At 34.7% G+C, this 144,179-nt stretch overlaps 1 protein-coding gene across 1 annotated transcript; it reads right to left on the bottom strand.

The window, feature by feature from the left end:
• Positions 1 to 33,652: 33,652 nt before the first annotated feature.
• Positions 33,653 to 113,040, bottom strand: LOC145676472 (putative cytochrome P450 49a1). The gene is made up of 6 exons (XM_081747276.1): positions 112,862 to 113,040; positions 98,062 to 98,230; positions 93,149 to 93,318; positions 45,780 to 45,858; positions 39,151 to 39,384; positions 33,653 to 33,967 (listed from the first exon to the last, which is right to left on the bottom strand). The coding sequence occupies exons 1-6, from the start codon at positions 112,984 to 112,986 to the stop codon at positions 33,857 to 33,859; spliced, it is 888 nt and encodes a 295-aa protein (XP_081603402.1). The 5' UTR covers positions 112,987 to 113,040; the 3' UTR covers positions 33,653 to 33,856.
• Positions 113,041 to 144,179: the final 31,139 nt, after the last annotated feature.

Raw genomic sequence — 144,179 nt, forward strand, 5'->3', positions numbered from 1 at the left:
TTTTCTTGATTAATTTATCTAGAAGATATTTGCAACTTTATATAAAATTAGCAAGTATTTTATTGCGGAGAAAGTCAAATCACTACTCCAGCAATAATAATAATAATAATCTGAAGGTGACCAAGAAAGTTCTGTCTCTTTGTGGAGGTCTGTGTTCAATTGGCCCTCACACCGTGAGTTGAATGCGAATGGATATAAGGTGAAGGTCAGTTGTTGGACGAGACGAGACGAGACGAGGCAGAATTTTCATGAAAGGGTACGAGATGAGACAGAGCTCTTTCAATAGAAACATATGCACTTTTCCAGACGAGACTACCTTCACGACACATTTTCGAAACGAGAATGCCCCAAACCAGGTCTCGTGAGCAACACTAGTGAGTATATCCAACATACTACTTGGTTGTGGCTGTTCAGATGCACCGTGAACGTGCGTAAGGACTGAGTGAACATGGGGCCTTCACAGAGCGTCATAAGGGCTTGTTTGCTGTACGAGTTCAAATTGCTGCTCCGCGGAGCGGAAGATATGACAGGCCTTTGGTGAGGGTGTCGTGACTACGCGGAGAGTGCAGTGGTATGACGGTTTAAGGACGGTGACGAAACACTCGAAGACGCACCACGTGCCGGAAGACAAACAGATGTTCAAAATAAAGATCTTCGGGCAGCAATTGAGGCGAAGACAGACATGTGAGGAACTGGTACTACCTTTCAGTGTAAGTGGAGAAACCATTCTGCACCACCACCATCAACTTGGGAAGCACTGCAAGTTGGGTTGATAGGTCCTACATGATTTGACTTGGAGCCAGAAAGCAACGCGAGCAGACACCTGTGTTTCTTTGGTGTCTCGTCTGAGGAAGGAGCAATTTCTGAACAGGGTGTTGACATGTGATGGGAAGTGGGTCCTGTACGAAGCTCCACGCCGCCGTCATTGTTGGTTAGCATCCCATCAACCGGTTCAAAAACAGCCCAAGCCAGCACCACGCCAGAATAAGGTTCTCCTGTGCATTTTGTGGACTGCTCGAGGTATCGTCCATCGGGAACTGCTACCAGCTGGTCAGATCATCAATGCAACTGTGTACTGTCACTGTGTACTGTCTGGATCCAGCAGTTCTGAATCGCAAAGGGGTCCTCTTGTTACAAGGCAACGCTAAGCCCCACGTGGCTAAAATGACCCAGTACATCATTCTACGCCTTGGATGGAAAACACTATTGGATCCGCCATACTCCACGGACATTGTACCGTCCGATTACCACCTGTTCCATTCCTTGGACAATCACCTTAGAGAACGCCAATTCAAACAGCTAGTAGAGGTTCAATATGCACTTGATATCTTCTTCACTTCACGTCCCACCAAGTTCGACTGCGATGGAATCCATGGCCTTCCAGAACGTTTTCAGAAGGTCGTCGAGGCTGATGGAGACGATTTTTGATATTCCAGGTACGTCTTAGGTTACATACCAATGTTCGAAGGTGTTGGTGAAAAGGCGGCGGAACTTTCTTGGGCACTCTTAAAGTTATAATAATAATAATAATAATAATAATAATAATAATAATAATAATAATAATAATAATAATAATAATAATAATAATAATAATAATAATAATAATAATGTGTCCTGCCCAAAGGCAGATGTTTGATCCGAAGGTCCATGGGTATTGATTCCAGCTCGTACCAAGTAAGTTTTCTGGTGGACAAACCCCATGTGCATGGGTTTTCTCGGTGTTCTCCCATTTCCTACCACTTTCTTCATTCAACCACTTCAATTATTTCTCATCATCACTGTCTCTCTTAGCGTTGGTGCATAACGTGGGACGTTAACTAGATATTTCCTTTCAATTTCACTTAATGTGACATTTAACTTGACATAGAAACGCAGAAAGGAAAAAAGTCAGTAGTAATATTAATTACAATTACAATACCAATTAGTTAATATAGGGTAAAATTAAAATTTTATTACTATTTCACCTTCAATTAGTCACATTTATCATTCATTCACCAACTTCGAATTGAATTCCACAACAAAGCTCTTTATAGTATTCCGTATAGAAAATAAGTGAAGAATGTGACGACCCGACCCGAGTGACCCGACACGAGCTAACCCGACTTACCCGACCCGACAACCCGACCCGTAACCCGACCCGTTTGAGAGCACTATCAGAGGGGTACTATTTACAGTACAATTTATTTTGTATGGTTTAGCATACTTTAAGGCTACCATACTTTTTGAAAACAGAAAAAACGGGACATCTTACAAATTAGTAATAAATATTGCATTTTGTATTAATTTTATCTTTCGAATTTTACTACAGTATCGCACTAGGTATACAACTTAAAATAATGTATTAATATAGTCCATACTCAGTGGCGTATTTAGGGGGAGGGCTTCCGGGCTCAAGCCCCCCACCGAAATCTTACTTACTATAGTAAAGTATATGAAATATCTTGCAGAATTTTCATATTTTCAGGCAAAGCACCCCCGGAAGTTAGCAAAGCCCCTCCCGAAACAAAATCGTAAATACGCCACTGTCCATACTTAATCAACAGTGCTAAAAATTATTATAGAAGCTAGAAGCTGTTATACAATATAAACGCAATCAGTGAACATACAATATTTAGGCAAAAATTATATTTTCAATATTATTACGCATACCACCTTTACATGCTCTACATGTCTATAAAGAAAAATATCCAGATTTATGAAGTTGTTTCAAAATTTCAATAGGCTAATTTATTGTTGTTAACCTAAAATGCGAACTAAAAGAAAGCAGTTTGCATAATTGTTTTTCTGAAGCAGAAAAAAAATGTGTTTTCGGGGCTGGTCTGCAACGTCACAAGAATTTGTTGCCACCTCGGGGTATACATTCTTACTTTTAGTGATAAGAGTGCTACTTAGGAGGATTTAAACATCGCATGTTATATCCGGGGAAGCAGCGATTGCAATAATAATAAAGATTAGAATGAAATTGTTCCTATAGTATTGTCGGAATTGAAAGCAAAAGGAATAAGTCGATTTTATTATCTTTTCAGAAATTTTGATATGTAATTAATAATAATAATAAAGAAAAAAACAGGACAAGAAGGAAAATTTCTGCACACCGGGACAAATTTTAAGAAACCGGGGCGTATGGTAGCCTTACATACTTATTTGCATGCGGAGTGTCAGTACGGAGCCACTACGTAGCAGAGTTGAAACAAAACCTCGTAAATAGGTTGCCAACTCAGGAAAACAAAATTACCGGCACACCCTCAAAATTCTCTGTACAAATGAGAAACTGAAGACTGTATTGATCGTTATTATATTTACCAGCAATTGCCACTTGTTTAAAATTATCGAAACAGATGAATAATACTGGATATTAATCTTTATGTAACAATAGTTGATTCATAAAATGAAATTTATTATATAAACTTCACTTCAAACAAAGGAAATTGCTTTAAAAAGTCATTTTCTACTCTCAATAAATGAATAAAATTCTTTTACAATAAAATATAAGTGTTATCAAATTTGTTATGTTAAATAAATAAAAAAAACTGCCATACGTTAAAAAAATATCGATAATGTATAATACAACGGAAATTTGTGTTTGTAAAGGCACTGTTGAAAAATTTCGATGTTCAATGTTATATTCTGGATTGCAGATTCCAAAATACCGGTCAGAAGGGGTCTAATAACAAGTTTGTACCGGTCACCGACCTTAATCAAAATTACAGCAAATACCGGCCAGTTAGCAACTCTACTCGTAAATCAGAATGCTGAATGCACCAAAATACTTCACCATGCATTCTATAGTTTCTGCAAAATGAGTTTAATGAAGATGATCATATAAAACAAAATACTGTGTTATAATTTTCCCTTTAACAGTCTACTTTGTGGATTTGTTATATCTTCCACTTATCAATTTCCTGTACGAGATGAGAATAACGGTTTCTGCGCAAGATAGAAAGAAAAAAATACATTTTTCTCATAAGGATTCAGTTCACGTAAGAAATAATGAATAAGTTTAATAATAAGAGCCGAGGAGTGAAAAACTAACTCAGCAATAATGATTGTAAGTATAAATATAAATATAAAAAAACAAAAAAAAACATTTAATTCCATCATCGTTAGGATAAGATCAATATAGTGAATCACACGATAGTGTGAACAAACCAAACCACACAATAGTGTGAACAAAGTCCTTTTAGAAAAATACTCCATAAATGTGACACATTTTTTAATGCTTCTACCATTTATACAAACCCTCACATTGTTTTCGTTCTGGCGGCGCCCCTAATAGAGTACAAACGAAAATTTCGCCTGCACATTTCTGTGCAAATGATGTACAAGCGATTGATATAATTTGTGGTTGAATTGGATATGGTGGGGGCTACCATTTAGACAGCCCCACTTTGTTTTCGTTCTGGCGGCGCCATTAATTGTATACAAACGAAAATTACGCATGCATATTTCTGTACAAACGATGTACAAACGATTACGAAAATTTGTGATTCAATTGGACATGTTGGTGGGAAGCTACCAGTTAGAGAGCCCCCAGTTTGTTTTCGTTCTGGCGGCGCCCCTAATTGTGTACAAACGAAAATTTTGCCTGAACATTTCTGTAAAAACGACGTACAAACGATTGCGACAATTTGTGATTGAATTGGACATGGTCGGGGGCTACCACTTAGACAGCCCTACTTAGTTTTCGTTCTGGCGGCGCTCCTAATTGTGTACAAACAAACATTTCGCCTGCTCGTTTCTGTACAAACGATTCCGACAATTTGTGATTCAATTGGACATGGTGGGGAGGTATTACTTAGAAAGCACCCCACTTAGTTTTCGTTCTGGCGGCGCCCCTAATTGTGAACAAACAAACATTTCGCCTGCCCGTTTCTGTACAAACGAAGTACAAACGATTGCGATAATTTGCGATTGAATTGGACATGGTGGGGGGGCTACCACTTAGACAGCCCCCTTTTTTCTGTTCTGTCGGCGCCCATAATTGTGTACAAACGAAACTTTTGCCTGCACATTTCTGTACACACGAAGTAGAAACGATTGCGATAATTTGTGATAGAATAGAACATGTTGGTGGGGGGCTACCAGTTAGACAGTCCCCCACTTTGTTTTCGTTCTAGCGGCGCCCCTAATTGTGTACGAACATACATTTTGCCTGCACATTTCTGTACAAACGAAGTACAAACGATTGTGACAATTTGTGATTCAATTGGACATGATGGGGGGGCTACCACTTAGACAGCCCCCACTTTGTTTTCGTTCTGGCGGCGCCCCTAAGTTTGTTCAAACAAACATTTCGCCTGCACATTTCTGTACAAACGATGCACAAACGAATGCGACAACTTGTGATTGAATTGGATATGGTGGGGGGGGGCTACCACTTAGACAGCCCTCATTTTTTTCTGTTCTGGCGGCGCATTAATTATGTACAAACGAAAATTTTGCGTGCACATTTCTGTACAAACGAAGTACAAACGATTGCGACAATTTGTGATTGAATAGGACATGGTCGGAGGCTACCACTTAGACAGCCCCCAATTTTTTTCGTTCTGGCGGCGCCCCTAATTGCGTGCGAACATACATTTCGCCTGCACATTTCTGTACAAATGAAGTACAAACAATTGCGACAATTTGTGATTCAATTGGACATGGTGAGGGGGGCTACCACTTAGCCCCCATTTTTTTCTGTTCTGGCGGCGCCCCTAATTGTGTACAAACAAAAATTTCGCCTGCACATTTCTGTACAAACGAAGTACAAACGATTGCTATAATTTGTGATTGAATAGGACATGGTGGGGGGGGCTACCAGCTAGACAGCCCCCAATTTGTTTTCGTTCTGGCGTCGCCCCTAATAGTGTACAAACGAAAATTTGGCCTGCACATTTCTGTACAAACAATGTACAAACGATTGCGATACTTGGTGATTCAATTGGACATCGTGGGGGGAGCTACCACTCAGACAGCTCCCCACTTTGTTTTCGTTCTGGCGACGCCCCTAAGTTTGTTTAAACAAACATTTCGCCTGCCCGTTTCTGTACAAACGAAGTACAAACGATTGCGATAATTTGCGATTGAATTGGACATGGTGGGGGGGCTACCACTTAGACAGCCCCCTTTTTTCTGTTCTGTCGGCGCCCATAATTGTGTACAAACGAAACTTTTGCCTGCACATTTCTGTACACACGAAGTAGAAACGATTGCGATAATTTGTGATAGAATAGAACATGTTGGTGGGGGGCTACCAGTTAGACAGTCCCCCACTTTGTTTTCGTTCTAGCGGCGCCCCTAATTGTGTACGAACATACATTTTGCCTGCACATTTCTGTACAAACGAAGTACAAACGATTGTGACAATTTGTGATTCAATTGGACATGATGGGGGGGCTACCACTTAGACAGCCCCCACTTTGTTTTCGTTCTGGCGGCGCCCCTAAGTTTGTTCAAACAAACATTTCGCCTGCACATTTCTGTACAAACGATGCACAAACGAATGCGACAACTTGTGATTGAATTGGATATGGTGGGGGGGGGCTACCACTTAGACAGCCCTCATTTTTTTCTGTTCTGGCGGCGCCCTTAATTATGTACAAACGAAAATTTTGCGTGCACATTTCTGTACAAACGAAGTACAAACGATTGCGACAATTTGTGATTGAATAGGACATGGTCGGAGGCTACCACTTAGACAGCCCCCAATTTTTTTCGTTCTGGCGGCGCCCCTAATTGCGTGCGAACATACATTTCGCCTGCACATTTCTGTACAAATGAAGTACAAACAATTGCGACAATTTGTGATTCAATTGGACATGGTGAGGGGGGCTACCACTTAGCCCCCATTTTTTTCTGTTCTGGCGGCGCCCCTAATTGTGTACAAACAAAAATTTCGCCTGCACATTTCTGTACAAACGAAGTACAAACGATTGCTATAATTTGTGATTGAATAGGACATGGTGGGGGGGGCTACCAGCTAGACAGCCCCCAATTTGTTTTCGTTCTGGCGTCGCCCCTAATAGTGTACAAACGAAAATTTGGCCTGCACATTTCTGTACAAACAATGTACAAACGATTGCGATACTTGGTGATTCAATTGGACATCGTGGGGGGAGCTACCACCCAGACAGCTCCCCACTTTGTTTTCGTTCTGGCGACGCCCCTAAGTTTGTTTAAACAAACATTTCGCCTGCACATTTCTGTACAAACGATGCACAAACGAATGCGACAACTTGTGATTGAATTGGTTTTGGGGGGGGGGCTACAACTTAGACAGCCCCCATTTTTTCTGTTCTGGCGGCGCCCTTAATTATGTACAAACGAAAATTTCGGGTGCACATTTCTGTACAAACGAAGTAGAAACGATTGCGATAATTAGTGATTGAATAGAACATGTTGGTGGGGGGGGGGGTACCAGTTAAACAGCCCCAATTTGTTTTCGTTCTGGCGGCGCCCCTAATAGTGTACAAACGAAAATTTGGCCTGTACATTTCTGTACAAACAATGTACAAACGATTGCGGCAATTTGTGATTTAATTGGACATGGTAGGGGCTACCATTTAGGGGAACTCCCTCGAGAGGAATCACTCTACTTATTTATTGCAAAAAGCAGAATTTAAAAATTCGCATTCGTCCAAAGTTATCGTGTGAAGTAACAGCCGTTTGTATGTACGTACTAATATTGATAAGTTCCACTACGCGATCCCAATTAATAGTTCATATACCCGCGCCACACACACACACACTAGCATTTGTACACACGAAAGTATACCTGGTAGTATCCACACGCTTACGCCGGAAACTAGAAACACACACACACACACACACACACACACACACACACACACACACACACACACACACACAGGGACAGAGAGAGAGAAAGAGAATATATTGTTGTACCTTTATACTGAATGCACCATTACTCACAAAATCAGTTAAAAAAGAAAAAAGAAAAAAGTTGTAAATGAAACTTTCAAAGATTGGTAGCACTGCTGCGTGTCCAACATAAGATTGTTCCATAATGATTGATTCGTAATATGATGTATATGGGTTTCTTAATGGTAGTATAACAAAATGCCTTCAAATTGACCACTAAATAAAAAGTGAAATTTATTTCTCAAATTTTGTAAAATCGAAGTCGGTGGGCATTATGGGAACAGTCTACAATAACAATATATGCAAATAAATATTAATATACTTCACGTTTTCCAGTGGGTGCAAGAAAGCTTCGAATAGTATTTGTTGCCAGAAGCATTAGCTGATGTAAATATATATATATATATATATATATATATATATATATATATATATATATATATATATATATATATATATATATATATATATATATATATAAAAGCAATTTACCACAGAGAACGAACAGTTCTTTCTAAGTTCGTTCTTGGAATGCTTTTGGAGCATTCCCAATTCTTTTTCTTCTGTTTCCTCACGCGAAAAAACACTTCAGAGCTTATTAATTACGGCCAGTACTCCCACTTCACTTATAACAGGTTCTAATGGTCAAAATACAAAGAAAGTAGCATTAGATAAAAATTCTTATGTTTGGGTAGATTTCGAATTGTTTATTTTACACTAATTGGAAGATGATTAATATAATGAAACTCTTTCTAAACACATTAATCCATGAAGTCACAAGAAAATGATTTCAAAGTTTAAGATATTGCTCACGTCAATAGTAAATTTGCTCACGCTTGAATAAGTTTTTAGTTGTTCTTTTCCAATATAATTTGAGGATACTAAAACAAATGAAACAATTTGCAAACATATCCGTAAATTAAATAAAGAGATAATTGCCAGAAAGTAGAGATATTTATAATTAGTTATATTTCAAATTTTAAATAACTCTTTTAAGATCCCATTCATGGAAATATTTAATAAACATATGCGTAAATTAAATAAAGAGATAATTGCCAGAAAGTAGAGATATATATAATTAGTTATATTTCAAATTTTAAATAACACTTTTAGGATCCCATTCATGGAAATATTTAAAAATAGTTTTATTGAATTTAGCGTAATCAAAGTGTCATAAAATGTGATATTATACATACAATAAAGGTTGGGATATTTTTGCTATTGACATAAGCAATACTTCAAAGATTAAAGCTTTGGTGACCTATTTCCTGTGACTCTATGGATGTTTGAAAATAGATCAGTTAGATTCAGCGTTCTCAAAGTAGTATGAAAGTGCAATTATTACAGAATCCAAATGTGGGATACTTTTGGTATTCACATAACAGCTACTTTAATGGTGACAGATTTGGTGATATATTTCCAGTGACCTTATGGATAGATGTGTTTAAAAATAGTTTAATTGGATTCACCATTCTCAAATCAGGATAAAAAGCGCAATTACAACTTATATAATTGTGGGCATTTTCACCTAGGCCGGAGCTTCAAGCATACCAATTTCGGGGTCTCTTTTTCATGACACCATTAGTGGCATGATCTTTAATTCTTTGTAATTGAATTTCGATCTGCTACTCATGCGCTTAAAACCATAACTGCCATGTCTGTTTGTCATCTGTTGGTAAAGCAAGGAATACAATGATGCTTGGGAAACTGTCTTTGTAACTTACTAGGGAAAAAGGCACGAGAAAATTATGATTCATCTGAATCGAATTCAAACCACGTACAAATACAGCAAAGAATTCATTTTATAAAATAAATGAAATGAAATCCTTTACTTTAATGTACCACGTTTTTGCTCTTTAGGCTAAAGGAGACGAATTATTTAGGCAAGCGAATGATGATGGAATAATTGGTGGAATCATAGTGTGGAGGGAAAAAGGAGTACAGGTGAAATTCTAGGGATACGGAGTTGTCCACCACAAACTTATTGGTTGGAGATAGAACCGAAAATCTAATGTGCAAGAGTTATGCGCTCTACCACTGAGCCACCACACCCATTCTTTAAAAATAAACATTTTATTTATATATTTATTACTAATTAGTTTAATGTATTTATCTTAGTATATAACAACAAAGCAAAATTAGTAACTGAAAGGAAGTGAAAAATAAGCAGTATGGCATACTGCCATGAAAGAACACTACATATGGCAACCTACAAAATAGTTTAAAAGAAGGAAGGAAAGCCTGTTTAGTCCTAAGTATTTTACTACGTTGTTTTGTTTAAATCCATTTGTTCTGTCATATTTATAGTTCTTAGTGATTTGTAATAGAGTTTGTTAAATTCGGCGAATACAAAATAACGTAAAATATTTATTTTAATAAAGTTCAAAATAGTTTGAGAAAAAGATAAGAATACGTTCCCCTGTAATTACTATGATAAATTCAGAATATAGATCGATGGCCACTGATTGAATCCACGTAGTTAACGAAAACGTCTAATCATTTTTCATACAAATTTGAGTACGACGTACAAAATGAGACATTTAAAAAAGGAATGGTATGCCGAAAACGAGCAATAATATGATAAATTTACAGTATGTCGCTGTATTGGAAACATATATTGAGGCATCTGTATATATATATATATATATATATATATATATATATATATATATATAGATAGATAGATAGATAGATAGATAGATAGATAGATAGATAGATAGATAGATAGATAGATATAGATATATAAATCCGCGGATCAGGATATGATCAAGGGTGGGGCTAAACCATAGTTTGCCACTTTATCCAGTGCAAAGAAATTTGGATTGAAGCCCATTTATCATCCAGTGTATAAATGAGTGTCAAGGTGTGCTATAGCTCCTATAGCCCTCCCCTTCGATCCGCGCCTGCATATAGATAGATAGATAGATAGATCGATAGATAGATAAAGTAGCTCAAACAATACTGTTATGGAAATACCATTCCATATAAGAAAAATGGGCAGTTGATTTAATGAGTGATTGTGACAAATGTCACTACAGAGAAAGAAACAGTCAAATATTCTGAGGTAATGAATTTTTTAAAATTCAATTTGTTGGTTTTGAGTTCAATCTCCAATTCAGCAGCGAGGTTATATGAGACGTTTAAAAAATTCAATACAATTAAGCCACTAACATGATTATAGATATTCAATTTCCATTGCTTAGGGCAAGAGAGAGGGCAATCCTTACAAGACTTTAGACGAATAGGTGCACCTTTGCAAATAAGCTGCAAGAATGCAAACGAAACAAATTATTAATAGGGCATTCAGTTAGACAGCATTCAATAAATTATCCGAATCGTCATTCACGCTGTACAAAGCCCAGGATGTCAGTTTGAAAATGGAGTTACTGCCGAGAGGAACACATATTCTTAATATAAAGTGTAGATCACAACGTAGTGTAGCCAAACTAGAATGCAACACAGCAGGCGAATAAATTCCCAACCTACAGTGTGAAATGCTATAGTTGAGCTAATCTCGTATTATATATTAACTCTATACTTACATTAATATATACATTGAATCTTGTTCACATTTTACTCTTTAGTTACATTAATTAGTGTATGAAAGCCATTTTCCAACATTTTTGCTAGCTAAAAGCATACGGAAGAAAGGTTATGAATTTTTGTCTCAAGACTAGTAAAACAGATGCAAAATCAGTTCCATTGCTAGTTGCAGCGTTCCAGCATGTCAATGAATTCAGACATATTGACCTAATTTTATGTAGTGATATGCTAATATTACCACATACAGTATATTTGTAAATATTGAGATTCTAGATGTTAATACATAATTAATAACAATGAGAATATATCTTGGTAGAAATTGTTCATCAATTGAATTTTGAAAATAATAGTATATGTAATAATGGTAGATAACAAGGTTACCACACTTCATAACCAATAATGTAGATAAGGATATTTATTATATTGAATAAATTCATTTTGTATCGATATGGTTACCTTTGTAATTTGCTTTCACCATGCTTAACTAAATAACCAATTCCATGAAGCGAAGCGTCCACGAGGTAGCTTCTAACATGGAGCATAGTGCCAAATCAAAATTACGAAAGAAATCTGCAAAGAAAGTTTCATATACCGAAAATAATTGAGCATTGTACTTTCCAATTATTTTTGTAATAGTTAACTTAATAATAATGAGAGTACTTATTTTCTTTATACTAGTTTAAATACATAATTGAAGCAGGTTTGTTGGTTCTATTATCCGACCCAACTGTCACTTATGGGCTTTTCCTTTGGTCTTTACACAATAACTCTGTGGAGACTTAAGCGATTTTATCTTCATTTTGTATGCATTACTAATATGTTCTAGAATTAATCATTTGTTTGATGCTGCAATTCAACAACAATAAATAAGTAAAATGTATTCTATGTTCAAAGTTTCTGCAAACTCATAGAAGACAATCTTCTAGTAAAAACTACATTAAAATCCGATAAGCCTTAACAGTATTGAAAACTTAATGTTTCGGCGGCAGGTCAGAAGCGTTAGAAGTCGCCATGTCCACGGATCCTCACGTTTCGTAATAACCTATATTGTGATGTATTTTGCATGTCCATTTAACGTTTTTAAACTTAACAGCGCTAACTTGTAACTATTGTCTTACCTATTGTCAACTTTTGTCATTTGTCTACTATGGGCCTAGCCTTAAGATAGACATATCTGAGAATTCTGTTGAGACTATGTCTCCAAATTCTGCCATGTGGTAAGTCCCTTACGCACCCATTGCACACTGAACTAAAATTCATTTTTGAATGGTGTGTATGTGACTGTCTTTACGCTACTATAAACCACGACTCCAAGGTTTCACTTGTTAGTAATAACTTGTGCTACAATGTAGTTTGTAATTGATTTTTGAGCAGCCGTGTAGCTACTTCCCATATGTTAACATGAACATTTTTGTTGCTTTGATGTGAGGAATCTCCTGTTTTTTAACGTCCTACATATAGGAGGTACGTTTCTTTTAAAAATTTCACACAACTGTGTAACTTCAATATTGATTGATAAAAAGAGCTGAAATTTTATACGAAGCAAATATAATGATGCACAGCGGGAGAATATGATAAAAGGAAAATAGAAAGGAATCCAGAGGTTTATAAAACTCCCATAGAGACATGGTTTTAGAAGAAAATGCAGAGAGAAATACAAACACGGAAGTTTTCCGTGACAGTAATGCTGTAAATTATTGTTATAATAAAATTTTAAAAATATTTTCAACAAAGTGGATAAGTTCAAATATCTAGGATCAACATTAAGACCAAACCCACAATCTCAACATGAAACTAATTTTACGCATGCCACAAAAGTATACGAAATTTTCCACCTTCGTATGGTAGATATATATCCAGGCCTTTACCCACATTTCCATTTTCTTTATAATCTAACAATCATATACGGAACGAACAGGAACAGGAATAACAGAACTGTCAATCTACTGTTTGCTAATATAACATCCTTTAATCCTAATATACTTTTGCTCGAAACCATGACATCTTTTCAGAAGGTCGATTGCATTCCACTCAATAAAACCTTTTTAAAAGCCTCGAGTACTTTTACCTCTCACATTATCTGGCTCTTTTCGATCTGTTGCACATATGTGTGGGCAGACTTTGCATAATTGAAGTGGCCTGCAGCATGCAAGAAAGGGATCATACATTGGACGCTATAAAGGGGAAAGTTCCTATCACCTGAATGTTCTGTTCTAATACAGAGACGCATAATATTAACCGTTTCGAAGTATTGTGCCCATAGATTTCCGGTTCGATTTCAAACAGATACATTGTATAATGTTTCGTGTAGCGTTGCAACCGAAACCTGAGTCAGAAAACGGGCACGAATAGCTCGAGCATATGCATACCCAGTCATCATGTGAGCTATTGTGTTCTTTGCGTAGATGGTCCCCATAGCTCTTCCAAACCTCTACCAGCCATAGTGCTTCCAACAGCTCCGAGAAATGACATAAATAGGTAAAAACACCAAGGCGCATAATCACGCACAAGAGAGGACTGTCTTTTTCTGCTGCTAGAAAGATTTCTATGGTTTTAGCATATAGTGCCTGCTCAAATGTCACTACACAGGATTTTTGATTCATCTTCATGCATTACTCCACTGCGTTCAGGAGACAAGTGTAAATTGTACTTGGATTTCCTGGGGCAAGATTCACAAAAGGTAGAGGCAAAACGGATGATGTTTCGTATTCCTTCGGCCTTGCTTTGGTCATAGCGTCCATATAGCAATTCCAACTAGTGCTTGACGTTTCTTCGATCATGTACCCCAACATCCAGCATATATCAACTAGTCGAGTATTTTTTTTATATTTTCTGATTCTGGGAGAAGTGCTGATATCTTCCACCTGAAGAAGGCACGTTCCTGCCTTCAAAGGTCGTTTCTAAGTCATTACCGTACAAAAGCCTAACGATTTCAATTTGGAATCTGCAGAATAATTTGGAATCTACATTTTTCTTTTTCTATTCATAAGTAATAGAACCTCTATTAATTAGATTTTATGTCACCAAACGTTAATAATAATTTGAGCTGCAGCGCCATCTACTGATTAACTAATATAGAGCAATAGCAAATTGTGCATGCGATTACTGCTAGCTCAACGTAAAACTGATTAGCTGCGTTACTTCTAGACATAGAACAATGATTTTGGGCTCGTTGGAAAGATCTTGAAACAGCAAATAACGATTACTTCAAAACATTTTCCCGTATATAATTCCGTTTCAAAGTTATTCAGAGTTAAAGATAAAAATTGAAAATGCATATTCCTTTTACTTTAATTCGCCATATTTAAAGACAACAGTAATGTATGACAAGAAGTCGTTATAAATAATAATTTTGAATCGATTCTGAGTGAAATGAAGCAAGAGCGAAGTTTCTAAGTTGGTTTCCCCAAGTGGGATTTTTTGGGACTTTGAGTGTGTTGTTCAGAACACCAATGTGAACATCTCTACCAATTTTCAGTTTGTTATTATAAAATTCCGGGTCAAAACCTAAATGCACTGAAGTATATGCCAATACATCCATCCCAATTTTTAGAAAGAAGTATCAATGTATCCATGTTCTCTGAGAGGGAATGGCTGTCTATACTGAAGCATATAAAGATAAAAATCATATCAAAGAGGACAAAATAACTCAAAAACCTCCGAAATTTGATATTTTGTTAATTATTATCCATGAATGGACGAGATTCACCAACCAAACTTATAGAAGTAAATACCTCGGCTGCATATTATCAAGTAATGTTTAAATTAGATATTCAAATTTTAAAATGGTAGCAGTACGTACTTACCGAAATTAACGGAATACGCCAAGGTTCCTCTCCAATATTTAGAGAGACTGGTTATAGGTACCTATAGTTTATAGACGCTATTCCAGGACCTAGAAAGAAAAATCTTGCTATAAAATACCACACACACATAGTCAAATTTTAATGTTCTCTGAAAAATTGGAGCCAACGTTTTTGCCTTCTGGCTCTTAACATAATTACTCTCATAGGATGTCAGCTGTAGTAATACATTTGTGACTGATTTCAATGAATAGTATCTTCTGAAACAGAGGTCAGATTTCCAGCACTGAGATCATTGTTAACTCTAGAATCTCTTCTGTTTATCTTCATAACTCAACTGAATTATCTCCGGCCTCTCTTATCAACCCCCGTTTTAAGCTCAGTAAGTACCAAGCTACTCGAAGTATTCTGCTGTACAATCTACCTTCGGTATATACTCGTAACTGTTACCCTTCAAATCCTAGTCGGTATGGCACTTCTGGTAATCCTTGCACCTACTGCTCGGCACTAGCAAAATCCACTGGAAACGAGGTTAAGTCGCTTTGATTATCCATAATCGGCACCAGATATGCTGTAGATGCAAGTATAATACGCAATTCAGAACAAAGTTATGCCCAGATTCTTTGTGGTCTTGTGTGACTGCGAAATTAAGCTATAATCCGCTAGATAAAATTATTTGCGCATTCAGTATTTACTTCTAGAATGTTACTATTATATTGCTAATACAATGTAACTAACTAGAACCTTTCGAAAAACAATTTTATATCCAAAATGATAGATAGATTGTTACTATTTTACAAGAAGAAAGTTACTATTTTAAGAGATATGAGCCACTACGTACTCGCTTAGCCACGACAATTACGAAGACCAAGAATTCTAAGAAATGAACAACTTGAAGTATATTTCAAATCAACTTAAACTTCTTATGTAAATTAACATTGCTTAAAGTTGTGATAGTAAATCAGCATTTACTGTATTTGTGAATATTCGACTGCAGATTGTTTAAAGTTTTTCAGATTCTGATCACTCTAGCATGACTCCATCTCAGTTAAATGTATAAGCAATTCAAGTTACACGCTAAAGTAAAAGACTTCATTGTACAGCATTAGTTTGATAAGAAATAACAGATGCTGCAATATATCAATTATATTCCCATTCAAATCTTGATATGAACCAAAATACTTACTAATATATGGAAAGTAGATCACCACCAAATCATCTATTGCTACAATTTAAAAGATGTCTTAAGACTTGTGTTACAAATTTAATTAGTGGATCTAATATCGCCAAAAGTCTTTTAAAAACATCTTCCTACTCACGTCTTGGGAACACTTTCCTGAGAAATCTTAGTAGTATCTTCTTTTCAACTTATTCGTTGATTCTGGGACTTCCTCGGAAAGTTGTTCAATAGGTAATAACGAAATTGCTGTTATTTCTGGTCCATGAATGAATAATTTATGGACGCAAGTCCAAATGTAAAACCAAGGGTACAATTGAACACATAATCTTTCAGTTTGAACTGCGTATTCCCGGAACATTTCACCATCGATTTCATACCCGCTAGAAATTTCCTGTAGTATTGCATGAAATCGCTGGCTCAAATTCTTCTCAATTTTTGGCGAGATTTTAGATTTCTTGAAGAAACAACGAACAGTGTTCCATTGCTACTACTTCCAATCCCTTGTTTCAGAACGTCAACATGAAGACCCATTTCTGCCTTTGACCTCTTTAGAAGGCAGATTTCCGCATCTGAAGTTTTTTTTTTGGGGGGGGGTTAGTGGGCGATTGGCACTTTTTTGTACCGGCAAAGTCAAAAGTGAATTTGAATCTAGAATTGGTCTACACATTTCATGTTATACGTGATAGATGAAGTTCCCTTAAAGTTTCACTTGCAGACAAAATCTATAAGACTAACAGTGTCTGCGCTCATTTTCGTAATAGCTTTCGTTGGAGCAATAGAATGTGTTTCACCGGATAATCTCACAGAGCTCGCAGTTACAATTCAGCTTTCGATTCTGAGACTGTAATGTTGCTGCGAGGGAAATAACATTCACGCTTTGCATTTATAGTACATTTAAATACGGTGGGTACAGTTCAGAACCTTTAGCCAGTGCCCTCTTTCTCAACGCTTGATATTTTCTTCTTAATACTGTCATATCAACAAAAAGAGTTAACATTTCATTATTGGTATACGTGTCCGTGTGTGAAGACATTGATGTTACAACCTTCTTATACTTCTCTGCTGTCGATGGGTTTGAAAATAAAAGTTTTTTACAACTTTCGAAGCGCCCAACTTTCCGGAAGAGCGAAGACCCATTATGAGTTTTAAAACTTTTAGAAAAGCAATTTTAAGCCCATAATGATAGATTGAGTGTTGAATTTCAAACGCACTTAATGTGACTGTATCCTACACAAACAATGATACTGTTTAAACAGATATAAGCCACAAAAAAGTATTTATCCAAGGAAATTATCCACACAAAATGTAATAAATTTAAAACAACATGAAATATACTTTAAAACAACTGAAACTTCTTTACGTAAATTGAGATTGCTCAAATTTGGAAAATCGGCACTAAACTCATTTCTACAAATTTCTCTGTATGAGCAATGTATAAGTAATTCAAATTTCAAGCTAAAGTAAAGAATTGTAGTGTAAAGCATTCGTTATATAAAAAATAAATATCTAAATATAACCCTGTTGAATGAATCACATTCTACTTCAAAATTAGATTTAAAACTAGAATTCTTACTAATATATAGAAAGTAGATCTTAATCAAATCCTCCAAAGCAACAACTTAAAAGATTTCGTAACGCTTGTATTAAAAATTGCGCTATTTCATGATATGATAATTTCCCTTCTCTTGATGATTAATAGTCCAAATTTGTATCAATTCAACCCATTTATGTTGTGAAAATGAGACAGGATAATAGTTGTTTTTTTCACGACTTAAATATGATTACCACATGAGATAAGAGTCCTTGCCTTCCGCTATCGCTTATTTAATACCTACCTGATTACAGTATTCAGAGACGTATAATACTTATATATTCCAAAAATTTATGACATAAAGAATGTTTTAGTTTCATGTGTGACACTAATGATAAATTATTTTCCAAGATTTAATATTAGAGTAAAATTTACAAAATAATACGACAATGATAAATATGCGAAAATTGACTTCAAATATCATGAAAAGGTTTTTATTTAGATCACATAAAAATACATGTGGTACGATGGTTGGTAGAAAAGTAATTAAATCTAAATAATGATTGCCAATATTTGTGTATGTCTGCGTAGGTGTATATAGCTGCATGTGTTTGATTCTGTGGATTAATAATGAATAATTGTGTTTGAATGGTAATTTAAAATTAGGTTGATTTCAAATTTCAGATAGACTAATTCAACCATAAAAACGTAGCTATTTGATTTTATATATTGCACTCTTCACTTTACATGAAAGAAATTCAAACAAAGTTAAAGAAATAATAATTTGGAAGCTACGAGATAAGAAGGACTCTGCGATTTAAATATTTAAAAGTCACGATCGAAAGTGTTTAATAGCAAATAGGAAAAGAATTGAAAGAGAAATATGTCCGATAAAAAATTAGAGAAAATAAGAAATGTCTCACTAACTAGACTGTTACTTGAAGGAAAATGTATTTTGATAGTCTAATAGTGAACTGCAGAGAAGAGTGAACATTATGATCGAAAGAATAAAAAGCAACTAAAATGAATTATTTCCGGAAATGAATAATAAACCTAAAAGAGTACTAAATAAACTTAGTAATTATTAACAAATATTGACTAAATCGACACGATGTTAAAGTCTCGATGTTAAAGAAACCCAAAAGTGGAGAAAGCTTATTAGATAATTACTTGACACAAATTAGCCTTGCTACTACACATTTCTTTACTGCACAAAGCACACAATGGGATCAATAGATCCAGCAATACTTGACAGTTCTTCTATACACATTTTTGAATGGAACATGTTGTAACATTGAAAGATGAATAAACATACATATTTAGAATAATCGTATGAATTTTTCATCACATTTTAAGCTTAGTGAATAGGTAATAGAATATTTATTGCTGATCGATTCGAAGTACCATACGTAAGTAGACATACCTCTTGCAACGCTAGAGTATACTTCTGAAAAAAATTCTCATATACAGAAATTATGAAGAAAGCCCTTGAAACAAAGATAGGAACTTCTTTTAAAACTAATTCACAGTATACATTTAAAGTCCATCCCGGGTTCTACAAACCCACCAAATAGTTGCCTAATTCAGCTTTCTTTATATTACTGTAGATTTTCAACACTGAAACTTTATGAAAAGAGAACATATACAGTGTGTTTGAAAAAGAGCTCCCTAGTTTTAATGTGTCCTAGAATTTGTACAAAGTGACATACACTATTCTAGTTTGTGGTGTTTGATTCACCAACTCTCCAAGCTTGGCTCTCCTGCAGTTGGCAGGTCTGATGACCTTGAGAAGGCACAAACACTGTTTTTCCCTCTGTTTCCTCAGTTCAGTCTAGGCAGGTGTGCAGTGGAGAGCAACTCAGCACAAATGTATACTCGGCAACAGAAAGCGCAGTGTGTTATTTGCTTGTGAAAACTGAGTCAGTTATAACAGTGCAATGGTCAGTATGGTGGTGAACCACCTACAGCAAAAACTGTCCGTCATTGGCTTTCAAGGAAACTGTAGTGTTTTAAAAGCAAAATCACTAGGTTATTTAAGAAGTGTGCAGGAGTGGAATCTAAGCAACCAAATACCGTTCAAATATTTATAAACTCTCAACGTGAATTGTACTCTGAATAACGTCTACAAATCGACAGTATACTAGCAATTAGATCATCGAGAAATGTTATTAATAATGTGTTGAAAAGCTAAAAGAAGGATAAGAACTGATGAGTTTAATTAAAATGCCATACTGATAAACCGTACATAAAAAAGACAGGCTTCATCTATACGTCTAGCAATTAACCTTTATCTTTAATGGTCGGCAATTTCTTTATTACGATTCTGAAGTGTTCGGTTGTAACATTAAATCCCGATAATTGTGTGTAGGATAAAATTTCTTTATCCTATAGTTTGCCGAATTTTACGGAGCTACTGCACGTCCATAAATTAGAACTAATAAGCTTTCCACTTGCGATTAAGTGTGATGAAAATCAAGCAAAAGAATGCGCGCTCAAATAAGTGCTCAAACAACATTTTTAATTAAACTTTATACTTTCTAACCTTGCTTTCAATTGAAAACTCAATATTTTATTAACATCTCAGTTATTGGATTATTTATAGTACTCTCCAAGTAGTTTGAGGAGGATTGTGGTCATATTTCTGAAAGAACGATAATCTTAATACAATTAACTGTATATTTTCAACACCCGATAATATTTCTCCTTTCAGCTATGGCTGTAATCAATTTTTGAATGTCTTATTGTATAGGCAGAAAGGAATTTTATGTATGTTACTATATTTTCTTTCATTTTTAAACCCCCGTGTAAAATTATTAAAATTAAATTTTAAATTAATAATTATGTCGAACAGAAGTTGTAATCTATTTGAAGTAATAACTTTCTAAAGTGTTTTTATTTGGGTGCTATTTCTTGGTTATTCAGTGCATATCTTGAAACTTAAATTCCAATCCGTGGCTAAGCGGTTAGCGTACGCGCCTGTGGCGCGGGAGACCCGGGTTCGGTTCCCGGCGGGAGCTCATGTGGTTCGGATTCCACGTTAGTCAGTAGGTCCACGTCTCATATAGCCTCGCTGCTGAAAAGGGACGTTAAACTCAAATTCAGCTCAGTTAAATTCCAATCATTGCAACTAGATGTATGAAGTTTGTACAGATAAAAAACCTCATGATAATACAACCTGTGCGACGATGTTTTTTTCTCTAACTATTTATGACATACTTAATTGAACCTCATTCACTTCTTGTCTCAACTCAATCTCAGTTGTAGCATATCAAGTGAAAAGGCTTAAAGTTAACATTCATACATAAAATTATCCTTAACTGAGGAGTTGCATGTGACGCACAATGGTACGAAGTTCTTATAACGAGGCCAAAATTTAAAACCTCTTTTAAAATGCACACAAAAGGGGTATGCTGCTGGTTTTGGCCTCACTGCTCACAAACTTAATATCAACATTGTAAACTTCAAGATGCGGTTTCAAAATGATGTATCATGTTTTGAAAAAAATAGTGGAATAAGAAAACAAGTGTGTATACTCTTGGGATTTTCACCTCACTGATTACAAATTTCATATCAAAATTTAAAAAAAAATGAAAATGGTGGATCCAACATATCAGATCAAAATTGGAAAAAGATATTCACTCATATAAAAATGTAGTATGGGTTTGTGAAAATGTACAATTACACATTAAAAACCGAAATTACACAAAACAAAGAAGAATTATTCAGTGTTAATGAGAAATCAGTGTGCAAAACATATGATATTGATAAAGCAAGTTAGTTTTGGTGAATCAGAGTAAAGCATTTACGAATGTAATTAAGTTTATTAAAAAGTACTATACACAAAGTGCAAAATTTAATAATCGGCTTCACCAGAATCATCAACAGCTGTTCCATGTGAATTCTCACCCAAACCTTCAGATGAATTTTATTGTAAACATTCCTCAGATAGTTGATAAACATGATACTTTCACTGCATCTTCACATAATTTCTGAATTTCCTTCTGGGACTATTATCGCAAAGTTGACATGTTTGAATCTAATGTTACCAGATGTCTTAAGAAACACATCTTTCCTACTCACATCTACGGAACACTTTCTTGAAAAGTCTCACTTGTATCCAGTGTTGCCAGATCTACTGATTTTGCAGGAGATCTCCTGCTTTTTCTACGTTCTACTGATCTACTGCGAAAGAAAACGAAAAGTGAACAATCTCCTGCTTTTTCGTTACTTCGAGAAGTTGAAGATTATTAATATTGAATTTTCAATGTTTCCTCACATAAAAAGACGAAATTTCTCTGTTATAATACACAAAGCTCTGTAGAGCATATAGTTATAGAGCTTTACTGTATATAATATGAATGCAAAGAATACAAGTGTACGTCATCTTCTATAAGATTCGTCTAAATTCTGACTTTCTGTAAGATTTACAAGTAAGTGTTGTTTAGATTGTGACTTGGGTTGGATGAGTGGCTTAGATCATTTCTCCACGATCGTCAGCAAGAAATTTTCTTACGCCACGATCACGTGTGACTGTACCATATAGCTACGTTATCGCTACGTGCATGAAAAGACATTTTCCCACTCCGCTTTGCTCTTTCACTACGTTTTACTTCACATACGTGTGTAGCAAATAATATTAATATAAATCGGGACTTTCCCTTTTATTTGCTTAACGTAGTTAATTGAGAATGAATTCTGGACTGCTTGTTTTGACTACTGCCCCCTTACTAATGGCAAATTTTATTGCCTCTCCCCCGGATTTACATTCAAACGCCACCACTGTATGTGTCTACTGCTTTCTCCTGTTTTTTATCTTCGAATCTCCTGCTTTTCCAACTGATTGATTTGGCAACAGTGCTTGTATCTTCTTATCAACTTATTCGTTGATTGTTGGGCTTCCTCGGAAAGTTTTCCTCTAGGTAATAACGAAACTGCTATTATTTCTGGTCAATTAATGAACAATTTATGGATGGAAGTCCGAATGTAAAACCAAATGTACAGTTGGACAAATAGTCTTGCTGTTTGAACTGCGTATTCCTGAAACTTTTCACCATCGATTTCATGCGTGTTAGAAATTACCTGTAGTATTGCATGAAACTGCAGGCTCAAATTCTTGTCAGCTTCTGTTATAAGAGACGAAATTTTAGATTTCTCGAAGAAACACTGAACAGTGCTCCATTGTTACTACTTCCAAATCCTTGTTTCCGAACGTCAACATGAAGACCAATTTCTGCCTTGAAACCTTTTTGGATGGTAGGCTTCCGCATTTGGGGTTCTGTTTGGTTTGTGCCGTGCGATTTCCACCTTTTTGTACCTGCTTTACATCTTGTATGTACACCAAATTGCAAGCACAGAATCCACACATGAAGTGTCACAATCCATATTGCAAATTCTTCGTCTCGACTGGCTTACTTGACATCAAATATGTTTTATTCCGTTCCTTTGATGTTGCGTTACACAAATAACATCGTTCAGCAAATTTAATGCACGTCATTGCACTGGAAACTTTGCCGTATATCATCGTCATAACTAATATGTAACAAATAGATATTTGTTTACCTTCAATGGCTGTTTCGCAAGATACAAATGCTTCTATTTGGTTGACAAAATACTTCACTTCATTCAAAGATATCTCGTTATTTTCCTAAATATTTTGCAGTTTTAATGGTCTGCAGAACCTCGTAGACGAAGGTTCCGAATTGGACCACAAAATCTTTGAAATTTTTAGGCTCTTTGTCAATGCACACAAGTTGAAAAGTACCAACAAAATTAAAAGTGAATTTCAATCTGGAATTGATCTACACATTTCATATTACACGTGTTAGATGAAGTTCCATTGAAGCCCCACGTGCAGACAAAATCTAAACGACTGACAGATTCTGCACTCATTTTCGCAAATAGCTTTCGTAACCGTTTGTACAGTTAAGAACCTTTTACTAGTGCTCTCTTTCTCAACGTTTGATATTTTCTTCTTGATACTGTCATCAACAAAGAGTTAGTGCATGGTACATGTCCGTGTGTGAAAACATTGACGTTACAGCTTTCTTACACTTCTCTGTTGTCGAAGGCCTTGAAAATATAACGTCTTTGACAACTTCCGAAGCGCTCAATTTTAAAGAGCGAAGACCCATTATATGTATAAGTTTTAAAACTTTTAGAAAAGAAATTTTAAGCCCATAATGACAGATTGATTGTTCGATTTCTAACATATTTAATGTGATTATATTATACAAGGAGAATGATATTATTTAAACAGATATGAGGCACCACAAAGTACTTATCCACGATAACAGCCCACAGAAAAAGTACTAAGTTTAGAAGAATCTGAAATATATTTTTAATAATCTCAAAATCATTATGTAAATTAAGTTTGCTCAAATTTGGCAAATCGGCACTAAATTCCTTTCTAGAGAGGACTAGTTGGATAAGTATAGTGAAAAGGCCCAAATGAACGTTGGGACGATAAGCGGATGGTATGTAGGTATCCAACATTAATCCCTCACGTTTCAAACATCTCCTCTCATTGGCTCATACGAAATGATGCAAAATCGGAAAAGTGCGATTAATTTATTTCTCAAGAATAGCTCTATTGATTTTGTTCAAACTTGGATCTATGTATAGGCGTATACGAGGGCTTTGTCAGAAATAATTTACAGCTCCCCCAATATTTCCCCCTCAAAAAATTACATTCAACATTTTGAAACTCTTTGACCTATGATTGTCTGCGAGCACAATTTTGAAAAAAGAGTAATTTTAAATGTCACTTTAACCTAATATATATATTGGGTTAAAGGGGCTCAAAATATTGAATTGATTTTTTGAGGGAGGTGCTGTTAATTTTTTCAGACAAAGCTCTTGTATACATCTATACATACATTAAAGATTGAACTAAATTGATCGCGCTATTCTTGAGATATAAACTAATCACACTTTTCCGATTTTGCGCCATTTCTCATGAACCAATGAGGGCTTAGATTTAAAACGTGAGGAATTAATGTATCTTGGGGATACTTACATGCCACGTACTTATCCCGAGATTCATCTGGGGCCATTTCACTATACTTATCCACCCTTGCCCTTTCTCTGCGTGAGTAATGTATAACTAATTCAAATTACACGCTAAAGTAAAGAATTGTATTGTACAACATTGGTTATATAAAAAGTAAATGAAACTGTATTGAATGAATCCCGTTCAAAATTCGATATGAATCAAAAATACTTAATCGTATGTGAAAAGTAGATCTCCATCGGAGCCTCCGAAGCTATAACTTCTAAGATTTCCTAACAGTTGTGTTACAAATTACACTATTTCAAAATATTATGCTTTGTCTTCAGTTGATGATTAATACCACTAGTTCTAATTTGCATCAATTCAACCCATTTGTATTGCGATAATGGGACATGATAATAGTCCTCATTAGATGACATACATATATTTCACACATGAGATTAGCTTTTATCTCTTCCTTCTATAGCTTATTTAATACCTACCTTTATTACAGTAGTAGTTGTATGTTCCTGATATTAATGACATGAAACATGTTTTGGTTTTTATGTGTGACATTAAGGATAACTTATGTTCCATGATTTTAATATTAGTGTATATTTTGCAAAACAATATGACAATGATAAATACGAAAACATTGACTGCAAATATCATGAAACAAATTATATTTAGACCACATAAAAATACATGTGGTACGAAGGTTGGTTGAAAAATAATGAAATCTAAATAATGATGTTTAATATTTGGGCAGTAGAACTCCCCTCGACCACCCTCGGCAGGTCCACCACTCCGCTTGATAAGACTCCAACCGAACTTGTCCCGACTCGTCAGTGACTGAATAGGCCCATTGTCGTTTTTAGTGCTTCCTGTTTGTTGGTTTTGCGACAGTGTTCATCTGTGTTCGTTAGAGTAGAGTTTTTTTTTCAAAATGTCAAAAGTAAGACATGAACACGTTACTCTTTCATTAAACGAAAAATTAGCAATGCTACAAAGACTGGACAAAGGAGATTCACTCCAAACAATTGCCAAGGAACTCAATGTATATATATTGCAGAAGAAATCGGAAAGACATTGAATCATATACAGTGAAGATAGGTGGTAGAAACGCTCTTAAGAGTAGCAAAACGTTGAAAAACCTAAACTTAAATCCTTTTCTGTATTTTCTAATAATCCAACCTGATTTGCGTTACGACCATACCCTTAGTCTTAAAGGTGACGGATTAGAGGGGTTCTACTGTATGTGCATGTGTATGTGTTTATAGGTGAATCTGTGTTTACTTTTCTATGTTAATAACTGTATTTTCGTAGTAACTAAAAAAAATTAATTTAGTTCAAAATTCGGATAAACTAAATTAACTCTAAAGAAAGATAGCTATTTGTTCTTATATATTGCACTCTTATTACATACAATAAACTTAAGCAAACTAAAAGAATAATTTGGAAGCATCGCCGTAACTTAGATTTTTTCTGGGGGGGAGGGGGTGGCAAGCATTAATACGCATATTTGGACGCCCTAGAAAAAGTTTTTTTCTAATTCTTGGGCCCCCTTTATAAATCTTTCTCTTACTCTTTATGGTCCCCCTGGAGCCTGTGCGCCCTCCCTCACGGCAAGGTCTGCGGGTCGTTAGTTACGCCCCTGGACCCGTTCCATACATGAGAAGTTAATTAAGGGGACAATATTGACAAATCTCAAAGTCATACGAACAAATATTATTTCTAGGGCCCCTAATAGTAGATATTTTTACTGAAATGGGCCCACGACCCATTTTTATTTTATGCAGCTTTTGTGTGCGGTTTTGTTTAAGGTAGTGAACCTGTTTGATGCTTCAATTATAATTTCATGTTCGTGCCGGATATGGAGTAAGAACATGTTGTCTTAAAATGGGTCCCCATCGAAAGGCGGGAGCTTCCCTTGGTTCGCAGTTCCCCTCCTGCCCCCACAAGTTACGACCCTGTTTGGAAGGTACGAGATGCCAAATTTACCTCTAAGAAATGATGGATTCTGCGCTTTAAATATTTATAGGGCCAGATCGAAAGTGTTTAATAGCAAATTGAAATTGGAAATGAAACGAAAGAGAAATATGTCAGAAAATATTGAGAAGAAAAGAAGAAATGTAACATTACGTAGCCTTTATTTGCAGAAGAAATGTTTTGATAGCTCTAGTAGTGAACTGTAGAGAAAAATTTACATAATGATCGAGAGCAGAAAAAGCAACTAAAATGATTTATTTTTGAATAAACATAAAAATTAACTAATATACTTAGAAATTCTTAAAAATATCTGTTAAATAGACATAAGTATCGATGTTAAAGAAATTTAAAAGTAGAAAAACTTATTAGAAGATTGCTTGAAACGAATTTCTTCATAGCCTTGGTAGTACACGCGTATTTCCTACGCAATTCACACAATGGAATCAGTAGACCCCGCAGTAGACCTACTTGTCATTTTTTTAAGTAAAAGTAAAACTGAAGTTAATATAGGAGGCTAAATAGAGATACATTTTTATAATAATTATATAAATTTTTATTCACATGTGAAGTTGCAGATGACAGCATACACGTAGTAGCATAATTCTTGGTGATTGATTAAAATTACATTAAAAACACTGCAGAAAACATACCTTCTAACGCTACAGTATACATTTGAAAGTATTTCTCATATACAGAATTATGAAGAACGGTTTAGAAACTAACCCCCTCGGGTCCAGCAATTTTTTTAATAGAAATTGTATGTTCCAATATTATAATTACCTACGGTTGTATATCCTGTTAGTCATATTTCAGTTATTCTTTTTCGTATGTTTGTCAGTTGCCCGTTGAGTGCATGTCGCCTACAGACAACATGGGTTCTCAGTACGAGTGTGAACTTAGCAGGACCACTTTCAAAAATTATAAATATTTGCACACCATACGTTTGTACTGCGTTTGTACCGGTTTGTACCGTAAAAATTTTCGTTTGTACCGGTCTCAAATTCGAAAAAATCGAAAAATAAAGTGGTCCTGCTAAGTTCACGTGAACATAGCAGGACCACTGATAAATTTCTACAAATTTTATGATTTTTCTGTACGATTCGTTTGTACTGCGTTTGTACCGGATTGTACCGTAAAAATGTTTGTTTGTACCGGTCTCAAATTCGAAAAAATCGAAAAATAAAGTGGTCCTGATAAGTTCACGTGAACTTAGCAGACTACTGATAAATTTCTACAAATTTGATGATTTTTCTGTACGATTCGTTTGTACTGCGTTTGTATCGGATTGTACTGTAAAAATTTTCGTTTGTACCCATCCCAATTTCGAAAAAATCGAAAAATAAAGTGGAAGTGCTAAGTTCACGTGAACATAGCAGACCAGAATACAAATTTCTGCAAATCTTAAGATTTCTCTGTTTGAATCGTTTGTTCTACGTTTGTACCGGACTGTACCGTAAAATTTTTCGTTTGTACCGGTCTGAAATTCGAAAAAATCGAAAAACAATGTGGTCCTGCTAATTTCACGTGAACGTATCAGGACAATAATACAAATTTCTAGAAATCTGAAGATTTTTTCTTAACAAATCGTTTGTAGTGCGTTTGTACCGGATTGTACCATAAAAAGTTTCGTTTGTATCGGCGTGAAATTCAAACACTCGGAAAGGAAAGTGTTCTGCTAAGACAAAATGAGATAATAGTTTTTGAAACAATTTTCATTATATTCTATTGCATTATCTGTTGCTAAAACGCTAGGTGTCAAACTATGGTACAAATTTAAAGATTAATTAATAATGTGTCGCTCGCGATTGAGCCGAATCTTTTGACTACTTTTTTGGATGAGTGAGTTTGTCGTCTCTGACTAGGAATGATCGACTGTTCTTTATGAGTCGTGTTTCTTCGTGATTCGTGTATTTTCAGGAGTCGTAGTTTCTAAGGAGACGTGGTTTTTCTAGGGTCATGGTCTTTGGCAGCCAGGTTTCTTTAGGAGTACGGTTTTTGAGGGAGACACGGTAGTTTGGGATTGACAATATTTGTAGCATATGAATCTTGTACAGTCAGTAACAATATTAAGTATAGATTGGAGCTTTTATTCTTTATACTGGTACCTCCAACCTACACCTTAAATTTTTCTGGCTGTATGTTGCTAATTCGGGAATCGCCTCTTGCTTCTCGATCTTCGTGGTCCAATCAGTTGCTTTTTTTGGGAAGGTAGTTTCAATGATTCGTGCGCCTTCTCAACAGTGTAGGCAGATTGGGCTACAAGAAGCGGATTGGGCATTTTTTGATCCAAAAGTTCCTACCAAAATTTCAAATTGGGCGACCCATTACGTTCTCGGCTACTTGCAATTATCTGCCAGTTTAACTCAAAAAAAATACTCGACTTTCTTATTTTTATATTTGGAATCACAAATTTATATTATATAATAAAAATTTTGTTTGTTTAGTATCCTATTCACAATGAACAATAGTTTTGCTGAAACTAAAACGTTTGATACTAGCTCAATTCTTGTTTTAGTAGATTTTAACCTCAAGATCTTACAAGACCAGTCTTTTGTTGACTTTGTGCTGTAGTAGTATCACTGACCGTGTTTCTGTCTCAGTTACTGCTCAACCTAATCCCCAACCTCACGTGAACATAACAGGAACACTTTATTTTTCGATTTTCTCAAAATTGGGACCGGTACAAATGAAAATTTTTACGGTACAATCCGGTACAAACGTAGAACAAACGATTCAAACAGAGAAATCTTACGATTTGAAGAAATTTGTATTCTGGTCCTGCTATGTTCACGTGATTTTAGCAGGGCCACTTTATTTTTCAATTTTTTCGAAATTGGGACCGGTACAAACGAAAATTTTTACGGTACAATCCAGTACAAACGTAGAACAAACGATTCAAACAGAGAAATCTTAAGGTTTCCAGGAATTTGTATTATGGTCCTGCTATGTTCATGTGAACTTAGCAGGACCACTTTATTTTTCAATTTTTTTCGAATTTGAGACCGGTACAAACGAAACTTTTTACGGTACAATCCGGTACAAACGCAGTACAAACGAATCGTACAGAAAAATCATCAAATTTGAAGAAATTTGTCAGTGGTATTTATCACGTGAACTTAGCAGGACCACTTTATTTTTCGATTGTTTCGAAATTGGGACCGGTACAAACGAAACTTTTTACGGTACAATCCAGTACAAACGTAGAACAAACGATTCAAACAGAGAAATCTTAAGATTTGCAGAAATTTGTATTCTGGTCTTGCTATGTTCATGTGAACTTAGCAGGACCACTTTATTTTTCGATTTTTTCGAAATTGGGACCGGTACAAACGAAAATTTTTACAGTACAATCCGGTACAAACGCAGTACAAACGAATCGTACAGAAAAAATCATCAAATTTGTAGAAATTTATCAGTGGTCCTGCTAAGTTCACGTGATATCAAATCGCTTGTTTTTCGATTTTTTCGAATTTGAGACCGGTACAAACGAAAATTTTTACGGTACAAACTGGTACAAATGCGGTACAAACGTACGGTGTGCAAATATTTATAATTTTCAAAAGTGGTCCTGCTAAGTTCACACTTGTGTTCTCAGTGTATACATCATGTATAATACACATATCGCCTATTGGCGCTAAAACTAGGACCTTCTTTTAAAATTAATTCACACTATACATTTAGAGTGCAGCCCGGATTCTACAAACCCACTAAATAGTTGAAGAGTTCAGACGCTTTTTTCTTTTTACATTAGCGTAGATTTTTAACACTTAAATTATATAAGAAGAGAATATATACATATTAAAGTGGTATCTGAGCAACCAAAATCCATTCGAATATTTATAACCTCTCAATATGAATTGTGCTCTGGAAAACGTCTACAAATCGAGCACGCACTAGCAGCTAGATCAGCGAGAAACATTATTAATAATGTGTTGCGTGAGGTAAAAGACGGAAAAGAAGTAATGTGTTTAATTAAAATGCTATACTGGTTGCTTACTTAAGAGCTACGGGCATTTATATGTCCAATAACTATAAATGAAGCCAAGTAAGTAGTTTAGAAAAGGCGTTGTGACCTAGCCTCAAGTGTTCTTACATAATGCAGTACTCTTACTTCAGATATGTTAAAAGGCAATTTGGTTTTCATTAAACGTTTGGAGATTGATTTCATATCGTAGCTACACCAGTCGTTACCCCAAATATCGACAAAATATCAATTCTTGAGGACAAATGATTGTTTCGTGTTATTTTATTTCCTTTTCAGTTAAGCCAAACATCCTGTCACGAGTCAAAACTCTAAGCCCATGTATTGAGAAATAATCTTGAAACATGGAGATGTTGAGTTTCTTGAACATTTGCTATATCCAGGCGTCCTTTACAACGTCAAATATTCAGTTTCGTCGTATTTTCTGTTAACCATTGTGTGAGGCTCAAACTAAAGTACCAGATTCCGTTAGAAAAACACGTCTTGACAAAATGGCGTTTGCTGAATTTTGTTAAAACGGTCCTTAATTGGTATTTGAAACACCAACCAATTTGCTCCGATATCCAACGTTGGTCTGCTTTGAATTGAAGCGTATATCTTACTATATAGATTTGAGCACGTGCGAAAAAGGAATCAAATCACTTATATCGCCCTAGCTCTCAGAGATGACTACTATTATTTTTACTACCTAATCGGGTGTCTGGATGTTATTTTGCTGTCTTTAAGGTTGTTTTTTTTTTTCGCAAACATTCCATAAGCAGGTAAAGCAGGCAATCATTCCATAAGGCAGTCATTAAAGTCTTGAATAGTATTAAATGCAATATTACACTATTCCACATGTGTTGTATCATTCAGTTCTATAGGCGAAAATGGAAACGAAATCTCAGCAGGATCCATTTAATTACCTCCACGCCCAGGGATTGAGTGGATTCAATTTTACTCTAATCTCTCAAACCATGCCGCAAGAGCTTCATCAGTCTGAATGGGTGGTTTATATCGTTCTTGAGTATAATCTTACTGGTTATAAATGACATCTGAACCAGAAAATGCACATAACCCCATAAAATTACGATATGATCAGCGGCAGCGACTTAGCCGGTAAGCGTCAGAACACGACTCACTGAAAACAGCATATTGTGGCCCAAAGTACCACATAGACGCCGACATCTGTTACGATTTGGCAAGGACACGGCGGACCATACTTCTTTGGGCGTTCGCCACACATAAACATGCTCCACAATTTGAAATAAGATGAAAGTGACTCATTCGACCATACCACGCATTTCCATGCATAAAGTGGTTCATGTTACATATTCGTGACACCATTGGTTAAAACGTTGTGCTCCTTCATCAGTGATTTCGTCCGTTTAACCCGCATGTCCATGTCATCTAACTCGCGAAGAACTGTGCTTGTGGCTGTGGGAAATGCTCCTTACGTTCATCCATGATATGCACTCCCTGTTGCACGCTCTGAGAGATAAGTGTATTTTACTTTAACGCTCGGCGGAACTTGTCACTAACAATCTATCCTCTTTCGCCCACTGTTTCTCTTCATCAATGTAGTTTTGCCGTGAGTTTTGTAACTTGTCACCAGCTTTGGACACTGTCCTTCGAGATACAATCAATACACTTGCTTCTTTCGTCACGCTTGCACTACGTAACCAAGCGCCAACAATTTACCTTCTTTGGAAATGATAGACATCACCTATTTTACATTATCACTATGTCCTAAATTCACTTCACACTGCTCTTCTAGTGTTTCCGGCGTAGTGCGGAGTTTACTATAGCACAAAACTTCAAACAACTCTGCGCTGTGGGCGTCTATTGGCCATTGCCAACCCAGATATAGTGTTTTGCACTCCAGCTGTTAGTAATTTTTGATAATCATTTTTATATTCTTATCCAATAAAGATTGAAGAAAATTTGAAGAATGGAATAATTGGTTCATATTAGCTTCGCTATCTTAAATAGCTTGAACTAGAAATACAAATCACTGAACAAAGCATCGTTTGCTTAAAATAATAACTGTGTAACAGTTTTGCCAACTAACTGAACAAATTGACTTCATCAGACAGTCTCAGAAATCGCCAACCAACTGAACATATTGGCTTTATCAGACATTGTCTCAGAAATCGCCAACTAACTGAACAAATTGACTTCATCAGACACTGTCTCAGAAATCGCCAACTAACTGAACAAATTGGCTTCATCAGACGCTGTCTTAGAAATCGCCAACTAACTGAACGTATTGGTTTCATCAGACACTGTCTCAGAAATCGCCAACTAACTGAACATATTGGCTTCATCAGACACTGTCTCAGAAATCGCCAACTAACTGAACATATTGGCTTCATCAGACAGTGTCAGATCAACTTAATATCTGATATAGCCAATATATTCAGTTACTTGGCAAAATTGTTACACAGATTATGTTTTAAAATAAACGTTGCTTTCAAGAATCTGCAACTTTCGGTATTTAAGCTATAATATAGGCAATGTAAAGCGAAATAGTTAAAAATGGATCAAACACACTTCGTTCAAAGGAAAAGCAAGACCCCCAAATAAATTTCAGCGTGTCCATATTAATCATATCTCTTAACATTACGAAACAGGCCCTTTGCCTCGCATTGAGTGTATAGTTATGATGGTAACAGTAGAATGGATTGGTTTATTTTTTGTCGCCAATCCTATTGTATTAGCATTTACTCTATAAAAGCTACACTAAACATTTCAGGATACACCACAATTACAAACTTCGCTGTCAATTTATTTCAAGAATGTAGGTGGAAAAATAAAATATAAAATAGAAGCATTTTTATACAAGTTATAATACATTTGTTTACAATCACTTCATAAATTCAAAAAATAAATGTAAATTAAAGAAATAACTATTTATATCACAGAAGCGAAAGTAAAGCTGAGATCGAAAGCACAAACTGTGTACAACACATATACATTGCTAGCTTTCGTATAATCATTGTCTATGTGTAACTCTAAATCTTAGTGGTCCGTCAGGTGTGTACATTGGATGTATTTTATATTCTAATTTCCTGTACGGATACTCCAGTTTAAAGGCTTGAATTACCTGGAAAAAAAAACAGAGAGATTGCATATTAATGGAATGAATATTTGTTATGTTATAAATCTTATAACTTATTCATTGTGTACAAACTAAATTGTTCAAACCATGTAATGTGAGTTACAATACTAATTAGTAACACAGCTACAAAGAAAGATAATAAAAGTGTTGTGCATCGGACCTCAGGGTGTGGATTCAATGTATTTTGTTAGACAAAATCCAAAATTCGAAACGCGAGGAAAATCGATCGTGACAATTTTTTGTTATGGACGAAAAAGTTGAACGATTTTCGATAGAGAGAATACACGTAACAGAGCTATACGAAAACAAAAGTTCTATCCACCAGTCCTCAGAGTGTGGATTTGATGCATTTCGTTACACTGAATCCAGATTTCGAAATTCCAGGATTATTGATATGTCAATCGTGTTTCATGGACGAGAAACGTGTGTCCTCCTTATCCAAAATCGCTCACATTTTTCACCCATAAAAAGAGTTGAGACCGTCAGTCGTCCTGGGATTTAGAAGGTTGGATTCTGGGTAACAAAATACATGACATCCATACCCTGGGCTCAACTGCACAGAATTTTCTGTATGGCTCTGTTACGTTTATTCTCCTATCCAAAATTGCTCGTTTTTCGCCCACAACAAAACACTTGACAAGATCGATTTTCCTAGGTTTCGAAATTTGGATTCTGTGTAACAAAATGCATTGAACCCACACCAATGGGTCCAGGACACAAAAATTTTTATTTGTGTATGGGGAGAGGGGGTGTGACTGTGTAATTAATTAAATGCAAAGGTAGAGGTAGGTAAAATGATTGGTGTAACCAGAATATCTTGCTGCTGGGGGCAAGGACCTCTTCTGACAGTAGAAAGGATAAAGCCTATATGATCCAATGGAATTCTACGATGCAATATTGTTCTAGGGGTAGACTGGTCCCACTTGTCACTTCACTGATAGTAGCTATGAGGAATATTAATATCTAATGGTGTCTTTATATAATATTAAAGCGCTGTTCTTTATAATTCCAATAAATTAACCATATCTATCCAGAATACATACAACGTTTTTATCTCTGATTTGCTTTCAATATTAAATAAAATTTTTCAAGAATTCACATATTCTACTCCATAAAGTTTCAACAAAATCAAATATCATGAAAATTTTCTTCTTAATAGAAAAAATCGATATTTTATTTCTTTAAATTCCTTACTCTTAGCTAACAATTGATAGGTTTGTCGCTATCGATACGAACAATCGAAATTCTACGTCTAAATTACGCAAAAAAAATATGGCTTCTCTATGGTTCCGGATTCATGTAGGATCTATAATGTTGACAGCTTAGAGATCTTCAAAACAAAATATCGGTTTACTTTCTTTGGCACTTTTAAGAAGATATATGACTATGTGATATTTCTTAATTTATTGGTGAAGAATATAGAAATAATAAACGAATGCTTCAAGTTGTTAATAAACTGTAAGTGTACTTTTTCAATTTTATCATTGAATTATAATACTACTGAACAGTGTTTTACCTTATTGTATATTCCCCAGAGATTGCAAAGTATTTTCTCTCCTTCTTTCTCTTTCTTCTTTTGGAAATCATTAAGCTTTCGATCAATCTTATAAACTTAATATTTTCTTCTAGCAACATAAAATACAATACCATATTAAAATAAGGTAAGTGTGTGCAATTTCACCATGTTTACAATTTCGTCACCTGCTACTATTAAGAAGCTCTGATAAATGATCAGTAAAATAGCGTTAGTGTCTAGTCAATCAATCTATGCTGCCTCCCATGAGGCGTGTGACCAGGAGACGGCGCGTTGGACCCGTTTATAGGGACGTTGGACTAATATTATGAGTTGAAAATATTTCAAATTGTAGCGTGACTTGAAAGTTAATTTGCAGTATAGTGACGCACAGATAAAGTTTAAACTTTCTGTATACAATATTGTGAACAATTAGATAAAATCACATAGCTTTTTCACCCCAGAATGTAATATAGTTCAGTGTTTGGAATTTCAGCACACAGCAAACACGATCAGAAAATTGTAAGATAAGATTTTCTTGTCAGAGGATTTTTTGGTAAGTCAAGTTTAACATAGCAAAATGGAGTGACAATTCTATTGAAAGTATTTAAATGGTTACCAAATGATTTCTACAAAACCATAATGGTTGCAAAGGGAAAAATTCAATTCATACTGTGAGCAAACAGCTTAACGTTCTATGAAAAACATATGGCATAAGGGGGCCGCGGTGCCTCAGTGGTAGAGCGTTCACCTCTTGTGCAGGGGGTCCTTCGTTCGATCCCCTCTTTCCAAGTGAACTATGTGGTGGACAAACACGTGCGCGTGGGTTTTCTAAGGGTTTTACCGTTTCCTGCCACTTTCTTCGTACCATCGTTTTCTTCATTTCAAATCACCACTGTCTCATTTAGCCTACCCAGCATACTCGTGAGAAATAAAACTTAAAGATTTCATATCCCTCCAGACAATACGTACACGACTGAAACGCAAATTAGTGTTACATTCAGAAATGGAAGAAATTTTAATCCAAAGAATTTTGCGCCTAGCTGATGTTTCATTCTCGCTAGCGTGTAAAGTTTTCAAGTAAAATGTCTATAGTAAATACAATTTAACAAATCTATCTGATGACGGATTTTGACAGTTTTTTTTTTTTTTTTTTTTTTTTTTTAATTTTAAAGTGCTTTTTCTCCTCTTCAACAATTTGAGATGTTATTGATTTTTCTCTTGGATTCTCCGATTCACACAAGTTAATTGATATTTGTGTTTCCGCTTTTAGGTTTATATTTATTTTTAGCAACCACTATAATGGTCTACATATCATGTTTTCGTTGCAGAGGGTGAACAGAAACATAAAATACTCACATGCTTATTAATAAAGACACGCACACACAGAAAGATGAGTGTTTTTTCTAATGAACTTGAAAGGTTCGTTACTGAATTCTTCGATTCTTTTCAATTTTAAGGCCCCCATTCGATAGAGCATCAAAAACTATCTGAGAAAGTGATGGAATTTTTCACGTCACTCTTCCCGAAATATTGGCCGTTCCCGAAATATTGGCCAAAAAAGTTCCAAATTTGGGAGTTTTAAGCAGCCATATCTCTGGAACCATAAGTCATAGAAAGATGATATTTTGCCAATTTATCAATTTTGAGCCCTCCATTTTGCGCACGTGTCTTCGTAAAATAAAAAGTCGTAGAACAGAACTCTAAAACAAAATATATGGAAAAAATTTAGTACTCAAAAAAATTATAAATATATGGGCATATGTATATATATATATATATATATATATATATATATACAGGATGTTAATCAACTATACCGACAAACTGTAAGAGGTGATTTCTCACATCAAGATAAGAGAAAAAGTTCATATAAACCTATGGCGAAAAGTGCATAGTTTCAGAGCTAGGGCTGTCCAAAATCACGAAAAAGCAAAATTTCAATGGGCCCTACTTCAAATACCAGAATCTGGGGATGGTGGTCCTTATCAGCATAAAGGAAGCCACACATACACAATGCAAAAGTGTATATTTCATCAATTGTCAATAGATGCAAAGGGAATTCTCTACAGGGTGTAATTCTCAGATATGTTTTCAATAGAGCTTTTAGATATGATTTCAAGAAGGGTCCAAAGTAGGGAGGAAGTAAACCTTGACAACAATATAAATCCAATGCTTCGGAAAGAAGGCGGAAGTGTTAGGAACCGGTAGCTCCATGTTTCTTTCTGTTCGGAATAGCGTGTGATGACATTTATTTCGTCACAGTATAGGTTTCATTTTATGTTTTCTTCACTTATAAGCTTGAAAGAAAACATGCGTTTTCCCGAGCACGAGAGCCCGTGCTGCTGACGATTCTTAACAATTCCGACATCGCGCCAAAGGATTACGTGTCCACTGCTATGAAGGCTTATCGCTTTCCTACTTCGGACCAGTGATAAAGTCAAAGCATATCTCAAAATTCGGTTGATGGCATGTTTGGGAATTTAACCCTGCAGGGAATAATCTGTACACCTACTGAACATTAATGAAATATGAACTTTTGCATTCCGTATGGGTGACTTCCTTTACGATGATAAGTACCAACATCCACAGTCTCTCGAATTCAAAATAGGACTTCTTGAAATTTGGCATTTTCGCGACTTTGGACAGCTCAAGCTCTGAAACTATGCACTTTTCGCCATAGATCAATATGATTTTTTCTCTTCTTTTGATGTAAGGAATCGCCTCTCAAAGTTTGTCTGTATAGTTCATTAACAACCTGTATATATATAATATATATATAACAACAAGAAAAAATAATTCTTTTTAAGTTCGTTCTGGCAATGTTCTTGGAGCATTCTCAACTATATATATATATATATATATATATATATATATATATATATATATATATATATATATATCCTAATGAGTAAAAGGGTGATAGGAAAAGGAATTTCAAGGTGCAATTAAGTGCCTTACTAATCCGTATTAATCGTTGATAGAAATTTAGACTTCCATATCATTCACTGACTTTAAAAGGTATAAATGCCTCTACTACTCTTTCAAGTGCTCTTACGTTCATAGTAAAAGACAAGAAATATGAAACAAAAATTTTAGCACCTCACGATAATACCTTCTAACTTAAACAAGATAGTCGTTATTTTTTTTTTTTTTTTGCAATTTCAATTTATTGTATTCGCAAAAAAAAAAAAAAAAAATTGGCGCTCGCTCTGAAACAATTACGAAACTTTCTTGGTGTTTTCAAGAAGTAAGTTATACTGTAGTAAACATTTCTACATAAAATCGTTTCAAATAGAAATCTATGGGCAGTTATTTTCAGAGTGAGGAAGTCCCCATACCACGTGTGGTTACGGCAAAGAAAATAGGCGAGTGTGCTTGAGTGTGAAAGCGATAGTAAAAGTCATTATTGTTGCATACCCAAATATGCTACTAAAAAGTGTAAAATATAGCTTGAGTCTCAAGAAAAATGTGCACATAGCCACCATAAAGTCCAAATGACATATAATCGAACTAGGAACCCCTAGAAGCAGAAGTGAGACCTCTACCACTGAGCCAGAAATACTCAGTGTATAAATGGCAATATATGAAATTGCCCCTACCAAACATTTGATATCAACTTGAGTGTCTAAATACAATAGATAATTCTACTTACCCGCGAGACGACGGTTTGAATCTCAAGATCGGCAAAGCGACGTCCCAGACACATTCGGCGTCCGTAGCCAAACGGAAGCGACACAAACGGATGGATTTTCTTCTGTAAATGAGGACACAATTTGTCGTTCCCAGACTGTCCAGGCTTTAACCATCGCTCAGGGATGAACTTATCTGGTTCTGGGACATACTTCGACAAGTTACTAATAACATAATGTGGAAATACCACTTGTGTCTGAAAAGAAAAAGAAGCGAATAGGGAGAGATAAATCATTTTCGTAACACAGTTTTATTATAAAATAGCTAACGAAAGAGACGTGGAATTAACACTAGATTTAGGGCAGTTCACGTCTTTTTTTTTTTTTTTTTTTTTTTGGTTACAACTCAGCCCCTTTTGCTGACTACTCGCGGCACAGTAATATACGTAATGGGAACATTGACTCAGATTCACATTAATTACTAGTGTCCATCTATAAAGATCTGAAGAAAAATGAACAATTCTATGCTTTTGAAACAGTTTTATTGTTCTTTTTTTCTCAAAATTGTAAGTTCTACAACAATCCACGAGACGGAGAGAAGCTATTTCTCTTCTTGTCTCGTCTCCACTCGAGTTGTTCAGTAACCTCAAGTACCGTACGCAAGAAAATTTTTATCACCGAAATGGAAAAAGAAGGTATATACCTAAAAAATACTTTAAAAGATGCTATACTTAAAAGCAAATATGAGCTCTTTCATGGTTAAGCGGTTAGCGTATGGAAACCCGGGTCGATTCCAGGTGTAAGCTCATGTAGTTCGGATTCCACGTTAATCAATAGGTCCACATCTCATACAGCCTACGCTGAACGAGACGCTAAACTCAAAATGAAATCAGAAACATATATTCTAGACTCATGGTATGTGTAGTTTTAACTTAACAATTTTTTAAAGAGTGTGTTCCACTGTAGAATTAGTGCAAGAGCTCCGTCTCCCGGATAACGGCTGAACTTAATTCCTGCTTATTCTTTACAGAATTCAATTCGTCAACGAAATCAAAACAACAAATTGCGCATTTCAATATTTACAAAATCGAATTAAAAAATCTTTAGTTTCTACTCAAATAGATAGTAGCGACACTATGTAGCACATCTCGCACTGAATGACCTAGCAACAGTTTCGCAAGTAGTCATAATTTAGATGTGTAGATTGCGGGACTGTAACAGCACTTGGGGTGCTATCAAGGGCACCCATGTTGTGGTTTCCAAGCGGGGTGCAAGTACAAGCAACGTTTCAAATATAGTTTCAAATTTTGCTGTAACTAATGTAAAAATTCTATTGGGTTTTCGTTATTCCCAAGTACAATTTCCTCATAAGGGGCGGGCGCCCCACCTTGCCCTCCCCCCTGATGGGCGCCCTTGGGTGCTATTGTGGTTAAGGTAAGAAATATGTGTTTCTACCCAAGTCTACAGTGACACGGCCAATGCTTAACAAGACTATATTTTAGACTAGCCATCGGCTAGCTAGAGGTTCCATCCCCCAGACCCCCGCGTATGCTGGCCTCGCATCTCTTGTGTACCAACCTGTGCATTACAGTGAATTTCGTGCATTTGCTGTTCATATTTCGTGAATTTGCTCACCCACGCCTTTGCTCGGTCTACTACTTCGCATCTCTTAAACCCACAATTCTACTGAATTTCAAGTTTCTTTTCGTATTTCAACTATATGAAAGATAAGATTTTGTATCCCAATAAAATAACCATTTATATAACATAGGAATTTCTTCAGCCCCCTATAGACCCCTTAAAAATTGAAAATATTCACTTTTGGCAATTTTCCTGGCCTGCAAGGCTGCAATAATGCCAAATTTCATCATAATACTGCTAAAAGTGACTAAACATATTGGGGTGTAGAAAATGTCCCATATAAATAACAGGGGAAAGATTTTTTAGTTCTCCATAAAGCCACTCTAAAGTTGTAAATTTTTATTTTTAGTGATTTACGTAGGTAATACTAACGAAAACGTACAACCATACCGATTTTCAAGTTTCCATTCTAATTCCAAGTACCTAAAACATGATATTATAAGTGCAAAAAAGGCCCATTTAAATAACATGGAGAAATTTTTTATCCCCCCTTTAGAACCCCTAAAATTTAAAAATGTTCACTTTTGGAAATTTTCCTGTCGGCTAGTCCCGGAGAGCTACAATTGTGAAAAATGTCAATTTTCCACGTCAACTGAAAGTGCCCTTTAATTTGTGTCAGCTCATGTAGTGTTATATATAGTTAAGATATAAATATGTTAAACAATAGTCCTTACTAGTTTATTAAAATGTAATGAAATTTTTCAGTATATAGAAAATTATTATTAAATTCCAACGGTATTTAGTTCAAAATGTAAGAAAAGATTTAGTAGAAAATATCACGTCCTCGATTGTTATTATTGAAAACAGTTTGTGACCACAGCCTCGATAATAGTGCTTGGCCTTAAGAGCCATCTTTGAATTTAAAACATCACAAGAACTAACTAACTCGGGTTGTATGGAACCAGGAGGGTCGCATTCATGGGTTAAAATGGGGTTACCGTGGCCAAGTATTTTTCAACTTTTTAGGTTTAAAATGTAGATTTGTATGATGCGTGTCCAATGGCACCACTTTTGATGTTTGGAACCGACCGCTTCAAGTTCAAATTAGAAGTCAAAAATAAAAACTGGGACCATTTGGGCAATGTGGATCAGTGACCGACTGGGACAAAATAAGTGTCATTCGATTCGTATCCACAAACATGAATAATTGATATGCCATTTTTTTTCGAACATTCTTATTATTTTCAAAGACTTAAGTCTGCGTTCTTCCCTCAAAGTAAGCGACCATATTTCGTAACAATACAGTGCAACAGCCATAATTATCATTTTATAATAAATCTAACTAGATTTTCTTTTATAAAATTCCAGAGTCACTAACAATGTACAACAATATTACTCTCCTAACCAAATCGTAGTTTCTTTTTTCTGAAATCAATAAATAATTTATATACCGGTGTCTTGTATTCCCATTTCTTGTCGAGTATTTTACGAATGATTAACATCTAGACGATAGTTGATCGATTTCGCTTAAATCCGCACTGATAATCACCAATAATTTTCTGTGCATATAGGGTCAATCTAGCTGATAAAATATTTGAGATAATTTTATACAATAATGACAGTAGACAACATTGTCTTGATAATTATTTCAATCAGTTTTGTCGCTTTTCTTGTGAATTGGAACTATGATTGATTCTTTCCACTCTTGAGGTAATGGCTCTTAGTTCCAGAATTTATTTATCTCTATCCACAAATTTTCCCCTGCAGCTAAACTTAACAGGAATTTTCGTCTACATCTGTATATTTAGTGCGTCTTGACTTTCTTTAGGAACTAAAACCAGGGGTGCCCACAAGGGGGGACTATGACGCAAACTGCGTCATTGAAATATTTGGGGGGGTTAAAAATCTATATAAATATGTTTGATGGGGGGTAAAATTAATCGAAAAGAAGATTTTTTCATGGAAGAACACCTACGGATAGATAGTTGGGGGGGGTGCGTCATGGACATAAGGGGGGGGTGGGCACCACTGCTAAAACAATTTCTATTTCTGTTTGGCTTGGCTCTGGGATATACGGCTCTGCTATACACATTTCTCCTTCACATTCATTATTGTTTGGCTGCGTGATGAGTAAATTGTCAAAGAATTCCTCCCAAAGAAATACTCTGTTCAAAATACTTTCCGTATCTCCACAAGATAAATAATTTTTCTTAAATTTGTTGATGCCTTTTATGTGTCCCGAATATTTTTATTTTTACTATTAACTTAAATAATGTTAGCTTTCGAAATATCACATATTGGCTTTTTCTATAAGGTTCTAAAGTTACCCCTGATGTCAACAAGATTTTGATTGATCGCATCTTGGAACCAACGCAGGTTTGCCTAACTGGTTCATACTAGCTTTGCTATATTAAATAACTAAAATAAGAAATACAAATTTCTGAGCAATGCAACGTTTATTTAAAAGTAACATTAGATTAGATTCATCAGACACTTTCCTAAGAAATTAGAAAGTGTCTGATGAAGCTAACATGTTCAGTTACCGGCAGTTGGCGAAATTGTTACACGTTTATTATTTTTAAATAAACATTGTTTTGTTCAGAAATTTGTATTTCTAGTTCAGGTTTGCCTGTTTGATCTTCTCTGCTAGGTTTCAGTACATTCTTAATCGATCCTACGTATTTCAGCACGCTATTACCCACTTTTCTTTAGCTGTTCCTAATTTTAACTATGTATATTCAACACTAGTGCATTCATAACTTTGTAAATCTTAAAATCTATTCGACATTTCCAATTCATTCTGCCTTTCTCCTCTCCCTTGTACCTCCTTTAATTTCCTTAAATTAAACCTCTTAGCTTTCAAGTTCTGAAGTTTTCCTTTTCACAACGATAATTTCTCTCTCATACTCCCTGCTACCAGAAAGTGCCAAGGGCGCCTATCCTGGGGGGGACGGGCCCCCCAAATTTATAGAGAAATCGTCGCCCTTGGGTAGTGCTCACTATCACAATAAGCTTCTCTCAGCGATCGAACTTCAATTGTGCTATAGCCTGTTTTCTTCTATCTGCTAAAACGTGATCAATTTCATTATATATTTTCCATCTTGTGGGGTTACGAGGTTTCTGTGAATGTTTGTGATCACGTGCCTCTTTTTACAGGACGAGGTTGTTATTCTCACGCAGTGTTGCCACACTTGGTACAATTGTACCAGATTCAGTCCTTTTTGTCATTCATCGGCCCGTTGGTACCACGCTAACATTTTCAGCACCTTTTGTTTAAAAGTTGGTACAATTCTTCCCAATTCAGCACCATTTAACAAATATTGTCACATTTTCAAAAGTTCACGTTACTCATACTGTGTTGGACTCTTAAGAAATGCTGGTGAACATTCATTTTGTGACGTTGCACTGCATAACGCTACAAACTTTTGTGTGTAAAATTCGTAATTCGACCTATACCTGGAAACAAATGACGCTAGATGGGCGCATCCGCGCCACGCAGGAAGGAGACGAGAAAGAAGCAGTGTGGTGGAAATTTTAGTTTCTTTCTTTTTTTTTTTTTAAGTACACACATGTTGAATCAAGTGTTGCATATTCTGAAGAAGACCAGCGTGTGCTATCAAAACAATAATGGCACCAGTGCCGTACCTTGGAAAATCAGCGCTGGGCGAGAATATACAACGGCGCCCCCTTACATATGACTGAGGTCGATAGACCAGCCGCTAAACGTCACTATGGTTGGCGCGAAGCGTAATACAATTTTTAAAAATAAACTATTGTTTTCCTTGATGTTGACCACTTTTTCTTACTTTTTATTCACTTTATATATATATATTCTTATCACTTTATATATATTCTTTTTCCTTGCGAAGTTTGTGCCCCAATACTTCGGCGCCTGGGGCCGTCTCAACCCCCCCCCCTCCGAACAGCACAATATAGCACGAAAAAATACATTGACGTAGTTCCCGGCTTACCGGGCTAAGTTGTTTACTAGCGACGCCATATTGACGAATATAAAAAAAAAACGAACATTTCTGCGTTTTAGAGACCTATATCGATGCGTTGTAACAGACTTTAAACTTTATGTATAGGCCTAAAGCTAGATCAGGGATGATCATACGTGGACAAAAATATTTTACTTTTTGACATAAAATGAATTCAACCCTTTTTGTTTCAATTAGGTACTATTTTTCAGCCCACTCCACAGCTGGGACTGTGGCAAAGCTGTTCTCACGCCAAACTCCCAACCAAGATGATCACCCTTGTCGTTCGTCTCTGTCTAATTATTCAATATATTCGCAACTAACCTCTATATGTAGAGGTTCTCTCTTCGATCCGCAACCTGTAAACGCGCCATGCTGTGAAGGTAGAACTCATATTAGCACATCACTATGCTGACTCTAAGCTACCATTATTAAAACGGGCTTTATTGTAACATTTTAAAACAAGAATTTTATGTCAGATTATATATATATATATATATATATATATATATATATATATATATATATATATATATATATATATATATATATATATATATATAATTTCTCTATTATTTGATCTAGAATATGGTTTCTTTATTGAAGGTACCGCTCTGAGTATCATTATTAAACTGTAAAATTATTTTAAGAAAATTATTATTTGCCACTCATAATCAAGAAATAAATTCCCATATTCAGTAATGGGTGCCGTATTTATTTTACCATATATTCATCTTTTCATGTTACTGTGAGAGGCTCTACAGCAAATTTTTGGCGGCTCCATCGAGGCTATATAGTTTGCATACGCGTCTCCAATACACGATATGCTGGTTCGAATCCCAGCAGGACCTCATGTTGCTCAGGTCCCACTTAGGCTGTCGTTCATATATCATTGTTGCTGAAATAGATGTTATGCTACAATCCAAGGTTTAGCAACCACGAGGTAGCAGGGGGAACGCATGGGCGTTGTCAACGGAAATGAGAAAAATAAATGTATTTCATGATATACGATTCAATACTCTGTGCCTTATACTTTTAACACAATAGATATAAAAAGTCAGGCCTTGTATTAACGTCAAACCAATACTTACTCCTTTTGGAATATGGTATCCTGCTATTACTGTATCTCGTGTCATACATCTTCCATTTCCAATGACAACAGGGTACATTCTATAAAGAAAAATAAAAAGAAATGATTTGTTTTATTTCTGGCAACATACATAGTTTCACTATTTAAATACAATTATGTTAAATCATACTTTGTTTTCTGAATCTGAGATTTCATAATTAGTTTAGATTCTTTCAATCTGGAGTTTAGAAAATTAATTCTAAAGAGCTGAACGGGTGACCACGATGCACACAACGTACTCTGAATGTCATATTATTTTTCTTAAGTGTAATTTTATGCTCTTTCTTTAATTAACTCGTATTAATTGTATCTACATTTTGGGTGTTTTGAGTTGAGATGATTTGATTTTGAATGCAATGTCCCGTTCAGCAGCGAGGTTATATGAGACGTGGACCTACAGATTAACATGGAATTCAAAGCTCCCGCCGAGTGTTGAATCCGGTCTCCCACACAGCAGGTGCGTACACTAACCGCTTAGTCACGAAGAAGCTCTGAATATGATTTGATTAACACTCACTTTTGTAGTACTTTTCGGTTCTAGGTACTAGAAGACGCCTGTGAGACTTTTAAATGGAGTAAGTTCTTGATTTGAGCCCCATTGGCCGGTTGTATTCTTCCTTTTATCTTCTCATAATAGAACATTGAATCCTGAAGGTTTCTTCCGTTGACTCTGTATTCTATTTCTGGCCAGTCTTCCGAAACTCGGAACTATTAGACCTGGCAATTCTCGTGGCCCTAACGTCAGTCTGTTGTGTCCTCTCCATTTCACAACGTCCTACGATGCGTTTCGAATGCCGCCGCTGTCTAGTGTGTCTGATGAAACACAATTCTCACAAGAGTTTTACATGAACTTCCTGATATCGCAGCCTCACAATTTGGAACCTTGCGTAATGTTCGCGTTGTGCCTTCTCCAGTACTTCGCCCGAGCAGTTATTAGACACTCACTTAAACTAGTGTCAGTGCAGCTAAAATATGTTAGTGTCTCTTCGACGTGGAAGTCAATGTAAGTGCTAAAATCTACAGTTACAACACGTAAACCTTGTTACCATTCATTATATCATTTTCTTAAACAGTAAACTATGAACGATTACTACACTTCTCCTTCTTCCATACCTGATGCAAACGCTGCATTGGTTAAAGCTTTGGAAGCTGTTACGGTATAACTGCGTGAAAAAAGCAGATTTTACAATATGATTCTACCAATTCAACAAGGGCCTCAATTCATTTCGATGATGCATTCTCACAAATATGATCATACCATTGCTAAGACGAATACTACTGAAATTCATCACCTTCTCATCTCTTATCCTTTTCTCCAACAACTTATAGCCGTTGGTAAACAGTTTTTGATGGAATATATAAAGCTTTTCTGTATTGTGTTGCACTGCCAATGCGACAGCCAACAACATACCAGGCTTTACCGTGGTACATCCTCCTCCACTCTTTTGGACCTCTGCGTCTCAGTAGAAGCAAAAGAAAGCAAAAACATGCACAATCAGTGCGCCCAAATCCGAGAAATCATCAAACAATTGTAGACACCTCTCAAACTCGATGACTGATTAGCTAATCTCATCGTTCAACTTCATCTTCAACCTCACAACATACAGTATGCTGGCCTCCAGGAGATTCAAGGATTATTTTCTTAAGTCTTGTCCGGAAACTGTGGGTTGATGTGAGTAGTAGTATACATGGTGATATTTTTAAAACTCACGAATTTCATTTGGGCCTAGAATTTCTAGCTGAAGTCCGATTTGCATGCAGTTTATCACAAATTATCAAGGAAGGATGTGAGAATTATACAATCTATGTTATCTGGTTTAAATTCATCAAGGGTAATATTGGCCATGCCTCAAGAAAAATAGCGAATATTCGCCAGTGTACCTTACAATTGGAATAGGGTGCACTAGTGTGTGGATATTTTTCTTCGTTAGATGCCAACCTCGCCGCGGTCAATAAGAAACAGGAAATTGGGTCGTTCTATTTGGAATTGTCCTGTACAGTTCTGTGCTTCTGTGTCCGTATGATCAGGACACAGTGAGAATATTATACTCTTTGGAGTAACATGAGTTTATCGTTAAAAGTTTTTGCAGAACGGAATGTGTTGTTCCTTCGCAAAGGGATTTAGAAACAAATCTGCCTCACATTCTGCCCATACAGGAACATAATGTGGTTGCTGGTGAATAAATTCGAAAAAATAAGATCACTTCTGAGTGAGACAAGGAAGCATCGGACTCTAGAAAATGTCAGTTATCGACTCGTTAGGTCGCCCAAGAAATCTCTTTGTCGTTTGTTGTAAGAAACCGGCTATAGTTATTCAACATGTAATTTATGGGTGTTACCACTAACACTTAATCTGCATTCTGCAAAATTGCTTGATAAATCCAAAACCTTATCCCAATTATAAGATACACTGGTGAATATTTGCTGATTTACGTGAGGCGTGGTAGATATTACCCCGGACGAATTTAAATCAGTAAGCATAGTCCCATAAATCCCACATTCTTTCTTGATCATTTGCAACAAACCGCATGAAAATTGAATTTCAATTATAAATTCTGGACCAAAATGAAATCCGTGAGTTTTAAAAAGAATCATCCCGTACAAGTAATGCAAATTTCAGCACATTTCCTAATTTTAAGTGATTCCATAAACAAAATTACGTAATAATATTTTACAAAAATCACTTATCTGGAAAGTTATAATTTTGTATTGTAAATAATGTAAAAGTAAGCAAAGTAAGTAATTGGCGGGTGGGTGTGTAAAGTGCTTTAATTCAAAAGTTAGTGTTTTACACAAGTCGCATTTGAAAGTTCAAATGTAAATTCAAAAATTAGGTTTCGGATTTCAGATATAAATCCAAAAAACAGTCCTATTAATATTAAGGCTGCAGACTACTAAATATTTTTGAAAAAATAATATTTTTTCTTTTGCCTGTTTTTCGTAAGTGGAAAAAGGTAATAAAATGTAACTTACCACAGTAATAGATAATGTTATTCTACACCCGAAAATACGAATCGGAAGAATTTTCAGTGTTTCCATCCATACAAATTACAGTGTGACCAGAATTTTAATTACTCAAAAATCTAGGTTAATGCAGCGACTAGAAAAATGAACTCAACGGTAATTGATGACTTATCATGCTGGCTATGTCCCTTGTTTTCTACTTTTTAAATAATATTTCTGTTTATTTTATAAATCTTACATAAATTATTACAAAATAAATAAGTCATTACAAAATAAATAAAAACATTATTTCAAAAGTAGTAAACAAGGAACATAGACAGCATTATAAGTCATCAATTACCGTTGAGTTCATTATTCTAGTTGGTGCATTCACCTAGATTTTTCAGTAATTCAAATTCTGGTCACACTGTAATTTCTATGGATTGCAACACTGAAAATTCTTCCGCTTCGTATTTTCGGGTGTAGAATAACATTATCTATTATTGCGGTAAGTTACATTTTATTACGTCTTTCCACTTACGAAAAATGGGCAAAAGAAAAATTTCTAGTTTTTCAAAAATATTTAGTAGTCTGCCCCCTTAATAGCTACAACAGCTAATTATTTTTGATTTATGCCTGAACTTTCAAATACGATTCCTCTAAACACTAATTTTTACTTAACGCATGATGGAGACACGTGAGTCATACCGTCTGAAAGGCAATTTTATTCTCAAGAGAATGATGTGCGAAACATGACCCTAGGGTAATTAGGAATGTCTCAGGTAATTATAAAAATATCCCTCTGTATACGGGAATATGGTATATTGTCGGTATATATATTTTTTGGCGGGATTACTTCTGTACCTAGAAGATTGAAATTGTGCACAAACATTTAGCCTACCTAGTAGTATTTATCAGATTTTTCAGATCTCTGCGTTAAAAGAGGGGGGTCCAGAGGGGCTCAAAGTCGAAAAACGGCATATTTAGACCAAAAAATCCCCTTCTTTGGGATTTTCCCGCCTTATATACATGATGGGAGACACATGAGTCATACCGTCTGAAAGCCAGGTTTATTCTGAAGAGAATGATGTGCGAAACATGACCCTAGGGTAATTAGGGATGTATCAGGGAATTTTTATCAAAATGTACTTCTGTATAGGGGAATATGGTGCAATGTCGGTATATATATTTTATGGCGGGCTTATTTTTGCACCTAGAAGATTGAAATTGTGCACAAACATTCAGTTCACCGAGTAGTATTTAACAGATTTTTTCAGATTTATGCGTTAAAACAGGGGGTCCAGAGGGGCTAAAAGTTGAAAAAAGGGATATTTAGACGAAAAAAATCCCTTTTTTCGGGAATTTCCCGCCTTAAATACACGATAGAGACATGTGAATGGTACCGCCTGAAAGGCAGTTCTACTCTGAAGAGAATCATGGGCGAAGCATGACCCCAGGGTAATTTGGGATGTCTCAGGATTTTTTTTCCTGAGATCATAGTGTTTTGTGGTAATTTGAGGAATTGTGGGAATTCTTGATAAAATTTCTCCCGCCCTTACTATTCAAGGTAGAAACTTGAAATTTGGCACATACATTCAGTATATGAAGTACTATTTATCAGATTTTTTAGATGGCTACGTTCACACAGGGCCACTCCAGGGGGGGCCAAAGTGCGAGAAAAAATTTCTCTCCGAAATTTTCCTTTTGACATCATTTTTCCCTCTCCTGGTATAAAGTATGAGCATACAAGTGGTACCATTTGAAAGCCAGCTCTATTCTGAAGAGAATGAGGTATGAACCATGATCTTAGAATAAATAGTGACGATGCAGTAGCTGCTTGACAGAAAGTCTAAAAAACAGCCCAAAAAGCCGGGATCCTGAAAGGGTATATAATTTTTCCTATATGTATGTAAATACATGTAAAAAGCAAAACCACCGGCTTTTCCTGGGAACTTCACTTTCTTTTACTTATTGTTACCAGTGGTGCTATTCAGCCGGTTAGCAGCAGTTCGCGAGAACCGGTTGTTAAAATATTTTGAGTTCGCAGAACCCTTTGTTATAGGCAAACACAACAATACTTTTACCTAATTATAAACAAGAACAGTAAATTTTAGTTTAATTAAATTTTGTTTTTAGAAATTCTTAAGCTACAAGGTTAAACATATGATCTCTCAGAACAAGGTATAATCGTTTATCTCTTAAGTAGATAGGGAATGGGGATTCTGCAGACAAATTTATTATTAGCTCATTTTAACAATGTCACCCTATCATCTCTAATAACTTCTAATCTACCCCTAATAATTTCTAGCGCACTCCCTATCCCCAAATAACTTCTAGCGCCATATCAAATAACTTCTATCTTACTCATAATAACTTCTAATGCATTCCATTACTAAATCTAGTTACAAAAAATAATTAAATCTGATTCAAAAAAATATCACTAAATTTAGTTAAAAAAATTACTAAATCTAGTTACAAAAACAAAAAAATCACTAAATTTAGTTACAAAAACAAAAAATTACTAAATTTAGTTACAAAAAATCACTAAATCTGGTTATAACCGGTTTTGAATTCAAAAAATCGCTAAATCTGGTTACAAAAAAGTCACTAATCTAGTTAAAAAATAAAGAATCACTAAAACTAAATTACACAAACACACACACAACATAATTAAATTTTACCTAAAACTAAACTACACATAATTACTCACTATACAACACATAATTAAATTTCAACTAAAACTAAAACTACACATAATTACTCACTAATACCTATCAACTACAGTACACAACACAACACATAATTAAATTTTACCTAAAACTAAACTACACATAATTACTCACTAACTCCTATCAACTACAATACACAACACAACACATAATTACATTTTAACTATATCTTATAATGGCCCCAAGCTAATGTACTTACACCACCCTCTAGTATATATCTTTTATCATCATTTGAATCTAATGCTAACTTATTTACAGCTATGATATACACATCATGCTTACAACTTCGAATTAGACTTATATTTTTATATGTTTTCACATCATTGAATAGGGTTTGCTTATAATCATCAAATTGTAACTCTTTTGCTACTACACATTTTGTTATTCCTTTTGCTTTTTTCTCCTCTTTATTTTCAACTTTAAAGGTATACATCTTTGATCTTAACCCAATAAACTCCGTCATCATTTTACCTTTGTTTTCATCCTTTATCTTTCCTAATACTTTTTTGTTTACTAGTGGTATTCCATATTGATTATCCTTTCCATAATCACTTGTGTCAAATAGATCAACCATTTCCTTTAAGTCTTTGCAGAAGTCATCTGTATCAATTTCATATATAAAACTATCAGTATCCATATAACATAAGCCTATATCAATATCATATTTAGGTTTCATAATGTTGTAATGGAAGTCATACATTAATAGTTTTGACAAATCTAGCACACTCATACCAACATATATAGGTTTGTTGAAGGTCAATTTTTCTTTTTTCATATGTATCGTACACAAATCTTCAGTAAATATTGTTCTGTAATCGAAGTTCGGTTTCGCTATTAACTTTTCCACCCTGGCTGGATCACATTCTAAGGTAATAGATGGTCTCTTTCTAATGTTTTCCATTGTTTTACCAAATACGCTATTGTTCATTAACTTGTAAAAATCTTTCTCGAAATCATTCTTAGCTTTTGTTTTCATATTTGTATTTAGATCAATATATTCCTTTAACCTGTTTGATTGCTTGAACTCTAATATTCTATGAATTTTCTTTAATATCATCCCAAGTGACATATATAGTTTTAAGTTTCTGTAGTGAATAACATATCTTTCTTTATTGTAAAGCGTTGTTAATAATTTTGAATGTTTCGATCCTGGTGGACACATATTTTCTGGAGCTAATGACAGATCTGTATGTTTATCATGTAAGTATTCTGGATATTCTAAATCAACTTCTAATATATAGCCAGTTTCTGAATCATCTGGAATATTCATTATGTTTATGTAAGGTTGAACCCATTTAAAGTCTTTGTAAGGCATGTATTGACTCATAGCCCATCCATATAAATTATTTGCATCTAGATAAGCTAAATACTTTGAGGGTTCGTCTTTGTTATAATTTTTCATATGCTTATTATTTGCTTTTACATATCTCTTACTACATTGTGAAATTCCACCTCTTATACCTTTTTCTATCATTAATATTTTGTCATAGTCAGTTAACATTTCTAGTTTGATCTTAGTCATCTTTAACATTGAATCCCACGATAAACCAGGAGCAGTGAAATACCAAGCAGGATCTAAACCATATGCTTTTAAACACACATCTCTAAAACTTCAAATACATCAGCTAATATTAATACATCTGTCTTGTTATAAAGTTCTGTATATTCACCTAGATTTTTAATATTGAATGACTTCCAAACATTTTTCGCATGCTCATAATCTTCATCACTGATGTGGGTTTTAGTAAGTTTATTAAAGAACATTTCTTTTGAAGGTAGTTTTGTTTCTTCTAATCTTTCAATTGAGTCAATATAATCATATGGGTACATACCTTTTTTAATTACTAAATCTAATAAATCATTAGGGAAATACTTTGACGTTTCTCTATATTGTTCTTTTGTAAGGTTATTTGCTAGTTCTGCTAAACTCTTTGACATAAACCTAAATGAATCTAGAAATCGTAAATTAATCCCATTCATTTTATCAACCTTCACATATTTTGAGTATGTTATATATTTTTCCTCATTATTTGCAATTAGTTTTATTTCATTCTTATCATAAGCAAGTTCTTTAACAAACAGGTGAGTATCATAACCACTTAAGTTGTGAATAAATACTGGAATAAAATTAGGATTTCGATAGCTTAAGTTACAATAACTGTGAGCTGCACCTCTAAACTTCCCAGTTAAATGATCATGATCTCTTACTTTTGCTTTATTTTTATTTATATCCTTTAAACATTTTCCTAATTCATGTTTCCATTCTTCTAACTTTTCAATCATGCTATCATTATCTTTAGCGAATTGTATTTTCTTATTTAACATTTATTTGTTTTTCAATTGCTGGTGGTAAATCATTCAAGTTTCTCTCACATATATGACAACTATTGGAATTATTATATATCTCGTTCTCATCTTTAGTTAGGTTATTCATTTCAACTTTTTTGTTATATATTTTCTTTATTTCTATTGCTTCTTGTTTTAACTTCTTCACAAACACCTTTGCAGCATCTAAACCAATATAACTAACAGGACTTTTATACACACCATTTGACTATTTGATATAATAACAGAAACTCATTGGTAAATGCTTTTGATAATTCACAGTTTTAGAACAATTATGGTCTACTTCCATTTTACATAACAAACATTCAAAATCGGCATATATCGCAAATGGTACTCTAAATGATCTATTATAATTTTGGAACTGTATTTGATTGTCATATGGTTTTGGAAGTTCTATTCTAACAGATTCATGCTCCCTACAATATAGCTCGTGTTGTTGTAATTGCTTCTCATTTCTAAAATATCTTACCAAACATCTATCACAAAAGTACAATTTCTCCTTATGTTTTGTTACCTGACTTCTTATTAATCTAGATAAATCCTTTATCCAACAAAAATGACTATTATTTTCATCTTTTACATATAATAAATTGACGTGTTTGTCCTGCTTATTTTTTGTGATTTGAAGTGAGTATATATTATATTCATTATCATAACTATACACGTTAATGGATATGTTACTTCTCTTTTCAAACTTTACTATATCTTTTAATTGTACAGGAAACTCAATACCATTACAATATTTATCTTGCAACTCATTCACAATTTTTGTATAGTGTGAAGGTCGTTGATATTGAGAACATCTATCAATAGGTTTTAAATAACTTGCAATTGAATATAAGAAACACTTATTATCTTGATTTTTAATATTGATTACTGCTTTCTTATCTTTAATTGGTTTAAAAAGGTCAATGTAGGAAGAAGCTCGTAATGGTACATATTTATTTAGTCTGATTTCTAAATGTTTAATTTGATGTAATGTCCATCCTGATCCTCTACCTTGAAATTCCTCCATCTCTCTACATAGTTTTTGTTTAGCATGGGTTATATATTCATCTAAGTCAGTTGATTGTAATATTCTTTCATTCATAGTTTTAAAATTGCGTTCTTGTACTTCTTTATCTTTAATATAATCACAAATGAATACAAGGTTGACCTTTAATGGGTGGTGCTTTAATTCTTCCTTGATTTTGTTAATAACTACTTTCCCACTTATATTTAAAAACTTCACCGCATCTTTATATCCTCATATGTTTTCAATTGTGATAGTTTGTAATCGTTTCTGTATTGCTGTTTCCTTTGTTTATACTTTAATTGGTATTCTTTGTGGCTTCGATTCTTGAAAAACATCTTGTTCAAATGGAAATATGTTTCTAATTTGTGATCTGTTTTGTTCATCTTCATATTTTTAATACGGTCAATAAGTTCAGCATTTCTTAATTTAGAATAACCTTTTATTCCTTTCCTTTTACAATGGTTTTTTAATTCATCAACTTTCATTGTGCATATAACTTTCAATTCATCTGGTTCATTTTGATATTGTTCGATTTTTTTGATTAATTCACTCTTATTTAAAGAACTATAGTTACGATTTTTTTTTACTTTACATATTAGTTTTAGTTTTGTAATCGACATGTCCCTCATCTCCTCACCAGTAAAATTAACATTATTTATATTCATCTTATTTGAAAAAGTACTGTATCGTTTTTTAATATTTACCAAATTTTTTAGTTCATTTTCATAATATTTTTTTCATGTTATATATACCAACATTAGCATACTTATTTTTCCTAACACAACTGCTAATACTTGTACATTCCTGCCATTGTCTACATATATTAGTGTGTTGTGTTAGTATAGGGCTTTTATAGGATCACCCCATCAAAGTCATTATTAATATGATAAAAACTGAATCATTTTCATAAACTCACTCATCATCATAATTATCATTCACCTTCTTATCCTATTTACCTTTAATGAAATAACTATAAAAGATAACATTTATAATATTATATTACTTTTGTTTAATTATTATGCAAATTATTAAACCCTAACCATTTAATAAACCCTAGTTATTTAACAAACACTTTATTCCTTATATTTATTTAATTATTATGCAAATTATTAAACCCTAACCATTTAATAAACCCTAGTTATTTAACAAACACTCTATTACCTTTTATGAAATAACCAAAAAATAACATTTATAATATTATATTACTTTTATTTATTTAATTATTATGCAAATTATTAACCCTAACCATTGAATAAACACTTTATACCTTTTATGAAATAATCATAAAATATAACATTTACAATACTACATTATTTTTATCTATCCAACTATTATGCGAATCATCAAACCCTAACCATTTAACAAACACTTTATTACCTTTCTTTCTCAATATTTTTTCAACCAAATACTCATCCTTATATTTAGTTTTCAATAATTCTGGTTCATAAAATCTTCCTCTAACTTCTTCATTGTTTAAATCTTTAATTTTATATGTTGGTGGATTAGATGGTATAACCTCATTAATAACAAACACTTCTGCTGACCAATTTGGTGTATAACTTTTTCAAGCAAACCTTTAAATTTACTTATACGAACATAATCGCCAATCTTATACTTTAACTTAACAGACTTATATTCTTTCTTATATACTTTTTTCAATATCACATGCTCATTTTTCCTATTCACTTCTACAGGTTTCACACCAATTATTCTATGTACTTTGTTATTATATTCATCAACCAAACCTTGCAATACTTTTAACCACTTATAATTACCTTGAACAGTAAATTTCTTCCACATATTTTGTTTAAGTGTTCTATTAAATCTTTCAACAACAGAAGCTTTTTTACCACTATATGTTGAGTAATGATTAATCCTATTTTCCTCCATCAACTTCTTAATTCTTTATTGTAAAACTCTTTACCTTGATCAGTTTGTAAGTTACTAGGTTTTCTTACTTTTAACACTGATTCAAATTCTTCTGTAACATTCTTACCACTCTTATCTTTAACAGGAACAGCAAATGCATATTTTGAAAACACATCTATAATCGTTAGCAGATACTTATAGCCTTTATTTAATTTTGAAACACCTTTTAACACACCACTATCCATTTCCACAAGATCAGCTTGCCATAAGTCATCTATACCTTTAACAATAACACTTAACCTAGGATAACTCTTTCTAGATGGTTTATGAATTTCTTCTATAATATCTTCTCTAATACCTTCACCTTCATATAGTCAAGTGGGGTTTTTAATGAATTGGGATTTATTAGTATCACATACAACACATATACCTTTCTTAACATATCTCCCATTCTTTGTTTGTTCTATTCTAATGTTATCTATTTTTGTATCTGTTGATTTCTTACACTTAACACAATACATCATACTATTTATTATATGGAAAATTGTTAACCTCAATCTATAATTCAAACACTATATCAACTAACAACATCATTCTTAAGATCGGCCTAATTCAAACTATAATTCAACTAACATCATTCTAAAGATCAGCCTAATTCAAACTATAATTCAAGCATATGTTTGTTTGATGCTGTTGTGATATTTGATGATTAATACTATAATTAACGGGTGTCGGTATTTGATGATTAATACTATAATTAATGCTGTTGTTGATTAATACTATAATTAATGCTGTTGGTGATTAATAGTATAATTCAAACAATAATTCAATCTATATAACAATTTATAATTCATCTGTATAATTCAATCTATATAATAACTTCTACAATTCAAACACTGTTCATCTATATAATTTAATCAATAAAACATTCTATAACTTAGTCTATAATTCAAACAATAATTCAATCTATATAACAATTTATAATTCATCTGTATAATTCAATCTAGAATGTTGTTATATAGATTAAATTAAAATGTTGTTATATAGATTGAATTAAAATGTTATATAGATTGAATTAGAATGTTGTTATATAGATTGAATATAGCAAATGGATTTATGAAAGCTCTCTTTCTATGTACATTATAACAAACAATAATTGCCCTTCTTCCATAGCTGAATTCTTATTTGCTTGAAACGTAATTATATCACCCTTTTTTATGTTTACAGGTAAATTTTCAATCAAAGTATCACCTAAATATATCTCTAGAAAGTATTTATCCAAACTTAATTCCATGTGCATTATTTTCCCATTATAGAGAAATTTGTAACCATTAGAGAGATTAAATATTCTAAAGATTGGTTCCTTATCATTTTTAGTTCTCAATCGACATAATAAATTTATAGTTTCTTTTTGCATAATCAATTTAGTAGTATCCATCCTAATCTTTTGAAAATCATCTTTCTTTATATATGTGTCTTGTAATGTTTTAATACATCTTCAAATTTGTTTCTATCACCTTCCAATTGACTATTAACCTTACTATTTATCAAATCTAGCTGTTGTAAAGTTACTACATCATGTTGGTCAATTGCATCACCTACATTAACAAGTCTTTTATTTTTGAAATCAACCCATGTTATATTATTCGATGTAAAAACTTCACTTACATGATTGAGGTTTGTAGTCCTCCTTTTAGTATTACCAAAGATATCCATATTTATTATATAATAATTTGAATTATTTAACAGCAAGTAAAAAAATTATACGAGCTCCACCAAAATCAATCAAATCACCATTCTCATCTTTAATTGAAACTTTGAAATTATTAAATTTATTGTGATGTATTAGGAAAAACATCTTTTCATTAGGTTCATATATAATTGGTTCTCTAAACTCTGCATTTGTTCTAAATGTTGCGATTAAATCTGTTTCGTTGTGTGTTGTGTCATTGTGTTTTAAAATCATACCTTCTGCTAAATCACAGTGAATATTTATAGTATCAAACGGATGAAACTTTGGTGGCTTATCCCCAACATGTTCTATATTATTAGTTAACTTTTTCTCACTAAAACCTAATACAGTATTAATGGTATCTAAGGTTATATCACAAACCTCAGTAAATATTTTAACTCTATTTCTCTTCCTGTCTTCCGTAATTTCAAAAGTATCTTTGAATTCATCAGTGTGGAATGGAAGGTTTGATTTAATATATTCTTCTAATTCTTTTAAACTATTACCAGGTTGAACTATGGCTTGTCTTGTAACTTCAGGTTCTTCACTACAAAACGTTAATTTATTATTTTTTTTCTGTAATGTTTGGAGTTAAGTATGTTGTGTAAAATCCTGAAACAGCTACTTCTAAATCGTTTTCAAATGGGTAATGCAATGACATGTTTAATACAGATGAATAACCATTTAAATTAAATACTTTCATTTATTATATAATAAATAATTAATGGATAATTGGGATATTAAAGTAAGGTTAACAGAAGAAACGGCGAAGAGAAAGAGGAATGGTGAGTTGTTACCTGATGATATAAGATGTTTAATAGTTGGGCCTAGTGGTTGTGGTAAAACGACGTTAATGATTGATAATTTTTTGTTGGCACCTAAATGGTTAAAATATGTAAATGTTTATATCTATTCTAAAAGTTTAAATCAACCTAAATACCAACACTTAATAAAACTTTTTCGAGATATAGAACGTAATATTAAAGACACAATAGCAATAATAAAAGGAAACAATGAAGAGATTATTCCATTAGATGAATGTGAGGACTATTCTGTGGTAGTATTTGATGATTTCATTTTAGAAGAACAAAACCACGTTAGAGAATATTTTACTCGAGGTCGTCATAAGGGTTTGAACTGTTTCTATCTTGGACAAACATATTCTAAAGTACCAAAACAATTAATTAGGGACAACTTAAACTTTCTTTGTATATTTAGACAGGACAATGTAAATTTAAAACATATATATGATGAATTTGTTGCATCTGATATGTCGTTTGAAAAATTACAATTATTATGTAGCAAGTGTTGGAGTGAAGAACATGGTTTCTTAACAATAGATATGACTAGGAAGGTGAATAATGGTAAATATAGAAATAAAATTAAAGAATTTCTAAAAGTGTAAACTAAACGTATATGAATGCAGGTGAACGTATATGTTATGTTATGTTATGTTATATTATGTTATGTTTTTATTTTTTCTTTATATAATAAATGGATGTTAATAAAGCTAAGAAGTATATTAAGTTAAAAGAAGAACTTATTAAAAGATTTAAGGAAATTAAACAAAGGAATCGAAGTAAGTATGAGAAATTTAAAGAACAAGATCAGCCTGTTATTGATGTAATTAAAGATTTAGAGCAAGATATATCAAAAGTAGCAGAAGAAAATAAAAATCTAATTCAAGAGTTAGTTCCAGTTGTGTATAAAAGTGCGAGAGTGGATTCAAGCTTATTAGAAACACCACCTATGTATGACAGTCCTATAAATGAAAGTGATACGCCTATAACAGAAGAAATAAAACACATGAAAAAACAAATTAAATATAAAGTAGAAGGAATAGAATCTTTAGCAACAACTCATTTTGGTAAGATTGCCTCAAGATAATATGCAACTAGAGATGATAAAAGTTTTGGAATACAACCATATGATGAAGATAGGAAAATTATACATATGATAGGAAATGCAGAAGTTAAAATTCATGGTGATGATTTAGTTATTAATAATCGACATTATACTGGAACAGAAGGTTTATGGGAATTATTGACAAAACATAATCCAAAAAATTATAATGATGATGATCTAGAAAAATATAAACAAATAGTAATTGATTCTAGTGTTGCATTTCATAATAATGATCCAAGTACAAGAAAACAAAAATTTAGTAAAGGTAAAAAATATAAAGAAGTTATCAAACCTATTTGGGATGAATATATAAAACCAACAACACCTTCAAAAAAGACACCAAAATCTGGAGAAGGAATAAAGATATATAACGAATTATCAAAAGAATACATATGGATGGATGATGTGAGAAAACTGATTGATCGCTTGATTGTTATTGATGGGGAAGAAAAATCTGGAAATGATAACTTTTATAATGAGAAAGTAGGTATTATGAATATGATTAATTCTAAACTTTCACAATTTATACCTAATGATCCAAAGGGTATAGGTTATTTGATTAAGATCTTAAATACATTACCACCACGATTCTGGAATGATGAAAAGCTTGGGAAAGGACTAATGAATAGGATTTTAAACATGAAAGGAATTCCAGAGTTACATATACCAGGTTATGAATTTTGCGGACCTTTTACTAAGTTACAAGAAAGATTAGAAAGAGGTGATAAAGGTATAAATGCATTAGACGAAGCTTGTAAAGAACATGATATATACTATAGGGATAATAAAGATACAGAATCAAGACATATTGCAGATAAGGAATTAGAAAATAAAGCTAGGGAAAGAGTTTTTGCTAAAGATGCTAATTTAATAACTGAAAAACTACCTGCTCTTGGAACTGCTTTAGTTATGAATACAAAAGTAAGATTTGGTTTAGGTTTATAAGTAATTAAAGTAAGATTTGGTTTAGGTTTATAAGTATTTTTTAGATTTAGGTTTATATGTACTTTTTATGGAAATTTTTCATAAAAAGCTTTTAATTATATAATAAATATGCAGTTAAAAGGTTTTACATTTACGATTCCTAATCAGGAACTTAAACAATTAAATATAGATCACATTTTAACTAACAAACAACTCAAACAAAAGGAAGCAAAACTAAGTAAAGGACAATGTATGTCTCTATCTCTTTCTATACCACAACTTAAGAAAATAAACAAAGAAATGAAGACAAATGATAATAAAGTTCATTATGGCGGTTTTATATTTACTATTCCAACGATTTTAGTTTTAATAGGTGCTCTAGGTTCTGTTGCTGGAGGTGCGGCTGCTATTGCTAAAACTGTAGATGATGCAAAAAAGAATAAAATGGAATTAGAGGAACAAAAGCGACATAACTTAGCAATGGAAGAAAAACAAGGTGGTAAGCTTTCAAAAAATGTAAACTCCAAAACAGTAAAGAAAAAGAAGAAATTAAACCTTTAAGTAATTTAGACCTAATACAACTTGTTAAAAAACTTAAGATAAGAAATTTTAGAGGTGTTTTTATGAGTGATGAATTGCCTAAACAACCAAGGAAGAATGAGTGTGGTATTGTTAATTTTGATACGTCTAAAAATATAGGAACGCATTGGATTTGTTATTGGAAAAAAGGAAATAGAAAGTATGTGTTTGATTCATTTGGAGGTAATCCGCCAAAAACACTCGTAAAATATCTTGGTCATAATATAGAGTACAATAGCAGCCGTATACAACATTTTAACGAGGTAATTTGTGGACATTTATGCATTACAGTGTTAAAAATGTTTACAGATGGGTATAGTTTTTCAGAATTTATTAGTCAGGTGAATAGGAATAAGGATATTTGGAGAAGTTATATTTAAGTTTTATGGGTTTATTCACAAAACGATTACAAATATTTTTTATAATAAATATGGATTAGATAGAATCATATGAATTACAATCCTTTAAACCTAATCAAAAACAATCGAGAATTTAAATAAGCCAAACAGGTCTATTGAATTTGATATTGACGTGGGTGATGGCTTCATACATCCTTATTATGCTGATATTTATGTAACTTTTGAAATTAGAGGTAGAGATGCTGATGGAGAATATACTACTGGGCAAAATATTAGACTTATTAATAATTTCTTCCCACATTTGTTTTCTCAAATTCAAATTAGTAAGCATGGACAGATATTAGATATTATAGATTATCCTGGTTTAACTTCAACAGCTGTAAACACATGTACGATTTCAAAACCAGAGGCAAATCACTATGATGAATGTGGATGGGAAGGAATTACGTGGGCAAGAACAGATGAAGAAATAGTGTTTTTGCTCAGACTTTTGCCAGGATTTTGTTCAGATTTTAAAGATATTATGTGGAAAGGAGGTTTGAAATATACATTTAAAAGAAGTGGTTCTGATGATAACGCATTTGCTATTTGGAAAACAAAAAAGCAGGATGGAACATATGAAGACAATCAACCGCATCCAGGTAAAATTAAGATTACAAATATGAAGTTAAGAATGCCTATTGTTAATTATGAACCTAACTATGCCACTTTGTTAAGATCTAATATGTTAAAAGAAGGTAAGATTCCTATTTCATTCAACACGTATCAATGTTTGCAGAAATCAGTTAGTGGGAAGTATTTAGAATTCGATTTAACCACACAATTTAACTCAAGTGAATTTGATATGCCTAATTTTGTGATTGCCTTTTTCCAGACAAATAGGAATGATAATCAAGAAAGAGATTCAAGCTATTTTGATCATTGTAAAGTTCAGAATATCTATTTTCGTAATTCTAGAAATGAATCTTTCCCATTAGAATCTTTAAACTTAGATTTTGCAAAACATAAGTATTTGAAAGTTTATGAAATGTATACGGTATATAAGCGAGCTACAATTGGAAATACTGAGATGGTTTATTATCCTAAAGAATTGTTAGAAAATAGAACAATGTTCGTAATTAACACAAGCAAGCATAAATCAGTAACTGTAAGTGATAGAACTAATTTGAAATTAACTGTTAATTTTGAAAGCGATGTACCAGATAAAACAATTTGCTATGTTGTTATGATTGGTAAGAAAAATTTAGAGTATGATGTTGAGAAAGAAAAAATAATTGAGAAGATATAAATCAATTATATGTTTATTAGATTTGTTTAGTTTGTGTTTTTATGACAATATCATAAAAACTTATTTAATAAATGACTATTCCAGATAACATTCCACGTGAGAATTTAATTGTGTTAATTGAAGATACTATATTAAATCTTGAGAAGTTATTAATGAAAAACAAAAGGAAGTTCAAGAGAATAAAATGGGTTTATACTACTCTTATTACGTTATCAATTCTATTATCAGCTTCTACAGGGTTCATCAATGTATTTATTCCTGTTACAGTGTATTCAATTATAACAACTGCATTTGCTTCGGCTTCTGCTGTTATCACTGGTCTATCAACACGGTTTAATATAGCTTCAAAGAGAGAATATTATAAAGATATGGTGAATCGAATTGGGTTGTTTAAAGATGAGCTTAATGTAATTAAGCTCATGAATGGTGAATTAACAGATGAAAATGTAAGAGATATTGTTAACAGAATCAATGACATACTTAATGAAATTCGTGACTATTAGAAACTGATTTTTAAAAAGTTTAGTATAATAAATAAGATGGCGAGTCATATTGAACTTTTAAACAAACTTGGAAGTCTTGAACAAAAACAGGTTATTGGATTAAGAGAATTAGAATTAAATACAGAATATAAGATTGTGAAAATGGAAAAGATTAAAACTAAGTTTGGAAAGAGTATTTTAGTTGAATGTGAAGAGTTTAAGGTATTTCTTCCACCTAGATTTACAAAACACTTAACAGATAAAATGATTGATGAGATCGTTAAAGATGGAATAAAAATCAAATGCACTGGTTTAAAAGATAATTATCCAACTGTTGAGTTCTGTATGTAAATCCAAAGAATGATAAAAATGATCAAAAATATGTCGTCAGAAGTAAAAAATGGAGTGAATAGAATGGATCCTCAAAAGAAATTTATACTTACTAATAATTTCAATGTAATTGTAAAAATGTGCAAACCGAAGTTCAAGTAGTTTTTGATATTAATGGCTGTCTATTCAGTTTGAACTATGATCAATGGACTGAGTTTAAGAAATCATTATTTTCAATAGAGAATGAAGTTAGCAGATTTCACTATCAATATCCTAATTTGTAACTATCAATATACTAATTTGTAACTATTATGTAATTATGTAGAATTTAGTTAACTTTTATGGTAATATCATAAAAGTGTTTTTAATTTTATTTTATTAGATTTAGTGATTTTTATAACTAGATTTAGTGATTTTTTTGTTTTTGTAACCAGACTTAATGATTTTTTGTATCCAAATTAATGATTTTTGAAGTTAAAACGGGTTATAACCAGATTTTGTAACTAGATTTAGTGATTTTTTTGTTTTTGTAACTAGATTTAGTGATTTTTTGTAACCAGATTTAGTGATTTTTTTGTAACTAAATTTAGTGATAGAATGCATTAGAAGTTATTATGAGTAAAATAGGAGTTATTTGAGATGTAATAGAAGTTATTTGGGATAGGGAGTGCGCTAGAAATTATTTGAGATGTGATAGAAGTTATTAGAGATGATAGGGTGACATATAGTTAAAATGAGCTAATAATAAATTTGTCTGCAGAATCCCCATTCCCTATCTACTCTCTTATCCTCAAATGCTCAGATATAAAGAATGAGGACTTTATTCACGGAAGTGTAGTAGTAAGGGTTATTTATTTACCAGGTGTGTTAGTTGAAATTTGCCGGTTTTACCGTTAGATGTCTCTAGCAAAATGTATACATTTCTATGATACGGCATGTACGTCATTTGTTTCTGTAAACATTAACCTTCAAAAATACACAAGTCACATTCGGCCAACAGAATAGCGTCAGAGTTGTTTACCTCAGTGAATATGGCGAGTTTCGTTCCAAGCAAATAGCATTTGCGGCATGCATTGCTGTTCTTATTTCATCAAAAGAAAAAAGCAGCTGAAGCTCATCGGTTTGCTGGTAGAAACCTACGGTGAACATGCCCCAGTGATTAGAACATGTGAGACATGGTTTCGTCAATTTAAAAGTGAAGATTTCGATTTGACAGACAAGGAACATCCCGGTGCAGCGAAAAAGTTCAAAGACGAGGAATTGCAGGCGTTATTAGATGAAGACCCAACCCAATCGCAAGCAACTTAGCACAAACACTAAATGTGACTCGAGGAGCTATTTCCCAACGTTTAAAAGCCATGGGAAAGATCCAGAAGTATGGAAAATGGGTGCCACACCAACTGACGGATAGACAAATGGAAAAGCGAAAAACCGTGTGTGAAATCCTGCTTCAACGGTTCAAAAGGAAATCATTTTTGCATCGACTTGTCACGGGGGACGAAAAATGGATTTATTTTGAAAACCCGAAGCGAAAAAAATCATGGGTTGCACCTGGTGAAGCCGGCCCATCGACGGCAAGGCCAAATCGCTTTGGCCATAAGACAATGCTCTGTATTTGGTGGGACCAGTGTGGTGTGGTGTACTACGAGTTATTAAGACCTGGTGAAACAGTGAATACGGATCGCTACAGACAACAAATTATTAATTTGAATCATGCGTTGATCGAAAAACGGCCGGAATGGGCCCGAAGACATGGCGAGGTTATCATGCAACATGACAACGCGCCGTCTCATACCGCTAAACTAGTGCATGACACATTAAAAACACTTAATTGGGAAATATTACCGCATCCGCTGTACTCTCCAGACCTCGCCCCGTCGGACTATTACCTTTTCGCCTCGATGGGACACTCACTTGCAGAGCAGCGCTTCGCTAATTTTGAAGATGTCGAAAAATGGCTCGTCGAATGGTTTGGCTCGAAAGAGAAAAAGTTTTTTTGGGATGGTATCCATGATTTGCCTAAAAGATGGGCAAAGTGTGTAGAATTCAATGGTCATTATTTTGAGTAAAGAAAGTGTGAGATTCCCTGAATATTAAGTGTTTTCTTTCTCGAAAAAACCGGCAAATTTCAACTAACACACCTGGTATATTTGAAACGCAAACGTACCCTTATTTACTATTGTCGATCCATTGTTGGATTAAAATCTTTCCAATAGTTTTTGACAACCATCCATCTTGGATAATTCGTTTTCAAGTTATTCGCAGTGCTACCTAGTTTCGTCATATTACCTTGTGTTAGGATGCTGTGTGAGGTAGCCCAAAAGTAGGTATACATCCCTGTATTAATCAAACATAACATTCTAGTTTATGGGTTTATTTGCTTCGGCTCTTCCGAGCTTAAGATGTAAGTAAAAACACCTTAAGAACAAATAATAAAGAAACTAGTTCTACTTGATAGATAACAATAAGAAATGTTACAACATGCAATGAGCTGATCAGTATGGTACTGTATATCTACTTTTGAGCTACCTTGTATTGTAAGGATCCCCACCTTCAGCGGAAACACATGTTACCCCAACACATGCTACTATTTTCAAACAGTACAAGCAGACAAGAAACTACAACTAGGAAGACACGAAAACAAAGCTGACGGAGCCCGAGGAGGAACGATCCACCAAGAAACCATCTATAAAAGCGAAGCGTGAAGAGGAACCAGCTTTCAGTTTGACCACTGATCAAATAACTTACACCTGCTCCTGAGGTCATTTCGGACTAGGGAGTTCACCTATACCTAAACCCGAGGTCGCTTTGGACTAGGGATCATAACCATAACTAAACCTCGCAAAGCTGCTTTGGGCTGAGGAGGTTTTCCTACAAGTTCACCTAACATCTACAGATGCTCCGGAGACTGCTTTGAGTAAAAGGGGAATCCTGCAAAACATTTCTGATCCATCTTGGTCACTTTAAAGGAAGACATTACTAGATTGTTCTTTGTATGCAAATCCAAAGATATCTGTATTTAGATTGTGTAATAAAATTGCTGAACGGGAAACACCGGGGACATTATTGACTGTGTCTCAAATACATTACAATATCAATATAGAACCGGTTGTTAAAAACTTAGAATAACACCACTGATTGTTACCAATGGTATCTCGATGTCAGGCCCGTTTTTAACCTTCCCAGCGCACTAGGCACTTCAAATAGTTAAACCCCCAATTATTTCTAGAGCACCCCCTCCTTCAGTTATTATCTCGCCAGTTTTGGTTCGGGAGGGATTTTCCCTTAACTCTCTTACTCTTTTTCCTTTCTTTAACCTTGACTGAGCGCAGCCATGATGGTTCCAAACAAACGCTGATAATTGCTGCTAAATAAGCAATTGACAAGATAATCCCACACAGGTACAGCAGATTGAAATTTACTGGACACTCTTTTAATAATAATAAAATGAACTCATCAAAAGTACATTATAATTGTCCTCTTTTTCCTTTTTATCTTTTTCTTTTATTCTTTCATCATGTTGACTTTCAGTTTATCATATTGAGTGACAAGGTAGTAGTTTTAAATGGACGAAGGTTGCATTTATAGGTTTTCCGTAAATTATTATAATCAAGAAAGTGCACAACGAATCATATCCACAGTCTCGGCATTTGTTTGCTAATAGTAAAAAAAGAACACGTCTCTTTTTTCTTTTAAATATTAGTACAGTTAATAGTCGGTTTTCATCCCCCAGTTATCCTCAGACAACTGTCCTTAAGTATTCTTATTTATCAAGTAATATAAATCTATATTTTCAAGTAACAAAAGTAAAATTATACTTATCTCATTTGCATTAGCCGCCAAGGTCTAGTTTGTTTGTACTCAACCGGAACGGAAATGACCTTTTCTGCATCAACGTATTTTACTTTTTCTCTTTTTTCGCCTTCCTATTTTTGCGCCCCCAAATCTTTTGAACCCTAGGCACGTCTCTAGCGTGACTAACCGGAAAAGCGGCCCTGCTCGATGTACCCAGGTGTGGTGGACAAAAACCGTGCTCGTGGGTTTTCTCGGGGTTCTCCCGTTTCCTCCCACTTTCTTTATTCCACCATTTTATTCATCTATCATCATCACCGTCTCCTTTAGCCTAACCGGCATAACCGTTGGACGTAAAACTTAAAAGATTTTTCGATGTACCAAGGATCATGTGAGTTTATTCTTTGATTGCTACTTCTGCAGAAGCTAAACTGCCACTGCTTCTCATTCCTTTTTGTTTCTTTTAATTCCGTCATTCCTTCAGACTTGATGCTACGGCTTAACAAACTTTAAGAGACAGCCGACCTCACTGTCTCGAGGAATTTTTGTCACAGCATATAGTTACAATTTGTTCATTGTATGTATCTGCGATAACTTGAAAAAATATTATATAAAACTTCTGCATAGTATATTAAAGTGGAATAATTAAACATAGTGTACAACATTATTTCACAACTTCTTATTATGTTAAAAGTTGTTGAAAGGAAACCTATAAAGTAATTTTACATACTTTCGTAACGAATCACTATCCGAATCTTGCCGAAGACTCTTTCCCTGCTGTTTTATAAGCTTTAGCTCAAGAGATGTTGTTTAGAGAAATCGCCGCCAGGTCGGCGCTGTAGTCGCGTCGTTTAGCTACACTAGTTTCTATTAAAGACGCCAGATATCACTTTATTCGTGTCGCGGTATGATAGCCGACAACACTTCTCTTCCTACACTTTTCCACCTTATACTTTTGACACTTTATTAAATGAAACGCTTTAATTAATTTACTATACGTTTAACTGTATTTAATAAATGCCCAACGATGTTTCTTGCCTGGGGCATTAAGATGGCGAAGAAAAGAACTATAGGTTACTTTATAAGAAGAAATCAACATGACTTCTACATATCTTCCAACTGATGCTCTCACTGATGTCGCATATCGTTACTAGCATACCCCTTTGAATATACTTATTACCTTATATGTCCACCATGCAAACATCACAGTAGCAGAACGCGACATCTGCCATTTATATCATTCATGCTCACATTCCTCATGTTTTTCCATCTTAGCACCGATATCCTCACAACTAACTAGGGCTTCCCCTTGTGATCATTAGTCCTGAGTCGCCCCGGGACAGAAGATTTAACCTACATCTGTCTGACTAACTTCTTTGTGTTTGTGATGTGATGGCACTTCATTTCATATTACATCATCATTATCTTTTGTTTTGCTCACCAGCACAATTATCACAGTTTTTGTCTTATCGCACATATGCACTTATTTTTCAATTTATATTTCACTCTTCACATGACAAGTTATCTTATAATACAGTATTTATCCTTTTCTTACCTTATATTTATACAGGGTTTGTCCGGAAAGTAATAGGACTGAGTCGTTTTTAAAAAAAAATATTGAGCCAATCGTTACAATTCTTTAAAAACTTTCAAAATAGGCTCCTTCTGCGTCGATGCAGCGCTGCCAGCGCGATTTCCAAGCATTGAAGGCGTCACGGAAGTCATTCTTCGGAATAGCCTTGAGAGCCGCGGTGCAAGCTGCTTGGATCCCCTCTGTCGTCTCAAAATGCTTGCTTTTCATCGGACGTTTCAGGCGAGGAAACAAAAAGAAGTCCGGGGGGCCACATCTGGGCTGTAGGACGGCTGCGGAACCGTTGGGATGGCGGCCTTGGTCATGTAGCTGTTCACAAGAAAGGCGGTGTGAGCCGGGGCGTTGTCGTGGTGCAGCTTCTAGTCAGCTCCGATGTCTGGTCGGACCCGATTGACCCTTCGTTTGAGTCTCTTGAGTACTTCCACGTAAAACTTAGCGTTGACGGTTTGTCCAGGAGGAACAAATTCATGGTGAACGATGCCATTGATGTCAGAAAAGACAATGAGCATCGTTTTCACTTTGGATTTGCTCATTCTTCCCTTTTTTGGGCGAGGAGACGCCGGCGTGTGCCACTCGGAAGATTGCCTCTTTGTCTCGGGATCATACTCAAAGATCCATGATTCGTTACCTGTGATTACGTTATTCAAAAATTGGGGGTCACTTTCACGCATGTTCAAATTTTCTTGGCACAATTTCACCTGCCGCAATTTCTGGTCGTCAGTGAGCACTTTTGGGACAATCTTCGCGCACACCTTGCGCATGTTCAAATGCTCCGTCACAATTTCATGAACCACAGTTTTTGGTAATTTTAACATCTGGGCAATTAAGCGAATACTTATTCGACGGTCTGAGTTCAAAACTTCGCGCACACGAGTCACATTGTCGGTGTTTGTCGAAGTCGAAGGTCTTCCAGCACGGTCTTCATCGGCGACCTCTTTCCGGCCCTCCGAAAAGGTCTTGTGCCACCGAAACACACCACTTCTTGCTAAAGCATCATCTGGGTAAGCCTGCTTGATCATATCAAACGTCTCTGTCGCAGATTTACCGAGTTTAACACAGAATTTAATCTCGTACCTCTGCTCTAACGAACGCTGCATTTTCGGCTTGCACCACTCACAGAAACACGTCGCGCGAAAAAGCCTGTCCTGACGTTCCGTGTGCTCAGAGACAACTGACCAGCCGCTCGTTCGTTACCTAGGAACGCCCTCTACCAGATCCAGTCGGTGCGCGCACGCTCCGAAGTACAGTCATGGCGGAATAAAATCAGTCGTATTACTTCCCGGACAAACCTTGTAATTCATTATATTTCACTTTTCGCACCACCATTTCACTGACTCTTCTTGTGTGCCTAATAATAAAGATATGTTTAATTAACATAAATTAAGGAAAATAAAATGATGATATAACCTCCTTTCTCAACTGATGACTTTACCCAAACTTCCCTTAGCCAACAAATTATTTTCCAAATTGTATTTTTGTTTAGGGAACCACATGCCAAAGAGAGGGCGTAACCCTCTGAGAGGCTGGAGAAGTAATATTTTTTTGAAAAACATCATCCTTATAAGAAGCCATTTCTCTCTTCTCCTTTTACCAAAAAAAAAAAAAAACAACTACGTATTAATCGAATGCAATATTTTTTGCTAATGGCAATTATACGAGAAATGGGTAATCCTCCTTTTACTTCTAACCAGCCCAGCCCGAAGCATAATAGGAAATTATTATAAACAAAAATTTCGCAGTGTTGGCCACTTGGCCAATATTACCCCAACGAAAATTTTCCTCTAAAATTTAAGGAGTGGTAATTTTCACCCCACATAAGTACCAATACGTTATCTCCAGAAATAAAGATATGGAAATTTTCAGATTAAAAAAAAAAGACAGAATTATATACCTTACAATCGTTATCTATCGATCGATTTACAAAATTCTCATTAAATATCTCTCATAAAATATTTTTTAATTTAATGGTAATTGCACATATTTCAGGATAACAGAAAAACATTATTTTCGTCAATTACGATGAAATTTGAATAATCGTCTTAAAATATTAAGACTGTTATATTAACACATTCTAGAAAACTTATGTAAAAGTTATTATTAAGTTCTCATGTATTTAGATATAAGGCTTTTATGAATATTTTCATTAAAACTGTAATTCATTTTCCTATATAAAAGAGATGATTTTGTCACCGAGATAAAGAGATAAAGGATTTTGTTACTGAGTTAATGATATATAAAGGGATTTTGCCACGGAGATAAAAAGAAAAGTATTTTGTCATGGAGGTAAAGAGCTAAGAAAAGATTTTGTCATGAAGATAAAGAAATAAGAATAGATTTTGTCACGAAGATAAACAGATAAGGGAAATTTGTTACAAGATAGAGGGATAATAAAGTATTATGTCACCAATATAAAGAGGTAAGAAACGATTCTGTCGCGGAGATAACGAGATATGAAGGGATTTTGCCATGGAGGTTAAAAGAAAAAGTATTTTGTAATGGAGGTAAAGAGAAAAAAAATATTTTGTCACGGAGATACAGAGATAAGAAAGGGCTTTCTTATGGGACAAACAGATAAGAAAGGATTTTGTCACAAAATAAAGAGGTAAGAAAGTATTTTGTCACCAAGATAAAGAGATAAGAAACGATTCTGTCACGGAGATCTGATTCGATCCCAGCTCGCGCCGTGTGGACTTTGTAGTGAACAAACACCGTGCTCGTGGGTTTTCTCGGGGTTCTTCCGTTTCCTCCCACTTTCTTCATTCCACCATTTCACTCATCTCTCATCATCACCGTCTCCTTTAGCATAACCGGCATAACCGTGGGACGTAAAACTTAAAGATTTCATTTCATTTTTTCTGTCACAGAGATAAACAGATATGAAGGGATTTTGCCATAAAAGTAAAAAGAAAGAGTATTTTGTAATGGAGGTAAAGAGATAAGAAAATATTTTGTCATGGAGATACAGAGATGAAGGGTTTTATCACGGGACAAACAGATAAGAAAGGATTTTGACACGAGATAAAGAGATAAGAGAGGATTTTGTCACCGAGATAAAGGGATAAAAAAGGATATTGTCATGGAGATAAAGAGAAAAAAACACGAATTTTTGAACGTGTATTGGAAGTGGAGTAAACAGGTATTTAAATTTTCTGATGGGAATTGAGTATCTCATAAATCCCTTAAGTTAGAGAGATAAAATTCGACATATATACTCTTAATTAAAAATAAGGGAGCACATGTTTTAGCGTTTTCGAATATTTCTGTCTTGAAAGGCATATGCTTAGCCATTTCTACACTGCTCCACAAAACTTAAGCAACCCGAGAGAACGTGGTATAAGTGACGTGTGGAGCCCATTCAACACTGGTTAGTGGCATGCACATACACAGAGACACACAGGCAAGTCGAGCACCCACTCTATTGCATAAGCAGCATCGTTGCAAGCGCGGTGAACAACTTATGCCATGAGCCGTACACCACAGCCCAATAGTGTCCGAGGCTCCAAGCATTGAGTTAGTGGTTCTTGTGTGGGGTACACACCTTGCAATGGCTGGTAGACGACATTTGAGTGACTTTGACCGCGGGCAAACAATTGGGCGGTGGAATTCGGCCGATCGCAAGTGGAAGTGGCGCAGGAATTCAACGTGAACAAAAGTGTTGTATCGAGGCTGTGCAATCGCTTTCAAAATGGAGGTGAAGTCAGTAGACGTCATGGAGGAGGCCGTCCGAAGAAGACGTCGGCCGTCGAGGACCGATTTCTCACAATTTCTGTCAAACGTAACCGTCAAGCTTCATGCTCTCACCTGGCCAATGAGTTGTTTCAGGCTACAGGACAATGCGTGAGTCGTGAAACTGTTCGTCGGCGACTCAATAGAGAAGGACTGTATGCAAAAAGGCCTGCGCTGTGTGTGCCATGAAACTGGAGCACAAACGTGCGCGTTACACATGGTGTCAGGAACATGTTGTATGGGGGGAACACCAGTGGGCGCGTGTCATGTTCTCCAATGAGTCGAGATTCAGCCTGTCGTCAGATTCTGATCGGACTTTAGTGTGGAGAGAGCCAGGAGCACGCTATCATCCAAACTTCATTGATAAATGGCCCTCCTATGGCGGTGGTTCCATTATGGTGTGGGGTGGAATTATGCTGGACGGGAAAACGGACCTCCATATTGTGCAACATGGCACTTTGACAGCACAACGGTACCTGGATGAAATTCTCAATACACATGTGTGCAATTTCCGCGGAGCATCTGGCCCAGACTTCCTGTTCATGGACGACAATGCCCACCCACACCGTGCACATCGTGTGTCCGAGTATCTGGAGAGCGAAAGCATTACGCATATTGCATGGCCTGCATATTCGCCGGACTTGAATCTCATCGAGCATGTGTGGAATGCTCTTGGGCGGCGAATAGCGCAGCACAGTTCACCAGCACACACTCTCTCTGACCTGCAAACAGGTCTCCTCGAGGAGTGGCGCCATCTGCCGCAAGACTTGATCAACACTCTGATTTGCAGCATGGAGGCCAGATGTCGTGCCTGTATAGCTGTTCGTGGTGGTTACATGCCATATTGACTGCCTATGCCCTCGCACAACCCAGCTTCACCTGTTGAGGTATCGTAGTGCTGAACTTTTTGGTCACCCTGTACATCCTAACTGTATTGTTCGTCTTCACTTGTGTTGCATTGTGCATCTGGACCGTCTGTTTGTTCATTATACTTGGTGCAGTGATCGTGTCGTTTTATTTTCTGCCACTTTCTTCGAGTTGCTTAAGTTTTGTGGAGCAGTGTATAATATCCACGTTTCCCTTTCTTTACTTGAAAAGTGAAAAATATTAGAATTTGTTTTAGTGCGAGATGTCAAATTTGATATATAAACCTTACTTAAAACTAAGAAAATATACGAGTTATTGTTTTCAAAAATGCTGTTCTTACAAAAGGAAACTTTCAATAATACTGAAGTTCATTCTTTTATTTATTCACTAAAACACCAATGTAATTATCAGAAGCGGCGATTACGGGGTGCAAGAGGGGCAGTTACTCCTACTTTTTTGAAGTGGCTTCTCAATGTATATAATTTTATTTAAAAATATGAAGTTTTTTGTACTATTGCTGGTTCATAGAAAAAATTGTGCCATAAAATATTTCTGGTTGCATGGGTATCTACGTATTGGTTTCTTGTCTTACGTGAAGTTAAGAAAGCTACAGGAACTGCGATTTAATTACTACAGAAAATAGTCCAAAAATTAAAGGGGTGAGTGGAAGAAAGGTCCATCCTACAATTTTGCGATTTGGAGAGAAATTAAGTAGTTTTGATGTAGAAAAAAATCTCTAAGTAACGTAGATACTTCAGTTTGTAGGAGTAGATACAGCACACTATTGCATATCCCATAATGCATTTAGTTCAATGAGTAACATTAGATAACACTAGCTTACAATTCAGCCACAAAACTCATTTTCCATGGAGGAGTGAGATTGGCCCTTTTTCCACCAAGCCCTCCAATTAATCTATTGGAGCGTAAGAATTCTAGTGTACATTCATTTCTTCTTACAAGGGCTCAATATATTAGTTAGCCGCTTTGAAACTAATGAAGAGAACATTTCGCAAAAAGAGGAAAGTCTTCATAAGTTATTCTTTAATTGCACAAAACTCGAAAGTTCCTAGAAGTCATTATTCATTGCAGTGATTAATATTATCTTTCTATTCATTTCTTTTGCAAATTTGTTATTAACTAATCTGATCACACAATTTTCGAGATAGAATTTTAAGATGTTCATGAGCAAAGAATCAAATCTCTTATTACACCGTCGTTGTTTAAGAGTATAGAGAGCTAGTATTTGCGTTGCCCTTGACGGTATTTTTTTACTGAAAAAGATAGTATCCTCTTAGTTATACAACCTTTCATCAAACAAAATGTTAGAAACAAGATGGAAAACTAACATTGATATACAAATGTTCAGATCATGTCTTGCCCTCCTCCCTCTCTCACACACACACACAAGTTTAACGTCTAGTCGCCTTACTGGTAATGATTATTTTAAGTTGCAGATGTGAAGTTAGGTATATTAGCTATTAATTGAAAATACGGAATATTTATTTTTAAACGTTTTGAAAACGCAACCCAAAAGGAGAGAAAACGTCCATAATATTACATTACTTTTCTTTGATAAAGAAAGTGCCAAGTGTAGGAATATGCTTACGTTGGAAGTGAAATTTGTTACACAATCTCTTCATTAAAAATGACTGAAAAATACGTTTCAGTGTTGTCGAAAATTTTGCTTTTGAAAAGGGAAAGAGGACTAATTTCAACAATATTCAAATTTTCGACATTAACTTTATTCTTTCAACTACAAAAATGTTCTAACTTCTACTATTTTCAATCACGAAAGCTTAATATTAACAACTACATATATAAGGGATGGCCAACCTTTGTAAGTTTGAGGACTTCTTTATACTTCAATAATCACTGACGGACTACTTGTCTGTTTTTTTTTTTTTTTTTTTTTTTTTTTTTATCCTGCTAGAGAATGTGATAGAACAATAGCAGTATTCGATTAAGGTAATATGACACAAACCACCACAGGCTACCTTCCACGCCTTGCCAGTCAACTACGTAGTAGACCGCGGTCCACGTTTCGGACACCCTTGATATATAGTATAACTTATAGTTAGCATTCACCTTTTTTTTATTGGTGTGCCACCATATTTAATACCATAAGGAGAAACGGGCTCATGTCTGGTGAGAGCAGTCCCTGATTGGATCCCAGGCCATGTGAGTTTGCGCTGGTTTTCTCGGGACACACACATTTGCTCCCATCTTTTCATTATACCAATTTCTCGTTCACTTTAGCATCCTGCAAGGGGCACTTCGTTACCTTGCTTTGATATTTCAGGTTATATAATTTAATATTAAATCTATCTATACATAATTAAGTTGTGTGTATTAATTAATAAGTCAGGCCTGACACGTATTTATCTTATGCATTTATTTGGTTTTATCTATTTAATAAGTATAGCATAATATATAATATTAATATGTTTAAAATATGTAAATGTATGTAAATATCAATTAGTGCATTATCCCAATCATTTATATAAGCCAATTTTTTTTTAAGATTAAGATTCAGTTAGTTAGATCGAGTATTACTCTCGCTCCCATTTGATTATAGACCTGGTAGAGAGGCTAGTTTTTTGAAGATTTCACTTTTCTTTCATTCTTTTCCAGTAATTCCCCACTGCTGTAGAAGTTTCTAGGACCGTTAATACTTAAATTTTTTCTTCATTTTTTCTGTCCCCGGCTAAACATATAAAAAGGCGGATTTTTTTATGGCTTTTGCTGTTTCAGCTAAGGAGGCCTGTAGAGCAGAGGGCTATGCTGGTGGCTGTTCAGTCCGAAGGGAATTAGCAAGAGAGCTTTTTCCTGGGAGTTTTGTCCTTTAGATTAGTTACTGGTTGTCCAGTGGATATGTTAGTCCGTGGCTTCCAGTCCCGCTAGAGAAAGTGGTCTCTGGCCGTAACTTAGGTGAATTCCAGAGTTAGGAATAGGAATTAAAGAATGAAGTAGGATTTTTGAGCTCTACGTCAGAGTAATGACTAAACTGGGCTCTAGTTACAGGTTAGAAGGAGTGAAAAGTAATTTGCTCTTGGGGTGACCCTAGAGAGAGAGTGAACCCAGGGCACTTAGGTTTTGAAACTCTCCAGGTGCTGGAGGTTTTTCCCATTAAAATAGAATCCAAGTTGCGATTTGGTTTCGTTTCCCCGTACAGTCAGGCAATAGTGAGGCTTGGCTGGTGTTTTTTGTTTTCACACTGCGACTTTCGTGTTTGAAAGTATTAGAGTGTGTGTTCACCTTTTAACCTAGAGTCTTGAATGGAAGACGTTAGTCTTGAATGGAAGACGTAATATAGCTGGGCCATAAGTGACGGCTGCTTCTCCTAATTCCCTAAGTTACCTATCCTTAAGATTTTAGCTAGTTTCCTTTTCTGGATTTCTCAGAGTATTGAGAGTCCAAACCAGGTTTAGGCCGGACTGTTACTAAGTGAAGTTAAGCAGTCTTTGAAAGTAAGGAATATGGACCTAGAGTAGAGAGAGTACTAGTTTCCATATTACCGCAGATCCCAAAGAATTATTAGAGAAGTCTTTTACTTTTATGTTTAGTGTTATTTAAATTATTTTTGTGCTCCTTGAACTCTCATGATGAGTTTTTGGGAAGCCGAGCAAAATATTAAAGATTAAACTTGCAAGGGCGAATTAACGTCCTTTGAATCTCAGTTTTCTAGTCAACACAACTTTCCTTAATTAGAGAAACATTAAGCTAATAAATCTAGTTATTTTCCGTAAATCTTTTGACTTGTTATTTTTAACTCAATCGTATTTTAGAACCTGTTACCTAGACAACAGCGAGCGGACGAATTATTTCTTTTGGAATTTATTTCTTTTTTGTTGTAAGGTAAAAATGGCAGACTCGTAAGAGTGGTGAGATAAAGAATATCGATTAGGAATATAGTTTAATATAGACATAAAGCAATACCGATAAATAGTTAAAGATAGCGAGAATATAATATATTTTATATATATTTTTCTTTTTTCCTTTTGTTTTTTTTTACCTTACAATCCACTTTCATCAACCATCCGTCTCCTGTAAGCCCGAGCGAGATCGTGAGACGCAAAACTATAAATAGCATTTTATTTCAGTGTCATAGCATAAGAATAAAATAAAGAGATACAAATCTAGGAATATTCACCTATCACCATCTCAATTGCCCTAATTTTGCGTTAATCATACAGCTCCATTCTTCGTGCAATGTAATGAAGTATATTTATTTAAGTTAAATAGAGAACTATATTGAGGACTCAAGTAAATCCTATTCGGGCATTGTATATATATATATTTCTTTCTCACACTGTCAAGCGATGGAAATGTGAAGACATCCTACCGGAAGAAGAGAAGTTCGTCCCACCCCGAAAGGCTGGACTGCACGAGTCATCGGTTCCCATAAGATACGCAGTAACTTAGCCTTAATTTGAGGTAGGTCGGGCTGGAATTTTAGCCTAGTTTCAAAGAGTTCATAGATAATGGGATGGACTCTACGAGGTTGTGATCATACTGTAGGAATCTGTACCTTGCGACATCAAGACGCCTCTTTGCACCAAAAACTGAATGCTAGCATGCTTTGAAATGCTCCGGCGTCAACGCTGGTAATATTGGTTGACTTCCACTTACTAGGAGGGTTTCTTTCACCAGTAGATATAGATAGGAGATTAAGGAACTTCCCTTTGTGTATGGAGCAGGGAAAATACACTTACTTTTCAAAGTAATGCAACCAAGTTAGAGACCAGATAAGGCATTCAAATTAAACTTGACTGATTTCTGAAGCTCCAAACTGGGACATTGTTAATGTGAATATTTTATCAAAAATTCTAGTGATAAATTCTCAATTTAACAAGACAAATGGAAAATGAAAATTCATAGTGGACGATTTTCAAATTTCTAATATAAAATTTATTATTATATACCACCGAGAATGCAAACAAATTTACACTGTATAAATATTAGTATACATAAAGACAATATTTTGATTTATAGTATAAAATAATAAAATAATAATAATAATAATAATAATAATAGTAATAATAATAATAATAATAATAATAATAATAGTAATAGTAATAATAATAATAATAATAATGCAGAAATTAGTCTGAGGTATCTTAATCTCACAATTTCCTGTTCAATAGGTCAAATTTGGTGTTCTAATTTCTCAAACAGTTCAATTTCTCTCAAAACTTGTTTCTGATAGAATATATACATATAAACAGTAGTCGAAGTGAGACGGTATGCGGTGGTATGCCATACCACCTTTGGTTTTTCAGTAATGAGGACATACCGTCTCCGATTCTTCAATGATCAAGACAATATTTAAATAGCCGGTATGTTGAGCCAAAATCATAATAAAACATACCGCCTCTGCTCTTTTTCCATTTCGAACACTAAACATAAATATTCTTTTTTAACAAGATTTTTTAAAAATCTAACCATCAGACTGACTAAATACAAAACCGGACAGGATGATCCCTCTAAATAGTAACTGTTCCGGTCAAACCAGGACAAGCCTAATTTAAATACATATAATATGAAGGTATGTTTAAATGATCAGTTTGTCGAAGTATTATGGAATAAAGAGGTGTGTTCTATCGATCTGACAATCCGTAAAACAATATCACTCTTTTCATTACGTAGGAGGGAGTGTTTAAAATATGAAGTCTCATATATTGTGTTTCTCTTGTAATTAGAAAAAAATGTTCATGAAAACCAATTCTGATACGAATATTTTTGCTCTGGAGAAATTTTTCAATGCTAAACAAATAAATCTAATATTTTTGATGACCTTATTGAAGGTATAAATATAGACGTTGGACTACTCTGTTGGTTCTAGAGACGCAAAGAGATGATGCGCCAGCTGTGGAGTGCTTTACAAAGTCGTGCTGCTATTCTAAACATGGTCATATTCAGTTAGAAAAAGTTGTTAAAATGACCGTATGAGGAAGATTAATTTCCAGGTACTCTACGTCTCATGATTGTACGTACAAAATGGTGTAATTTTAAATTTATTCTTTACCTCATCTTTGATATGACAAAATATAAAATGTAAGATTATATCTATTGTTGCGGTTTAAACGTGTGATAAACTGTTTCTTTTGGGTTTACTTCTTTTGTAAATAAAACTGATTACTAGATTAAAATCTCGTTTTCATTTTTAATTGTACGTTGATTCTTCCAAACAAATTTAATTTTTATTTAGATAATTAAATAATTTTCATCATATTAATAACCCTAATCTATGACAAGAGTCATTTCCTATGAAAAATCTAGAACGCAAAGTTTTTGATTAAAAGGAAGTTAACGTGGCTCCATATTTTTCAACATTTTTGGGTTAACCATTTAACCGAAACGAGGCATCAACGCTATGACTGAGTGTTTTTATAAATATGTCCCGTTCGGCACTTTTGGAACGACCCGCTCGGGAGAGTAATACTCCCGGAAGTACGTTTATTCGCGCGCTACTCTAGCCAGTTGTTTTACCCTCTATCCTAGTCAGTTGTTTTAAGTTGGTCACAAAATCTATATCATTTAGTACAAGGGGAACAAAACGAGCCTTATATCATGGAGTACAAGGACAACAAAACGAGCTCTGCGGGGCTTCTAACCCATTCCTACTACTACTACTACTTATCTGCACAAAAGTAAGTAAATCACATTTTTGAGTATTATTTTCGTATTATTTTAATTTAAAAAGTGTTATAAAAATGTAAAAAAAAATTCTTTCCTCGGGCCGGGTTTGAACTCACGCCAAAATAGATTTTCGTTATTAGCATATAGCGCTAGCCCACTTTTTCTTTTTTTTTTATTTGTCATTTGCAGAAGAGTTACATGAAGCTAAAACAGCTTAGGACAAATATTCAGTACATAGTATACGTAAATAATTTGAAAAATATTTGTGAGCTACATTTACAGAAAATTGTTTACAAGCAGTTTTAAGAAACATCACATATGCATATTCATTTCCATACGGATATGTGTCCATAAGATAAAAAATCGTTTGACCAATTAACCATGTGACGCTATTGTTTTTCGTGATTGGAAAAAACTTATAGTCTGGGAACAAAGCATAATTATGATCAAACTTATGTGCAGGGTCTCGGCAAATCACACTTAACAGGCGTTGTAATTTAGCCCAGATAGAAGAAGAGTGAAGACACAACGTCAGTCTGTGTTGTAGCGTGTCTTCCTGATTACAGTGTTGACACATATCCGTAGGGAGTACACTAATACGTTTTAACTTACCATGAGTAGGTACGAGCTCATTTACTATCGTATACCAGACACTCACGACCGCTGATGTCAACGTGGTGTTATGAATATTGAACCAAATTCTGGACCAATTTTTTGTTGGAAATTTCATTTGGATACGCGGAACGATATTATTGCAAAGAGGTGCGTGGAAGTGTGTGGATAAAAAGCGGATATGGGAGTAGTTTGTAGGATCAGAGATAGGAACATAGGACCAACCTTGCACGCAGTGTTGAATATACACCGGGGCCTGTTTGAGTGACATCATATTAGGAGGATTAGGTGCAGGGAGGGAAGAGATCCAACAAGAAATCCATTGGTGGGTGATTTGGTCAGTAATTTGAAATTGTTTATAATTATTAGCTAGAAAGAATGCAGTACATTTCGCTCTGACTGATATTAGGTTCAAGCCCCCACGGTCAAGGGGTAGGGTAACAGTGTCACTCTTGACACGAAAATAATGCCCTGCCCACAGAAACCAACCAATCAGGGAATTTATTTTACGAACATACAAATCACTAATGGGATATATATGAGCGGAGTACCACAATTTAGCACATAAATAACTATTGATGTACCAAATACGTTGAATTAGGTTTAAGTTGCGCAATTTGTGATTTAGACTGAGCATTCGTAATTTTTGAAGGAGAGGATCCCAAATATGTTCATACTGTAAACTGTCTGAATTAGAAAACGTTATGCCCAGGATTTTCACTTTCGTAACCAGTTCAATGTTGGCAAATGGTAGGGGTATGCCGTCCAGAGGTCCAAGAATGAAAGGGCAACACTTTCGTTTTTTGTAAATTAAGCAGTTCGCCACTAAGAGCACTAAATTGTTGTAATTGGTCAATAATATAGTGAAATTGTCTTGAAATATTGATTTGAGGCGTCGCACTAGAACTTTACTAAACAATTTGAGATCGGTGTTGAGCAAGGTGATTGGCCTATATTGTGTGACAGTGTTGGCATCAGAAGACTTAGGAATAAAGATCACATGACCATCATTTTGAAGGAAGTGCGGAGTAGCATAGAGTTCATTCATTATATAATGTTACCATATCCACGCCTATGATATCCCAATACTGTTGATAGAGTGCATACGGCAAACCGTCACTCCCCGGGACATGAGGTAGGATTACATTGCTTAAGCGTGTGAAGTATTTCCGCTTCTGTTAGTGGTGCAGTTAATGTCTGATTATCAGCCGCTGATAATGTGGGAGCAAAAAATTTAAATAATCGTGATACCCATGGTTAGGGTCCGTAGTGGCAGTATATAACGTTGTATAATGGTCAAAGAAAACTTTTTGAATGTCAGGGAGGGCCATAAGTTTGGTATTATTATGATTCAGGGTGTCAATCACCTTCCCAACACGACGTTTATGTTTCGCCATATAGTGATAAAATGTAATGTGTTCATCGGGCAGACAGTCTCCGTCTGGCAGGGTATGAACATATTTGCGTACATCATTAGCATGAAGTTGTTTTATCCATGCCTTCGTTTTGTGAATTGCAATCATATTTTGCGGAGAGCTGGGCAGGATCCAAAGTTCATGCAGCGCTCTGTAAAGATACGCTAGGGTGTCACGCTGGTCTCGTTTCTTTTCAGCTCCTTGCCATTTGAAAAAACTTCTTATTTTAGGCTTCACATATTTGACCCACCAATCATTTAGTGTCGGGTAGTAGTGACGTTGGCGGAGCCAGTACGTCCATTTAGTTCTAAACAAACATTTCGTGTCGGCGTCAGTAAGTAATTGAGTATTCAATTTCCAAGCTGTTTTTCCATAGGTTGTAGTAACACCTAGCGCAAATTTACATGTCCAGATTACTGCGGCATGATCACTGAACGGAACTAATTTCAAATGAACATCAGTGATGGAGGATACTAGATTAGTCGTTGCCAAAACTCGGTCCAACCGACTGCTCATAGTAGAATTTTTAAAAGTGAATTGGAGATCTCGCCGGTGGTGGATCCAGACGTCCTTGAAAGGTATTGATGAAACTAGCTGCTGTAGGGCAGGTGATGGAATAAACTTTCCCGTGGTATCAATTGCTCTAGAGACAGCATTAAAATCGCCTGCAAGTATTATGTTATTCTGAACATTCGGAAATAATGGTAAGATTTCAGTAGAGTAAAACTGTTCCCGTGCTATTCGATTATTAGTGCCAGAATACGAATAAATATTAATGATCGTAATATTGTCACAAGTAATGCTAATACCCCTGCCAGACGGCAAATGAATAACATTTGAGACCTCTATACCTCGTTTACATAATATAGCTGTACCCCGGTGCGCTGGTCCTATATTGACAAATGCAATATATTGGGGTAAAAAGTCAAATTCTGCAAACGCCACTTCTTGTAATAAAATAAAGTCAGTCGATGTTTGGTTGATAAAGCTTCGTAAAAGATTGCGATTAGCATCACTTTGAATTCCATTCAAATTTAAGGTAATATATGATCGAACATTTGGCTTACGAACTTCTTGCATTGACCCGGATATAGCGCACAGGAACAGCAGAAACAAAAAGAAAGGAAATGACCTCGCTGGTACGTTTATTAACAGACGGTACATTTGTAAACAACCTATATAACAGCATATAATAGAAAAGAATGTAAATAAAGCTTTCGTATCGCAGGCACTATTACGTAAATCTTACTTTAGAGTCAAAATGACTATCAGACCGGGAAACTATCAACCTTGAAAAAAAAGAGAGAGAGAGAGAAGAGCTGTGCGGTGTGTTGTTGGTCTCGTGTCTGAAACGTGTAAGATCGCAGAACGATATAAACACTTGGAACATGGTTTGTTTACGAATTCACTGGCTAACATTGTTTTCACCATTTGCTGGAGTGAGGGAAGACACTGCACTAGAAGGCCACACGGATAAAGCACTTGTTACGTCATTCCGTGCAGTAGATACTTTTGTTTTCCTTTTCTTTGACACGTTTTCACTTTGCACTGGCTGTAACGGAGGCTCTAATACAACAGGGGGAGTCACATGTGCTTCTTGGTTAATAGACACTTCAGGCTGTTTACAGTCGGGCGAGAGGTCAGATGACAGGGTCGTTGCAGTAGTGGGAATCATCTTGGAGGTAGCATGAGGGGCACTGCCCTCTTTACTCTGCTTCTCGGATACAGCTGACTGAAGAGATTCACTTTTGAGGGGCAACTGGGGAAAATTCCTCTCATCCTGTAAATTAGGAACCGAAAGGGAGGGGGTGCTCTCTAGAACCATTGGTTGGGCAGTAGAAACCGTTGGCAACTGTAAATCGGGGGAAGAAGGGCAATAACTAGGAGTTGTCGGCATCTTACCACTGAAAAGTTCAGTCATCTTAAATGCAGTGGGAGCTGAAGTAGATATCACCTGGGTTTAACTTTCCGTGGACAGGCACTTGCGACGTGGTTCGGGGCCAAACAAATAAAGCAGGTAGGCGGTTGACCTTGATACATGACACTAGCACGACACCCACGAACCACAATTTTAGAGGGAATATGTTTCCCTAAAATCATTTGAACGAGTCTATTGCCATTATAAACTGGAAATGGTAACGTACTGGACCACAGTTCCTCCGTGATATGTATCACTTGTCCATAGGGGCGAAGCACTGCACTAAGTTCATCATTAGTGATTTCCATGGGGAGATCCAATATGCGTACACGGGTATATTGTATACTTGCACTGGACAACTGTACTTCACTTATTGTGCCATTTTCATGCTCAAAATTCATGGTTTCCGGGTGCTGACGAAGAAAGTTGTCCACGTGATCTTGACATTTAAACTTGATGTACGAACTATAATCCTCATTATGAAGTTGAATCGCTGCAATATCCTGAATATGTAATTGCAATTCGGTAGTTAACCAAGCCTGTATCCTGGCTACACTGGGCCTGATAGTACGCGTCATCTTGTCAAATGCAATTCGAACTGTATTTTTACGTAAAGCATTCATTGTAAGTGGTACAAAACTATCGTAGAGTGACACAACAACTAAGATTCACTAAACAAAACTATTCAGAAATCGGGGTTAGGTACACTGACAGACACACTACTGAAATTGTATTAAACACAAAGGCCGTCAAGGCGAACGTATAACCTAGTTACAGCGGAGCTCACACACGAGGTGCACTACACCGCGTCTCACAACGAACTCCACTTGGCCACGAGGACCGATAACAACCGTCTCAATTCTGCTATTTGAATGCAACGTGGCAAGACATAGATAAGCCAACCAATCAGAACTGTGTTTTTCGTTCCTACTTCCGGGAGCATTACTCGCCTGAGCTAGTCCTCTTTTGGATGCCTCACATTGATTGCTTTCGTATACTGTGTGGTGTCACGAATTTATAAAACGGAAATCGTTTTAATGTGTTGAAAACTTTAAGCAAGTGGCGCCGTAGACCTATTTACGTGATTGGCCTCCGTATATTTGGTATAGTATTAGTTTCACAGTGCATATTATTATGACATAATTCTTGTTGCAATATATATGAGTTGCAAATGTTCCAAGCACATTTATATTTTATTGCACTTTAGTTATTTGTTATCAAGAATAAAATAATTATACATAAACTTTACACGTTCATTTTGTATAGTGGAAGCTTGCAGAAGGACACTTTTATAAAAGAAACATAATAAAAAGTTATTCTTTCTTTGATTTTACAAATATAAGAAAGTCGAAACTCCGGTCTTCAATATATTTTGAACAATGGACATTGAAATATTTGCTTACCCCTACAAAGAAGAATATATAATGTAAGTTCGAAAAAAAAATATATAACATATAAAAGTGCACAGAGTCAAGCACTTTTTTGTTTTCGAAGATTATACACATGCAGTACGCATAATCGGTCAAAATAAAATGAGAAAAATCAAAATTACGTTTTGGCTCCAGGGATAAAGTTCTTGCTAATACATTGTGGACGTTAAAGAGTTAAATATGTAGACTTCCAGGAGCTGTGCCCAATGGCACCACTTTTGATTTCTGGAACTCACCGCCTCAAGATGAAATTAGGGATCAAAAATAAAAAATGGGCCCATTTGGGCAATACGGACCAATGACTGACTGGGACGAAATGGGTGTCATTCAATTCGAATTCATACGTACATGTATATTTGATATACCATTTTCCCAAAAATTCTATTTTGATCCCGAAAATTAAGGAAAATCTGGGATTTTGGTCTTCAGACTTGTGACCGACTGGGACGAAATGCGGATAATTCGACTCGTATTCACACGTACATAAATAACTGATAATATTTCATTTGCAAGAAAATTCTATTTTGACCCAGAAAATTAACGAAAATCCTGAATTTTGGATCTTGAATTTTCGTTATTTTTCCGGATCAAAATTGATTTTTTGAGGAAATAGCATATCAATTATTCCTGTACGTGTGAATACAAATCGAATTCTACCTATTTCGTCCCAGTCAGTCACTGGTTCGCATTGCCTGAATGGTTCCAATTTTTATTTTTGACCCCTAATTTCACCTTGAAGCTCTCGGTTCCAGAAATCAAAAGTGGTGCCACAGCTTATCGAAATCTACATTTTAAACCCAAAAATGTTTAAAAAAATAAGGAGGCACGGTAACTCCCTTTTAACCGTAGTTTTCTTTGAGATGAGTTTTCTTACGATTTTTTTTTCAAAACTAATTATAATTTTATTCGTATTTCAGAAGAAAATGTTTCAATAATAACTACAGCACAACATGACTGAGTCTACAACAACCAGTGGCGTATTTAGGATCTTTGTTTCGTGGGGGAGGCTTGAGAACGAGTAAAATGCATTTTTGTTGCATGTATAGTACCAAAAGATAATAACGAAATTATTTCGGAGGGTGGGGCTTGAGCCTCATAGCCACCTCCTTAAATACGCCACTGACAGCAACAATAACCTTAACAGAGAATGACGGATATAGTTTTGCTGCAGCTAAAAATATTCAATCAATCGAGCTGGAATTTAATGTATAGATGGAGATTAAGAAGTACCACGTTTGAAAGGATGCTACTCAATATACAGCATATTAAAATGTTCTTATTAGCTTTGCTAATCTAAATAACTTTAAGTAGATATCAACTCACTGAACAAATAAATGTCTATTAAAAATCTTAGGAATGATCCAAAAGCATGGATCAAAAGGTTGCGATCTTGGTCAAGAATTTTAGGGATGATCCAAACAAATGCATCAAAAAATTGCGATCTTGGCCAATAATTAATTTTTGAATCAGGGGCCGCAAAATTTTTGAACAGTCGCTACATCGACTTTTCGTATTCTGTTTACGGAATAAGCGCATCATACAGAGTTAAGTGATAGTTTCGGTTTGGCTACACTATATGTAGTTCTCCAGATATAAGGCCTACAAGAAAATTTTTGGTTGAAATTATATTGGATCTCTTAATCAAATAACTGCGTAACAGTTTCGCCTACTAACTAAATATATTGGCTTCATCAGACGTAAAAACAAGAGGGAGTAGCATCTAAATATAACATGACACCAGAAACTAATTCCTAACGCTGATTGGCTGATCAGAGCGTATTCACTCAATCAAAAGTTCACAAAAGTGAAGCTAAACTCTATAAATACCTTTCCCTCCCTCGTCCAGTGGAAAACTAATCTACAAATGAAGTCTTTAGCATAACTTGCCCCATCAATTTCAAGTCTTGCATTGCAATTCATAACACAGCCCTTCTCTTTTTCAATGAATCTGGCCTCCTTCCACATTCTTATCAACTTCCTTTGTTCCCGTCCTAACACTTCAATTTCGCATCAACTAATATTACGTCCTGTTTCCCTCATTTGCCACCCCTTAACATACCGATTATTTCTGAGAGATCATTTAAATTTTCATCTAATTTTTTATTCCTAAATTCTGGCAGTGATTCATGAAGATGACAATGATATACCTAGGTTCATAGCCTTAAAATCTTCCTTTAATGCCTCGAATATACTCGTCAGAAACGTGGGCAAACCATCATTTTCGAGCTTTTAAACTTTGTACAATTCAACAGTGATGATGCCCGAATAATTATGCTGAACATTTTACTTTCTTGTAAAAAATTGAAGTGTAAATATACTTCAGATTTTATGATAAAGGGTTAAAAATGGCATTTCGTTCTGTTTCTAACTTTGCGTCATCTTTGTGTTGTTATACAATTATTGATTTATAAGATATGTTCAGTGTTCAGTAATGCTATGTTCAGTGATTTAATTTCTAGTGTAAGGTTAAAGGGGGTGGTTGAGAAATTGCAAAAATCAATATATATATATATATATATATATATATATATATATATATATATATATATATATATATATATATATATATATATATATATATATAGGTGGTGTCATTTATGATAAATTAAAATATTCCACTTATTTTTACTGAGTTGAGCAAAATATAGGAAATATGTTCCACACCTATATTGCCATGTATAAGGGAGAAAATGTGAATTTAATAATAATAATAATAATAATAATAATAATAATAATAATAATAATAATAATAATAATAATAATATAAACAGAGAGCGCAATTAATCTTATTAATTGAGAAGTTCATATGTGGAGAGTAAAAGTGATTGGATATATGAGAACTATGTATTATCTTAATTAAGAATTTCTATCTTGGTAATTTACCTTCGTCTCCTAAATGTTTGTACGGGCCGGAATTTTTAGTGAGACCCGACCAAGCCGTGAATTAATAATGTGAGACCCGACCAAGCCAATAGCCAGCCCAAAAATGTAGGGGGGCGGGATAGAAGTTAAGGGGGGCCCGATCCATGTTTACTATATTTCATCACCATATTATAGTTTCTTTGCAAGCCTACCGTGGACATTCTAAGGGGAAAGTAAAAATTTTGGGGGCCCGGCCCCCTAGACCCCCGTGGATACGGGTCTGGACCCGACCCGAGTCCAAAATAGGCTACGTTCTAGCATTTAGGCCCGAGCCCGCCCCGAGTTCGTGTGATAATCAAGCGAGCCCGAATTGTAGAAGCTTAATAATTAACGCAAAATCGTATTTTTATTCACAACACTTAGCAGTTTAAGTTTGCTGTTATGCTTTAAACGTTCTCCAGAAAGAACGGTTATATATCATTGTACAGTGAACTTATAATGCTAGGCCCGAGATGTATATTTAAAAATTTACGGCCCGAGGCCAGCCCGAGCCCGAAGTGATATATGCTTTGTAGGCTCGAGTCCAGCCCATGGGCTCGGCCCGAGCCCTTGCAGATCTCTTTCATCTCTCTAATAATTGCATACCTATTGCTGCATTAACCAGAAAGTGGAGCGAAGATGATAAAACTTCCTTTCGACCTCAAATACCGATTACTGTTTGTTACAGTGCAAATGTTCACTTACTCATCCTGCAAAGCAAGACGTTGCCGGAAGTTGTTATTAACCTCAGAGACAAACACTAGTAGTTTTAGGATTCATTAACAAGGGATACGATAAGCAGGACAGCGCTCCGTATATTTATACGTAATAAAAATCAATTATACAATTTCACACTTTCGAGGGGGGTACCCCAAAAACGGAAATGTAATGTTGAGCGGATTACCGATGTAGGTATGGTTTCTATCGCTAGGTCATTAGTATGGGATAACTTGCATCAATCTGCAAGTTGGCAATGTTTGTGCTGACCGGTTTGTTCGTAGTGTTGCATTGTTTGTGGTTTTGCGGCAAGTGGCAGGCGATTTTTCATTGATTTTTAAGTTATTTGACTACGAGGAGCTAATGATCTGCTAAAGTGTATATATATATATATATATATATATATATATATATATATATATATATATATCTTGTTGGAAGCAACTGCAGCTGAAACCGTTGCTACGCTTCGCCAAGCTTTTAATGATGCTGCGTTGGGAAAGCCACAAGTCTTTGACTGAGTTTTCCGCTCCAAACATAGCAACATGTCAACTGAAGACTGGCTACGGCCTGGCCGTTCTTCAACATGAAGAAATTAAGAAAACATTTGAAAAGTTCAAGAAGACCACTGAGTAACTTTGTCTACAAGTGGGAATATCCAGGAATACTTACCTGCGCATTTAAACTGACAATTTGAAGATGAGACGGACTTCCGCGAAATTTGTCCCTCGCCTGCTGTCAGATGAGCAGAGAGACATTCGAGTAAATGCTTGTCGCAACTTGAAGACTGAACTGCACAATGATCCTCATTTTCTCAAACAAATTCTGACTGAAGATGGATCCTGGTGCTACAGGTACGATTCTGAATTAAAACAAGCATCCAGCCAGTGAAAAACTCCAATTTCTCCACGTCCCAAGAAAGCACGTCAAGTTTGATCCAAAGTGAAAACAATGTAGATTTCTTTTGTTCTGTTTATATGAATGGAATTGTCCACAAGAAATTTGTTCCCTAAGGACAAGCAGTAAACTACCAATTTCACTTGGATGTCTCGAGAAGATTATGTGAAAGCGTGTGACAGAAGCGTTCAGAACTAGGGAGAAGTGGAATTCGGTTACGACGACAATGCCCGACCCCACACGATCATGCCAGTACAACAACTGTTGGCAAAGAATAACATGATGCTTGCTCCCTAATCGACCGCACTAACAGATTTAGCACCCTGTGACGTTTTTTTGTTCCCGCTGCTGAAGAAAAATCTGAAAGGAAAGCGATTCAGTGACGTCAATGATGTCAAAGACATTACGGAGAAAATCTTGAACAATATTTCGCCAGAAGAGTTTCGAAATTGTTTCCAACTGTGGGGGAAAACTTTGTGATAAGTGCATTAAAGCACATAGACAATACTTTAAAGGTGACTAGAGTACTCCAGACGTATGTATATCTAAATGTACCTAAACAATGTACGTATATATAAGGAAAACTAAATAAATTCCGTTTTGGGGGGTGCACCCTCACATTAAAATAGTTTTACCAAATGACCTCGAACATCCAACGATACATTTCTTGATGTTAGCAGACCTCTTTTCCTATTGAATGCTTGTTTAGACTGCGCTATTCTGAAATGGTTTTTTTCACTTCTTCCTTTCGAAGATATTTGATGGACTTCCTAAATAGGGGAACGTCTTAACGTCTTCGATGTTCACTCCATCTAATTATGCGTTTGCCCTTTCCTGTCTTGCACTGTCCTGCTCTTGTGCACTTTATCACTTTAGAACATTAAAATATACATTTTGAGTTACAACACGGGCTAACTAGTGTTTTTTTTAAAACCCATGTAAATGGACGCCAGCAGCTTGGAGCAAAGGGGAGCAACTGTTCCCTGAAATTTCGAAGGGTCTTCATTTCTTGGAAACGCATGTCGAAATATACTAATTTGCTTATTCACATAATATAGTACTTAATGCGAGTATAATTATATTGAGTAGTATAGTTAATAACAATATGTACGTAAAGGACTGTTTAATAATTTCTAATGTGTACATGTGCATATAATACATCATATATACCTAGTCATATATAGCAGTGCGTATGTGTGAGTTTAGTTGTCGATGTGCGTGTTTATTGCTCTTTTGAGTCTTTCCTCTTGAATTCGGTCTTTTGCCCTCCTTTGTAAAAAAAAAAAAAAGGCAAGTCTTTACTTTAGGCAAGATAGTGACAATAAGCGATTCATCTGAACCGGTTCCCCCAGTTACAGTTACAGTTCCCAAGAACGAAAGACAGAAAACAACGTGCCCTGTGGGGCTCTAACCCGCATTTGCTCACTGAAGCTCGCTCGGCAATACTATGTGTATCAGGAATGGCAACGACATTAGTGAGAAAAAATCTATATGAATAAGAAACAGCAAAGAATTAGTGACAACCTGTGAAATATATTAACAGTGACAGAATATCACTGCCTTGCCCAAAGTAAAGTTACCAAAAAAAAAAATCTTGCGGGCGTCCTTGAAAATGAATAAGTTTTGTTTAAGAATAAGGTCTTGCATTGAACACTAAATGGTATTTTTTTTTTAAAACCGTTTCTGAACAGAAACAGTGAGTTCGCCGACCTGTAAACACTATTGGTTTTACCACCATTGCTAGCTATTCAACTCCGTATTTGAGAATAGCGTATAATGTACGTTTAAAACAAAAAAAAATATGTACAATATTGATTTTATGAGAAAATTATGTGCTTACAGTATTGCTCGAAAGATAGCAGCATACCTGCAATTTTATAATGTCGAAATTTCGCAAATTGTAGCAAGGTGTCAAGAAAATGAGTGAACAAGTTTTATATACATTAAAACAGTTAAATAAAGTGTTTAACACAAAAGTAGCTAAAAGTACTTTTATGTTTCGAAAAGATCTTCTAAAGAAGTTGGCACAAATAGACGTATAACAATTCATGTATATTACGGAATCAGAAAAGTAAGTGACAAAGATTGTCATATTTATGCAATCTAGAGATATAAAATATATTTAAAAACTTACAGTGTAAAAATCACAATCTCAGGATGTCAGTAAACCAGGGATGCAAATAAGCAACAAAATTTTACTCGCCCATGGGAAAAGTTAGCAGCCCACCATCTACATACCTTTGGTATAAAATTAAATACTCGCCCGTACCGATGAGTGGTTATTTGCATCCCTGCACTACACTAAGGCATTCTTTATAGACTTACCTCAATGTTTCTTTAATACAAGCTTTCAGATAATGTAATTCCTGCAAAGCTGAGGTCGTCAAAGGAACATCCATAGGAGGCAAATATTTATTAATTTCTTGGTATAGCTTCTCTTGCACATCCTCATGTTGAGATAATTGATATAAAACAGATGCTACTGCAACAGATGTCTATTTCATTCATGAGGACGAAAAGAACATAACACATTTAATAGTTATATTGGACTGTTGCTATGATGTACATAAATAGAAACAATTGTTAAAGAAATTAAAAATTTATTTATTAATTTTTTAACCTTTATTACCGTTACTGTATAGACCTTAAGAAGTGACATTTGTTTTGCATTTTCATATTACAGCTGATTTCCAAACTACATGCCTTCAATATTAAAACCGGAAGCATAAGGCTCTGCTATAAGCTTTCCTCCCACTTTCTTTTTAAATTTTAGTTAATAACTTTAAAAGACAATGAATAAAATAAAACCAGTTGAGAATGCTCCAAGAGCATTCCCAGAACGAACTTAAAAGGAATTGAAAGATGGAGCAGGAAGGATAACTGTGATTCTTCCTACATGTAAAAGTAAATCATTTTATCCGCACCTCCTTCTGTTTCTCGCAAATATTTACAAAATATTATCTCTTAATGACTTACGGTTCCCGAGATATGGCTCCTTAAATCTCCCGAAATTCGAACTCTTTTTGGCCAATATCTGAGGAACGGTGTCATCTCTGTATGACTAACAGTTTCCGAGATATGGCTCCTTAAATCTCCCGAAATTCGAACTCTTTTTGGCCAATATCTGAGGAACGGTGTCATCTCTGTATGACTAACAGTTTCCGAGATATGGCTCCTTAAATCTCCCGAAATTCGAACTCTTTTTGGCCAATATCTGAGGAACGGTGTCATCTCTGTATGACTAACAGTTTCCGAGATATGGCTCCTTAAATCTCCCGAAATTCGAACTCTTTTTGGCCAATATCTGAGGAACGGTGTCATCTCTGTATGACTAACAGTTTCCGAGATATGGCTCCTTAAATCTCCCGAAATTCGAACTCTTTTTGGCCAATATCTGAGGAACGGTGTCATCTCTGTATGACTAACAGTTTCCGAGATATGGCTCCTTAAATCTCCCGAAATTCGAACTCTTTTTGGCCAATATCTGAGGAACGGTGTCATCTCTGTATGACTAACAGTTTCCGAGATATGGCTCCTTAAATCTCCCGAAATTCGAACTCTTTTTGGCCAATATCTGAGGAACGGTGTCATCTCTGTATGACTAACAGTTTCCGAGATATGGCTCCTTAAATCTCCCGAAATTCGAACTCTTTTTGGCCAATGTCTGAGGAACGGTGTCATCTCTGTATGACTAACAGTTTCCGAGATATGGCTCCTTAAATCTCCCGAAATTCGAACTTTTTTTTTTGCCAATATCTGAGGAACGGTGGTCAGTTGCACAGTGGTCACCGGTTACTATTTGATACCAAAACGTTCACCATCCTTTTAGGTATCCATCAACACCAATATCATCTCTATAATTTACGGTTTCCGACAATGACTCCTTAAATCTCCGAAAATCGGCCAGATTTTTTTTAACAATATCTGAGAAACGCTAAGAATGATGAGAAAAGTACCGTCGCTTTCTCAATTAGTTTTTGATGCTATATCGAATGGAGGCTCAAAATTGAAAAAAAAAATCAAAAATAACAGACACACACATAAAATTCAGTAACGAACTTAAAAAGTTCGTTGAAAAAATGTAGAAAGTGAGCTTACGTTAGTAATATCACTGAAATGATGTTACATGAGCTAGCAATTATTTTCAATACGTTTGGAACAAGCATAAGGTAAAAATTTGGGTGCCCAACAATTATGAGGTCATAAATTATGCATCGAAATTTGGTCTATAAAAAGACGTTTTGAAACTGCTTTTAGTTTATTTAATAGCGTTATGTAGATACTACCTGGTTTATGTTCTACATGTTTGATACACTTTTTTTTTTTAAAAAAAAAAAATGTTTGTTTCCTCAGTGTGGGTTAAATTAAGACTGGGTTGCTAGCAGCAGAATTTTTGCTGAAACTATATCTTTTTTAAAGAAATCCGCTTCGTTATATAACATACGTGGTCACTCGTTTGGTGTATAAAGCACTAGAGGACACCAACCACATTACTATAAGAATTTTGCTCATGCTTATTGCTGTAAGAATAAACTGACTGTGGAGTTGTAAATACATTTTGAAACATAACAGATTTATTGTATAACTACATAACAAAATTTCGTAGTACACTGAGAAAAAAAGGACTAGGATTTCAGTGTGGATACTTTGTATTTACGCGGGTACTCTCCTTAAGTAATGTAATTTCATGTATAAAAGCACAGCAGGTGGGAACACCATGCCAAGTGTGGAGTTCGGCGTCGAACTAGACTCGCTATAATTGGATAATTTTATTCACATGATTGATTTCGTGTTAAAAACTATTCCTCTCGTAAGGTAGGGAGTCACAAATTTAGAAAGAACCAAGAGGGGACACTCGTAGGAAGGTGGTAACAACATTATAAACTTAAGTTACCACCGTCGGAATGGGTATGGCGTTAATTCTAGATTTGAAATGGTGGTCCCACAATACAACATTTTCGCTGGACGGTGGTGTAGATCGTACTACTGATGAAACAACATTACTTAATGTGGTGACGCGCGTAACCTAGTAAAAACAGCATTTACATGCCGACTGGATTATGCATTTTTCTCTTTACATTAAAAACATGTAATTCTCAATCTTAGCAATTGCCCCCTGGCCCCTCTTTCCCCGTGTTGTGCATAGTCCTCCGAAACAGTAATCCTAAATACGCCACTTTTGAGGGAGGATGTAACATTTTGTATTTTGCAACACAGAAGCATGCTAAATGTTGAAAAAAAAAATAAAAATTTTTGCAAAGAAAAAAAGAATTACATACATGATCATTGATATCGAAGTAGGTGCCCCCAAAAAATACCGACTTTTCTGCAAATTTAGTCTAAGTTTACGGCTGATTTTATAAAAGTTTAATACAATTTATCCTCATATCAAATTTATCCTCATATCGAAATTCCTGCGGACGCGCCTGATCAGTAGACTAATACCCTTGATTTTTTTTTTTTTTTTTTTTTTTACTTAAATTTGTGAAATATAATTTGCCTTCATTTCTTAAGAAATTTGGTTCTCTAAAATTCCTTTATAAGTACTTTTACCCTTTTGCCGTGTCCCTTCGGAAGACAAAAAATCTCAAAAAACTACTTAATGGACTACCATCAATTTTGACTAGGAAGCACAGAGTCAAAAATTAGGAATAGGATTTGTTGATGGAGGTGGTATACAAACGAAAGTTGGTAGCTATTTCCGATATTTACGTTGATCACTACAGAGCAAAAACGGTAATATACAGCGAGACACGATTTTCTGCCATTGATAAAGCTTACCAGGGACGTATTCAATCTCCCTGTAATTTCTCTACTAATATCAGCAGTGATCGAATACTTCCGGTTTTAGCGATCATCGCTAGACAGTTAAAACGGTAATAGATAGCGAGAAGCTGTTTCCAACAATCGATTAAGTGTTCGAGTACATATTACATGTGTACTTTAATATTCCCACTAGAACCAGAAGTGATACAAAATCAACCACTGCCAGCTTTAACCGTTGATTGCTGTAGTGTAAAAACCATAATAGACTGTGAGAAGCTGTTTCTTGCAATACTCTCTCCTAAAAACGGAAGCAATAAAAGTTATTTACAACTTCCGGTTTCTATATTAGCCTACATAGGTTACATACAATGACACATAGCGATGAGTAATATTAAACAATCAGTTAAGAGTGCATCTCCACTCGAATTTCCTTACTAAACCGGAAGTGGTAGAAATTAACCACTTCTGGTTTTAACATTGGTCGTTATAGAGTAGAAAAAATAGCGGAAAGCAGTTCTTGCAATCAATTAAGTGTTGCACGAATATATTTCATCTCCATTCTGAACTCTCTGCTAAAGCTAGAAGTAGATAATATATTACCACTTCCGGTTTAAACATTAATTCAACAAAAATCACTCCATAGAAACCAAATTTTCTTCACGTGGTATACATGTTACACAATAACTTGTTTATTTATACAGGGTGTTACAAAAAATTTTATCACAATATTTTGGAAATAAATTGGGCAAAAAGTTCATATGGACCTGTGTCGTAAGTGCATAGTTTCATAATTATATAAGGTGCCGAAAGCATGAAAAAATGAACTTTAAAGGTCCATAGTTACACAACTATAGGACCGATTGTAGTCGGGTCAAGACATCACTGAGGAAGTGTTATATGAACTATCCAAATATCCATCTTTCAGAACCTCCGGTACTTGCACAATCATTTTTAAAGAGGCTGTTTGGGACTACTTGGTTACTCTCCACGTATCTCTCTAAAAAATTGGTGTGGAAATACTGGAGCATTTTTAAGCATGGATATTTGGATAGTTCACACACCAGTTCCTTAGTGATGTCTTGACCCGACTACGATAGGTCCCATAGTAGTGGAGCTATGGATCTCTAAAGTTCACTTGTTTCACGTTTTCAGCACCCTGTAACTCCGAAACTATCCATTTTTGAGTATAAGTCCACAATGGCGGATCCAGGATATGATCAAGGGAGGGGCTAAATCATAATTTGCCGTTTTATCCAGTGTAAAGCAGAATTGAAGCCCATTTTATTCAGTGTAAACCTGAGCGTCAAGGGGGAGCTATAGCCCCTTAGCCCCCCCTTGGATCAGCCCTTGTAAGTCCATATGAATACTTTTTCTTATTGTAATTTGAGAAATCTGTTTTCCAAATACTGTGACACATTTTTGTAACATTTTTGTACATTTATACATTTTTCGTTCTTAATTAGCTGACTTACCGTATCGATTCCTACTAGAAACATATCCAGTGCAAGGACCGATGCTAGCTTTGGATCCGAGTCAATTTGGAGAATTTTCTCCAGAAGTGACGGTTCGTCATCGTCATCTGTACGGGAACCTTTAGATTTTAATTTCGTCAGTGCAACGTCAATGTGTTTCATGGTTATTCTGTAAAGTAATTTAGTACATCCATGATAAAATGTTACAGTTAAAATAGTAACACATCATGAAAACAATTTTAAGCATTTATTTTCATACCCATCCCTCATAGTGCGCGATCTGTATAGAAAGCACGCGAATTATCTAAATTATAATAATAATAATAATAATAATAATAATAATAATAATAATAATAATAATAATAATAATAATAATAATAATAATAATAATAATGGTGCTGTTGAGAGCGCCGATTAGTCTGTAACTTTGGGGGGCCCATTAAGCAGGCACGTAGTCAAAGGGTGGGTCCGGGGGATCCGGACTTTCCCGAAACCATAAATGAAAACATTAAGGAGGGATGAAACAAAAAGAAACGAGAAAAAGAAGAATCGGCGTTAAAAATATAAAACTATAGCAAATGTTTGGTTACTCTTTCTTGTGTGGAAAAAACGGAAGGGGCCCAATCTTAAAAATGATTTTATTGGAACTGACCGTTCCTAATTCCATTTAGCTCCATGCTAATCCTATTGACTATAAATGACAATCCATAAACCTGTTTTATCAAATAGATTCTCAGGTAGAACCTAAGAAATGCCCACAATCACCAATATTATGAGCCTGGGAACATAAATTCCAGTTACACTTGTTAAAGTAATTTTCAATTTCGCGGCAACACTAATCCATTTCATAGGATGTGTTTACCGCCGGAAGAGATCTCGTTGCTATCTTTGATGGCTTTAATCGGAGTTTAAAAAAAAAAGAAGAAGGAAAAAGAAAACAAGAACCGGAAGACTATATGTTTTTCAATATTTTTTAAAAAATATTCTTTTGCTCGAGATTTCTTTATAGTTTGTTATTATAATATTAGCATATCCTCGCTTTATTGTCCTAACAAACCAATATGGGTAAGTTGCCAGTAAAATAATTTAGAATGATTGAGCCCCTGGTGTGATAACCAGAGTGTTTCATGTCACGCCCCCCATCCCCCCCCCCCCCGATTACTAAATCCTGGCTACGTGCCTGCATTCAGATGTGTGTTTGGTTGCAGACTATGATCTAAGAAGGTATATATGAGGATTTTAAGACAAACTGAATTCAAATTATGCCAAATATTGTATATTCATTAAAAATATATATAACAATAATAACGCTTATTCAAAAAAAAATACGGGCCGCGGTGGCTCAGTGGTAGAGCGTTCACCTCTGGTGCTTGGGGTCCTGGGTTCGATCCCAGCCCCCACCAAGTGAACTTTGTGGTGGACAAATACCGTGTGCGTGGGTTTTCTCGGGGTTCTCCCGTTTCCTCCCACTTTCTTCATTCCACCATTTCATTCATTACTCATCATCACCGTCTCCTTTAGCCTAACCAGCATAACCGTGGGACGTAAAACTCAATGATTTCATTTCATTTCATTTCAAAAAAAAAATACTTGGGGCCTACATGAGCATTATGGAGCCCAGCCCCCCAGGATCGGCGCCCTTGGTTGGGAATTAGAAATTTTGATTGGACTACAGAGTGTTACAAGAAAGTAACATGCGTTTTTCAAAAGAAAGGAAAAAATTGCTATGAATTGAGAATTCTGAAAAAAAAAAAAGTGATAGTGATTTCTTGAAAAATGGTGAGGGGTGAATCGTCAATGTGTGAGGCGGGTGGATGATTTTCTGGAACTTTTATTTTATATAATATATAAACGACACACAATTAAAAATAGTACATTTGAATATGTAATTACAAGTAGGCAGTGGCGTACTTAATAGGGGAGCTTCGAAATTTGATTTACTGTTTTAAAGTAAATGAAGTATCTTGCAGAATTTTCAGATTTCCAGGACTAAAGATAGCAAAGTCCCCCCTGCGAAGCAAAATCGTAAATTCGCCACTGCTAACAGAACTAGTTTATAAAAATGTTATATTCAATATTTATGAAGATACAATGTATCACTGTCAAGGAAACAATGCTTACTTTATACAGTTATCAATACAACCAATGACTTCTATATTAATAGCAAAATATTATTTCAAAACGTTTTTGCTACGAGCATAATCATGCAACGAAGAACCTTAACATTTTGTTATTTTGTCGCGGTGGTTAAGTGCTGTATTTATGCTATAACGTATGTTATTAATTAAACTCATAACAAATACCACACAATGGCATTATTCACATTATAGACAATAATATATGAATTACAACACCGTCATCCCCATCTATAATTAATTATGCAATATTATTACGTACACTTTTAGTGGCATTTATTCCGAAGTTGGCCATTCGCTTGGTTTTCAACAAAAGGCATAATAACAGCTACGAAAATTTAAAGATAATCTATTTCTAAGACCTCTTTAAAAGGGTATAACAGAGTAGGGTAGAGTAGAATAGAGTAAGATATCGATAAGTAGGATAGGGTAGGGTAGGAATAGGTTAGGGTTAGGCGCGGGAGATCTGGGTTCGATTCCCGGCGGGAGCTCATGTGGTTCGGATTCCACGTTAACTAGTAGGTCCATGTATCACAGCCTTGTTGCTGAACGGGACGTTAAACTAAAAATCAACTCCATGCCCTATAGAACCCGGAAGTTCAATTCTGCTTTCATTAAAGCTCTCTAGGAAAAAACGCATGAAATTTAAATCTTTACAGACAAAAAAAAAAACTTACACTCCTTCACTGTTTACTCGAGGTTTTAGAAATAATACTGTATTATTTCTGCCTTTCAATGGAAGCTCTGCTAACTAAATGACATGGAAGGTTAAAATTGTATACCGTTAGATGATAAAATGTAGAATATCAGAAAACAAAGCGGGATTCTGGAGATATCACACGCTATATGGGCTGTATATTAGCCCAACTCATTAACGCTTGGCCTAATTCAATTAAAAATGAAAATGAAATCTTTGTGTTTTACGTCCCACGGTTATGCCGGTTAGGCTAAAGGAGACGGTGATTATGAGAAATGAATGAAATGGTGGAATGAAGAAAGTGGGAGGAAACGGGAGAACCCCGAGAAAACCCACGCACATGGTGTTTGTCCACCACAAAGTTCACTTGGCGGGAGCCCTAATTCAATTAAGTAAAACGAACATTTAAAACCTGTTTTCAACTAATAGTGCTTGATTTGTTCACATCACAGAAATAGCTTGATTTGTGAATAAGTCGCCAAATCGTCATTTAAAAATCACCAAAAATGTCGCTAATCGGAAATGTTATTTTTTGTCGCTATTCTGGAAGTCGAATCCCCTAGATTTAGTGACTTTTCCCCTAAATTGGCAATAATGATAGAAAATACAAATGCTCTGTACTTTCCCTGTAACCTTGCGCGAAGTAGTTATCTCCTCTTGCCTAATAGTTCTATAATTATATCCGGTTATATAAAGAAAATTCCACTGTTCTTACTTATTATCAAACACACAAACGAACAAATTATCGATTTCTTCCCGGTAAATTTTCAAAATTTTGCTAGAAACGTACGACCAACTTTGGAACTTAATCATTTCTAGTTATATATTGACTGGGACCTACATTCTGCAGCTGTCATCTTAAACCTTGTTAAAGGCATGCCCGTACCCACGGGGATCTAGGGGGGCCGGCCTCCTCTAAATTTTTGCTACCCCCCTAAACTTTTCACGATAGGCTTTCAAATGAACTATAATATGGTTGGATTGCCCACCCCTGCCTAAGTTCTACCGGACCCCCGTACATTTTTGGGCTAGCTACCGGCCTGGTAAAAGGTTAGAAAGAAAAAGAAAGATTCTGGTAGAATAGCGAATCTCTGAGTAGCAGAGTTTATTACTCACCTTTAATACGAATTTTGTACTATAAAATATTTTTATTTTAGATGTTTTATGTTTTATTATAAATTTTGACACTATGTTTTTTGAAGTTAACAATTCGGTGTTAGTCTTAATTTTATTTTTATAACATTTCAAGTCTTTAAACATACCAATTTGATACAGGCAATGTCGAACTTGTTTTCATGCCATCTTGGTTTGCTGATTGTACTGTAACTATTGAAACATTTTCTTCATTTTAATACAACTAACTTTAATACAAGTTTAAAACATTGGTTATTGGTATGGATTTATATCCGCGACATAAATACACTTTTACAGGTGTTCATAGAATAGAATAGAAAAATGATAGACAATTTTCGTTGTAGAAAATACGTGTATTTGTTATGTAGTTGGAAAGTATTGGATTTTTGGTCGTAAAGCAATGTAAGGTAAGTAAAAGTAAGTTTTTAGAGTTTCTGTATTTGCTGACATGTAATTGTGGGTCTTTTTGTGTCAAATGTACACCTGTTATATGTGTGTTTCTAGAATAACAGTATGAACTGTTGGAAGCATTTCCGATATGTTTATTTATCTAATCACAATTCTTTGAGTAGCTAGTTAGTACAGCAACATAGTGATAATTAACGAAGTAAATATTATTCACGTTTGTAGAAGTTATTCAGATTTACCTCCTTCAAAATTGTTTCCTTCAGCATTAATGCATTGTTCCTAGCGCATCTTCCACTGCTGAAACGCATTCTGGAACATAATTTTTTGGAATAGCTGAAGGTCCCCAGTACGGATTTTTATTATTTCTTCTACGGGTTGGAAACAATGGCCTTTTAAGAGTGGTTTGCAATTTGGAGAATATACATAAATCTGCAGGTGCTAAATCAGGCGAGTGACGTGGTTGGGACATGTCAGTCGTATTACTTTTTGCTAAAAACTTCCTAATGAGCAACAACAAATGACTAAGAGTATTGTTATGGTGTAGCATGCACGTTCCATTTTACGACACTTCTGGTCTGTGTTTGCTCACAGCCTTCATCAAATACCTCACTACCTCTAAACAAAACTTTTCGTTGATATTTTGACCACGTGGGATGTATTCATAATGAATACCGTCACAAAAGTATTATTCTATATGACAATAAATATGGTTCTAATATTAGAGAGACTTTGACGTGTTTTTTAGGGTCTAGGTGAAGATTATCCTACTCATTGAATCGACTGTGGCTTTGTTTTAACGTCATAGCTGCAGATCCAAGCCTCGGCATATGTTGTAATTTTACTTACGAAGTAATCATCTTCGCTTGCACGAATCGAAAGATCTTCGCAGGCTTCTGTATGTGTTTCTTTGTGTTCATTTGTTAGCAATCGTGGAACAAATTTACCAGCTACACAAAGTATGTTCAATTTTAAACCTGAGGTCACGTGACACGACGATTTACTGTTTGCTATTTCCTGAAGTAAGTTATTTTGTGGAAGGTCAAATGACAATCTTTCTATACAGTATCGCACACTTTCTGATCGTGAGTATCATCACATAATATTGATGAACGTCAAGGTTTAGCTTCATCTACAATTGATGTTGTTCTTGCTTTTGAACAGTAATTACATTTACAACATTACATTCGGTTCATACATTCTTTCTCGTATATGTCCTGCAACATTTATAAAGTAATTAATAAAGTATAAAGTAATATCGAAATGACGTAAGGTAGGTTGATGAAACTGCCATTAAAATGATTGCACAAAATTCCAGTACGTGGCGCTAGACAGTAGAAAGTTAAGGACAATATTGTTAATCGTAATTATTAAAAGTTCGGTTTCTTTGTGAACAGATTTTGTTTCTAAGTTGTTAAACACTGGAAGAGGTAACTTTGTTGGGTGCCTGATAAATATTTATTCATACCAACAAGATGTAAATAAAATATCGCATGGATATCCATTTTAAAGGTTCATTCAGTTAGTCATTTAAAAGAAAATCGTTAAATCAAATTGGGAAGAAATACACTGAAGTGGACTGAAGCACAAATTTTGACTTTAACATATCTTCCCATTAATGTTGAAACGCTAAATATAATGAGAGACAATTTTGTATCCCCATATCGAAGAACTATATCGCTTGTGATGATAACCTAATGCTAACAGCTGCTTCGAGTACACTGTCATACCCGAAGCTTTCGACGTTACAGGACCAACAACGAGGATAAACTCACAAGTAAACCTTACGTTTGGGTGAATCGAGTTGCTGACTGAGACACATATGAAAAAGTAGTACTAAATGTGGTCAGTATTTCAGTGAAGTTTTAGGTGCGAAGCTCCAGGGGTTTAGGAGATACAGCTACCAGAACATCACATGGAAGTACAGAATAGTCTTCATACAGTTGGAGGTAAAAGCTCTGTAAGACCTCTTGTAACGACAAAAGATGAATAACAAATATATGGGTACATATTAGGACTAGGGGGAAGTCATATAGTAAGGGTATACCTGACGGCGGCCATCTTGAAATCCGCCATTTTGAATTAAGGTTAAGTTTTTAAAATAGGAATAGGGTCATGTGATACATGATTTAAGGCGCAAATTTAATCAGAAGAACAATGGTGACGTTAATTTTGATTTACGCGCAATTGGTAAAAAGTTACAGGGAAATTAAATATTGTTGCAGCATATGTATTAGTCCTTTACCCCACCTTGTAAATTTTGTGTTAATGATAATAATTAAATAAAAAGCAGATGGATAAATATTAGGTCTATGATAAGAGTTGCCTTGATGGCGACCATGTTCAAATCCGCCATTTTGAATCAGACAAAAGTTTTAAACAAAACGCATAACAGTGACACCTTATTAATAGCAATTTTTACCATAAATCCAACGGTATAACCATTTTTGCTTTATCATTAACCAGCACTTGTTATCGCATAAACAAGTTGCTAATTTAAGAAAAAATGACCAAAGTAGAATTGAGTGATAATTGAACTTGGGTCTTTCTTCAAGAAAAGTCCTCAATTAGTACAATCAATATGTAGTTCAGAAAAGAGTGCATGACTTGCACAAATGCTCTGCTCACAGTGAGCACACCTGACAAAGGCAATCCAGTTACACTTAACACATTTGTCGTTAACAATTCCGTCAAAGCAGTAGTCGTAAAGAGCGATCCATTTAATTTTGTGCTGGTTAATGATAAAGCAAAAATGGTTATACCGTTGGAGTTATGGTAAAATTTGCTATTAATAAGGTGTCACTGTTATGCGTTTTGTTTAAAACTTTTGTCTGATTCAAAATGGCGGATTTGAACATGGCCGCCATCAAGGCAACTCTTACCATAGACCTAATATTTATCCATCTGCTTTTTATTTAATTATTATCATTAACACAAAATTTACAAGGTGGGGTAAAGGACTAATACATATGCAGCAACAATATTTAATTTCCCTGTAACTTTTTACCAATTGCGCGTAAATCAAAATTAACGTCACCATTGTTCTTCTGATTAAATTTGCGCCTTAAATCATGTATCACATGACCCTATTCCTATTTTAAAAACTTAACCTTAATTCAAAATGGCGGATTTCAAGATGGCCGCCGTCAGGTATACCCTTACTATATGACTTCCCCCTAGTCCTAATATGTACCCATATATTTGTTATTCATCTTTTGTCGTTACAAGAGGTCTTACAGAGCTTTTACCTCCAACTGTATGAAGACTATTCTGTACTTTCATGTGATGTTCTGGTAGCTGTATCTCCTAAACCCCTGGAGCTTCGCACCTAAAACTTCACTGAAATACTGACCACATTTAGTACTACTTTTTCATATGTGTCTCAGTCAGCAACTCGATTCACCCAAACGTAAGGTTTACTTGTCAGATGCGGCCAGGACTGGACAATTCGAAAGATAGAGAAATGTTTTACAGACAAAGTTTGTAAGCGTTCCTCATCATGCACGTTGTGCCTTGTTTCGTTATACTCTTGCGTTCTGCATGACATTGAAACATTCATCACATTTGCACCATACACTTCACGAAGCTAGGGAAAGCATTAATTATGTAACCTTTAATTAGTCAGGAACAACATTTGGGTCATGGGTAGAACCTGGACCCCAAAAATGGCCTCATACGCCTTAGCATTTATCATTCATGCAGGGCTATGATGGGACCTGCAGAAAACCATGATATCACTGTCCATACTATAACAGTACCACAACAATGCTTTACAGTTAGGAGCAGACAGTCTGTATCATAGGCCTGCAACGGTGTTCTCCATACGTAAACACGACCGGTTTTTGGAAACAAGGTGAAGGTCGATTCATCGGACCACATTACGTGTTTCTACTGCTCATGAGTCCACGTCTTGTGGTCCTTACACCACTGGGTACGCCTCTTGGCATTTACTGCTGTGACCAGGGGTAAATGCCTTTCGATACCCCCACAATGTTCGCCACTGTTGCCACTGAAACTCCAACCAGACGGGCACTAGTGATGGGCAGTGGGAATATTCCCGGTGGGAAGGAATTTAAAAATGGGAATATTCCCGGGTTTTTTCCCTGGCTTATAAATTCCCGGGAAGGAATTTATTTCCATTTCTCTACTTTATCTTCCAATTAATAAGAACCATATGACTAATTGCTTTGTTTTAATATATTCTGATTTACTTCTGGGTTTTAAAGAATTTGGAGGTTAAAAAATTTAATATTATTTGACGGTACTTTATATAACTAATAATATGAGTTTTTAAGTTCCACTTCCATTTGAACTAAAAAGTAAGGTAATCGTTTAGTATTGAGGAGACAAAACTAGCAAAAAGTAGGATGATTTATGGAAGAAATGAGTTTATAGTGATGTTAAAGTAGTCAAGAAAGTATCGAACACATTTTTTTAGGGCAGTAGAGGATTTATACAAAACGGAAAGGTAAGTGGAAATGATTTCTGTGAGAAAAGAAAGTGAATTGTTGGTAACAAAAGTAAAAAAAAACAACGTGCTATGCGGGGCTCTAACCCGCCTTCATTCGCTAACTCTCGCTCTGCAATGCTCTCTGAATTTAATGTTGGTAACGTAATTTAACGTATGAAACCATAAAACAACCGCATCGGAATAGAATATCGCAAAAAAGTAGGTGCAAAAGCTGGCCCCCAATGCTAAAGAACACCCAAAATTAGCGAAGTACTAATTTACAAATGATGAAAAGGAACCATTTTGTAAAGTAATTTAGAATTATGTAGAAATAGAGATGAAGTACTATTAATAAACCCTGAAGCACCATTAGTAATAGACGTCGGTCTGTCTCCTCTCTCCGACTTGAATTTCTGAAGAGGTACTCGGAATTCTTTTACATGTGAGACATGTATCTTCTAGCATTTACCCAATCTAATTGGTTTATAACATTTATAAATTTAATGTGTTTATAATATCAGTAATAGAGTCAAGTTGAGCAAATCCACTTACATATAAATTTAAACTGTTTAGTGGTTTAAAAGTATTGGGTCTTGCTATATATTATTCACACATATTTAATTGATAGAACATATTGTAAATAACTATACATTTATGCGTACTCTCTAAAAATAATAAAGTGTTAATAAAGTAACATAGTACTGTTTAGAATATATAGATTTTAAAGAATGCTCTTTGGACAACAGTAATAATATGCTGTGATATAAAAATTAATTCTACTTTTAAATCATAATATAGTAATAGAATGCAATAATCTTTCTGATTAAACATAAATTCCCGGATAAATTCCCATTTTGGGAATATTCCCGGGAATATTCCCAGGGAATATTCCCGAAAAATATCTTCCCGGGAATTTACCCATCACTAACGGGCACCAACAATCATGCCTCTTTGGAAATCTGTCAGGTCGCTCACTTTACCGCACCACTTTCACACCACGATACTCACAGGTGAACTGGTTACTGTTAACGGAAGAGGAAGGTCCACATGACACATTGAAAACAAAAAACGATCGGCAACCGCAACACGTGTTCTACAGTGGAGAGCCAAACTTACGTGTCCTGTATGAAGTGCTTTTAGATTTTTTTTGTCCAACTCCTGTTTTGTTTATATATATATATATATATATATATATATATATATATATATATATATAGAGAGAGAGAGAGAGAGAGAGAGAGAGAAAAAAAAAGTGCTCAATTCTGCGAGACCTATAGACTTGTAGGTCTATATCCTGATAATCAAGCTAACGGCGCCGACTTTCCAAAATTTATGCGGGTGCATATCAATGGCGGGACGTGTTATATGTTTTCAGGCGATTATCTATATTTTCTGGTTGATTTTCCTTTAGTTAAAATATTTTATGAAGACTCATAAAGGGCTGTGCTCAATTCTATTCTATTCTATACAGTTCCTTTATTATTATTATTATTGTGGAGATCGCCTTTCCCTAGGCCAGAGGTAGGCAAGGGAGGGGAACTGTGTTTTGGCACGAACACATTTGAAACAAGCAATTATATTTTAGGAGTTAGAAATTTTAACTTCCATCTCAATGTTTTAATTGCTTATTTTTTGATAATGGGAAGTGAGAAGTATTTGTTTATTTTGTTTCTATAAAATTAAACGCTTGTGGGTGCGCCGCACCCACAAGATTATTTGTGTGGATGCTGGAATCCCGGAGCACCCATGTAGTCGGCGCGCATGAATCAAGCACGTCTATGATAGGTCTTAGTTTTGCCTTAATTTTCTTGACAGACATAGCCTTAGAGCTTCTTTTTGGGTAGGTCATATGGATTTTCCAAATGTAAATTTTAAGTCATGTTTGACAGGCGCAGTTTTTCTTCCAGACATGTTTTTGGGGGGTCATTGACCCCGGAGCTCTGAGAGTGCCCCTTGGAGGAGACCAAAATACTATGTCCATAATATAATAATAAATAGAATAGTATCATCAGTCCTCCGGAATACTAAATGTGCCCCACCCCATTGTTTCTGAAAGAAACACTAGACAACCGTGTCAATTTAAAGGTATTTTAAGGTTAGCCTTATATTAGGCTTACGTCTTATTGCTAGGTGTAACCAGGCACGTAGCCAGTTTTTCGTGAAGGGGGGGACCTTCCGTCACATTAAATACTGTGGTCTTCACACCAGGGGCTTGATCATTCTAAACTATTTTACTGGAACACATAGTTCGTTTAGCCAGGATTTCGTACCGGGAGGGGGGAAGGGGAGACGTGACATGAAACACTGAAGGCCCAACCAATCTCAACTACTTTACTATCAACATATATTGGCTTGGAGGAATTGTTGGTAAGTATTTTAATAACAAACTACGAAGAAATCTCGAGTAAAAATTTTAAAAAAAGAAGTATTGAAAATGATTTTACAATATTTACGTTCTTCCTCTGTTCATTCAAATATAACAATTTTCCTTTCATTACGACCTCAACTATTATATAAAAAAGTACATATTCACTATTATAAAAAGTACACTCATGTCCAAAATGAATGTCGCATGTCTATGACTGTCTTCTTTTAAGAATATAATTTAATAATGATTTTGCAGGGTACTTTTAATACTGATACCATGTGTATAATCGGGAATTGTATAGACCCTATTTGTGGTAAATTTCATAGGAAAAGAATTATAAATACGAAAATTAGAGTGAGTAAAACGAAATGTTGCTAAATGGACAAGAAAGTTTTATTTTGTTTTATTGTTCTTATTTACTGCTCTTTTGACAAAATTTGCCACTTACATGTCTTTGCCGATTATACACATACTAACATTATAAAAAATACCGGGCGAATTCGTTATCAAATTTTACTCCTACAACAACATATTTATAGACATGCGACAATAATTTTGGACATGAGTGTACAAACTCAATAATGTCTTGTAAAATATTTTACAATATCTGCGTTCCTTTCTCTGTTGAATCAAATGTTAACAGATCTTTCTTTTCACATAAATTTTTGTTTTTATTATTCCTCGAACTACTGTATGTTCCAAATGATAGGTTAAAGGAATAGTACAAAATTGTTTTTGAAATAACGTGTTTGATATTGCAAGGATGCGATGACGAAAAATTATGATCAAAAATGTCCACGCTGTTACACAACCGGCATTATGCTTTCAGAAGCTTGAAATCTCCCTGACTAGTAGCAGAAATTATAAGAATTGCGAAACTTCCGGAAATTTCCTGACTCTTTCAGGATATCCCACTCACCTCGCCACCATGTATTGCAAGTAATACAAATCTCCTCATAAGAAAGAGTAACCAAAAGCTTTCTGTAGTTTTTTTTTATTTTTAACGCCGATTCTTCTTTTTCTCATTTCATTTCGTTCTATCCTTCCTTATTTTTTTATTTCTGGTCTCGAAGGGGGGATCCGGACCCCCCCTTCCTTGGCTACGTGCCTGGATGTAACGTATAGTCATAAAAATAAATGTAATCATATGAACTTTTATTCGTTTTACTTATGTGGAACTAGTTTGCTGTTTCTTTGTTAGATGGCTTCCTTGATAGAGACCTTCTATGAAATTTAAGTACATAGTGCCATCTGTCGGAAATGTAATGAACTTAGTGAATTCACTTGAAGAAATTACGACAGCTTGAGCTTACATTCAACGATAGGTAACAAACACTGTCCAGACCAACAAGTTGTTTCTGTGAAATGGTAGGCCCTAATCATATACTGAAATATGGTGTTCTAATTATGTTGTATGAACATATAAATAAGTAATATTATATAGGTTTCTATTCATTAAATACTTAAAGTGCATTAATTTATAGGTATATCAACTAATTTAGTTGTTTTATATTTTTGCTTTTTCGTATATTCCTTTTTTATCTTAGTTTATGACCTACGCAGTAGCGAAGTAAGAATTTTTGTTTGGGGTGGGGCTTAGTGTTGGGAGGTGTATATATATGCATGCGTTTGTTGAGTCAGAATTAGTTTTAATAATAATAATAATAATAATAATAATAATAATAATAATAATAATAATAAAGATCCCAAAATGCTGACATTTTTAAAGAACAAAGACTATGTTGGCGAACACATCTTTTCTAGGAACCGTTTAGTGACATATTTTGTTTTCAAACAGAGTACATGAAAGGCAGTTACTGTTTCTTCCGAGAAAAAATTACGAACATCAAAGTACCACAGTGAATTGTCAGTACCCTTGGGTGTGTGCCCCCTGGACCCACCCCTCCCCTACGCCATATTTGTTTCTAGACCATTTTGAAAAATGGTTACCAGACATTAATGCTCATTAGGACTTTAATAGGAGTGTATTTAATCTTTTCAGATAATTATAAAATACGAAATCATAGGCTGAAAATGAAAAACATAAATTTTTACTACTTAATTCCGTACAACTTCCGAGGCGTATGAATACGAAATACTATATTTAATTGCCTGATTTGGAAATTGTTAAATCAAATATTGCATTCTAGAACACATATTGTCAGTTGTTCTATATGTATATTTTGTTACTAAGAATAAATGTTACTAGACCTATATTTTCCTAATTTCTACTGTTTTACAAATTGAAAGTAATTGGTGACCTACTACTTACGCTGTTATACAGCTGTATAACCATTTGGATTTCTATTAAATGGTCCTCTAGTCTTCTAGCAAGGCGAAATGAGGATAATAATATAAAATACTGGGTTTTCGACTTACGCTTCCAGCCCGAATTTTTCAACCACGGAACTAGTAAATTTGGCTAGGTCTGCAGTTGTGTAAATGCAAACTCGTGCTAGACTATTGAAAGTCAAGAAGAATTGATCAAGACTTTTTGAAGTGTTGAATGCTATCAGTGTTGTCACATCTTCGAATATTTCTTCGTTATAACTTCCATAACAATAGTTGAGTTGTTTTTTTTTTTTTTTTTAAGTTTAACGTCCCTTTCAGCAGCGAGGCTATATGTGCTCGTAGGCTCCCACTTTCTTCATTCCACCGTTTCATTCATTTCTCATCCTTACCGTCTCCTTTAGCCTAACCGGCATAGCCGTGCAACGTAAAACTCAAACATTTCATTGTCATTTTTGAGACGGGCGTGGAATCGAACCCGGGTGTCTCCCACGTTAAACCCATAACAATGGTGTAGCATAGTAAAAACAATTAGCAGATACTAGCAGCGTTCACCCCGCTTCGCTGCGGTCACCCCGGAACGCAATAAACTTTGTTACTTAGATAATTTTTACTTTTTCGCTTTCAAGTGATATGATAGCAGCGTTCACCCCGCTTCGCTGCGGTCACCCCGGAACGCAATAAACTTTGTTACTTAGATAATTTTTACTTTTTCGCTTTCAAGTGATATGATAAAAACCATAGAAGATTGCAGTAAATGTTAACATTATATCGCCTGTCATTTATGTTAACCCGCCCCGCTTCGCTGCGGTCACCCCGGAACGCAATAAACTTTGTTACTTAGATAATTTTTACTTTTTCGCTTTCAATTGATATGATAAAAACCATAGAAGATTGCATTAATGTTAACATTATAGCGCCTGTCATTTATGTTAACCCGCCGAGTGACACGGTCATGCGGGTTGCATATAAATACGTTTATTTTTATACCTATGATGAACTAACAAAGGATTTGTACGTTATGGACACTTGAATGGTCAATTATCTCAAGACACTGGTAATTAAAAATTAAAGTGATATGATAAAAACCATCTAGGGTCCAAATCCTAATAACCCCCCAAAAATGAAAGAAATTGGTTCAGCCGTATTAGCGTGATGAGCTAACAAAGGATTTGTGCGTTCTCTTTTATATAATAGATTAGAATGGTCTTATTTAGATACCGTTATAAACCTGGGTATATACCCCACAGCTCATTCAATCTTGCGTGAAAGTCAGCAAGGTCAACAGTGTGTTTAATGCACTAACTTTACAATCCACTTACTCATTAATAGTGTCAAGGGCTCCAATGTATTTCTTAAACGTCGGAGTATTGAAGACTCTCCAAAATGGAATTTTAAGCTCTAGAATCCCTACATTGTGAAAGAATGTTCCTACGGCATCTATCATTCTTTGGGTTTCCGAGTCTTGTGTGATGTTGGGGTCTAGACATCCAAGTCTTGTGTCCAATGCAACTCTGGCTATAGCTGGAAAAAACGAAAACATATTTTAATATACTAATGAGCAAGAATATTCTAGACAAGATAAACATTTTCACGCACAATGAATATGGTTAACATAAGTAACTACCTTATGAGATACCATCAGGGAAAACTAATATCACATTAATATTTGTTAATATTACTGGAATGGACCGAAACTAATCATGTTATAAGCTACAATTGAAGAATAAAACGTCCATTTGAATAATAAAGCTGTACTTTTCTTCTAAAATCTGAAACTGGGTCTTTAATCTAACAAATTAGCTGTGCACAAATTTATCAGAAATCTGTTACTCACGAGCAGTGGCGGTGATTGGACGTTACAAGTGAAGGGGGGGGGGGCAAGGCATTATATGTTCCTGTAGCTTTCTTAACTCTAACGGAAGACAAATAACCAATGTGTACTCACGCAACGACAAATATTATATGGCACAATTTTTCTATGAACCAGTAAACAAAAATGTTACATTTCCAAATGAAACTATATACATTACAGGGTCACTTCAAAAAACGCCCCTGCTCACGAGTCATATGATTGAATAAAGTTCTTAGAGCTTGATCAGACGTAATTAATCTCTCCTATTATTTCATACTAACAATGTAACACAGAAGATATTGTTAGTTATGGTGCTCAGAATTATGGCGTTTTCCTGAAAAGAGAATTCAGTTTAGGAAAATAAGGAAAAGTTACACGACCGGGTGGAAGTAGTCTTACAAATTACAAGTTCACTATTGCAGACTATATTGAACTGCGAGAAACAGCAAGGGTGTTACAGTATAGATTACGGCAAAATAAGAAAATTCAGTGGAGGCAGTACAATTCCAGGGAAAATTCTAATTTTGACGACGGGTTAATCCAAATATTTTCATTGTTCTGTTTCATCGAATAAAGGTTTATTTTAGAGTAGAAACTATTATACGTATTCTTATATTGTCGGGTGGAAACCTAAGAGAAATAATCAACTTCAAATTGAATTAGACTACCTAATGGATGAGCTTCAGGATATTACGCCCTCTCTTTACGCATTACATGAACATAGTGTTCCTAATCTTCGAAGAGACAGTCTAATGAATCATTTATTCTCGTATTTATGTTGTACGGTTAAGGTGACTAAATCAAAATTATCAAATACGGGACATTCTATAAGAAAATGTCTGACTTTTCATTCAAAGCCCTGAAATTATTTTTAAATTTATAAACAGCTAACTTTATAACTGTGTTGACGATGTTGAAGCTGTGTTGGTTACAGGAATATATAATGGCACTTGTCAGCAGCAATCACTTTAGCAGAGGAAATGCATTTTAATGCTTTTTTTTTTTTTTTTTTTTTGGCGCCTTTTGCTGTACTTTCCTCTGATATGTCGTAGGGACGATAGAAATTAGATTTTACTTTTAGATACTGCAGTGAAGCAGCGAGTTTACTTACACTCTTTTGTGAGCAGTGAGATAATCCAACTCAAAAGCCCCTTGGGGAGGTTGTTGTGTGTGAAAATCAAATGAAAACAAAGAGTTTATGTTGGGACGAATTTAATGTCAATTTAAGAGTTGATGTGTGTGTTTGAGAATGTCTGAGGAGAATTTGCAAATTGCCACTGAGCACAAAACCACACACTAGAGACTAATCTTATTTGATTTGCTTTTCGGCGAGATGTTGTCTTGGATTTTCGACGATGATTTTTGTTGTTGGGCGATGGGTTTGCTGCAATGAGCCCGTTAATATGTTTACGGATTGCCTCCATTAAGAAACTCAGCCGACAGAATTGTTCTAGCTGTCTATTTTAAAAGAACAGAGTGTAAATATTTGCTTTCGTCGTAGAGTTATCGTGTGGACGAGCCGACAGACGTAAGTCACCGTTACTCGTTAAGATGTTTACGGATTATCTCCATTAACGAATTTGGCCGACAGAATTGTTCTAAATATTTATTGAAAAAAAAAACATAGGTAAAAATTCGCTTTTGATGTAGTTAGCAGGGGTAAAAGTGAAGGGGAACACAGGGAGACGTCGTCCCCCACTTACAGAAAATATCTGTGGCGTACCCCGCTTTCTAAACATTTACAATGGGCAAAGATAGGCACGGGGGACGGCTTGACCTCATGCGTCCCCCTACCTTTTCAGATCCACGTTTACCCCTGGTAGTTAGGGGTATATCGTGTGAACTAACGGAGTGACGTAAATCTCCGTTACTGTTAAGATGTTAACGAGTTGACTCCCCTAAGTCGGCCGAGCCCTAACATGGCTCTATCTATTGTGAAAAATGTAGTCAAAAATTCGCTTTCGTTCAGTAGTTATCGTGTGGATTAAGGGACAGACGTATACAGTCTACTAAAATAACCGACAATACTATCAGTTCCATTCAGTTTGCCAGGGCCTAGGTCCCCCAGTTTTTTCAGTGACAAAATAATTTAAGCTATTATTTGTATATTTATGAAAGTTTATGTATACCTATTATAGTCTGGGTACTGGCTGCCCCCCCCCCCCCCAGTTTTTACCTTCTAGATCCGCCTCTGGTTCTACTTGTGCGATCCTAATAAATGCGAACAAAAAGGGAACGTTAATTTGCAGGCAAAAAGATTACCACTAGAATTTTTTGGTTACATACAATACAATACAATACAAGTGCAAGTTACGTATTTGCAGTTAGAATACATCATGAGGCCCATCAATCAAGAAAAATAAATTGGTCCTCTAAAACAAAAACAAAGCTAGCTTTTAGTTAAGGATTTACCTGTCAGTGTTCATGTTACATAGATTTCAGAGTTAGCGATACATGCAAACAATTTTCTTCGGACGTGCTACGATCTACACGAAATGGTAGCACTTGTGCTACAGAATACAAACTAAATATTTTGAACAAATTATTATTATTATTAGCGTACATGACAAATAGTTTGAAGAGTTTAAACGTTTCCACTTCAAAACTAAGCTTATAAAATTAAGACCGACACTTACAAGTAAATGTGTAGTAAGGACTACTCTATATGTTATTATAATGGTACCAGAGTTTTTATGTAGCAAACGTTTCGCTCATAAAAAGAACTGTTTTATTTCAGCTGCTCAGTGGGTCACTTACATTTTAACAAACACGAGGATTTCAAAACTAAAATCGTATTTTCAGATTAAATGTGTTTTATAAAACTAATTCAATTTTAGATTAAAACAGACCAATACTAACACATTGTACTTTTAAAAGACAATTATAATTTTATACCAACGAAAATTATAAGAAACAGGCAAATAAATGAAATGAAATAATTAACACTTGGAACTAGTGATGGGCAAAATGATTCATTTCGGAGAATCGATTCATTTACTCTGATTCACTAAAATGATTCGATCATTTAATTCGTTCATATGAATTGGTTGTCAGCGCATTCCCTTCGCGCAAGTGAATGGGTTGGGAATGATTCGCTCATTGAATCAGTTAGGTTTCCGCGCATCTATTTTGCGCAGATGAGTTATTCGATCATATGAATTGAGTGGGAATTACTCGATCATATGAATCGCTCGGGCTACTGCACTTCTTTTCTGCGCAACTTAATAAATTCATTGTGAGAAGTATAACCTCATGTATCATCTTTGCCACATGGCACGGGCAGCGTTGCATTGGGGCCAGTGGTGGGTCGGGAACTCTCAAGCTTCAGTGCTATTATGAAGTTTCAATAATATGGTGTTGGGTTGCTCTACTCCCATTGTTATTTTTGCATCCTGTTTTCATATTAGGGCTTGAGGCAAAAACTAAAAGTGTTGCAATCTCACCGCGGTGATTCTAGCAGACATTTGTCCGCAGACAAAACGAAATTACCCAGGGTTGCCAGTATACATTTTAAATGTGTACTATCAAAACCAATCACGGTACTTCTAGTGCAATGTCAATAACGATTCACGTCTATAACTTAATATGCACATAATATGCTAACATGTATAATATCTAATTCAATTTTCATATATATAGCGATTAATTTTTCAGAAAATAACAGCAAAATATTGCCTCCATAAAAGGTAAAAATCGAAGAGTGCCAACTTTAAAATTAATAATCAAATAATTTTATATTCATCTACAGGGTCCCCACTTACAGTTTATCACCATATAAAAGTGGGATATGTATATCTCTATAAAATATGTACGAGGAAAGAACACTAATTTTTCCGATAAAAATGAGCAAAATATTCCCTCAAATTAAGCTGAAATTCGACCAGTGCCAACTTTAAAATTAATAATCTCATAATTTTATATTCATCTACAGGGTCCCCACTTACAGTTAATCACCATATAAAAGTGGGATATGTATATCTCTATAAAATATGTACGAGGAAAGAACACTAATTTTTCCGATAAAAATGAGCAAAATATTCCCTCAAACTAAGCTGAAAATCGACCAGTGCCAACTTTAAAATTAATAACCTCATAATTTTATATTCATCTACAGGGTCCCCAATTACTGTTTATTACCATATAAAAGTGGAATATGTATATCTCTATAAAATATGAACGAGGAAAGAACACTATTTTTTCCGATAAAAATGAGCAAAATATTCCCTCAAATTAAGCTGAAATTCGACCAGTGCCATCTTTAAAATTAATAACCTCATAATTTTATATTCATCTACAGGGTCCCCCCTTACAGTTTATCACCATATAAAAGTGGGATATGTATATCTCTATAAAATATGTACGAGGAAAGAACACTAATTTTTCCGATAAAAATGAGCAAAATATTCCCTCAAATTAAGCTGAAATTCGACCAGTGCCAACTTTAAAATTAATAACATCGTAATTTCATATTCATCTACAGGGTCCCCACTTACAGTTTATCACCATATAAAAGTGGGATATGTATATCTCTATAAAATGTGGACGAGGAAAGAACACTAATTTTTCCGATAAAAATGAGCAAAATATTCCCTCAAATTAAGCTGAAATTCGACCAGTGCCAACTTTAAAATTAATAACCTCATAATTTTATATTCATCTACAGGGTCCCCACTTACAGTTTATCACCATATAAAAGTGGGATATGTATATCTCTATAAAATATGTACGAGGAAAGAACATTAATTTTTCCGATAAAAATGAGCAAAATATTCCCTCAAATTAAGCTGAAATTCGACCAGTGCCAACTTTAAAATTAATAACCTCATAATTTTATATTCATCTACAGGGTCCCCACTTACAGTTTATCACCATACAAAAGTGGGATACGTATATCTCTATAAAATATGTACGAGGAAAGAACACTAATTTTTCCGATAAAAATGAGAAAAATATTCCCTCAAACTAAGCTGAAAAACGACCAGTGCCAACTTTAAAATTAAAAACCTCATAATTTTATATTCATCTACAGGGTCCCCACTTACAGTTTATCACCATATAAAAGTGGGATATGTATATCTCTATAAAATATGTACGAGGAAAGAACACTAACTTTTCCGATAACAATGAGCAAAATATTCCCTTAAATTAAGCTGAAATTCGACCAGTGCCAACTTTAAAATTAATAACCTCATAATTTTATATTCATCTACAGGGTCCCCACTTACAGTTTATCACCATATAAAAGTGGGATATGTATATCACTACAAAATATGTACGAGGAAAGAACACTAACTTTTCCGATAACAATGTGCAAAATATTCCCTCAAATTAAGCTGAAATTCGACCAGTGCCAACTTTAAAATTAATAACCTCATAATTTTATATTCATCTACAGGGTCCCCACTTACAGTTTATCACCATATAAAAGTGGGATATGTATATCTCTATAAAATATGTACGAGGAAAGAACACTAATTTTTCCGATAAAAATGAGCAAAATATTCCCTCAAATTAAGCTGAAATTCGACCAGTGCCAACTTTAAAATTAATAACCTCATAATTTCATATTCATATACAGGGTCCCCACTTACAGTTTATCACCATATAAAAGTGGGATATGTATATCTCTATAAAATGTGTACGAGGAAAGAACACTAATTTTTCCGATAAAAATGAGAAAAATATTCCCTCAAACTAAGCTGAAAAACGACCAGTGCCAACTTTAAAATTAAAAACCTCATAATTTTATATTCATCTACAGGGTCCCCACTTACAGTTTATCACCATATAAAAGTGGGATATGTATATCTCTATAAAATATGTACGAAAAAAGAACACTAATTTTTCCGATAAAAATGAGCAATTTATTCCCTCAAATTAAGCTGAAATTCGACTAGTGCCAACTTTAAAATTAATAACCTCATAATTTTATATTCATCTACAGGGTCCCCACTTACAGTTTATCACCATATAAAAGTGGGATATGTATATCTCTATAAAATATGTACGAGGAAAGAACATTAATATTTCCGATAAAAATGAGCAAAATATTCCCTCAAATTAAGCTGAAATTCGACCAGTGCCAACTTTAAAATTAATAACCTCATAATTTTATATTCATCTACAGGGTCCCCACTTACAGTTTATCACCATACAAAAGTGGGATACGTATATCTCTATAAAATATGTACGAGGAAAGAACACTAATTTTTCCGATAAAAATGAGAAAAATATTCCCTCAAACTAAGCTGAAAAACGACCAGTGCCAACTTTAAAATTAAAAACCTCATAATTTTATGTTCATCTACAGGGTCCTCACTTACAGTTTATCACCATATAAAAGTGGGATATGTATATCTCTATAAAATATGTACGAGGAAAGAACACTAACTTTTCCGATAACAATGAGCAAAATATTCCCTCAAATTAAGCTGAAATTCGACCAGTACCAACTTTAAAATTAATAACCTCATAATTTTATATTCATCTACAGGGTCCCCACTTACAGTTTATCACCATATAAAAGTGGGATATGTATATCTCTATAAAATATGTACGAGGAAAGAACACTAATTTTTCCGATAAAAATGAGCAAAATATTCCCTCAAACTAAGCTGAAAATCGACCAGTGCCAACATTAAAATTAATAACCTAATAATTTTATATTCATCTACAGGGTCCCCAATTACTGTTTATTACCATATAAAAGTGGGATATGTATATCTATAAAATATGAACGAGGAAAAACACTAATTTTTCCGATAAAAATGAGCAAAATATTCCCTCAAATTAAGCTGAAATTCGACCAGTGCCATCTTTAAAATTAATAACCTCATAATTTTATATTCATCTGCAGGGTCCCCACTTACAGTTTATCACCATATAAAAGTGGGATATGTATATCTCTATAAAATATGTACGAAAAAAGAACACTAATTTTTCCGATAAAAATGAGCAATTTATTCCCTCAAATTAAGCTGAAATTCGACCAGTGCCAACTTTAAAATTAATAACCTCATAATTTTTTATTCATCTGCAGGGTCCCCACTTATAGTTTATCACCATATAAAAGTGGGATATGTATATCTCTATAAAATATGTACGAGGAAAGAACACTAATTTTTCCGATAAAAATGAGCAAAATATTCCCTCAAATTAAGCTGAAATTCGACCAGTGCCAACTTTAAAATTAATAACCTCATAACTTTATATTCATCTACAGGGCCCCCACTTACAGTTTATCACCATATAAAAGTGGGATATGTATATCTCTATAAAATATGTACGAGGAAAGAACACTAATTTTTCCGATAAAAATGAGCAAAATATTCCCTCAAATTAAGCTGAAATTCGACCAGTGCCAACTTTAAAATTAATAACCTCATAATTTTATATTCATCTACAGGGTCCCCACTTACAGTTTATCACCATATAAAAGTGGGATATGTATATCTCTATAAAATGTGGACGAGGAAAGAACACTAATTTTTCCGATAAAAATGAGCAAAATATTCCCTCAAATTAAGCTGAAATTCGACCAGTGCCAACTTTAAAATTAATAACCTCATAATTTTATATTCATCTACAGGGTCCCAACTTACAGTTTATCACCATACAAAAGTGGGATATGTATATCTCTATAAAATATGTACGAGGGAAGAACACAAATTTTTCCGATAAAAATGAGAAAAATATTCCCTCAAACTAAGCTGAAAAACGACCAGTGCCAACTTTAAAATTAAAAACCCCATAATTTTATATTCATCTACAGGGTCCCCACTTACAGTTTATCACCATATAAAAGTGGGATATGTATATCTCTATAAAATATGTACGAGGAAAGAACACTAATTTTTCCGATAAAAATGAGCAAAATATTCCCTCAAATTAAGCTGAAATTCGACCAGTGCCAACTTTAAAATTAATAACCTCATAATTTTATATTCATCTACAGGGTCCCCAATTACTGTTTATTACCATATAAAAGTGGAATATGTATATCTCTATAAAATATGAACGAGGAAAGAACACTATTTTTTCCGATAAAAATGAGCAAAATATTCCCTCAAATTAAGCTGAAATTCGACCAGTGCCATCTTTAAAATTAATAACCTCATAATTTTATATTCATCTACAGGGTCCCCCCTTACAGTTTATCACCATATAAAAGTGGGATATGTATATCTCTATAAAATATGTACGAGGAAAGAACACTAATTTTTCCGATAAAAATGAGCAAAATATTCCCTCAAATTAAGCTGAAATTCGACCAGTGTCAACTTTAAAATTAATAATATCATAATTTCATATTCATCTACAGGGTCCCCACTTACAGTTTATAACCATATAAAAGTGGGATATGTATATCTCTATAAAATGTGGACGAGGAAAGAACATTAATTTTTCCGATAAAAATGAGCAAAATATTCCCTCAAATTAAGCTGAAATTCGACCAGTGCCAACTTTAAAATTAATAACCTCATAATTTTATATTCATCTACAGGGTCCCCACTTACAGTTTATTACCATATAAAAGTGGGATATGTATATCTCTATAAAATATGTACGAGGAAAGAACATTAATTTTTCCGATAAAACTGAGCAAAATATTCCCTCAAATTAAGCTGAAATTCGACCAGTGCCAACTTTAAAATTAATAACCTCATAATTTTATATTCATCTACAGGGTCCCCACTTACAGTTTATCACCATACAAAAGTGGGATACGTATATCTCTATAAAATATGTACAAGGAAAGAACACTAATTTTTCCGATAAAAATGAGAAAAATATTCCCTCAAACTAAGCTGAAAAACGACCAGTGCCAACTTTAAAATTAAAAACCTCATAATTTTATATTCATCTACAGGGCCCCCACTTACAGTTTATCACCATATAAAAGTGGGATATGTATATCTCTATAAAATATGTACGAGGAAAGAACACTAATTTTTCCGATAAAAATGAGCAAAATATTCCCTCAAATTAAGCTGAAATTCGACCAGTGCCAACTTTAAAATTAATAACCTCATAATTTTATATTCATCTACAGGGTCCCCACTTACAGTTTATCACCATATAAAAGTGGGATATGTATATCTCTATAAAATGTGGACGAGGAAAGAACACTAATTTTTCCGATAAAAATGAGCAAAATATTCCCTCAAATTAAGCTGAAATTCGACCAGTGCCAACTTTAAAATTAATAACCTCATAATTTTATATTCATCTACAGGGTCCCCACTTACAGTTTATCACCATATAAAAGTGGGATATGTATATCTCTATAAAATATGTACGAGGAAAGAACATTAATTTTTCCGATAAAAATGAGCAAAATATTCCCTCAAATTAAGCTGAAATTCGACCAGTGCCAACTTTAAAATTAATAACCTCATAATTTTATATTCATCTGCAGGGTCCCCACTTACAGTTTATCACCATACAAAAGTGGGATATGTATATCTCTATAAAATATGTACGAGGGAAGAACACAAATTTTTCCGATAAAAATGAGAAAAATATTCCCTCAAACTAAGCTGAAAAACGACCAGTGCCAACTTTAAAATTAAAAACCCCATAATTTTGATATTCATCTACAGGGTCCCCACTTACAGTTTATCACCATATAAAAGTGGGATATGTATATCTCTATAAAATATGTACGAGGAAAGAACACTAATTTTTCCGATAAAAATGAGCAAAATATTCCCTCAAATTAAGCTGAAATTCGACCAGTGCCAACTTTAAAATTAATAATCTCATAATTTTATATTCATCTACAGGGTCCCCACTTACAGTTAATCACCATATAAAAGTGGGATATGTATATCTCTATAAAATATGTACGAGGAAAGAACACTAATTTTTCCGATAAAAATGAGCAAAATATTCCCTCAAACTAAGCTGAAAATCGACCAGTGCCAACTTTAAAATTAATAACCTCATAATTTTATATTCATCTACAGGGTCCCCAATTACTGTTTATTACCATATAAAAGTGGAATATGTATATCTCTATAAAATATGAACGAGGAAAGAACACTATTTTTTTCCGATAAAAATGAGCAAAATATTCCCTCAAATTAAGCTGAAATTCGACCAGTGCCATCTTTAAAATTAATAACCTCATAATTTTATATTCATCTACAGGGTCCCCCCTTACAGTTTATCACCATATAAAAGTGGGATATGTATATCTCTATAAAATATGTACGAGGAAAGAACACTAATTTTTCCGATAAAAATGAGCAAAATATTCCCTCAAATTAAGCTGAAATTCGACCAGTGCCAACTTTAAAATTAATAACATCATAATTTCATATTCATCTACAGGGTCCCCACTTACAGTTTATCACCATATAAAAGTGGGATATGTATATCTCTATAAAATGTGGACGAGGAAAGAACACTAATTTTTCCGATAAAAATGAGCAAAATATTCCCTCAAATTAAGCTGAAATTCGACCAGTGCCAACTTTAAAATTAATAACCTCATAATTTTATATTCATCTACAGGTTCCCCACTTACAGTTTATCACCATATAAAAGTGGGATATGTATATCTATAAAATATGTACGAGGAAAGAACATTAATTTTTCCGATAAAAATGAGCAAAATATTCCCTCAAATTAAGCTGAAATTCGACCAGTGCCAACTTTAAAATTAATAACCTCATAATTTTATATTCATCTACAGGGTCCCCACTTACATTTTATCACCATACAAAAGTGGGATACGTATATCTCTATAAAATATGTACGAGGAAAGAACACTAATTTTTCCGATAAAAATGAGAAAAATATTCCCTCAAACTAAGCTGAAAAACGACCAGTGCCAACTTTAAAATTAAAAACCTCATAATTTTATATTCATCTACAGGGTCCCCACTTACAGTTTATCACCATATAAAAGTGGGATATGTATATCTCTATAAAATATGTACGAGGAAAAAACACTAACTTTTCCGATAACAATGAGCAAAATATTCCCTCAAATTAAGCTGAAATTCGACCAGTGCCAACTTTAAAATTAATAACCTCATAATTTTATATTCATCTACAGGGTCCCCACTTACAGTTTATCACCATATAAAAGTGGGATATGTATATCTCTATAAAATATGTACGAGGAAAGAACACTAATTTTTCCGATAAAAATGAGAAAAATATTCCCTCAAACTAAGCTGAAAATCGACCAGTGCCAACATTAAAATTAATAACCTAATAATCTTATATTCATCTACCGGGTCCCCAATTACTGTTTATTACCATATAAAAGTGGGATATGTATATCTCTATAAAATATGAACGAGGAAAAACTAATTTTTCCGATAAAAATGAGCAAAATATTCCCTCAAATTAAGCTGAAATTCGACCAGTGCCATCTTTAAAATTAATAACCTCATAATTTTATATTCATCTACAGGGTCCCCACTTACAGTTTTTCACCATATAAAAGTGGGATATGTATATCTCTATAAAATATGTACGAAAAAAGAACACTAATTTTTCCGATAAAAATGAGCAATTTATTCCCTCAAATTAAGCTGAAATTCGACCAGTGCCAACTTTAAAATTAATAACCTCATAATTTTATATTCATCTGCAGGGTCCCCACTTACAGTTTATCACCATATAAAAGTGGGATATGTATATCTCTATAAAATATGTACGAGGAAAGAACACTAATTTTTCCGATAAAAATGAGCAAAATATTCCCTCAAATTAAGCTGAAATTCGACCAGTGCCAACTTTAAAATTAATAACCTCATAATTTTATATTCATCTACAGGGCCCCCACTTACAGTTTATCACCATATAAAAGTGGGATATGTATATCTCTATAAAATATGTACGAGGAAAGAACACTAATTTTTCCGATAAAAATGAGCAAAATATTCCCTCAAATTAAGCTGAAATTCGACCAGTGCCAACTTTAAAATTAATAACCTCATAATTTTATATTCATCTACAGGGTCCCCACTTACAGTTTATCACCATATAAAAGTGGGATATGTATATCTCTATAAAATGTGGACGAGGAAAGAACACTAATTTTTCCGATAAAAATGAGCAAAATATTCCCTCAAATTAAGCTGAAATTCGACCAGTGCCAACTTTAAAATTAATAACCTCATAATTTTATATTCATCTACAGGGTCCCCACTTACAGTTTATCACCATATAAAAGTGGGATATGTATATCTCTATAAAATATGTACGAGGAAAGAACATTAATTTTTCCGATAAAAATGAGCAAAATATTCCCTCAAATTAAGCTGAAATTCGACCAGTGCCAACTTTAAAATTAATAACCCCCTTATAATTTTATATTCATCTACAGGGTCCCCACTTACAGTTTATCACCATACAAAAGTGGGATATGTATATCTCTATAAAATATGTACGAGGGAAGAACACAAATTTTTCCGATAAAAATGAGCAAAATATTCCCTCAAACTAAGCTGAAAATCGACCAGTGCCAACATTAAAATTAATAACCCCATAATTTTATATTCATCTACAGGGTCCCCACTTACAGTTTATCACCATATAAAAGTGGGATATGTATATCTCTATAAAATATGAACGAGGAAAAACACTAATTTTTCCGATAAAAATGAGCAAAATATTCCCTCAAATTAAGCTGAAATTCGACCAGTGCCATCTTTAAAATTAATAACCTCATAATTTTATATTCATCTGCAGGGTCCTCACTTACAGTTTATCACCATATAAAAGTGGGATATGTATATCTCTATAAAATATGTACGAAAAAAGAACACTAATTTTTCCGATAAAAATGAGCAATTTATTCCCTCAAATTAAGCTGAAATTCGACCAGTGCCAACTTTAAAATTAATAACCTCATAATTTTATATTCATCTGCAGGGTCCCCACTTATAGTTTATCACCATATAAAAGTGGGATATGTATATCTCTATAAAATATGTACGAGGAAAGAACACTAATTTTTCCGATAAAAATGAGCAAAATATTCCCTCAAATTAAGCTGAAATTCGACCAGTGCCAACTTTAAAATTAATAACCTCAGAATTTTATATTCATCTACAGGGCCCCCACTTACAGTTTATCACCATATAAAAGTGGGATATGTATATCTCTATAAAATATGTACGAGGAAAGAACACTAATTTTTCCGATAAAAATGAGCAAAATATTCCCTCAAATTAAGCTGAAATTCGACCAGTGCCAACTTTAAAATTAATAACCTCATAATTTTATATTCATCTACAGGGTCCCCACTTACAGTTTATCACCATATAAAAGTGGGATATGTATATCTCTATAAAATGTGGACGAGGAAAGAACACTAATTTTTCCGATAAAAATGAGCAAAATATTCCCTCAAATTAAGCTGAAATTCGACCAGTGCCAACTTTAAAATTAATAACCTCATAATTTTATATTCATCTACAGGGTCCCCACTTACAGTTTATCACCATATAAAAGTGGGATATGTATATCTCTATAAAATATGTACGAGGAAAGAACATTAATTTTTCCGATAAAAATGAGCAAAATATTCCCTCAAATTAAGCTGAAATTCGACCAGTGCCAACTTTAAAATTAATAACCTCATAATTTTATATTCATCTACAGGGTCCCCACTTACAGTTTATCACCATACAAAAGTGGGATATGTATATCTCTATAAAATATGTACGAGGAAAGAACACAAATTTTTCCGATAAAAATGAGAAAAATATTCCCTCAAACTAAGCTGAAAAACGACCAGTGCCAACTTTAAAATTAAAAACCCCATAATTTTATATTCATCTACAGGGTCCCCACTTACAGTTTATCACCATATAAAAGTGGGATATGTATATCACTACAAAATATGTACGAGGAAAGAACACTAACTTTTCCGATAACAATGAGCAAAATATTCCCTCAAATTAAGCTGAAATTCGACCAGTGCCAACTTTAAAATTAATAACCTCATAATTTTATATTCATCTACAGGGTCCCCACTTACAGTTTATCACCATATAAAAGTGGGATATGTATATCTCTATAAAATATGTACGAGGAAAGAACACTAATTTTTCCGATAAAAATGAGCAAAATATTCCCTCAAATTAAGCTGAAATTCGACCAGTGCCAACTTTAAAATTAATAACCTCATAATTTTATATTCATCTACAGGGTCCCCACTTACAGTTTATCACCATATAAAAGTGGGATATGTATATCTCTATAAAATATGTACGAGGAAAGAACACTAACTTTTCCGATAACAATGAGAAAAATATTCCCTCAAATTAAGCTGAAATTCGACTAGTGCCAACTTTAAAATTAATAACCTCATAATTTTATATTCATCTACAGGGTCCCCACTTACAGTTTATCACCATATAAAAGTGGGATATGTATATCTCTATAAAATATGTACGAGGAAAGAACACTAATTTTTCCGATAAAAATGAGAAAAATATTCCCTCAAACTAAGCTGAAAAACGACCAGTGCCAACTTTAAAATTAAAAACCTCATAATTTTATATTCATCTACAGGGTCCCCACTTAAAGTTTATCACCATATAAAAGTGGGATATGTATATCTCTATAAAATATGTACGAGGAAAGAACACTAACTTTTCCGATAACAATGAGCAAAATATTCCCTCAAATTAAGCTGAAATTCGACCAGTGCCAACTTTAAAATTAATAACCTCATAATTTTATATTCATCTACAGGGTCCCCACTTACAGTTTATCACCATATAAAAGTGGGATATGTATATCTCTATAAAATATGTACGAGGAAAGAACACTAATTTTTCCGATAAAAATGAGAAAAATATTCCCTCAAACTAAGCTGAAAATCGACCAGTGCCAACATTAAAATTAATAACCTAATAATTTTATATTCATCTACAGGGTCCCCAATTACTGTTTATTACCATATAAAAGTGGGATATGTATATCTCTATAAAATACGAACGAGGAAAAACACTAATTTTTCCGATAAAAATGAGCAAAATATTCCCTCAAATTAAGCTGAAATTTGACCAGTGCCATCTTTCAAATTAATAACCTCATAATTTTATATTCATCTACAGGGTCCCCACTTACAGTTTATCACCATATAAAAGTGGGATATGTGTATCTCTATAAAATATGTACGAAAAAAGAACACTAATTTTTCCGATAAAAATGAGCAATTTATTCCCTCAAATTAAGCTGAAATTCGACCAGTGCCAACTTTAAAATTAATAACCTCATAATTTTATATTCATCTGCAGGGTCCCCACTTACAGTTTATCACCATATAAAAGTGGGATATGTATATCTCTATAAAATATGTACGAGGAAAGAACACTAATTTTTCCGATAAAAATGAGCAAAATATTCCCTCAAATTAAGCTGAAATTCGACCAGTGCCAACTTTAAAATTAATAACCTCATAATTTTATATTCATCTACAGGGTCCCCACTTACAGTTTATCACCATATAAAAGTGGGATATGTATATCTCTATAAAATATGTACGAGGAAAGAACACTAATTTTTCCGATAAAAATGAGCAAAATATTCCCTCAAATTAAGCTGAAATTCGACCAGTGCCATCTTTAAAATTAATAACCTCATAACTTTATATTCATCTACAGGGTCCCCACTTACAGTTTATCACCATATAAAAGTGGGATATGTATATCTCTATAAAATATGTACGAAAAAAGAACACTAATTTTTCCGATAAAAATGAGCAATTTATTCCCTCAAATTAAGCTGAAATTCGACCAGTGCCAACTTTAAAATTAATAACCTCATAATTTTATATTCATCTGCAGGGTCCCCACTTATAGTTTATCACCATATAAAAGTGGGATATGTATATCTCTATAAAATATGTACGAGGAAAGAACACTAATTTTTCCGATAAAAATGAGCAAAATATTCCCTCAAATTAAGCTGAAATTCGACCAGTGCCAACTTTAAAATTAATAACCTCATAATTTTATATTCATCTACAGGGCCCCCACTTACAGTTTATCACCATATAAAAGTGGGATATGTATATCTCTATAAAATATGTACGAGGAAAGAACACTAATTTTTCCGATAAAAATGAGCAAAATATTCCCTCAAATTAAGCTGAAATTCGACCAGTGCCAACTTTAAAATTAATAACCTCATAATTTTATATTCATCTACAGGGTCCCCACTTACAGTTTATCACCATATAAAAGTGGGATATGTATATCTCTATAAAATGTGGACGAGGAAAGAACACTAATTTTTCCGATAAAAATGAGCAAAATATTCCCTCAAATTAAGCTGAAATTCGACCAGTGCCAACTTTAAAATTAATAACCTCATAATTTTATATTCATCTACAGGGTCCCCACTTACAGTTTATCACCATATAAAAGTGGGATATGTATATCTCTATAAAATATGTACGAGGAAAGAACATTAATTTTTCCGATAAAAATGAGCAAAATATTCCCTCAAATTAAGCTGAAATTCGACCAGTGCCAACTTTAAAATTAATAACCTCATAATTTTATATTCATCTACAGGGTCCCCACTTACAGTTTATCACCATACAAAAGTGGGATATGTATATCTCTATAAAATATGTACGAGGGAAGAACACAAATTTTTCCGATAAAAATGAGAAAAATATTCCCTCAAACTAAGCTGAAAAACGACCAGTGCCAACTTTAAAATTAAAAACCCCATAATTTTATATTCATCTACAGGGTCCCCACTTACAGTTTATCACCATATAAAAGTGGGATATGTATATCACTACAAAATATGTACGAGGAAAGAACACTAACTTTTCCGATAACAATGAGCAAAATATTCCCTCAAATTAAGCTGAAATTCGACCAGTGCCAACTTTAAAATTAATAACCTCATAATTTTTTATTCATCTACAGGGTCCCCACTTACAGTTTATCACCATATAAAAGTGGGATATGTATATCTCTATAAAATATGTACGAGGAAAGAACACTAATTTTTCCGATAAAAATGAGCAAAATATTCCCTCAAATTAAGCTGAAATTCGACCAGTGCCAACTTTAAAATTAATAACCTCATAATTTTATATTCATCTACAGGTGCCCCACTTACAGTTTATCACCATATAAAAGTGGGATATGTATATCTCTATAAAATATGTACGAGGAAAGAACACTAACTTTTCCGATAACAATGAGCAAAATATTCCCTCAAATTAAGCTGAAATTCGACTAGTGCCAACTTTAAAATTAATAACCTCATAATTTTATATTCATCTACAGGGTCCCCAATTACTGTTTATTACCATATAAAAGTGGGATATGTATATCTCTATAAAATATGTACGAGGAAAGCACTAATTTTTCCGATAAAAATGAGCAAAATATTCCCTCAAATTAAGCTGAAATTCGACCAGTGCCATCTTTAAAATTAATAACCTCATAATTTTATATTCATCTACAGGGTCCCCACTTACAGTTAATCACCATATAAAAGTGGGATATGTATATCTCTGTAAAGTATGTACGAGGAAAGAACATTAATTTTTCCGATAAAAATGAGCAAAATATTCCCTCAAATTAAGCTGAAATTCGACCAGTGCCAACTTTAAAATTAATAACCTCATAATTTTATATTCATCTACAGGGTCCCCAATTACTGTTTATCACCATATAAAAGTGGGATATGTATATCTCTATAAAATATGTACGAGGAAAGAACACTAATTTTTCCGATAAAAATGAGCAAAATATTTCCTCAAATTAAGCTGAAATTCGACCAGTGCCATCTTTAAAATTAATAACCTCATAATTTTATATTCATCTACAGGGTCCCCACTTACAGTTTATCACCATATAAAAGTGGGATATGTATATCTCTATAAAGTATGTACGAGGAAAGAACACTAATTTTTCCGATAAAAATGAGCAAAATATTCCCTCAAATTAAGCTGAAATTCGACCAGTGCCAACTTTAAAATTAATAACCTCATAATTTTATATTCATCTACAGGGTCCCCACTTACAGTTTATCGCCATATTAAAGTGGGATATGTATATCTCTATAAAATATGTACGAGGAAAGAACACTAATTTTTCCGATGAAAATGAGCAAAATATTCCCTCAAATACCAGCCTTTGGCGAGGGTTTCGTGACTGCGTGGACAGTGCAGGGGTGGTTTAACTAGTTTGAGGATGGTGACGAAACACTCGAAGACGCACCGCGTGCCGGAAGACCAACACATGTGCAAAATGAAGATCTTCAGACACCAATTGAAGCGAACAATGGCCCGACATGTTAGGAATTGCAACTACAATTCAGTATTGAGTGGAGAAAAAATTCGGCAGCAAGTCCATCAACTTGGGAAACACTACAAGTTTTGTCGATGGGTCTGACATGATTTAACTCTGGGCCAGAAGGCAACGCGTGCAGACACCTGTGTTTCTTTGCTGTTTCGTCTTAGGAAGGAGCTATTTGTTGACAAGGTTTGACATGTGATAAGAAGTGGGTCATGTACGAACCTCCACTGCCCCGTCATCATTAGTTAGCACCCCATGAAACAGCCGAAACTAGCACTGTCCTTCTGTCGCACTGTCCTGACCGCAGCAGAAGGTCCTCCTGTGTGTTTAGTGAGCTGCTCGCGGCATCGTGCATCAGGTACTGCTACCAGCTGGTCACAGCATCAATGCACGTGTGTTCTGTCAGCAGTTGAGCCGTGTTCAAGAAAAACTCAAAACTCTGGAGCCAGCACTTCTGAATCGCAAAAGGATCCTTCTGTTACAGGACAATGCTAAGCTCCACGTAGCTAGGATGACCCGTGACACCTTTCAACGCTTTGGATGGGAAACAGTATTGCATTCGCCATACTTCACGGACATTGTAACGTCCGTTTATTACCTGTTTCATTCTTTGGACTAGGGATGGTACCGAGACCGAGACGGACTTTTATATACCGAGACGAGCCCGAGACGGACTTTTACATACCGAGACGAGACCGAGACCGAGACAAACCTCTATAAATCGAGACGACACCGAGACGAGACCTTGGTCAGTCTCGGTCTCGTCTCGAATATTGATAGTTATTTTGCCTTTACTCAAAATTTGTTTCTTTGCTGTATGAGATAATATGGGAACGGTTGACTGATGTACAGTGGCATATTTAGGGGGTAGGTATCGGGCTCAAGCCCCTCCCGAAATAAATTTGTAATCATTTTTTCGCATTGCACGTACGACACAAATGTTTGTTACCCGTTCCTCAAACCTCTCCCGAAACAAAATCCACTGCCGTTGTATGTAATTTCTCTCTCTCTGTATATATATATATATATACAGGCGCGGATCCAGGATATGATCAAGGGAGGGGCTAAACCATACTTTGCCTCTTTATCCAGTGTAAAGCAGGATTGAAGCTCATTGTATTCAGTGTATACCTGAGCCTTAAGGGGGGATATAGCCCCTATAGCCCTTCCCTTTTATCCACGCGTATATATAAACAAGTAGTGTTACCAACGCATAATAAAGTTGTATTTTCTCAAATTGCACTATGTAAGTTATTACCTATTTCTAATTTAGATATTAAATAAAAACTTAATACCACATACATTATTCAGTGTAACAAAGGATAATACAGTATCACTAACATCAACATTTTGGAGACCTCTTATAACTGTAATAGCATAGACGGTGCAATGCTCATGATTTGTATCTTAGCGTCAAATACTATGATTATTATAATGTATTTCGAATGAATGAAGGAACAAAGTTACAAGAAATGAAAAATTTAACTTTTCTAAAGACTTTACTTCGAAAACGTGCTGACATATCACTTCTCATCATGTAGATGCTTCCAAAAGACTTAAGGGATCATGATGTCATTTACAACAATTGTTATTTCAAACCGTTTCAGAGATACCAAACACTTGGATAGTGATTGTTATACTGCTTAAAATAATGGATTTGTGTTGCTTCTATAACATTACAACAATATTTTTGGTGGTTTTAATTACAAGTCGCAGATCCATTATTTTAAGCAGTGTTGCCAACTTAAATAAATTGCTAAATATTATCCTAAATAAGTGCAAACAATGTAACTATGTAACTAAGATGCAAAATATTTTAATAACTCGTAATTTGTTTTATGGTGAAGAATGTTTTCAAAAGATGACGTTTTTCATAGTGTTTGGGCTATTTATAATATTAATGTCGAAGTTTTCGTTCCAGCAATACATGTAAATGCAAATTCTAACTGAAATTAAATGTAACATAACTTTTCAGTAATATTGGTTGTTCCTTCTAAGCCCTAGGTTTGGTCTACACTTTACATTAAACCCGTGCTTAATTGAAAGTTCTAAATACACCCTAGTTACATTTCACTTGTTTTCGTTTGACCACCGATCACCTCAAACTCGATCCATACCATATAGCTATATGCAATAAAGGACTTGCAGTTAGTAATACATATTGTGTTGATTTTTTGTTTGTTTTGTTTCAGTTTAACGTCCCATGATTATGCTAGGGCGTCTAAAGGAGACATGGAGCTAATGATAATAATGGAATCCGAACCACTTCGGTCGTTCAACTGTACCCACGCCGGAAATCGAATTCAGGACCACCGAACCGAAGTCAGGCGTGCTAGCAGCTAGACCAAATGGAGGTCCTCACATTGTGTTGATTTAAATCATTGAGTCAGTGTTGCCAGATTCGAAGATCAAAAAGTAGCGTGTATTTGCTCCAAAAGTAGCGGATTTGAACTATTTGTAGGCCAAATATATAGAAATGAATTATTTGGCAACTAATGACTGGTACTAATTGAAGAATTTTTAACATGGGCTGTGCTGGATATATTGCAAGAAATTATGATCGATAGACAAAAATAATATTCTAGACAGGATACCACGAGATAAATACAGCCTAGGAAACGTCCTTATACAAGAAGGTTTGACGAAATCAAGAACAACTGGGGAGTAACCTGAAAAAGAACTGCTCAAGATAGATAGTTGTGGAGAAGACTTGGAAAGACCTTCATCCAGCAGTGGATTGTCAATGGTTGATTATGATTATGGCTATGATTTTATTATATCTGGACCTCAGAGGTAAACTAAACCAAGTCATAATTTCGTAATTTTACAAGAGAAGCGAAAACCCAGTTCCTTAAGTAAGACCTATAGGACTGTTTTCAAACTATACTAAGTAGTTACAAAGTAATAGGATGCTTTTTGACTTACATTGTTCACCACTAGAAAGAACATAGTCTATTAATAACGTATCCTTAACTCAATTTCGACCAAAAAATGACTTAGCATAGTCTATCTCTAAAGTTCATGTAAAGGTATACATAACTTTTACTAGGTACGGTAGGGTGAAAACAGATCCAAAATTTAACGAAACTCGTGCAGCGAAAAAAATAATACATAAGAAAACTAGGAAGTAAGAATCACTTGTTTTGCCGGGACAGAGAAAATAGATACATATAGCTCGAATTACCTATATACTTACATAATATGTATGTCCATGTTTCGCAAGTAATTTTCAAGCAATATAAAATTTCAGCGTAATGAACGCATGATTAGTTTTCTCGAATAAAGATCACATGCACCGCTGAGAACTCAGGAATAAGCTTAATCTATGTTATGGCACTGGATATATCCTTATATAATACATTACGACCTTATAAACTTGTATAAGAAACAGAATGTACTTAAAGTGAGACGCGAACTATACGAAACATAAGACTTTGAATCTAACTTGTTTGGTGATCCAACTCGAGACCACAGATAGCAAAGATAAGTGCCGTAGCTCCCACCATAAGGTTAAGGAAGTGCTTGTTTTAAAGTGTCAACTAAACACTGAGAGGTGAAACGGTAATAAAGCATTTGATCAATTTGAAACAAAATATATGGTAGTAAAAATTTACTCTATTTGTTAAGATAATGAACGTTATATTCTGATTTTAAAATGGCAATCAAAGCAGAATGTTTTTGATAATAACTGAGAAATTGTAAAATTTCAATTTCGGTGCTATTAAATACAATCGTGCTGTTATGTGTTGCGTTATCCGTTAGGAGGTATCGAACAATTCTGATTGAGAGGAAGGAAATAAACTACTGTATAGTACTAGAGTTCATTTAATAGAGGTTAATTGTATAGATAGTACTGAGACTATTTGAGACGAAGTCTATTGCTGAAAGTGAAATATGAGTTACTATTAGGGTTTTGTCCCAAGTATGTTATACCCACTGATGATTGAACCTGGAACACACACATCGAAAGAATTAGCGCTAGCAAATCAGCTACGAAGAGGTACATCATACCATAATTCTAAGCCAAGAATGAAGGCAAAAAGTAAGAAGCGGAAACAACAGACTGTACGATAATAATACTTTCACAATTTTAATTCATACTATTTATTTCGAGACCTTCGAGACGAGACCCGAGACGAGACCAAGACTTGGCCTTTGAGACCGAGACCGAGATCGAGACAAGCATCTGTTCACCGAGACGAGACCGAGACCGAGACGGCGATTTTTGACTCGAGACTAGATCGAGACCGAGATCGCTACTTATCAACCGAGACGAGACTGAGACTCACACAGTCTCGTCTCGTCTCGTCTCGATACCATACCTACTATGGACAGTCACCCTACAGGACGCCAGTTCAAATCCCTAGTAGAGGTGCAAAATGCACTTGATATCTTCGCTTCACGGTCCACAAAATTCTACCGCGATGGGATCCATGGCCTCCCAGAACATTGGCAGAAGATCATCGATGCTGATGGGGACTATTTTATGATGGGGATTGATCTTTTAGGTACGTCTTAGCCCTTTGGTGACATATCGATATTCGAAGGTGGTGGGTGAGAAAGCGATATAACTTCCTTGGTTATCTTTATAGATAGGTTCTGTGTACAAGGGCTAAAATTGAAATAGTTATGCACAAAGGTATAATGTTTGTTCTTGGTTAAACATGATAAAAATTGCCTGGAATATAATTTATGGAGAAAAAGCAAAAATAAATAAATAAATAAAATAATAATAATAATAATAATAAGAAGAAGAAGAAGAAGAAGAAGAAGAAGAAGAAAAGCTAAAAAGCAGTGTTTTTATCTTTCCGGAAGGAAACCTAAATTTTCCGGTTTTTTTCAGGCCTCAAAAATACTAACTGCAACTCGTTCTTTTTGTACATTGTAGCTAGCTCCCTTCAAGACCGACGGGCACCTCCTACATAAACCTGCTGGTTACACCCCTGCCTAGCAGTAATGTAAAATTTCGAGCAGTTTTCAGCAGGAACGTAGCAGGAACGATTCACATAGTCAGATTGTGAAATTTTGAAAGTGTCCCGACCAATTTGACGCTTATAGTATTTGCTGCTTTCAAACCAGGCCTGTAGCCAGCATGCTTTATAAGGGGGAGGGTGAAGAAATGAAGACTGAGGGGGCAATGACCAAGACATCAAAGAACAGCATAAAATTGTACATTTATCTATTATTTACAGAATATGTGTTTATTTTTAAATTATCGCAATTGTAATTTTGGTTTCATTTTTGGAAGCGTAATACAAGCTCTTTGCGAGATACTTTGTTTCATATTAATATTGAAAATGGAAGTATTTATTTTTCTAACATTACAACAAAATTATATTAAATCAATTTTAGGTTATATCAATTCATAATAGAAATATATGTTTTATTCAACGTTTGCACTAAATTTTCTACCCTCCAAAATAAGCGGGACACTGCAGTTTATTAATATTCACAACTAACATTATGGACTATGATACTGTTGTTTTGAAGTGCACCTGGTATCATTGGATGCTTGTCATGATAGCAATAATAGGTTACTCTTTGAAAGTCTTGAAATTGATAAAGACAATGAAAGATATTTGGGACATCTAGCGAGAAACATGATTTTACACAGAAATGAGTAGAATTCGTAAAGTTGAATTTAATTTTGTAAATATAATCGGAAGAATTTAATTGGTTTTGAGTCAGTTTGAAAATTCTCTTCAGCGTCACTTTTAGAGGGGAAGAAATGTAATTTATGTGGGGGCAGTATCCCCTCTAGCCCCTCCTTGGCTACGGGTCTGTTTCAAACAATCCGAGATTCAAGAACATTTCGAGAGTATCGAACACTTAGAGCGTCTCAAACATTTCCATAGTATCGAACAATTCAAGTGTATTGAATTTTTCGAGAATCTCGAACACTTCAAATGTATTGAAAATTTCGAAAGTCTCGAACACTTAGAGTGTCTCAAATATTTCCAGTATCTAACACTTTAAGTGTCTCGAATATGTAGAATCCTGAACATTTCAAGTGTATTGAAAATTTCGCGAGTCTCGAACGCTTGAGTGTCTAAAACATTTATAAAGTATCGAATACTTCAAGTATCTCGAACATTTCGAGTCTCGAACACTTCAAGTGTCTCCAACTGTAATGCGCCGCTATTTTATTGTTACACCTCAGCGCATTACATAGTATTTGTACAAGGGAAATTTTGACACTAGTCTGTATCCTCAGATACTAAAATTAAAATATACATGAAATTTAAATTTTTCAAATCGTTATTGGATAAAGAAACTGATATAAATTATATAGTAAAGAAGATATTTTGTGAGTTAGTTAATATGGATTATAGTAAAATGTGTCGTTAAAATATGTGTGCCTCGAATTAAACGTCAAAGCTCTACCAATTGTAGTTTATACTTTTATATTTTGTGTAAAATTAATATATCAGATAACATAATGAGCAGTCTTATGAAACCGTGTCTAATAGATTATTGTATGATGCCTATATGTATATGAATTGAGATAAAGATTCTAATTTCTATTATTAAAACAGCTTTTTACGAATTACAATGGCATAAAGATGGTTTTTAATAATAGTGAAATATGGAAAATGAATATATAGTAGATATAAATAGTATAATAATATGTGATGATAATAATATGTGTATGCTAATTATAATGTATAAATTGATGAACAGGCTGTGAAAAGAAAGTTCGGAATTGACCTTCAATTAAACTATTATATAACTACTAATATGTTGTTTATTGAATATTGAAAGCAACATATTTGTTTTTGAAACTTCAAATTCATGTCACGGTGCTAGAAATATTTGTAGCAAAGGGAAATTACTTGTTGTCTTCTCACGGTCAATTCGCAGCAGGAATCCGTGGTAGCAGATCCATCTGTTTTATTGTGTCTTTGCCGACTTTTATCTCGTCATTTCCTTCTGGCATGTACTTGCCGCTTATATCTGCTTAGATGTAGGCGAAGTTCGTCAACCTTTTGATGAGTCAGTGGAAGAATTGTTCGTGAAAGAGCATGTTCATTGGATAAAATGAATGAATTTCAAAACATAATAGAATAGATGAGAATGTCCTCTTCGCAGCCGATATGAAATAACATTTCCCTCCAACTGTCATCACTGCTCTTGTATCAGGAAACCCAGTAGATGTAAGTAGTCGGCGGGAGAAGGGTGGAATAAGAATCTATCTATTCAATGTAATCTCTTGAAAACTACAGCTGTTCATTCCTCTTTATGTGAACCGTATACATTGATGTCTATGCTGTCTATCCAAATTCATTTTCTACATTTGGACATTTGGTTGATAGATTTATGGAACTATACATTTCTCTTTTCCCTTGTTTAAGTTCTCTTTCGGTGAAGTTGAAGGAAATTTATTCCACCTGACCGTCTGATTCATGTAGTAAAATGCTAGCTGCTAATCACTTTTGACCACGCCCCACTACACGCAGTTTCTTTGGCGGTCAGTTTTTCCATATTTACATCACCAAGCTGTGGGAAGGAGTTGTTTTCTTTCTTCCTTTATTTTGCTACTTGAGGATGGAACAACATGAGTGTTTGGTTAATTTCCAACACATTAAATATTACCTATATCTATTTTTATTACATGAATGAGAGAAAAGATGAATAAACACTTCTGCACATGAAAGAACAGTTTTAAATGAAACTTTAATATTCCTTCAATATACTATACTGACTGATAACCAAACCCGAAATCAGAGAGGGGCTAGGGGGCCTGGCCCCCCGAGACTTTTCATGGTCTCTCCAGACCTCAATACAAAAAACACAATTTAGATATTTGTAATAGAATTTTTAATGACTTTGCTCCCCCTAACATATTCATGTCCACCCCAAAGCTCTGTGGCTGGTTCCGGGCCTCCTGATAACTACCGTAAATTGAAAATATTATCATGAACGCATTTCATTCTACCATGGACGCAGGATTTTACCATTCCATAGTTGCCCCTAGAAGATCATCAAAGGGAGAAATTTTCTACATGTATTATGTCACATTAAATAGGGCTGTTCCGATAATCGAGTAATAAGTTGAGTTGATTTTGAGTTTAACGTCCCGTTCAGCAGCGAGGCTATATGAGACGTGGACCTACTGATTAAGGTGGAATCCGAACCACATGAGCTCCCGCCGGGAATTGAACCCGGGTTTTTCACGCCAAAGGCGCGTACGCTAACCGCTTAGCCACGGAGGAGCTCAATCGAGTAATAAATAACAATTCAATAAAATTTCTAAACCGTTTCGTGGTTAAAAAAATAATTTTATCTACTTATCGAACTTTCCAAATTTTCGAAATGTTAAACACTTGAAGTGTTCTAAATTTTAGAAACTTTCAAGTCACTCGGCTCGAGACTGGAAATGATTGAGAAACTTGAAGTGTTCGAGACTCTCGAAATGTTCGAGACACTGGAAGTGTTCCAGATTCTAGAAATTTTCAATACACTTGAAGTGTTCGAGACTCGAAATGTTGGAGACACTTGAATAGTTCGAGACTATAAAAATGTTTTAGACACTCTAATGGTTCGAGACTCACGAAATGTTCGAGACACTCGAAGTGTTCGAGAATTTCGAAATTTTCAATACATTGAAGTGTTCGAGACTCGAAATGTTGAAGACACTTGAATAGTTCGAGAGTATAAAAATGTTTTAGACACTCTAATGGTTCGAGACTCACGAAATGTTCGAGACACTCGAAGTGTTCGAGAATTTCGAAATTTTCAATACATTGAAGTGTTCGAGACTCAAAATGTTTAAGACACTTGAAGTGTTCGAGATTATGAAAATGTTTTAGACACTCTAATGGTTCGAGACTATCGAAATGTTCGAGACACTCGGTGTTCGAGATTATCGAAATGTTGGAGACACTTGAAGTGCTCGAGACTCGAAATGTTCGAGACACTTGAAGGATTCGATACTATGTAAATGTTTTAGACACTAAGTGTTCGAGGCTCGCTAAGTTTTCAATACACTTGAAATGTTCAGGATTCTACATATTCGAGACACTTAAAGTGTTAGATACTGGAAATATTTGCGACATTCTAAGTGTTTGAGACTTTCGAAATTTTGAATACATTTGAAATGTTCGAGATTCTCGAAAATTTCAAACACTTGAATTGTTCGAGAGTCGAACTGTTCGAGACACTTCGAGACTATGGAAATGTTTGAGACACTCTAAGTGTTCGATACTCTCGAAATGTTCTTGAGTCTCGGATTGTTTGAAACAGACCTGTAGCCAGCGAGGGGCTAGAAGGGGGTCCTGCCCCCACATAAAATACTTTTCTTCCCCTCTAAAAGTGACGCTGAAGAGAATTTTCAAACTAACTCAAAACCAATTAAATTCTTCCGATTATATTTACAAAATTAAATTCAACTTTACGAATTCTACTCATTTCTGTGTAAAATCATATGTTTTTCGCTAGTTGTCCCAAATATCTTTCATTGTTTTTATCCATTTCATGACTTTCAAACAGTAACCTATTTTTGCTACCATGACAAGCATCCAACGATACCAGGTGCACTTCAAAACAACAGTATCATAGTCCATAATGTTAGTTGTGAATATTAATAAACTGCAGTGTCCCGCTTATTTTGGAGGGTAGAAAATTTAGTGCAAACGTTGAATAAACCATATATTTCTATTTTGAATTGATATAACCAAAAATTGATTTAATATAATTTTGTTGTAATGTTAGAAAAATAAATACTTCCATTTTCAATATTAATATGAAACAAAGTATCTCACAAAGAGCTTGTATTACGCTTCCAAAAATGAAACCAAAATTACACTTGCGATAATTTAAAAATAAACACATATTCTGTAAATAATAGATAAATGTACAATTTTATGCTATTCTTTGATGTCTTGGTCATTGTCCCCTCAGTCTTCATTTCTTCACCCTCCCCCTTATAAAGCATGCTGGCTACGGGCCTGGTTTGAAAGCAGTAAATACTATAAGCGTCAAGTTGGTCGGGACACTTTCCAAATTTCACAATCTGACTATGTGAATAGTTCCTGCTGAAAACTGCCCGAACATAAAAATTGCTACTAAATAAATAACGCCGTTATTAACGCATCACATGTGTAGTGTATATGTACCTGGAAACGTATGACTTCATGCCCACCATCAGCCATCTTTTGCAGAATTAAGTGAATGAGAGATATATTTAATTTTTTATTACTAAGCTACCAGATACAATCTCAGAGGCCATCTTACAGTGGAGCACTCAACAAATCAACAATAATAACAACATTGGGAAAGGAATTGGAAGGATGGCGGCTAGGGTCCGTATTTTAAGGTACCATCTCAACATTGACCTAATGTAACTGAGAAAAACCCTGGAAAACCTCAGTCACGATACTGAACTCTGGATTCGAGCATTTGACTTTCCGATTGCGAAGCAAAAACGCTGTAATAATAATAAATCTTCGTTTTACGTTCCACTCTTATGTAGGCTAGGCTAAAGGTGATGGGGATGATGAGAAATGAATGAAATGGAGAAATGAAGAAAGTGGGAGGAAACGGGCGAGCCCCGAGGAAATCCATGCACACGGTGTTTGACCACCACAAGGATCACTTGGCGGGAGCAGAGATTGAACCCGGGACCCCATGCACCAGAGGTGAACGCTCTACCAATGAGTGACGGCGGCCATTATAATAATAATAATAATAATAATAATAATAATAATAATAATAATAATAATAATTATTATTATTATTATTATTATTATTATTATTATTATTATTATTATTATTATTATTATTATTATAAGTTGTAGTAGTAGTAGTAGTGTCATTGATAATAATTGTACTGTGTATGTATGATATTTGAAGAGAGTACTTGAACTACACACACGATTCGGCTCGATTTGGCTCCTTCTTGCTCGACTCTACTCGAAACTTGAACCAAATTCTAGTCGAGTTTCGAGTCGAGTTCGAGGAAATTTTTCGAGCCGAGTTCTCGAGTCGAGTTCAAAGATGTCTGTTTCGAGTCGAGTCGAGTTTCAAAGAAAACTCGCTCGAACTCGCTCGTGCCCATCCCTAATTATGAGAACTATCATTTTAATTTGTCTTTCTTTACGCATAAGTATTGAGCGTCGGTGAAGATTTTTTTCATTCTTCAAAAATTTTCTGCGTTCCTTATCCAAGTTAAGTTGTTTTCAAGGAGTTTCAATTCTATTTCTGTAGGCTGAATAAACGATTGATATTGAGGTAAAAGAAAAAAAAAATACATGTAATGTTCATAATGTTAAAAGTGATTCTACTGTTCTACATACAAAAACTAACACGCAATCCGGAATTTGTAGGACTATGTTTATGGCGTTTTTCTTTTCGTCTTTCTTTCTTTCATTTTCTTTTCGTTTTTGTTATTTTTTTCTCTGATTAGATATAAATTTGTTCCCGTGAATTGCAGTACGGTGTCGAAAATCCGGATTCGTGAGCAATAATGGTCGGATTCATGGGTCAAAATTTTGATGGTGGGCCAAGTTCGCCATTTCACCCCTACTCTGTTATCATTAATTCTAAGTTCTGATTTCGAATCCATTACATTGTTACCATCTTTTTCAATGAAACCTATTTCTTTCCAGTTTTTCAGTATCCTTCTGTTGAAGATTTTAATTACATTTATATTTGCTAAAGCAGGGCTACCAATATATGAAAATTATTGTAAAACGAAAGGGGAATTCCCGTTTTGCCTTACGAAGTCATTAAGTACCAATTTTTGGTTGACGTTTCCTGTGATAAGTATCATAAGGCAAAATGGGAAAATGCAAATAGTGAAGACACGATTGGGATCATTTCTCCATTAACTACTTGTATCGCCAGGACTTTTTTGTTCTTACTTATCTACTTGTGTGATATTTTTATCTATCTACATACATACAAAGTACACACACACTTTATATATAACGTGTGTGTATATTTTGTATGTTTATTACTAATAAGTAACCTTAAATTCAAAATTTTTAGTCATTAAGAAATTAAGTAAGTACTATAATTTTAAGCATATGTAGTAGCCAGACTATATTTTGGATTTCAACTACAAACATTAAACATATTCTTCACCTTTATCGATCAATATTAAGAAATTCGCAGAGAAGGTCCCTTCGGAGCTTCCGTAACATTTCACAAGCTTTTTTTTTTACTGTAAAACAATCTAAATTAAAATCTTCTTTATGTGGTCACATACAGAATAAAATTACAAAAGTTTACAATTATTACTGGAAATTGATACTGTTACCCATTTAGAACATTTTTAAGACACATAGTTCCAAACATATTAAAATTTCAATTCTTATAGATAGTATGAAACGTAAGTATTGTAAATTTTCATAACTGTTCTCAAAGTAGATTTCTGTACAGCCAAAGGCAGTTTTGGAAGTTCAACAAAAAGACCAAAATAAGCCTCCTGAAAACAGCTTTTATTTGTAAAAGAATACAGAATGATAACTGTTTGTTGTTTCA

The sequence above is a fragment of the Thermobia domestica genome, unplaced genomic scaffold (assembly GCF_964235325.1).
Source record: "Thermobia domestica unplaced genomic scaffold, izTheDome1.hap1.1 HAP1_SCAFFOLD_156, whole genome shotgun sequence".
Taxonomy (NCBI): Eukaryota; Metazoa; Arthropoda; class Insecta; order Zygentoma; family Lepismatidae; genus Thermobia; species Thermobia domestica.

Bases quoted from the DNA above. Each gene is read 5' to 3' on its own strand.
- LOC145676472 (XM_081747276.1), bottom strand. From the start codon at position 112,986: ATGATAGATGCCGTAGGAACATTCTTTCACAATGTAGGGATTCTAGAG. The intron at 93,319-98,061 runs GTAAGTCAGCTA...TGAATGAAATAG, and splicing joins TTCTAGTAGGAATCGATACG to ACATCTGTTGCAGTAGCATC. The intron at 39,385-45,779 runs GTAAGTATTGGT...TTTTCTTTTCAG, and splicing joins GATACCATATTCCAAAAGGA to ACACAAGTGGTATTTCCACA.